The following is a 113,886-nucleotide window of genomic DNA, read 5'->3' as shown; positions in this document are numbered from 1 at the left end:
ACCAACCTAATTTCACTGGGGAATGAGTTCCACAGATGGGGGGCCACCACTGAGAAAGCCCTGTCTCTTGTCCCTGCCAAACGTGTTTGCGAAGAAGACGGGACCAAGAGCAGGGCCTCCCCAGATCATCTTAAATTCTGAGACGGATCATAGAGAGAGATACGTTCGGACAAGTAGGCTGGGCTGGAACCATATAGGGCTCTATAGGCCAAAACCAGCACTTTGAATTGTGCTCGGAACTGGACTGGCAGCCAGTGGAGCTGACATTAACAAGGGGTTGGTATGTTCCCTGTATGCCGCTCCGGTGAGCAATCTAGCTGCCGCCCATTAGACAAGTTGGGGTTTCTGAACAGTCTTCAAACGCAGCCCCATGTAGAGTGCGTTGCAGTAATCTATTTAGGATGTAACCAGAGCATGGGCAACCATGGCCAGATCAGGTACGGGCACAGGTGGCCCACTAATTTTGACTGTGCAAAAGCTCCCCTGGCCACCGCCAAGACCTGGGGTTTCAGGCTCAGCGATGAATCCAGGATCACTCCCAACTGCTGCATCCAGTTAACGACAGATTTTTAGGAAACAATTTATTCCTCAACTATAAATATATTTTATGAGACTTCTGTGGAAGAAATGACATGACCTAGTGTTCCAGAGATGATCCTTTCCTATTTTTTCAGTGTCTCCCAAGAGTTAGAATCCTAATTACGAGATATTATGTTGTTGAAGATTTACATGGCCAGAGTCACTGGGTTGCTATTTTCTGGGCTGTGTGGCCATGTTCAAGAAGCATTTTATCCTGATGTTTCGCCCACATCTATGGCAGGCATCCTCCCCTCACAACCTCTAAGGCTGCCTGCCATAGATGTGGGTGAAACGTCAGGAGAAAATGCTTCTGGATCATGGCCATACAGCCCAGAAAACTCACAGCAACCCGGATGAAATATTTCTTTGGAACTTTGAAAGTAGTTCATATTCTGAGCCTGGATACACATTTGCAATTACATCCGGCCTCCAAAATACCTCCGAAGATTAGATCTCAAAAAGGTTTTTCCTGGTTACAATTCTCAGTGCACCTTAACCTGTGACCGTAATGACTATGATGATTGTGGGAGTTGTAGTCACAAAAGTAAACTTTTCAAATTTCATCAGTAAATCTGGAGGCTGCTGGGTCTATTCTGCATTGGCATTGCTCCATGCATTTCCCAATCATCTTCCAAAAAGCAAACTTCATCCTTAGTGTGGAAACCACTTCCTTTTCTCAGTGGGATTTTCTCTGATGTCACCAGCTACCCAAGCTGATGCAAATTGCTAAAGAACCAGAGAGGTTTGGGAGGTTGGGATATCCCACACTAGGACCGCCCACACATCAAGACCATCTGAGTCAGAAGGAAGATGAACTGCAATGACCTTTGAAGGATTGACATGGGCAGCTACCAATAAGAACTTTCTTGGAGTGAAGGAAAGAGAGGAATGAACAAAAAAAAATGCAAGGAGGTGTATCTCTGGTAAGTACAGGAGGACCTCATAAAACTCAGTCAGGTGTTTATTCTATGGAGTGCCTGTTGATCAGACCAACGGCTATGTAGTTCAACATTGTGTGCACACAGTGATCAATGGGGTCTATTGAAAGTCCTTAATTAATTAATTAATTAATTAAGAACTTTTTTATCCTGTTCTTCTCTACCTCCACGGAACTACTCAGAACAGCTAACAGCAAAAATTCAATGCTTAATAAATAACAACATAAAAAACAACATCTATATATATATAAATGCTCTGTGCATAATAAGTTCCTTAAAAACAAAATGAACGAAATCACACCAAATTTGGGAACAAAACGTCTCACAACACAAGGAGTGACCATCACTCAAAAATTATGATTTTGTCATTTGGGAGTTGTAGTGGCTGGGATTTATAGTTCTCCTACAATCAAAGAGCATTCTGAACTCCATCAATGAGGGAATGGAACCAAACTTGGCACCAGAACTCCCATGACCAGACAACACTAGAAGGGTTTGGTGGGCATTGACCTTGAGTTTGGGAGTTGTACTTCATCTACATCCAGAGAGCACTGTGGACTCAAACAATGATGGATCTGGACCAAACTTGGCACAAGCACTCAATACACCCAAATATGAACACAGATGGAGTTTGGGGAAAATAGACCTTGACATTCGGGAGTTGTAGTCACTGGAACTCACAGTTCACCTACAATCAAAGAGCATTCTGAACCCCATGAGCGACAGAATCGGGCCAAACTTCCCACACAGATCCCCCATGACCAACAGAAAATACTTAAGGCCATCCAATCCAACTCCCTTCATCAGGGCAAGAAAATGTAATCAAAGTCCTCCTGACAAAGAGCAATCCAGCCATAGATAGATAGATATAGATATAGATATAGATAGATATGATTCACACAGATATAGTATCATAGATTTGAAAGGGACCCCTAAAGAAGGACAATTATATGTCACATGTTCCAGAGTAGGCAAACCAGACCATCTCCACATCAACACTGACGTAGAAACAACAAGGAATACTGTTTACCTACAAGCATAAAGGAATTACATATATTAGAAATCATTACTTTATTTTCCAGATCACCAGACTGGGCCATAGTAACGTGTGGCAGGGGACGGCTAGTACACAATAAATAAGTTCTAAAATACATATAAAAGACAATTCATCAAGTTAAAAACATCATCCAATTCAATCCAAATGTTGTTGTCCATTAGCTCTTAGTGTATATCGGATCATCCATCAATCTGCAAATGCCTAATTCCAGAGCCAGGATTTTAGCTGCTTCCTGAAGGACAGGAGGGAGGGAGCAGACCTAATCTCGCCGGGGAGAGAGTTCCACAGCTGGGGAACCACCACAGAGAAGGCCCCGTCTCTCATCCCCATCAAACGCGACTGCGAAGGTGGTGTGGCCAAGAGCAGGACCTCTCCGGAAGATCTTAAATTCCTTGATGGTTTATAGGAGGAGATGCATTCGGACAGGTAAACCGGGCCAGAACCATTTTGGGTTTGTAGGTTAACACCAGCACTTTGAAATGTGCTCGGAAGCTGAACGGCAGCCAGTGGAGCTGGTGTAGCAAGGGAGTTGTGTGCTCCCTGTACCCTGCTCCCATAAACAACCTGGCTGCTGATCGTTGGACTAGTTGAAGCTTCCGGGCAGTCTTCAGAGGCAACCCCACGTAGAGTGCATTGCAGTAGTCTATTCAGGATGTAACTAGAGCGTGGACCACCGTGGCCAAGTCAGACTTCCCAAGGTACGGGCGCAGCTGGCGCATAAATTTTAACTTAAGGTGAACATGAGCAAGATAACACTCCTTACCTGTGCCCCAGCAACGAGTATTCAGGGGAATACCACCTCTGATAGTAAAGAGAATAGTCACCAAGACTGCTAATACCATGACTTTGCCTAAGCTGAATGTTGCTACATCTTATGGCAGGAAGTTCCATCTGAGGTGAACTTCCTTTTGGGAGTGCTGAATTTCCCATTTCTAGCTTTCAGTTTAAAATTCCATTTATATTTCCTGGAATGTAACAGTCACTGTAAAATGAGTGGCCGGGTCAGGACAACGAGAGAGCCAAAAATCTGACTTTGGGATGTCCCGGATCTTGTCACAGGAAGAGCCCTGGTGATATTACAAGGGATAACCCCTGATTCTATCATTAAGAATGACGCATTGGGTATCAACCACAACAGGATATGCCACTCAGACTCAAAACACCAAGTCTAATGAAAGAGAAAAATACACGCAACACACTTTTCAAGGCTGTGCTTTCACTCAGAGATTCCTTTCCCTCACCCTACGAGCTAGATAAGACAGACTACTCTTATGTGACAGAATATTTTAGAGGTCTTGTGAAAACTGTACAATATTCACAATCTTCTGGCCCTAATGACCACTGGCCAAATTTACTAGGGGATTCTCGGAATTGCAGGAACACAAACAAACATTCCATAGGTTCTTGTGGGTTTTTTCGGGCTATAGGGCCATGTTCTAGAGGCATTTCTCCTGACGTTTCACCTGCATCTATGGCAAGCATCCTCAGAGGTAGTGAGGTCTGTTGGAATTAGGACAATGGGTTTATATATCTGTGGAATGGCTGGGGTGGGGCAAAGAGCTCTTCTCTGCTAGAGCTAGGTGTGAATGTTTCAACTGACCACCTTCATTAGCATTTGAAGGCCTGGCTGAGCCTGGGAAAATCTTTTGTTGAGATGTGCTTGGTTGTTTCCTCTCTGCTGTTTTGCTGTTATTTTAGAGTTTTTTAATACTGGTAGCCAGATTTTGTTCATTTTCATGGTCTCTTCCTTTCTGTTGAAATTGTCCACATGCTTGTGGATTTCAATGGCTTCTCCAAAATTACAACAGCAAAACAGTAGAGAGGAAACAACCAGGCACATCTTAACACCTCTCAACAAAAGATTTTCCCAGGCTCAGCCAGGCCTTCAAATGCTAATGAAGGTGGTCAGTTGAAACATTCACACCTAGCTCCAGCAGAGAAGAGCTCTTTGCCCCACCCCAGCCATTCCACAGATATATAAACCCATTTTCCTAATTCCAACAGACCTCACTACCTCTGAGGATGCTTGCCATAGATGCAGGCGAAACGTCAGGAGAAATGCCTCTAGAACATGGCCCTATAGCCCGAAAAAAACCACAAGAACCTAGTGATTCCAGCCATGAAAGCCTTCGACAATACATTAAACATTCCATAAATTTTCTGAACTCTAAAAGGATTACCAGGAAAAAAAGTCCAAGTAAAAGCAAAAGGAAAAAAATCTCAAGGAGAGTTTCTATGCAAAACATTGTAATACACTAGACATACTTCCCTAGGTAATCTAGCCACAATTGTCTTCAAACAATGCTGCTTTATACAGTATATTTATTTAATCAGCACCAGCAAATACCAATTCTGACCACAATCAGTAAAGCCTGTAAAACCACTAACAAGGCTTGAGGGGAATCTCATTTGGACTAGCTCATAAAAAGGATGAAACCTACAAAACAAAACATTGCAGGGAAGCGTGTTCTTTTTCAAGGCATCAGCCATTCATTCCTTCTTCCAACTTATTTTTTTCTCTCTTTTTTTAAAAAAACCCATCTTTATTGAATATTAAAATTACAGTTAAAATATCTATAGAAAAAAGTAACATAGAAAAAAGAAAAAGAGAAGGGAAGAGAAGGAAGGAAGAAAGGAAGAAAAAGAATGTAAAGAGAGAGAAAAACAAGAAAGGGAAGAAAAGAAAAAAGAAGAGAGAGAGAGAAGTTTGAAAATATAAGGATATAAAAACTTTTTGACTTCCTGATGTCTTCCAGTGGTCTAGTTTCTTTTCTTATTTCCTCTTCCTTCCCTCCTGTTCTCTTCCTCTTCTCTCAGACTCTTTCTCTTTCCTTTTATTTATTCCTTCCCTTACTAGATCAAAATCCTTTCCGTAACCTTTTCCCAATTTGTTTCTTGCATATTTATTCCTTTACTCCTTGCAATGAGAAAAGTAAGCCTATCCATATTCTTTATCTCCAGTATTTTTATTAATCTTTCATTTTCATCTGGTGTTTCAGTCAGTTTCCATCTTTTGGCATAGCATATCCTTGCTGCTGTTGTCATTAAAAACAGGAGTTTATCCGTATTTTTCTCAATTTCTAAATCATGTATTCCTAGCAAGAATATTTCTGCCTTCCATGGTATATTTATCTTCAAGATCTTTTGTAATTCTTTTTGTACTTCCTTCCAGTATACTTCGGGTTTGCTGCAGGTCCACCACATGTGGAAATATGACCCCTCCTTTTCTTTACACTTCCAGCAACTTGTGCTCGTGTTATTGTAGCTTTTCCCTAATTTCTTCGGGGTCATATACCATCGGTACGCTGTCTTCACCCAATTTTCCTTTAGATCTATCGCATAATTGTATTTTATTTTTTTCTTCCAGATTTCCTCCCATTCTTCTTGTTTAATATTTCTTCTAATGTTTTCGTTCCATCTTTTTCTATAGTTCTCTCCTTTTTTTTTACTCTAATTCCCATTCTAGCAGTTTTTTGTATATTTTTGTTAAGTTCTTGTCTGATTCCATTATAGTATCCCAAAAGTTATTTCCTTGTGTAAATCCTATTTCCCTGTCTTTTTTGTATCTTTCTTTAATTGTCCAATATTCCACCCATGAAATTTTTTGATGTATCGTGTTCAATTCCTGTTGTGACTTTAGAGTCATTTCTCCTCTTTCTTTATTTAATAGATCTTTATATTTTGGCCATTCATGCCATCCTGTACAGCATATTTGACTGCTTCTAGTGGTGAAACCCACAAAGGTGTTTTACTGTACAGTTTCTTCTTGTATTTCTCCCAGTTTTTTTTTAAATTGACAATCTTATTAAATGATTGCCAAAGTTTTTTTCAGGTTTTTCCCCCTTTGTACCAGATGTACTTGTGCCAGCCTTCTCTCAATTCTATCCCTTCTACCAACTTACTTTTTCTCATCCAACTCCTCAACAGTATCTTGTACATCTTGGAAATTGTTGATTCTGTGTTTCATAAGTCTCTCTCCACCAGTAGTTTTTCATACTTCTATAAACCCTAGGTTTCACCAAAGTTTGCTAACATCCCTATCTTATGCATTGGAAAACTTCTATTTGGGGCTAAACAAGCATGAGTTTGCAGTGATCAGATAGGGGTCATAAGAACTACACCTCTTCTTACATTTCTGATGCACAAAATTATATTATTTAACTGGAAAGTTGGATGCATAAAATCATCAATAATCATCAATAAATAGTGTGCAAGATGGTTTTGGAAAAAAATGCTGCTGATTAAAAGTCATGTTCTACTGAGAATCCTCACATTTAGTCAGGTATTCTGCAATGATTCATTTTAATCAAAGGAGCCCCCAGTGGCGCAATGGGTCAAACCCTTGTGCCAGCTGAACTGCTGACCGAAAGGTTGGTGGTTTGAATCTGTGGAGCGGGGTGAGTTCCCGTCTGTCAGCTCCAGCTTCCCATGTGGGAACATGAGAGAAGCCTCCCACAGGATGGTAAAACATCTGGACATCCCCTGGGCAACGTCCTTGCAGACGACCAATTCTCTCACACTAAATAACACTGAATATACATTAAATAACACTGAATATACAAAGTTCTTAGCAACTGGAATATGTATATATGTGTAAAAGACAGGCATTAATCTAAGCAAGATTAATTAATTACCCTCTTCTCCTTCAATCTCGAGTCTCCCCTAGGGGGTTGAGAAGGGTGGGCTAAAAATACTCAAAATAAATACATAAAATAAAATAAGACAGTAATTTCAAGCACATGTTACTTAATTTTCCATAGCCGTAAGCCTTTGCAAGCACAGTAATTAATAATACAGAATTACAAGAGGAAAAACCTGATACATCAACTGTGATACATCAAATATTAAATACAATTTTGCATTAACATATTAAAATGTGTTTTGCTGTTAATTGTCATCAAGTTGGAGACCTCCAAGAACTCAATTTATTAACAGCCTTGCTGAAGTCTTGCAAACTCAGGGTTGATTGAATTAAGAAGCCCCTTGAAGTACCGTCTTTCTCTTTTAAGGGGTGAGAACTAAACGGTTACGGCCCAGGTTACCTGTCTGATTGTATCTTTCCTTATGAACCATCTAGGACTCTAAGATCTTCTGGGGAGGCCCTGCTCTCGGTCCTGCCTCCTTCACAGATGTGTTCAGTGGAAACAAGAGACAGGGTCTTCTCAGTGGTGGCCCATTGGCTGTGGAATGTGCTTCCCATGGATATAAGATCGGCCCCCTCCCTTCTGACATTTTGTAAAAAAATATGAATCCAAACTCCCAAAATCTTAATAAGGTTCAAGATCCTCACTGCCCTGCAGTAGTTTCTCACAGAGTCTCTGTGACCTTCTTAATTTGCTTGCTTCTTCCTTAAGATGAATTCTGAGATTTCTGCTGACTGGAGGTGTGTTTTCCGGTGAACTTTTTCGCCCACCCAACTCCTTATCTGGAATTGCTATGAGATGAGTAGGTGAAAAGCCTTTGCCAGTTGGTGCACGTGGCTGATTGCTCCCACCCAGCCTTTTCAAGGGTGCTTACTTTAAAATCTCTCAAGGTGGTGGTAGACAAAAGTAAGCAATCTCCCTAAGAAGCACACAAAAACAAGTCCTCTTCCAAAGCATTGGATAAAACCCTAGTTAAGTTGGCAGGCACCATGTTAGTGCTACCTCTCGCAATAGCTCATAACTCAGATCTAACTCGTAACTTGAAGCAGAAATCAAGCCGAGTAACAGCTCATATCTCAAAATACTGCTGTTGGGTCACTCATAAGTAAATGTTTCACTGTAGTACTATTTAACGTTTTTCTGAATGCTATTTTCCTGATGTAAAAGACAGTCTCTACTGTAAGTACGTGTTGAACACCAAGGCTGCGGTTAGCACCTTTGAACCTGCAAACACTGCAATGTTCTTTAATATGCAAAGCGGTTTATTGAAGATTATTATAGCAATAGTCAAACAGGTAAAAAGCATTCAAATAGGAAATAAGGAAATGTCCACAAAATAATCCATAGAACAAGTCAGGAAACAGAATAGTCCCAAAATCCAATAAACAAGTCCAGAGGAAGAAAGTTTTTCATTTCCAAAAGATTGCAAAGACCAAAGTCCCTTGAAGAAACAGGAGCAAACTTGAACCAAACAAACCAAATGCAGGAGCTTGAAAAGAGGACAAAACAACTCACAAGTATCTCAGCATGAACATGAATACAAGGCAAGATTATACATGAATCTCAGCATGAACAAGAAGACATGGAGCAGGCATGAAAACCAAACGTTGGACTCACTGAAGAGCATAGATTCACAGGCATAGCAAAAAAAAAGAAAGGCATAGCAAAAGCATTCCGTTTCCCTTGGGAAACCTCTCCCTGACCCCTCTTCTCCTTCAATCTTGCTGAGTGCCTCCTCCCTAAATCCAGGTGGTGATCCTGATAAATTTGGCCTTTGCGATCAAAGATTGCCTCCTCCGGTTTGCTCATTAGTACATTCCTTTTGCTATCTCTATCTAGCCTTGACTGTTCAGCCTCGGCCTCTTTCTCAGCCTGCCTCGAGGCATCTTTGCCTTGTGAACCAACGATCCCAGAATCCTCAGTTTCACTCTGGCTAAGTGTATCCTCTTGGCCATCTTCTGCATTCATAAACCCCTGGGAATCATCAGAACCTTGATCATTTAAGTCAGACATGGGAACCTCTAAAGGGTCATGACCACTCTCCTTTGCATCCTGTGGCAAAGAAACAATCACAGGCTGAACCCCTACAGTATGTGAATAGGCAGAAAACAGATGGACTACTAGCTTGCCACAATAAACCCAAACCTTCCAGTCTGCAGTATCCCGCTGCCAGTCCCACTAGCAATTTTCAAAAATTAAAATAATATGCTGCACAGACAAGGAGCAGCAAAAAAAAGTCACCTTGGTGATTTCCTGACAGTAATCATACTTTTAGCTGGAAACAGTACTTGTAGGTAGACCTGGCAACCAGAGGAAAAAAGCCTCTTTACTAGAAATGACAGTGTATTTTGGACAAGAGGGAGGAGAAGACAGAAATAAATGTCACTGGTAGAGAGCCCCATTCGTTGCTTTGAGCTTAATCTTAACCATCTCATTCCCATGCTTACTTGAACATTATAAAGGTCCCTTTCATACTCCACATGTACATCATTATACATCCACCTTGAGTGTGTGCTATGGGATCTGTAGTTTGGTGAAGCATTATTGAATACTGCTCTCTGAACTACAAATCCCAGATTCCATAGCATGTTGTCAAGACAGTTAAAAGTGGAATCATGGTGTTATAACTACTGTATATAGTGTGATAGGGTCCTCCCTCTCTACACATAACAGTAGTGCACATTAAGGACTGTGTCAAGCAAAAATACTCAGAGATGGGGATTGGCAGTGGCCACTTACTTCTTACTGACTTACTGTCTCTCGTCTTAGCATTGTCGGAAGGAGGACGTGGCCTTCCTGCATTACTCAGAGAAAGGTAGAGCAAATGAACTGGAAATCCCATTCATTCTCTTTCTCTGCTTAATGGGGTTGGGATGTTGTGAGAGACTAAGCCAGCAAAATGGGAAGGGCTGTAGTTAATATTGTGGTTGAGGTCACACATTCTGTCTTAACCATGTGCACATCAGTTTGGAAAAGCCCTTGGCATGAAACCTTGGAGAGCCACCATACCTGGATAGAAATACTATTGCTGAGTTGACATAAGGCAGTTCCCAGAATCTGTATAGGACAGATACTTTGACCTGCTTGCCTTGGGTTTACTCACAACTTAAATGACTTACAGATATTAAATTAATATCAAACAACCCTAAGCTACAAGTTTGGGTAACGCTACAAGGTAAAGGTAAAGGCTTCCCCTGACATTAAGTCTAGTCATATCCGACTCTGGGGGGTGATGCTCATCTCCATTTCTAAGCCAAAGAGCTGGTGTTGTCTGTAGACACCTCCAAGGTCATGTGGCCAGCATGACTATATGGTATCTATTGATCTACTCACAATTGCATGTTTTCGACCTCCAAGGTTGGCAGAAGCTGGACCTCAAAGCGGGAACTCACCTCACTCCCCCGATCCGAACTACCAACCTTTCAGTCAGCAAGTTCAGCAGCTCAGTGGTTTAACCTGTTGCGCCACAAGGGGCCCTTTGCTACAATGGGACCCCTTAAAATTGGAATACTTTAGGGCAGCAGTTCCCAAACTATGTTCCATGGAGTCTTAGGGTTCCAACAAAGCATTATTATTATTATTATTATTATTATTTACATTTCTACCCAGAGCAGCTTACACTGGCAACAGTTTGATACTGCAACAATATGACAACTATAACAGCAATATAAACAATAAATAAAACAATATAATTTAAAACAGTTAAAACATTATTATCATAATCATATAGCCATTTATATCATTATCACAACCATGTAGTCCAGTTCGACATCCAAGGTGCTGTCACGCCTGCTGGCCAAAAGCCTGGTTCCAAAACCATGATTTTAATTTCTTCCTAAAGGAAAGGAGGGATGAAGCCGACCTGATCTCACTGGGGAACGAATTCCACAGGCAGGGGGTCATCACCGAGAAGGCCCTGTCCCTCGTCCCTACCAAATGCGTTTGCAAAGCTGGTAAGACCGAGAGCAGGGCCTCCCCTGACGATCTTAAACTACAAGGCGGAACGTAGAGAGAGATACGTTTGGATAAGTAAGCTGGGCCGGAGCCATATCCAAAAATATTTCAAATCTTTAAAAAATATATTTAAAAATCTTTGCCAGAATACGAAGATCTTATTTCAATTCAATATACCTCTGCTGTAAAAGTGAAATTTGGATCTCTTAGTTTTCAAACCTACAATATACAAAACAACCAGATAACAGGAGTAGATGAAACAAAGAAGCACTTTGTGGGTTCACAGTGCTTAGGCACAGAGTTATGGTTCTGCAGGAAAATCAGGGTTCTGTGGGGGAAAACATTTTCTGAATGGTTCCATGACCAAAAAAAAGTTTGGGAATTGCTGCTGTGGGACATCTTGATTTCAGCTCTGTGATCCATCCTATCCTTGCCATTGGAGGGGCAGTGAAATGGCAAAGGCAGTTCTTTGTGCCAAGGGCAACTTCTCTTTTATGCAGTGACATTTCTTCTGGGTGACATGGCAACAGGGATTGGGCCAAGCAGCAAACTCAGTTCCCTCCAGCTGAGAAGGAAATAAAATGGGAAGTCTTTCAGAGCAAGGAGAGCAAGAAACTACCACCTAATCTTGCAAGCCATCTCTCACTCACCTCTGCCCTGAGGAGACTAAAGTGACAACTTCCTCCTTTCTCTTGTATTCTCTCTGTCTTGGGTCACAGTACAGAGAATTTGGGTAGATCTTGGAAGATTAAGTTAGGAGACAATTCTGAGAAAACCCTATTCAGCAAGGGCCAAAGGCCCAGAACAGGCATGTAGCCGGCCCGGGGGGGGGGGGGGCTTGAGGATTACCTGGGAAGGAATCCCACTGGAGCACTGCAGCACATCCAAATACCTGGGAGTCACCCTGGACCGTGCTCTGACCTACAAGAAGCACTGCCTGAATATCAACCAAAAGTGGGCGCTAGAAACAATATCATACGAAAGCTGACTGGCACAACCTGGGGATCACAACCAGACACAGTGAAGACATCTGCTTTTGTGCTATGCTACTCTGCTGCTGAGTACGCATGCCCAGTGTGGAACACTTCTCACCACACTAAAACAGTAGATGTGACTCTTAATGAGACATGCCGCATTATCACGGAGTGTCTGCGCCCTACACCACTGGAGAAATTACACTGCTTAGCTGGTATTGCACCACCTGATATCCGCCGGGAAGTAGCAGCCAATAGTGAAAGGACCAAGGCAGTGACATCTCCAGCTCATCCCTTCTTTGGGTATAGCCAGGACGTCAATGACTTAAATCAAGAAATATTCTAAGATCTACAGAGACATTCGCTGGAACACCTCAGCAAGTGAAAGTCCAAAAGTCACAGGCTCAAACCCAGAACCTTAACCACTGGCTGATACCAAATTAGAGACTCCCCCCTGGACACACAGAAGACTGGGCAACTTGGAAGGTGCTGAACAGACTGCGCTCTGGCAATCTTAAGAAATGGGGCTACAAAGTGGAATCCATGACATGCGAGTGTGGACAAGAGCAAACCACAGACCACCTGCTGCAATGCACCCTGAGCCCTGCCATATGCACAATGGAGGACCTCCTTGCGGCAACACCAGAGGCCACCTTACTTGGATCTGTGTGCATCATTCGGAAATACATCATTTGCTGTGACATACTGTATTTTTGTGTCAGTAAAATAATAGTAGTAATAATAATAATAACAATAATAATAATAATACCCACCAAACTCTTCCAGTGTGTTCTGTTGGTCATGGAAGTCATGGAAGTCCTGTATGCCATGTTTGGTTCAATTCCACCATTGGTGGAGTTCAGAATGCTCTTTGATTGCAGGTGAACTATAAATCCCAGCAACTACAACTCCCAAATGTCAAGGTCTATTTCCCTTAAACTCCATCAAGGTCAATGCCCACCAAACCCTTCCAGTGTGTTCTGTTGGTCATGGAAGTCCTGTATGCCATGTTTGGTTCAACTATAAATTCCAGTAACTACAAATCCCAAATGTCAAGGTCTATTTCCCCCGAACTCCATCTGTGTTCATATTTGGGCATATCGAGAATTCGTGCCAAGTTTGGTCCAGATCCATCATTGTTTGAGTCCACAGTGCTCTCTGGATGTAGGTGAACTACAACTCCCAAACTCAAGGTCAATGTCCACCAAACCCTTCCAGTTTTTTCTGTTGGTCATGGGAGCCCTGTGTGCTAAGTTTGGCCCAATTCCATCATTGGTGGAGTTCAGAATGCTCTTTGATTGCAGGTAAACTATAAATCCCAGCAACTACAACTCTCAAATGACAAAATCATTTTTTTTGAGTGGAGGACATACATTGGGTTGTTAGGTGTCTTGTGTCCAAATTTGGTGTCAATTCCCCCAGTGGTTTTTGAGTTTATATAGATTATATAGTATTGTATTATTATTATTATTATTATTATTATTATTATTAGGCTCCACAAGGGGATGGGATGGCTACCTAGGTGCACATGAAAGCCCTTCTCCCACTGCCTAGCCCACTCATCCCTATGTGTTCCTCTCAGCCAATCAGGAGCAGCCTAAGGATTCCAAACAGTCAGACACACACGCCCCCGCCCTCCGGGGCGAAGACAACAGCAGCGCTGCCGACGTCACACACTGCCCGGAACTCAGCTGGCTTTCCAGAAGAGCAGCGGGAGGAGGAAGCCGAGCCCGGAACAGCCCGGTGAAGAGTGAAAGCGGAGGCGCGCGCTGATTGGCCGCCGGAGAGCGCCCCCTGCCGAAGAACCCTCAGAGCGCGGCGGCGATTGGCCGGCTTCGATCAGTGTCGCCGCCGAGGGGGCGGGACTCCCCGGGAGCCAGCAGCTGGGGCAGGGCTTGGAGAGTGAGCCAGGCGGCGCTGGGGAAGGAGAGCCAGCGGAAGGGAAGTTCGGTCCCGGCGGAGGGGATTGGAAAGGTAGGCTGGAGAGGAGGCAAAGCATGTGCAGAGTGCAAACCTCTGAGATTGCTGCTCCTCTGCAACGAGGGGCATGGCTTCCAGGAAAGCTTGGAGGGACTTTCCCGTCAGTTTGAGGGCTGGGAACGGGAACACAGGAAGGAAACACGTTGCGGGAGGGAGGAGGTGGGTTTGCTGAGGGAGGGTGGGATTTGGAGTTTCCTAAGTACTACCAAACTTAACTATGGCATGCCTGATCTGCACTGTAGAAGGAATGCAGTTTGACATCACTTGATATTATTATTATTATTATGCTATAGAACAGGCATGTGCAAACTTGGGCCCTCCAGGTGTTTTGGACTCCAACTCCCAGAATTCCTAACAGCCGGGAGTTGGAGTCCAAAACACCTGGAGAGCCCAAGTTTGCCCATGCCTGGTAAAACAATACAGTATGCAGTTGTTGTTGTTGTTATTATTATTATTACTATTATTATCTGATACACAACAAGATTAGTACACAGCAAACAAGATCCCATTATTATTATTACTATTATTAGAATGCTATAGAACAGGCATGGGCAAACTTGGGCTCTCCGGGTGTTTTGGACTCCCAACTCCCAGAATTCCTAACAGCCTACCGGAGTCCAAAACACCTGGAGGGCCCAAGTTTGCCCATGCCTGGTAAAACAATACAATATACAGTTATCATTATTATTATTATCTGATACACAATAATATTAGTACACAGAAAACAAGATCACTATGTTGGCTTGTCTATTTGATCACATATCAGACATTATTGTTGTTGTTATTATGCTTATTATGCCTTCTATAGAATCACGAGAGCTGTTGTTGTCGTCATTATTATTATTATTATTATTATTATTGGTTGCTGGGAGTTTTCCAAACTGTCTGGCCATGTTCCAGAAGCATTCTCTCCTGATGTTTCACCTGCATCTATGGCAAGCATTCTCAGAGGTTGTGAGGCTTGTTCGAAACTAAGAAAGTGGGTTTTATATCCTCAGGATGCCTGCCATAGATGCAGGCGAAACGTCAGGAGAGAGTGCTTCTGGAATGTGGCCAGACAGTCTGGAAAACTCCCAACAACCCAGTGATTCCAGGCCATGAAATACTACTACTACTAATAATAATAAAACTTTATTTATACCCCGCCACCATATCCCCAAGGAGACTCGGGGTGGCTTACATGAGGCCAAGCCCAAGGGTACAGCAAATATACAACATAAATACATACAGTAAAATATAATGAGAATAAAATACAAAACAATATAACACATTATATTATATATTATAGTTATTATATATTATGGTTATTTATTTAAAGCCTGAAAAGAGACCCAAAGCGCTAACACAGGCATGAGCAAACTTCGGCCCTCCAGATGTTTTGGACTTCAACTCCCACAATTCCTAACAGCCTACCGGCTGTTAGGAATTGTGGGAATTGAAGTCCAAAACATCTGGAGGGCCAAAGTTTGCCCATGCCTGGTAAAACAACACAATATACAGTTATTATTATTATTATTATTTTGTACTCAACACGATTAGTACACAGCAATGCTGGGTTTTGCATTGGATCACACATCAGATATTATTATTATTATTATTATTATTTATACCTTGCTGATTCTCTCCCCAAGGTGACTCAAAGCGGCTAAAAACACAGGTAAAGGTAAAGGTTTTCCCCTGATATTAAGTCCAGTTGTGTCCAACTCTGGAGGGTGGTGCCCATCTCCATTTCTAAGCCGAAGAGTCAGCGTTGTCCATAGACACCTTCAAGGTCATGTGGCCTGCATGACTGCATGGAGCACCGTCATCTTCCTGCCGAAGTGGTACCTACTGATCTGCTCACATTTGCATGTTTTCAAACTGCTAGGTTGACAGAAGCTGGGGCTAACATTGGTAGCTCATGCTGCTCCCCAGATTTGAACTTGTGACCTTTTGGTCAGCAAGTTCAGCAGCTCAGTGGTTTAACCCACTAAACACTAAAATACGATTAAACATCACAACTACTTAGATCAACAGTTAAAACCTATTAACATGCCTAAAAATGCTATACAGTTTAACCAGCTGTCTCCGCCAAAGAGTGATGGCATCCTACAACTCCCATGATTCCATAGTATTGAGTCATGGCGGGGAAAGTGATGTTAAACTGCATTCGTTCTACAATGTTGACATACAGTTGGCCATTGAACCCACATCTGAACCTGAAATGTTTTTTTTGTTTCATATGTACTTCATATATACTTTAAGGGGCTGCAGTGGCACAGCGGGTTAAACCGCTAAGCTGCAGAACTTGCTGATCAGAAGGTTGGCGGTTTGAATCCGCATCCAGGGTGAGCTTTCGTTGTTAGCTGTAGCTCCTGCCAACCTAGCAGTTTGAAAACATGGAATGCCAGGGCATAGTCAATGAGGGCAGTGACATTATAGTTTCCGTTTCTTTTTTCTTCTGCACTTCTGGGGGCCACGGTGGTGCAACACATTAAACCGTTGAGCTGCTGAACTTCCTGACTGGAAGGTCGGCAGTTCAAATCTGCAGACAGGATGAGCTCCTGTTGTTAGCCCCAGTTTCTGCCAACCTAGCAATTTGAAAACATGCAAATGTGAGTAGATCAATAGGTACCACCTCAATATGAAGGGAATGGTGCTCCATGCAGTCAAGCTGGCCACATAACCAATGAGGCGTCTGTGGACAATGCTGGCTCTTCGGCTTAGTAATGGAGATGAGCACCATCCCCCCAGAGTCAGGCACGACTAGACTTAATGTCAAGGGGAAATCTTAACCTTTATACTTTACACACCCACTCTGAAAGTAAATGTATACAGTATTTTCAATATTTTTCCCATGAAATAAAGTTTATGTGCATTGAACCGTCAGAATGCAAAGGTATCACTCTCTCGGCCATCCATGTGGACAATTTTGGGTTTGGGAGTATTTTGGAATTTGGATGCTTAGCTTCCTGTTAGGGAAACATTGAAAGCAAGCTGCCTTCTGAGGTTTGCCAGAGGATCCGGGAAGTTGCAAGCATAGATTTGCCAGCAGGGAGTCAATTGGTTTCTTTTGAGCCTCGCCAGACTAAAATCTGGTTAATCCGCTTGTGTGGAAGGGCAGGATTGTCCTGTGGTTTTTTTCAGAGGCTTATCTTGTGTATCGGTATCTCATGAGTTGTGGGTTTGAAGTGCTAGAAACTTGACAGGCCCTCTAAGGTTCATCTACAATACATTGTGGACTTTATGTAGTGTGACACCATTTTATCTGCCATGGCTCATTTCTGTGGGATTTTGGGAGTTGTAGTTTGGTGGGGCACCAGCTCTCTTTGGCAGAGAAAGCTACAGACCTTGTAAAATTACAACTCCCATGATTTCATAACATTGAGACATGACAGTTAAAGTGGTATCAAACTGCATTAATTCTACAGTGCAGATGCCTTTGGTTTTATGATTCTCTTATCATACAATATAGGGCCGTACCTTGGCACTTGTGGTTTCCCGTCATATGGCCTTGTCAGAACTTGAGAAAGTTCTTTTTTGGACTACAACTCTCAAATGCCGCTTTTATCCTGTCAAATGAATGCAATATGACACCACTTTTGTCTTTCCTCAATGGTATGGAATCATGGGAGTTGTAGTTTGCTGAGGCACCAATACTTTGTGAAATAACAACTCCCAGGATTCATTATTATTGAGCCAAGGGAGTTGAAGTGTTGTCAAACTGGATTAATTTTACACCGTAGATGTGCCCTAATTCATCAGCCAGTGAGATGTAGTCCAAACAGAAACGTTTCCAAGCTCTGATTACTGAAAGCAAAACCAAGGAGAAACTTTTCTTTTGGTTTCTCTCTAGACCAGAGCTTTTCAAACAGTGTCCTGCCACTTAGTGTGTTGGCAGCAGTGTGTTGCATAAATGCAAACAAAGTGACAAAAATCTAGGAAATATGTTACTACCTTACAAATAATATTTTTAAAAATATAAATGAAAAGTTTTCCTGAGATTTGTTGTGCCCCCACACATTTCATTATTACAGTGTATGTAGGTGTCCATATTTCTTATAAGAGGTTGGTTTAACCCCCAGTTTACTAGTAAAACTGAATTACTGTGTTGCAAAATGATACAGCTTTTAAAAGTGTGTTACCAACATGAAAATGTTTTGGAAATCTTCTCTAGACTTTGGTACAGTTTGTAGCAGGCAGTGCCATCATCACAGTACCCCATTGCATGTTTTATATTGGGTATGGATGCGGCCCCTTGGATTCTTTTCTCAGGCCCTCATCTCTCTCACGATCCTTCCTTCCTTCCTTCTCTTTTTCCTTCCTTCTCTTTTTCCTTCCTTCTTCCCTCCCTCTTTCTCCTTCCCTTCCACCCTTTCATCCCTCGCTCTCTCTCTCTCCTTCCATCCATCCCTTTCACCCTTTTGTTCTTCCCTCCCTTTTGTCTTTCCTTCTTTGTTTCTTTCCTTCCTCCTTACTCCCTCCCTTCCCTCCTTCTTTCTCCTTACATCTTTCCCTTCCACCCTTTCGTCCTTCCTTCCCTCTTTCCTCCCACTTCCTCTTTCTCCTTCCTTCCTTCCTTCCTTCCTTCTTTCCCTTTTGTCTTTCTTTCCTTCTCCCTTTCCTTTATGCTTTCCTCTCTACCCTCCTTCTCTTCATCCCTTTCTTCCTTCCTTCTCTTTTCCCTCCCCTTCCTTCCTTCCTTCCTTCCTTCCTTCCTTCCTTCCTTCTCTTCCACTCTTCCTTCTTTCCCTTTTGTCTTTCCTCCCTCCTTCCCTCTTGCCCTCTTTCTCCTTCCATCCTTCCTTTCATCCTTTCTTCCCTTTTTCCTCCCTCCTTCCCTCGCCCCCTTTCTCCTTGCATCCTTCCTTTCATCCTTTCTTCCCCTTTTCCTTCCTCCTTTCCTTGCATCCTTCTTGCACTGTTCCTTCCCTCCTTCCTTCCCTTCTGTCTTTCCTTCTTTCCCTTTTTCCTCCCTCCTTCCCTCTCTCCCTCTTTCTCCTTCCATCTTTTCCTTCCTCCCTTTCATTCTTCCTTCTCTCTTTCCTTCCTCCCCTCCCTCCCTTCCTTCTCTTTTTCCTTTCCTTCCTTCCCTGCCTCCCTCCCTTCCCTCCCTCCCTCCCTTCTCCCTTTTGTCTTTCCTTCCCCCCTCCTTCCTTCTCTCTTTCCTTCCTCCTTCCCTTCCATCCTTCCCTTACACTGTTCCTTCCTTCCTTCCCTTTTGTCTTTCCTCCCTCCCTCCTTCCCTCTCTCCCTCTTTCTCCTTCCATCCTTCTCTTCCTCCCTTTCATCTTTCCTTCCTTCTCTCTTTCCTTCCTTTTTCCCTTCCTTCCTTCCATCAGAGGGTAGCCAGTTCTCAGAGCAGGAAGTGCCAGCATGCCTAAGTTAGAAATTTTTCCCATGCCTGTTTGATATGGAGATATTGTGTTTTTATTTGTGTCTGGAAAGCAGTCATGTCAAGGAAGGGCTGTGCATATTCCGTTCTTGCTCCCTCTTGATGTCACAAAAAGTTGACTCTTTTTTCCATCGTTTGTGACACTGCTGGCTTAATTTGGGGCTGGTGCCCAGCCATCAGTGAAATGACAGGAAGCTGCTGTTTGCACAACCCTGGAGGGGGTGAGGCGCGGGGGAGGCATTTGTGTTGTGAAAGCACTGCTTGTAAAACTGGACAGTCCAAAGGCAACAGTCTGGCAAAGCCTTGAGACTCATCCAAATATTTACCTTTCTGCTTTTAACGATAGCAGTTTGGTGCCATGCTTTTCTTGGGGTAGGTAAGCTTCTACTGACTCTCCCAGCTTTAGTCTGCATTGGAGGAGGAGAAAATGATGGTGGTAGGAAGTGTGCATCTATGCCTGGCGGAACTTGCAAAACCCCAAATTGTCTTAGGAACTTTCTAAGAATAGTTACATTGAGTACATCGCCTTTCACTGGATCTCAGCTATTGCAGGTGACGTTGTGACTTACAGATTTGATAGAAGGAGCTAGCATTTTGGACAGCAGGTTGCATAAATTATTTATCCTGTTACTTAATTTGTGGGTCTGCTGAGCTGCTGAAGTAGCTGACAGAAAGGTTGGCAGTTCGAATCTGGGGAACAGGGTGAGCTCCAGCTGTTCGCCCCAGCTTCTGCCAACCTAGCAGTTTGAATACATGCAAATGTGAGCAGATCAATAGGTACCACTTCTGCGGGAAGATAAAAGCACTCCATGCAGTCATGCTGGCCACATGACCTTGGAGGTGTCTACGGACAATGCTGGCTCTTCTTAGAAATGGAGATGAGCACCACCCCCCAGAGTTGGACACAACTAGACAGAATGTCAAGGGAATATAGAAATCCTGTGATTTATAGCTGGCACACTGAGTGCTGCTTCAGCTTGCTTATACATTTTTTTATAGGGCTGCCTTCTCCAACTCATTTCATTTGGCTGGAGGTGATGGCAAAGGCTTTTTCTTGGACATTCAGGGGTGATCAAGTTCTGGTTTTCTAGCTGTTGCTAGATTACAGCTCCTATCATCCCACACTCTTGGTGTGATGGAAGCTGCAGTTATAAACAGCTAAAGAGTTATGTCTAAACAGAGGTGCATTTCTAATCCCATCCTGCTACCCAGCTATAAAAGGAAATGGCAATGGCCAACCGACAGCCCAGACTGAGATCATGCAGGGAAACAAAATTGTTCCACTTTCAGTTGCCAGATGATTTGGGAAATATTGTAAAATAATAATATTTCCCAAATATGAGTTGGTGACTGTACACTAAAGTGATCCAGGATATAAACTCAGTAAGCTCTTAGCTATGAACATCAACCTCAATCCTCTCCACCCCCATTTCTGTTTGCAGTAAGTCATATTTATGATTCCCGGTTGGCTGTAGCTGCTGTTCTCCCAGCTGGTCTCAGAAGGGTCTCAAACCACAGTGTTGTGTGTTGCATCTGGTTCGGGATATATAGAGGCAAGCTGTGAAAAGGGTGACATCTTACTTAGGAGGTTAGCCATATAGATCAGGACAGCTATTCTGTAAGGGTAATCCATCATGATCCAAAGGAAGGACGGCTGCTGGGAAGCAATTTAAACCCATTAAAAGGTCGAGCATGCAAAACAACCTGCCCCGCAAAAATGTGGGCAGACTAATTGTTTCACTCCCGAGGACACAAGAGACATCAAATCTGGCTTTTATTAGGAACAGATTTGAAATATCACATTGTCTATCAGTTTCTAAGATCTGGGCCTGCCTGCAAGGAAAAATATGAAAACTTGGGAAATTTGCAGGGGAAATTTGTAAATTTCCATTTCAGGGACATGGAGAAAAAGTTTATTTTTCATTTTTTCCTCCAGAACATCACACGTCCATTGTATTATTGGTTATTGTTTTTTGTTGAGCATTTTTGTGATTGAATTTCAATGCTGTTGATTTATATTCTTATGTTTTATTTAATTGTGTTTTGATCTGGATTTTTATATTTTACTATGCTCTTTTTTAAATTGTATTTTGGCCTTAATGGATTGTTTTGTCTTTCTGTCTTGTGGTCATTTTGTCCCATATGTAAGCTGCCCAAAGTTTCTTCGGGGAGATGGTGGTGGGGTATAATAAAGTTATTATTATTATTATTATTATTTGAAACACAACAAGATGAGTCCACAGCAGGCACTCTGCTGGCTGTTGTATTGGATCACACATCGGACACTTCCCAAGTGTCTAGGACTGTGTGATGTATTGGTGAATAATGCTTGCAGATCCCAGTAAGGTGGCCTTCTGCAGCTGGCAGCTGGTAATTTTGTCAGTGCCGATTATGTTTAAGTGCAGACCAAGGTCTTTAGGCACTGCACCCAGTGTGCCAATCTCCACTGGGACCACCTTTACTGGCCTGTGCCAGAGTCTTTGCAGTTCTATCTTTAAATCCTCATATCATGTCAGCTTTTCCAATTGTTTCTCTTCAATCCTGCTGTCACCTGGGATTGCAACATTGACAAGCCATACTTTGTTTTTTAACACGATTGTGAGGTCAGGAGTATTGTGCTCCAGAACTCTGTCTGTCTGAATTCGGAAGTCCCAGAGGAGTTTGACGTGTTCATTTTCTGTAACTTTTTCCGGCTTGTGATCCCACCAGTTCTTTGTTGCAGGCAAATGGTATTTGTGGCACAAGTTCCAATGAATCATCTGAGCAATGGTGTTGTGCCTCTGCTTGTAGTTTGTCTGCGCGATCTTGCAGCAGCTGAGGATGTGATCTATTGTTTCATCTGTTTCCTTGCAGAGTCTACTTTTGGGATCTGTTGTTGTTGTTGTTGTTGTTGTTGTTATTATTATGCTTAGCTTCTGATGAGAAGCCTTTTGTCAAAAATGTGACTTTAGTGTACAGTAGTATTTATTAAAGTCAAAACGAAAGGGTTTATTTGTCTGCCCAACTGCTAGTTACATTACAGTTCTGTGGAATAATGAAATTTCAGATACAATGTACAGCACATAATTTTATGTATGCTATTCTTATTTCACGTCTCCTATACAGCCTCCACTTTCAAAAAAGTGAAAGAAAAAAATGAATCAGTGATACATAATTTCAGAATTTCTGAATGACTCTAAGGCAGTGGTTCCCAACCTATTTTGAGCAGGTGCTCTTTTGACCAGGGATCACTCTCCAATATTAGTACCAAAAGGGTTATGAATCAGTTTTTGGTCAACTTTAGATTTGGTTTGGTTATTTGGTGTGCTTATTCAGAAAACTGCATTGGATAGACGGCATCAGCTCTAGTTTCTGATAGAGAACATATGCCATGGTCACCAACAGGGAAGGCGTTGCAGGTGGCGCAAAAGGAGGAGAAATAAAATAAATAAAGAGAAAGGGTTCGGAACCAGATTTTCGTCCTCGCGGCCCACTGGTGGTCCACAGCCTGTAGGTTAAGAACCACTGCTCTAAGCTAATCAGAAGAGACATTTTTTGGGCATATTTATTATTGAATAAGGCCTTTTCTGTGGTGGTGCTTCGGCTCTAGAATTCAGTGTTTAGGAAGGCTTGAGTTGTCTCATGGATGATTCTCCATCACTACATGACGACAGTTCTTCATTCCTCAGAAGCAGGAATATTGGGCACAAGGAATCATTGGTTTCCACTACGTTGGATCAACCTGATCTTCAAATAGAAGTTTAGCTTTGGACACAGCTCAAAGTTTTTTGCAGTTTTTTAAAACAATTTTTATCAATTTTATGTGTTATGATGTGTTTTATTTGTTCTTAACTGATAGGTATTTAATATATGGCATCTAATTGTTGCCGGTCTGTGCACCGTCCTGAGTCGCCTTTGGGCTGAAATGGGCAGGATAAAAAAATGACATAAATAAATAATAAATAAAGCTTGTAAATGGCCTAAATGAATGTATCTGCTGTTCTCAATGTTGCTTTACTATATTTTATTTTTGTTGGCCACCTTGATCTTCTGAATGGAGTGACAGAGTTATATGTGGAAGTGTAGAATATAGATATATTAAAAGACCCTTTTTTTTACCCACCAGTTGTTTAAGATTGAAATTATTTGCCCAATTTTAAGCTCTGTAGCTCTTTTCATCAGTGTTCCTTTAACCTACCTGTCATAGTTTGGTGGGACTTGCATTCTTGTATGCAAAACTATGTGTTTAAGTTTCAATGCCTTCATTAGCTAGTTATTCATGTAGATCCATTCAATTGGGACCAAATCAAATATGGCACAGACAGAATTTGAAATAACATGTCATTGCCTGTAACATGTTGCCCTTTAGGGTAGTTAGAGGACCATGACCTTTTTTAAATAAACATAAGAACGAGTAACTTTCCCTGAAATCAGCATTATTTATGTCACGGAAGCAGTTTGCATTGGGATGAATTTCTTCAAATTTGCAGTCCTTTTCTTACTACTTTAGGTTTTTTTCCAACATGGTGAGCAGTTTTTATTAAAATATTTTATTTATTTATTTGTTTGTTTATTTATTTATTTGGGGCATTTATATGCCACCCTTCTCACCCCGAAGGGGACTCAGAGCGGCTTACAATATATATTTTCATGCAATATATTATATTATTAGCATAGTACAATATCAGTATTATATATTACTATATTGCACTATACCATTATATTGTAATATTATTAGTAATATTACATGTAATGTAAATATATAATTATAGTATTGCATTATTACTAGTATTATATTGTATTACATTATAATATTATAAATATTATATGTATATACAATATACTATACTATAGTATTAGTAAAGACAATAATCAAATAATCCACATTATCTGCTTTGAACTGAATTATATGAGTCCACACTGACATATAATCCAGTTCAGAGCTTACAGCGCCTTCTCCACTGCCATATAAAATCCAGATTCTCCATCGTGGTCTTTGTGAAATTGCACATATGGTATTAATAGCAAAGTGCTTTTTAAAATTGTAATGGGTTTGGGGCAGGCTACTCTTATCTTTTTTGGTGACATTATTTCACAAAGATGTATGTAGGCAGTGCATTTCTATGTCATGGGATTTTTCCATTCTGTTCTTCTGCCTCTCTCCTAAACAGCATCTCACAGTACCCTTTCTCACCTATATCCTGGCTATTATGAGACCCAATAGAGATATTTTGAGTCACATAGCAGTACCTGATTCTCAGGAAATTTACACAGCTGTATGGGCATGTGTACTATATTTGGTGGTTTCGTTTCTTTTGTTTTAGTGGTTTAATTTGTCTTTTTAAAATTCAGTTAAATATAAGCTGTAACCAATGAATACTAGGACAAGAAATTTGTGTCAATATGAAGGAAATGAGTAGTGTGGGGAGAAACAGGTTGGAAACAAAACTAAAACTTAAATAAGCGTTTGAGAATGTTGACTTAATATTGGCTGGTATGTGATTAAAGAAAGGTTATTCAGTTACACTGTAATCAGATATAGGCATATCTTAGAAATAAGTTCCATTCAATTTACCATGGTTTACTTTGATAAAGGGCATACAGGCTTACTCTAGTTTACAAATCTTTCAATAAATAAACCCCTTTTTAACAAAATCCAGGGCTACATTTTCCTCCTTGTTCTTTGTCTGGCTGGAGGTTGTTTTAGCACTGCTGGCATAAGGAAGATGGTGATGAATGACTGTGGAAACACAGATTTAGTACTGGGTAGAAACAATGGAAAGACTGGAATTCTACTTTAGACCAGGACTTCTTAAACTTTTCCATATGCAACTTCTTTTGGCTCAAGAATATTTTATGTGGCTCCAAGTATATAGGTATATGAAATATAGGTGTAAAAATAAAACATGAATTGATAACAAATCTGAATTTGCAAGGCTTGCTGAACAGGGTGATTTTTCTTTTTATGAAGTACAGCTGAAGCATCTTCTGCAGAGTCCACTGTAAACACTGCATAACAGATTCATGTAAAGGTCTAAACCAGCCACTTGTTTGCATTCAGATTTTTTTTTTGTGACTTTAACTTTGAGATTAATGGGACCCTGTTTGGGATCAGGACCCACAGTTTAAGAAGCAGCGCTGTATCTGATCCTTGAGTAGAGCCACATGTGTTTGCTTACAGAAGGCAAGGTAAATAGCAGCTGCATCCAGAATCTCTTATTGAGTATGTGTGAACATCATAATATAGGGAAAAGAAGAAAAGAGATAAGCTTTCCTTATTAGCGCTCTCCAGCATGATAAAGGGGCCCCTGGTGGTGCAATTGGTTAAACCCTTGTGCCAGCAAGACTGCTGACCAGTAGGTCAGCGGTTTGAATCTGGGGAGAGTGGGTTGAGCGCCCTCTGTCAGCTCCAGCTCCCCATGCGAGGATATGAGAGAAGCCTCCCACAAGGATGGTAAAATATTTTTAAAAATCCAGGCGTCCCCTGGGCAATGTCCTTGCAGACAACCAATTCTGTCACACCAGAAGTGACTTGCAGTTTCTCAAGTCTCTCCTGACATGAAAAAAATCATCAAAAAATAGATAAATTTGGCCACCAAAATGAAAATCACAAATCACTGGGGGCTAGAATATATGTATGTATATGTCACTTTATTCTTGGATGCATTTTGGCAAAAGCTTTCAAGTGGCCTCTAGAAATATCAAAATGGTTTTGGTAACTTATAGAAAGCTTGCCTGATTCTGCCATTTCATATATTGCTTAAATTGTTAGTTTTGAAGAAAATGTTAAAATATTCTTCTGGTGCAGGAAACTATTCTTTCTATGTTTTTTCTGGCTCTGCTCCCAAAGTTTCTACTAAAGTAATACTTAAAAACACATCTCCGCTATTTACTGTGTTCTACTTGTACTTGGTGGTAGACTAAATGTTATGACTAGATTCTAATCCAAGTCATATATGTTTTATTCACAGTGAAGCAAAGCTACTATTATCAGTGCAGGAAATAAAATGCCAGATAGAGCAATCTTCTGACTCAGTATAATGTAGGGTTACTGTACATCGTCTTTTTTAGAGCTAAAATTTCTGTCCGAGAATAATTTTAAAATGTCAAGACATCTTACAAGGTCTCCCTCCTCCACCTACCCCGCTGAAACTGAGAAACAAATAACCTTTCAAAGTACACTGAGAATCTATGGGACAAAACAAAGCACCAAAGCACCATATAGAGCTAATGCCCTGACCCCTTAATACAGTTCCCCATGCTGTGGTGACCCCCAAATATAACATTATTTTCGCTGCTACTTCATAACTGTAATTTTGCTACTGTTATGAATCATAATGTAAATACCTGATATGCAGAATGTATTTTCATTCACCAGACCAAATTGGCACAAATACCCGATATGCCCAAATTTGAATACTGGTGGGGTTGGGGGGAGATTGATTTTGTCATTTGGGAGTTGTAGTTGCTGGGATTTATAGTTAGCCTACAATCGAAGAGCATTCTGAGCTCCACTACCGATGGAATTGAACCAAACATGGCACACACAACTCCCATGACCAACAATACTGGAACAACAATACTGACCTTGGGTTTTGGAATTGTATTTCAATTACATCCAGGGAGAACTGTGGACTCAAACCATCATGGATCTGGACCAAACTTGGCACAAATACTCAATATACCCAAATGTGAACACTGGTGGAGATGGGGGAAAATAGACCTTGATATTTGGGAGTTGTAGTTGCTGGGATTTATAGTTCACCTACAAGCAAAGAGCATTCTGAATTCTACCAATGAATTGGGCCAACTTCTCACACAGAACCCTCATGACCAACAGAAAATACTGTGTTTTCTGATGGTCTTGGCGACCTCTCTGACATCCCCTCATGACCCTCCCCCAGAGGTCCTGACCCCCAGGTTGAGAAATGCTGCTATAGAGGATATCCAATCACTGGCGAAGGCCTAGATTATAACTTGTGAATTTAACATTATCACACTGTAGCATTGGAACCCACCAGATCTTCCATCTATAGTCCTCTTCACCATCCATCACTCTCCTTTTTGGTCCCTTTGATAGTTGTTGTGGGACGGGATGGGCCTCTAATCCCAGGTGTGTTGCGATAGTGTTGATATGACTAGCGCAACTGTTGGTGTTATTAAATATTGCTAAATAATCAATTTAAATTGTTATTTAAATTAGAAATATTTATAGTAGCAAGTATCATCACTTGTATAACAAGAGTGTTTAAAGTGAAAATCGTCATAATTGGAAGTAGTAAATGATCTTGGGTTATAGCTGGGGGGGGGTAGATCTTGGGTTATAGCTGGGGGGGGGGGGCAAAATTATCTGTGGAACTGTTTAATCAAAAGCACAGTGGAACATCCACATTTTTCAGTCTTTACTCCCTATAAATCGCTCTGGTTAACAACCTGGCTACCGACTGTTGCACTAACTGAAGTTTCCAGACGGTCTTCAAAGGCAGGCCCATGTAGAGTATGTTACAGTAGTCCAATCTGGAGGAACTAAGGCATGGACCACCATGGTCAAGTCAGACTTCTTGAGGTATGGTTGCAGCTGATACACAAACTTTGTGTAAACCCCCCCCCCTCCCCCACACACACACCCCAGCCCGGCCAGCGCCAACACCTGAGCACCCCTGGAAGCTACCATAGAATTGCATTGGAGGATTAAGGAAGTTCCTAGAGAGGATAAATAAAGAGTTCTTCTAATGCAACTCTGTGATATGCTGGGACCAGACATAAGCTAATTTAATGATGCTTTGTTTTGTCTATGGTTTCAGTAACAAATCCCTTGTGGATACTGGAGACTACTATAATCCTAGTATAATGGAGGTTCCTAAGCTCACCCTTTTTGTTTATGCATGATTTACTGGTATTGGGTCTTATGTTTGTGTGACACAAAGAATTGTGATACAAACAGGGACACAAAGTCTCCTCTAAAGATGAGTAATTCGGTTATAGTTGCAATGCACGTGATTGAATGACTGATCATATGAAACTCCTGCAACCAGCAAAAGCTGAGCAAAGAGGCAATTTCACTTTTAGAGAGGTTTAGATGGCAATATTCTCTGTTAAGTGGGAATGTAGGACTTTTGGGAGCCTCTTCATGTTTATTTCTTAGAGCCACTACTAGTGTGTGCCCCTCACACAATGGGAACAATTTATGCAGTGCTTACACAATGATATCTTGAGTTGTATATACTGAGCAACAAATACAGATTCTTAGAGGGCATCGAGTTCTGAATAAATATTGACAAGAAAGCCATGCCAAATATTGACAAGAAAGCCATCTGGCTCTGAATAAATAAATATATGATAGGGTTGCCATGAGTTGGAATAGATTCGACGGCACATAAGAAAAACAAAACCCTCATTTTCCTAAACTAATCAAAATTTGAGCTCTTGCCAACTGCAGGTCAGAAGGAATCCTACCTTTTGCAACTGCAAAATTCTTTTCCAGAGATGCCCACCTAGTGCCAACACCTATCAGGTCTTTTTAACCAGATGTCTCTTCAGATGATCAACATGTTTCTGCATTCCCAGAATAAGGACAGAAATAAATGTGACCTCTCAGATATTAGAGGCAAAGATTAAGTACTTTGGCCACATCATAAGAAGACAGGAAAGCTGAGAGAAGACAATGATGCTTGGGAAAATGGAAGGAAAAAGGAATTGGGGCCAACCAAGGGCAATATGGATGGATGGTCTCCTTGAAGTGACTAGCTTGACTCTGAAGGAGCTGGGGGTGGTGACGGCCAACAGGGAGCTCTGGCATGGGCTGGTCCATTAGGTCACGAAGAGTCGGAAGCGACTGAATGAATAAACAACAAAAGGATGTTTACAGCCATAACCCATCTCAAAGCCAAGGAACCCCACAAACAAGTGTCTGGTAATGTCTAATAGAATGGCCTTTTTCTTAAAATCCCTATGATTCATCAACTCAATCTAGACAATAATTATCTGGAAAGAAAAAGATTAAAATGGAAGATTTTCAATAGCTTCCAAGAGTTATTCAATCTGATTTGGGCTGAAAAGGCGACACTCCAGAGTTGCGCAGGCAGAAATTCATCCCGGTCTCTGTTGCACGTGGCCATCCCACATATCTAGGTGGCTCTAGCCACCAAACAGTTGCCTGATGACAAGTTTCCATGTTGTGTCTGCCCTAGAAAAGAATGAACCTGCCTAATACCCTAAAGGCACCAGATCTTATCTGATCTTGGAAGCTAAGCCTAGTCAGTGCTTGGATGGAAGACTGCCAACACCAGGTGTTTTAGGCTAAATTTCAGAGGAAGCAATGGCAAACTACCAGAGTATTCTGTACCTAAGAAAATCATATGAAATTCATGGATTCAGCAGACAACATAAAGATATGGTACATACACAGAAGGAGAAAGCAATGATAAACCTTGTAATTATTTTTCTTTTGGCCATCTTTTTATTCCCTGCTATTATTCACTTGAGACCACAGTTCTCTTTTTGTGTCTATTGCCTAATTGGGCAACAAAGAGAGGCAATTATGGGGCGAAACTTTTTCCAACTCCATCTTCTTTAGTTGGACTAATTCTTGGTGAAATATTTCTGACCCTAGTTTATGTTCAGTTGAACGTCACAGTAAGGGCCTGTAAAGGATTCATTTGATGGGAAACACTTGATATTATGCATAACCTTTCTTTTTTAGGCGAAGGCTTAAATGACAATAATAGCTCCATTTCCTTTGTAAGTGTTGTTTCCTTAATTAGTCAGATAGAACTATCAGTATATACTTGAGTATAAGCCGACATGAATATAAGCCGAGACACCTAATTTTATCACAAACAAACTGGGAAACCATATTGAGTATAAGCTGAGGGTGGGAAATGCAGCAGCTACTGGTAAATTTCAAAATAAGAATAAATAATTTATTTATTGATTGATTGATTTAGAGCTTTTATAACCTGGTCTTCTCGACCTCCGAAGAGGGACTCAAGCCGGCTAACAGCAGAAGATTCATACACAAACAGTAAACATAATAGCATCATAATACATTAATACAAATTCCATTAAAATACAGATCATACAATATCATACAATTACAAAAGCCAGGTCATCAGAGTAAAATCATGAATTCATCACCCTCCGCCAGTGTGGACAGCCGTTATTGACTTGATCATCATTGTGCAAATGCTATATTCCAAAGCCAAGATTTTACCAGCTTTCTGAAAGTCAGGAGGGAAGGGGCAGATTTAATCTCCAACGGGAAAGAGTTCCAGAGCCGAGGGGCCACCACCGAGAAGGCCCTGTCCCTCGTCCCCACAAGACGCGATTGCGAAGGTGGTGGGACCGAGAACAGGGCCCCTCCAGAAGATACCAATAAAATTACATTAATTGAGGCATCAGTAGGTTAAATGTTTTTGAATATTTACATAAAACTGTAATTTAAGATAAGACTGTCCAGCCCTGATTAAACTTTTATTCTAACCTTCTTCAGTGTAAATATGCTTATGTATCCTTCGAATAATAATCAAGAGATTAAAATACGGTAATAAATGTAATAAATAAATAATGGAAATGTAATAATAACAGTACTGGTAATAATAGAGTAAAATAATAAATGTAACAATAACAATAATAAATAGAGTATAACAATAAAGGTAATAATAATAATAAATGCAATAATAATAAATAGAGTATAATAATAAAGGTAATAATAATGTAAAAATAATAAATGCAATAATAATATAGTAAAATAATGAATGTAATAATAACAATAATATAGTAAAATAATGAATGTAATAATAATAATAGAGTAAAATAATGTAAATGTAATAAAAATAATAGAGTAAAATAATGTAAATGTAATAAAAATAATAAAGTAAATAACCAGTGTAATAATAATAATAATAATAAGTAAAATAATAAATAGCTTTGACTCGAGTATAAGCCAAAGGGGGTTTCTTCAACCTAAAAAGGGGCTGAAAACTCAGCTTTTTACTTGGGAGATGCTGCTCTACTTTGAACAGTCCTTTTGATAGTCATGTCTTTATTACTTTGTCCCCTCCGGTCTCTTTGTTTTTTGAAAAAGAGATAATTATAAGTTTAAAAAACCCCTCTGATGTAAAACAAAAAGCTATGATTGTAAATTGCAATTGCATAGGAAGGAAATTTGGACCCCAGATCAACCCAACTCTCATGCCTTCATAAAACATGGACATATGAATGGCCCTTCTTGTATCTTTATCTCTGTTTCAAGGAAACACAAGATCTATGCTCTATATTTTATTCCCCAAGTCTGACTGCACTGATCTTGGAGGTTAAGCAAAGTCAGCTCTGGTTGAAGTGCTTGGATGGGAGACCATAAATTAAAAAAAAAAAAAAACAGGTGTGGATGCAGCTGCATTTCAGAGGATCTGTCAAAACCACCTCCGAAAACCTCATGAAATTAATGTGGTCACCGTAAATCTGCAGGCAGCTTGAAGGCACACACATACACAAATTAAAACTGATTGATTTAAAGCCATAATTAAGGTTGTGGAGTGGTGCAGAAAATTTGAAACACTTATCAACCTCTTCTTCTTCAAGCAAATTCTAAACATGTGTAGCTCCTGTCTTCCACATGTCAAGTAAATAGAAGAGGTTAGCCACAATTTGGTGGGCAAGTATAACCCAATGGCAAACAACTGCTGTTGTTTTTGAAGTGGAAGAACTTGTAATTCTTTGTGTTTCAAAGTGGGATAGCATAATATATGAGAAAGAAATTCATGAGCCTTGCTGAACATGTCACCAAACTCCTTTTTGAGAGATTTGTGCAAGAAAATAAATATTTTTTGTTAGAAAAAGTGAAACAGAGTAGGAAAGAACTTTGACCTCTAAGGGTACAATCCTGTCTGAAAGCACCGGGACTGTGGTGCAGCTGGCTGGGAGTCAGCTGTATTAAGATCACTACTGACCAAAAGGTCATGAGTTTGAAGCCAGCCCGGGTCGGAGTGAGCTTTTGACCAATTTGTGTAGCTTGCTGTTGACCTTTGCAGCCCGAAAGACAGTTGCATCTCTCAAGTAGGAAATTTAGGTACCGCCTATGTGGGGAGGCTAATTTAACTAATTTAGACGCCATAAAAATCTCCAGCAAGCATGCAAAGAATGAGGAAGTACGTCATCAGAGTCACAAATGGACGGTGAAGCAACAGCTCCCCTGGTGGCCAGAATGCTCTCATCAAAAAGCTGGAATGTTAAGTAGCCTCTGTGTGCCTGTCTAGATATGTTGTGTGTCTATGGCATTGAATGTTTGCCATATATATGAGCAGGGTGGAATATAAACACTTTAAATAAATAAATAAATTAAAGCTGCACATGTTACAAGGCAATCCTATATACAGTATCTCTTGTTGGAAATGTAAGCCTGTGAAACAGAACAAGACTTCCTTGAAATACAGAGCTGTTGGTCTGAACTAGTAAAGCTGATCTAACTGCTCACGGGACCTTATGTAAATCCTAGGGATGGAGATAATTTTTTTTTTTTGCTCCCAACCTGTGGGCCACGAGAATGAAAATCCAGTCTACAAACCTCCTTCCTCTTTATTTTTTTATTTTTAAATTGATTTATTTTATTTCCGCTCCTTTCTGCAGAGTTGATCAGCCCTTCCCCTTTTGGTACTAATGTTAGAGAGTGGTCCCTAGTCCAAGTGGTCCCTGTTTAAGTGGGCCCTGGTTTTTAAAAAAGGTTGGAAACCACTACTGTAGAGAAAGGGAATCCTGGTGGGGAGATTTCTGTGCAGTTTTCAACTTGCATTTGAAGTGTTCCAGGGAATGAACTGTATATTTTGGCACAGAATAATTTCTGCAGAGAACAGCTCTCCAGAAGAATCTCCCATATTTCCCAGTATTCACATCCACAAATACTGGGAAAATATTACGCAGAAATCTTTGTTCTCTCCAGCTGCAAGGAGTTGTCCTTTTGTGAATGCAAGGTCAATATAAGCAGGATCTGACCCCTGTACCCACAGGGGATACACTTCTGAACGTACCCGGAAACGGGAAATTCTGGGTAACAGTGAATTGTATTGAAATGAAAGACTTCTTCCAGAAGCTACTATAGCACCGTTTCTCTACCTTGGGGTTGGGACCCTTGGGGGGGTCATGAGGGGGTGTCAGAGGGGTCGCCAAAGACCATTGGAAAACACAATATTTTTTGTTGGTCATAGGGTTCTGCGTGGAAACTTTGGCCCAATTCTGTCGTTGGTAGAATTCGGAATGCTCTTTGATCGGAGGTGAACTATAAATCCCAGCAACTACAACTCTCAAATGTCAAGGTCTATTTCCCCCAAACTCCACCAGTGTTCACATTTGGGCATATTGAGTATTCATGCCAAGTTTGGTCCAGATCCATCATTGTTTGAGTCCACAATGCTGTCTGGATGTAGGTGAACTACAACTCCAAAATTCAAAGTGAGTGCCCACTGAACCCTTCCAGTATTTTCTCTTGGTCATGGGAGTTCTTTGTGCCAAGTTTGGTGCCATTCTATCATTGGTGGAGTTCAGAATGCTTTTAGATTGTAGGTGAACTATAAATCCCAGCAACTACAACTCCCAAATGTCAAGGTCTATTTCCCTCAAACTCCACCAGTGTTCACATGTGGGCATATTGAGTATCCATGCCAAGTTTGGTCCAGATCCATCATTGTTTGAGTCCACAGTGCTGTCTGGATGTAGGTGAACTACAACTCCAAAATTCAAGGTCAATGCCCACTGAACCCTTCCAGTATTTTCTCTTGGTCATGGGAGTTCTGTGTGCCAAGTTTGGTGCCATTCCATCATTGGTGGAGTTCAGAATGCTCTTCGATTGTAGGTTAACTATAAATCCCAGCAACTACAACTCCCAAATGACAAAATCAACCCTCCCAACCCCAGTGTTCAAATTTGGGTATATCAGGTATTTGTGCCAAATTTGGTCCAGTGAATGAAAATACATTCTGCATATCAGATATTTACATTATGATTCAAAACAGTAGCAAAATGACAGTTATGAAGTAACAATGAAAATAATGTTATGGTTGGGGGTCACCACAACATGAGAAACTGTATTAAGGGGTCGCTGCATTAGGAAGGTTGAGAACCACTGTACAGGGTTAGTCAAAATGCATAGGCCAATAAGCCATTCAATTGAATGGCTTATTGGCCTATGCATTTTGACTAACCCTGTATTATAGAGCCGCCTTGGAGGTTCTAGAGTATCCCTAGACATGTGGGTAGGTGAAATGGCAGAGCAATCTATGATTCGTAGTTTTTGCTCACATCAAAACCTATGCTTCATTTTACCAATTCATCATGAATGGTGCATTATGTAGAGCAGTGATTCCCAACCTTTGGTCTTCCAGGTGTTTTGGACTTCAACTGCCAGAAATCCCAGACATTTTACTACTGGTTAGGCATTGTGGGAGCTGAAGTTCAAAACACCTGGAAGATCAAAGGTTAGGAACGTAGAGAGTGGGGTTGCGAGTGGAATTGTGCTGTGTTGTTTACATTAAATGGGCATTAAGATTCCAGAAGGGTTCTTGTTGTGTCCTTTCGGAGTAAGGACATAACAGGGGGCAGGGGGTTGGACTGGATGGCCCATGAGGTCTCTTCCAACTCTATGATTCTATAAACAGGGATGGCATTTATAGACATAATTTCCTTGCTTTTGGGAATACAGCTAAAATTATGACTGAGGTTTCTCTGGAGAATTAGTTTTAGTCTGAGTGCTTCCTCCAAGGAGTTCAGAGCAGTATGTTGACATTCTTCAGCGGACTGCTTGGTGAAGTCTTGTTGCGTGAGAGATCCCTTAACCCTTTGAATGCCCTTCCTGGAGAGGAAACACCTACTGGTGCAAAAAGGCAGGATTTCATTTTTCATTTCTTTACTGTGACTCCTAATATTACTCATGTTGCTCTGCAAAATATACCAGTACTGTTTTAGCTTCCCCATTCCATCTCTTGCATGTTCCTCAAGATTTTGAAGCTTATTAGCTTTCTGTGCTGAAGAAAGACTGCTTGGTCCTATGCACAGGAAATGTTCCCAGTAGTGAGACGTGTTGAATGTATCTGAAAAGTAGTGGACTACAACTCTGGAGACCAGGGCTTGAATCCCTCATTCATGGAAACCCACACTGGGCAAGTCACGTTCTCCAAGCCTCAGAAAAAGTCACCCATCCTCCAAACAATCTTGCCAGGACAACCCTGTGATAACTTCACCTTGGGGTCACCATACATTGGAAACAACTTGAAGACACACAACTACATAAATGTATTGTATTTCAGTTCCCCAGCATAGCATGGTGTATAGTCCAGTTATCCTAATTTGGCAGGGAAAATCTTAATTACCACATATACAAGAGTATAAACTGAGTTTTCCAGCCCCCTTTTTAGGCTGAAAAAACCCCGGTCGGCTTATAATCGAGTAAAGGCTATTTATTATTTTGCTCTGTTGTTGTTGTTGTTGTTGTTGTTGTTGTTACATTTATTATTTTACTCTATTTATTATTATTATTATTATATTTACATTATTTTACTCTATTATTATTACATTTATTATTTTACTCTATTTATTTTACTGACACAAAAACACAGTATTTCACAGTAAACGAGATCTATATGCTGGATTTTGTATTTATTTATTTATTTCATACTCTATTATTGTTATTATTATTATTATTACATTTATTATTTTACTCTACTTTTATTATTACATTTATTATTTTACTCCCTTTATGATTATTGGAAGGATATGTAAACATATTCACATTGAAAAAAGTTAGAATTATTTAATCAGAGTTGGACTGTTTTATCCCAAATTACAGTTTATGTAAATATTCAAAAACATTTAACCTACTGATGTCTCAATTAATGTAATTTTATTGGTATCTATCTTTATTTTGAAATGTACCAGTAGGTAATGCATTTCCCACCCTCGGCTTATACTTGAGTCAACACGTTTTCCTAGTTTTTTGTGGTGAAATTAAGTGCCTTGTTTACATTTGGGTTGGCTTATACTCAAGTATATACGGTAATCTATCATCACAGTTTTTGCCTTCTTTTAAAATATCCCAGTTTCTTTCTGCTCTGCCACTTTCCCCTTTGTCTTCAGCTTATGTCACTTGATGAGCTCAAAGTGCAAAAAATAGTTTTTACTTAGTTAATTCCGCATAACTTTTACCTTTCCCAATAGACAAAGACGAAAGCAAACTGCTGTAGCCTCTTTTAACTCATTCCTAACTTTTGCCATCTTGGTCACATTCTGATGTTGCTTTGTTATGTGCCCCAGTCTTCATTTGTGAAATGTTGGATGGTACGCTACTATAGTACATAATTGTGTATGTGAGGCACTGAGTTGTGGTCTCTTCCAGCTCTTTGATTCTATGATTTTATTATTTTATTGCATATATATATATATATTGTATAGTGCTTCCAATAGCTTCTTGTTGGTCCTCTTCCCTTTTTATTTTACATTTTAAGTCTATTGCTTCCTCTTTTCTACCACCATTTGCAAAACAGTTGAAAATAATCAAGATGTTCCTCATTGTTTATGTTTCATGGCAAAGCAGGGATGTGCAGACTTGAAGTAATATACACACGCACGTATATATCCTGAGGTAGATTCAAAATTATGATTCTGGCAGGCATTTGTATGCGACAAATTATGGAACACCTGTTCCACCCAGAAATTTGTGATCTGCATCAGAAGCAAGAGCACAAGCTTTTAAAACTCTATTCACTCTTTTCCCCTGAGTTGTATTTATCAGCTGCCTCATGGGGGACTCATTTGGGAGGATCATTTGGGAGTCCAAATCCTCTAAAAGTAGATTTTGATAAACTTCAAGCCCTTGATAGAATAAGTGTGTCCATAACTGTGAAGTCTTGGTTTTTGCCTTCTCCTCCCTGCTTATAGCCTTTCCCAATAATGTAGACCTTCTTTTGTATTAGTTTCTGTATTAGAGTCGATGAAAGTTTCTGGGTGGAACTTAAAACACCCCTCAGAGGTCTGCCTCAGTTGGTTTGTTCCATATCCCCACAGAGCTCTTCCCTGGATTCCTCCTCCTTTTCTGAAGTAAAGCCTTAGGGGTCTGGATATTGTCTGGAATTTTATGTCTAGCAGTCCAAACAGGCATTCTTAGCATTTTCTTACATTGCTTCATTTAACAATATTTTATACCACCAATCCAAAGGACAACAGAAGCTTTTGGCCGGCCTAAGCTTCACAGGAAAGAAGATTAAGGCAGTTTATAATCATTGCTTCGCACCAGAGGCTAAAAAGGCTTTCAAAGACCCCAGAAAGATGACTTCAACCAGCAAGTTCTCCTTTTGTAATGTATTGTTTTAAGTTACCTTATGATAGTCCTGGGTGGAGTTAACCCTTTATTTGTCTTGTTTCAGTAAACTCATTTGGTTATCTTTTCATCTTGCTTCAAAGTGCCTCTGTCTCCTAAGGATCTTAATCTTAACAGAAGGTATCAGATAGTCCCCAAATAAAGCCAGACAATATAGTTTTCCCCAAAGACTCGGTCGTGCCATCACAATAACAGATCAGTCAATTGTGTAGACATGCTATCAACTCTTCTTCAATTCTCACTCTCCTTTCAGAATCAAGGGTATTTATGTTCCATTCAACTTCGTCCATGTTTTATTCTGAGGAAGGTCTTGGCTGGTTACTTCGACGAGATGGCCCATCTTTCCTTCTGTTATATGGCCCTTTATTCATCAGACTGGAGGAACAGTTTCTGATTATGAAAGTTTTGTTGTATATAGTTCACATTTCCTTCACGCTCTTGTGTATTTGGGGGAGGACTTCCTGGTTAAGAATTTCCCATGTGGTCACTTTCAGAACTTGCAATCATCTTAAGTTTTTCTTTTAAAATATTACAGGTTCTACTTCCCTCGCGTCTTTATGTCCACAAACCTCAGGTCATGCTTTTGCTTTCAGGACAAACCAGTTCCCTGCCTCTCAGATGGAAGCCGTAGTATGTTTCTACTCCTTACAGTCTGTTCCCTGTTGGGAAATTTGAGACATTTATAGATTTTCAACACAAACTTCTTTTTTATTCTTTCATTTTGTAGTTCTGTGTTTAAAAATAGAAGCAAGTATCAAAACCTGGTGTTGTTGTTTTTTTTTTTTTTATCAGAGGGGGTATCTAGTTTCTGAACGTAACCACAGATGTCTTCACTCTTGGAAAAGGGCAGCTATTGTCCATGCTGGCTGGAATAAGTAACTTGTCCATGCTCTGGGAATGAATAGTTTGGAATATAGGTTTAGCACTCAATAATGCAGCCTACATTTAATAAAAACTATTATAATTGCATGAGTTTGGCATTTCTTCAACGCATTACATTGGCAAACTTTGGGTGACTGCACCTATGTGTTATTGTTAACTGTCATCAAGTTGACTTCGACTTATGGCGAATCTATGAAAGAGAGACCTACAACTCATCCTATCCACACCTCTGCTTAGGACTTACAAGCTCAAACCCAATTCTTCCTTGATTGAGTCTATGGATCTGTAATGTATTTCGCCTCTTTTCTGGATATTTAGGTGAATATGCGTGATTCTGCATGTACATACCATGGCTTTGGACGCAAGGCATTGAAAAAATATTTCTTCTCTCTTCTCTTAAGTAAACAAAATCTAGTAGAGATCTCAGAATACCAAAAACAAATGTTAAATGGAGCCGGTCTTTGCACAGCAGGCTAAATTGCTGAGCTGCAGAAAAATCCTGCTGATCGAAAAGTAAGCAGTTTGGTACTGGGTCAGGGTGAGCACCCGCTCTTAGCCACAGCTCACCTGCTCACCTAGCAGGTTGAAAGCAGAAATGCAAGTAGATAAATAGGGACTGTATTTAGCAGGGAGGTAATAAAGGTGCCCTTAAGGACATCAATCAGTCAGAAGGAAAGCTCCTCAGCATGGAAGATGGAGCGACAGCTCCCCCTATGGCCAGAGTCGAGCACAGCCTCCAGGATGGTGGAAATAAGATGGGAACAACTGCCTTTACCTCTGTTTGTGTTGTCTGTCCTTGTTAAGTGTATAATCGTTATTGAATGTTTGTCGTATGTGTGTGTTCCATAAACCGCTCTGAGTCCCCTTCGGGGTGGGAAAGGCAGAGTATAAATACTGTACATAAATAATTTTTTTCGTGTCAGGAGTGACTTGTGAAACTATAAGTTACTTCTAGTGTGTGAGAATTGGCAGTCTGCAAGGACTTTGCTCAGGAGACGCCTGAGTGTTTTGATGTTTTCCCATCCTTGTGGGAGGCTTCTCTCCTCTCCCTGCATGGGGAGCTGACAGAAGGAGCTCATCCGTGCTCTCCTCAGATTCGAACTTGCGACCTGTCAGTCTTCAGTCCTGCCGGCACAAGGGTTTAAACCACTGTGCCACCGGTATGCAAAATTTTTGAAGCAATTAAAAAGATTGGCAAAGCACCTGGATCAATAACTAGTGAGATGCAACTTAAAAGCTGTAACAGGGTTAGTTATTTTCTTCACAAATATATTTTCGTCAGAGAACATTATCTGTGTGTCCTTGCCAAATGATGTACAGGACCCACCTTGAAGAGGCTTATCTGGTTCCTGCAATGTGTCTTTGGGGTGGCAGGTGAAGAGCACTTAATTTTTTCCCTGGATGGCTTAGTTGTGCAATATAATCCTATGTGCTTGGTTTGGAAATGCGGTCTGTAGTGTTCAGTTCAGCTTCCTCCAAGGCAAAAGTTCATCCTTAATTATTTTAAAAATCAGTTGAGGAATTGTTTTCTGTTGCATATTTTAATCCTTTGCTGTTTTAACTGTTTAAAGACTTTACATCTATTTTAATAGTTTATATTATTTTTATATCTGAACTGTCCAGAGATTCTTGGGTTGGTAAACAGTCCAGCAATTTAATCAAACACTGACATAAGCTGATAGTGATCAAATATTTGCAAGCTAACAACAGTTCAATAAAGCTTGCATCAAACATTAAAAGTTGGCTAGCGCTAAACATTTCATGATCATCTCAAAGTATTTAGAAAGGGAGTGTGGTAGGACCTGTCTACACTGACAAAATGTCATGCTTACCTCATAGCCACTTTGATCTGGATACACGATGTACCACATCTTTATCTGTGAATGCAGTGGTTTAATGCAGTGGTTCTCAACCTGTGAGTCTCCAGATGTTTTGTTTTTCAACTCCCAGAAATCCTAACAGCTGGAAAACTGGCTGGGATTTCTGGGAGTTGTAGGCCAAAACACCGAGCAACCTACAGGTTGAGAACCACTGCTTTAAGGCTTTAATACCAGGGTTGAATGAAAAGTAATGCCTCCACCTTTGTAACTCCTCAACAGATGGCAGTACTGGTATGCGGCAGGTACTGGCTTGTTCAGTAGACTCTCCTCTACAGTTCCATTTTGGTGGGAAACCTTAGCATTGAATGATTGTGTTGTTAAAGTATGGAGTATGGAATCCTGCACAGATTGTCAGTCATTGAATTCTTGACAGCAGAAGGTGTCACCCCAAAAGAAATTAATCAGAGAATGCAAGCTGTTGATGTGAGCACTGTGCATCGATGAGCGAGTAAGTTTAAAGATGTTGAGGTGGGAACATCTAACTTGCGTGACAAACAAAATGTTGGATGTCATGTGACAGTAACCACCTAGTTTCACAAGCAAAAGGTTGTCAGATTGATTCAGGACGATCATTATATCACTCAGAGAGAAATTTCAAGCATAATTGGCATTTCACAAGATTGTGTGGGTCACATTATTGCTTTGCTTGGCTATCTGAAGATCTGTGCACAATGGGTACCCAGGATGCTGATGCCTGAAATGAAAGCACACAGACTTGAAACTTCAGAGACTGGATATCATCATCATATGACATCCTCCATACAGTCCAGATTTAGCACCGTCTGACTTCCATCTGTTTCCGATAATGAAAGAAGATCTTCGGGGACATAATTATGCTTCTGATAGAGACATTGAGAGAACTGTGAGATGCTGATTGCGGAAACATGAGTGTCGACTTGTTCATCGTTGGCAGAAGCGTATCCAATTGTCTGGTGATTATGTGGAAAAGTGAATAGTGTTAAAGAGCACATTCTAAGGATTATTTTTGCCTTTGATTTATTAAAATATTCCCATCCAAACCCAAGTAATGAAGGTGGAAGCATTACTTTTCATTCAACCCTCGTATGATATACTAAAACTTACTTCCTACTATGCAGGTTCTGGGAAAACCTAGTGTTTTCCTGTGTTTTGCTACCTGTGTATAATCTGGACTGGGATGGATTGGGAGGAACAGGGCGGCACAGCTTGCTGGGTGGCTAACAACACCTACACTGCTACTTACTAGAGTGGGCTTTTTTACATTAAAGATCAGTTTATTTTTACATTGTGAAATGATGGGTTGGTAATGTTGCTTGGGGAAGGAGATTTTTCACTCTTCTTTTCTACTTGGGTCCACTACGGCTAGCCAATTGGCTTTCCAGCAGAACCCTGCTTGGGAAATCTTTTGTTCCAAACGACATGCCCAGGATTGATCGAGCGACTTCTTCACTGTTGATCACAATCTGAGCATCTCATTCTGACATCCAGGCAAGCGATTTCCCCATTGTGATTCTGCTGAGAGGCTGTGTGGTTGGGAAGGCAGCAGACAGTAAATCACTTTTGAGAAAAACAAATAAAAACCGTGCTTATTCAAATTTGAAGTGTAGACAGCCATACAGTTTCAATGTGGTATGTTACAGGTATCAGACTAAATAATCTGAATTATTACAGATGAATTATTTTGGTGGTGTAGACATAAACCCAAAGTCAAGTTTTCTCATTTTCTTTGTCTCACCACTAACGACGTCCATTATTCATACTTGGCTGCCTGTTCTCATAAGTGGATGGTGTGGCAGTCTCTAGGAGACACCAGATCAGATATTTCTACAGCTTTAAATGTGGTTTACAAGCCAACATGGTTTTGCACTCCAAGGCTGGGAACTACCTCTGTACTTAACACACACACCAGTCCAAATAAAATAGCAAAGCAGGTTATTGAAGAATATAATTGAAAAGCAATTCATCAAAATTATATAAAAAAACAAAGTTCAAATATCATGAATAAGCTTCAGAAATCCAAGTACATCAAAAACCAGGAATACAAAAGCAGAATAAATCCAAACATGAAATTCAGGAACAGTTCTCAAACTAGGAATCGTGAAACTTAAACAAAAGGAAACTTGGAACATGAAACCAGAAATCTCTTGACTTGACCATGGATCTTTACGCAATTACGTGAGAGATCTTTACGCAATGGTGTGAGAGAATTTGACATCTGCAAAGACGTTGTCTAGGGGGATGCCTGGATGTTTTACCATCCTGTAAGAGGCTTCTCTCATGTCCCCGCATAGAAAGCTGGAGCTGACAGATGGGAGCTCACCCTGCTCTTTGGATTTGAACTGCCGACCTTTCAATCAGCAGTCCTGCCTGCACAAGGGTTAACCCATTGCAGGCTGGGTTTCCATGGCCATTGACCTCTGTTGGGTTTATCAAACATGAAGAAGTTTGATGATGGGAAATGAGGCTCAAGCATATTTGTTGGCTTGCCAATAACACAATGCAATATCCCATGTGCAAATAATCTGGAGTATGGAAATACTCTCATCTTGTTTCCTTCTCTGCTTCTCTGAAGGTATGGACACGTTTATATTGCGCCAGATATATCCCTATGAAAGTATAATGTGCTCATTTCCAGAATCTGCAAAACTTTTGAAACTGCACAATAATGTGAGATAGCTATATAACACAGTAGTAGTTTTCATGATGTGTATCTGTCAAATTTATTTCTTGATAACATGCCTGTTTGGACAACCTGCTTTTCTAAGATTTTTTGGAATTTTCAGGAAATTCCTTGCCCTTCTCCCTGATTTAGAAAGACTTCTGGGATTGTATTGTCGAAGGCTTTCATGGCTGGAATCACTGGGTTGTTGTAGTTTTTTTTGGGCTATATGGCCATGTTCTAGAGGCATTCTCTCCTGACGTTTTGCCTGCATCTGTGGCAAGCATCCTCAGAGGTAATGAGGTCTGGAATTATTTTGGTGATTTCCCAACCTTCCCACAGTGCAGAGCCCACTTTCTGAGCTTGGGTTTGGAAGGTTAGGGTTAGATACTTGTCCTTGCAGTGATTCTAGATGTCGGAGACACTCCAAGAACATCCAAAGTTCAGCTTCCCATCATCATCACAAAACCTTTGAGCAACAGGTTATTGGCTGGTATGAAATTAGCAAACTATGAAATGTAGACGTTATGTGGAAAAATTTAGACCTCATTTTGTATGATATCTTTACAACCTGTGGTCTAAAGTGATTCAAGTTACTCGTACAGGTCAAGTATCCTTTATTCAAAAACCCTGGAACCAGATGTGTTTCAGGTCTCGTTTTTTTCAGACTTTGGAAATCCATATTTACATATGCATACATGAGAGATGGGACCCAAGTCTAAATACAAAATTCATGGATATTTCATGTACACTTCAGATAATTTCAGAAAATATTTTCTAATAATTTTTTGGACAAAACAAAATTATTTTAGCCTGAACCATTAGAAAACAAAGCTGTCACTATCTTAGCTACCTATACAGACAATTTTGGATTTTGGAATTTCAAATGGGGGATGCTCAGTACGTGTAGTGTTGACTGATATTTAAAAGAAGACAACAAGTTTATGTAGAGTAGGGAAATCACAGGCTGAATGATGGAGATATCATCTACTGGGGAGCAGGAGTGGGAGAGTTATGTAGGGCATTCTGTGCATATCTAGTTGGCCATTGTACCAACAATGTAGAACTGGGCAGACTTTGGTTAGTAGTTCTTATGTGCTCATTGTTTTAATAGCTGCTACAAAAAACCCGAAAACCACTGTGTCTTATCCTTTCCATTCAACCAATATATAATTTGTTTGTGGGGGCTGAATGTGTGAACTGTGGTATCTATTCAAAACAGATGCAAACAATTCTCGTGCAGCTGATATCCGATGGGAACATTTCTAGAAATGATGCAAGAAGTCTACTCTCACCCAGACCTACAAATATAAAATTCAGGTTTTGACACGATTCAAAAGCCATAACCAGAGTTGGTATGATCTTAAATGAAACAGCCAGGTCAGGCAAGCCTTGCATGAAATAAACAAAAGCATTTGGAATCTTCTAGAGAGCACTTAAAAGCTCATTCCAAACTGCATCTAGGGATAATTTTTCCTTTTACCTCTTCCACATTTCTTACAATTTCCATTTTGATGATCAGACTTCCACATCAATATTTTTAACATTCTGGGGCTAGCAGGAAATAATACAGGTTTATGTAGTTCTCTCCCCTATTCTTTCTGTTTCCATATGCATGGACAAGCATTGAGGGATTTTGGAGGCAGCTGCTGTTTACTTTGCCTGTTGTAGGCAGGCGCACATAGCTACTAGAATAAAATCCTGTTCTTTTCCAGTTCAAGCTTTATGCATTGCTTACGGCAGAGACATTGCTACATACTGATGCTGAGAGCTTGTGTTTCTCCATCCTTTTGTCCCCGTCCTCCTAATTCTGATGCTGCTAAAAAAAATGTGTCCAGCTTGGAAAATGCTGAGAGAAAAAGTGGTGTGTGTCTGTGTGTAAGAAGGAACTTCTTTGTCAGAGGCTTTGTTAACTGAGATATGCTTGTATTCACATCTTTATAAATACAAACATTATTCTAGTAATGCCCTTTCAACCGTTGTGTATGTGAGGCTAATATTAGTAACCATATATTGTACATTTGTCTAGGTGGCTGAGATATACTTGTTTGCCTGAGGTTGTGCAGTGAGTTTCTGGTGCAAAGGAAATTTGAGCCAGGAACTTCCTGGGCTGTGTTTTTAAACACCACACTGTTGCAGCCCACAAGTTTTTATGTACCATGGTTTCATTATTGGTAGTTTCTCTGAAAAACAAAATCTGAGGCATCAGCTTGTTTGCAGTGATCGATAGCACTCCTGAAAGTAATGCTACATTTTCTATGAGTGACTCTGAGCTTTTCATATTTGTTGTTGTCAGTAATCCCCATATTTTTTTCTGTACACAAAAAGAACCAATTCACAGGATTACATTGATCAGATTTTTAACATACAGTTGGCCCTCCACATTGGTAGCTTTGCCTTTTGTGGATCTGATTATTCATGAATTTGATTAATATGTTCTCTCTAGAAATCTCTAGCACAGTGGTTCTCAACCTTTGATCCTCCAATTATTTTAGACTTCAACTCCCAGAAATCCCAGCCATCTTAACAGCTGTTTAGAATTGTGGGAGCTGAAGTCCAAAACATCTGGAGGACCAAAGGTTGAGAACCACTGCTCTAGCACCTCTAGCACAACTGTTTGGTCCACATCCACCAGAAATCATGTCGGAAGACCTAAAGATTACTAGAGAGAAAACTAAGCATTTGCAGATCCTCCAGTTGAGTTCTATGGTCAGTGTCAGATGGAAGATGACATTAGTCATTCTGGATGAACTAGAGATTACTAGAGAGGTGTTCTCTGGGGGGCGGGAGTGATTTCTTAATACAGTAGAGTCTCGCTTATCCAACCTTCACTCATCCAACGTTCTGTATTATCCAATGCAGTCTGCCTCCCATCAGATCCGAATTTTGGTGCTAAATTCGTAAATACAGTAAATACTATATAACATTACTGGGTATTGAACTGCTTTTTCTGTCGATTTGTTGTAAAACATGATGTTTTGGTGCTTAATTTGTAAAATTATAATATAATTTGTCATTTAATAGGCTTTTCCTTAATTTCTCCTTATTATCCAATATTTTCGCTTATCCAACATTCTGCCTGCCCGTTTATGTTGGAGAAGCGAGACTCTACTGTACATGGTTTTTCCACTTTTGGGGGAGTCTTGGAAATCCATTGAATGTGAAAGTCTATACCTGTTTTTATTTTTACAATGCAGGTTCCTATAGATTGGAAAAAAATTGAGATACTGGAGAACAGTTGAGAGTAAGATCACAGTACTGGGCTGGATCAATTACACTATATACTAGGTCAGGGTAATTTAGTCAAATGTCAACTCCAAAGACCTTGATTGATTTATCAAGAGCAGGAGCCCCCAGTGGTGCAGTGGGTTAAACCCCTGTGTCGGCAGGACTGAAGACTGACAGGTTCAAATCCGGGGAGAGGCGGATGAACTCCCTCTATCAATTCCAGCTTCTCATGTGGGGACACGAGAGAAGCCTCCCACAAGGATGATAAAAACATCAAAATCATCCAGGTGTCCCCTGGGCAACGTCCTTGCAGGCGACCAATTCTCTCACACCAGAAGCGACTTGCAGTTTCTCAAGTTACTCCTGACATGACAAAAAAAAAATTATCCAGGGGTCAATGAAAATACTGTACCCTTAACTCCTTAAAAAGGGAACCATCCCTTCCCTGAGTATAGTGGCAAAAGGCAAGGTTTAGGTAAAGGTAAAGATTTTCCCCTGACATGAAGTCCAGTTGTGTCCAACTCTGGAATGTGGTGCTCATCTCCATTTCTAAGCCAAAGAGCCGGCATTGTCCGTAGACATCTCCAAGGTCATGTGGCTGGCATGACAGCATGGAACGCCGTTACCTTCCTGCCGGAGCGGTACCTATTGATCTACTCACATTTGCATGTTTTCGAACTGCTAGGTTGGCAGAAGCTGGGGCTGACAGTGAAAGCTCACGCTGCTCCCCGAATTTGAACCTGCGACCTTTCGGTCAACGAGCTCAGCAACTCAGTGGTTTAACCCATTGCACCACTGGGGATCTTAGCCTAATTCTTCCAGGTACAAATTCCAAGATTCCATAGGATGCAGCTATGATAAATTAAGGTGGAATCATAGTGAAGTGTAAAGGCCCTTAAGATATAAAAAGTTCTAAGACGCTGAAGCACAGCCATTCCCAAAATCTTCCCCACCAGGTTTCCTGTTTGTTTTTCCCAGTGACACCATTTCTATGGCTACTTATCTTGCGCGGTTTTCCATCAGGCTCTTTTCCTCCCCTTACAATTTTAAACAAGTTTTTTCCTGCCAAACTTAATGTCCCTGAGCATGCTCATCTATGAAGCTGTCAGATCAAAAATTGATCGAGAGGGATTTGCCGTTTTGTCAACATCGCTTTAGTAAGTCGGTGTTAGAGCTTGGCCGCTTATGTTTGTTTATTATTATTATTATTATTATTATTCTGTGTCATGATTATAGAATTTAAAACCACACACTTCTGCTTTGTGTAACTTTTGAGAAAGTGGTCATTTGGTGTTGCCCCAAGGTTCCTCTTCCTCTTCCTCTTTTTTGGAAACAGAAAGGTATTTCCTCATGCTGTCATGCCTTGTTTCCCTCATTAAACAGAAATAGGAGATGAGCGCAGTAATTCTGATTTGCATTTGAAGAAAGAAATTATTGAATTATTATCTCTCAGTCAATGCCTAATGATCTGGGGGTGCAGAAGTGGAGTTTGTTGCAGTACAGTTCCCATCACCCCCCTGGCTAGTTGCCGGCAATGATGGGTTGTGTGGTTCAGCCACAGGTGAAAAGGGAGTGACTGCCCTTTTAAAAACCTTTATCCCAAATGTGATTTTTTTAAAAAACTTCTGTCCCAACAAAGGATTCCCCCAGGCAGGAAGCAGCCAGGCTTTGAAGCTGCAAGGCCATTCAATGCTAATCAAGCTGGCCAATTGCAAGATTCACACTTGCCTCAAACAGATAAGAGTTCTTTCTCCCACCCTGGACATTCCAGATATATAAGTCCCACTTGCCTAGTTTCCAACAGACCTCACAACCTCTGGGGATGCCTGCCATAGATGTGGGTGAAATGTCAGGAGAGAATGCTTCTGGAACATGGCCATAGAGCCTGAAAAACTCACAGCAAACAAAAACATTGTTGGTTACATCTTCTTACCATCTATGTCTATCCTAATTCTAGAAGTTGATGAACACCATCAAGGTCTTGGAAGAAAGAAATAAGATGTAGAGATGAAAGGGTCTAGGAAAAATGAGGCTTGCCTTGTCCTCTATAAGTTTTCCTGCTGTCTTTTGGTATAGTAGACAGTGCTTTCCTACTGCTTTTGAATTTCGGCACAAGTGCATCAACACAGAATTTGACACCACTTTAATTTTTATGATGCAGTGCTATGGACTCATGAAAGCTGAAGTTTTATATTTGATTTATTTTATGTTATTTTGCGCTGTTTATTTTATTTTGTTACTTTATGTATTTTGTTGTGATGTATTTTTTCTATTTTGTGTCGAACTTTGCTGTATTATTTTTGGGCTTGACCTCATGTTAGCCGCCCCGAATCGGGGAGATGGTGGCAGAGTATAAATAAAGTTGTTGTTGTTGGTGTAGGTGCACCACAGGTCATTGGCTCTTGTTTTGTGTGGCAGAAATATGCTGTGCTTTCCTTTAATTTATTGTAAGCTAGCTGCCTTGAGTGTTGTGATGGAAGAAAGGCAACATATTGAGTGACTGAATCGATGAAAGAAAGAACTTGACAGTTGTGACGTACGTGCCCTATGAGAGTACATTGTTGTAGCACTACTATTTCACTTTTAATTGCCATGGGAATTCCGGGATTTGTAATTCAGTGTCTGAGAATTCGAAGCACCCTTCCTAAACTGCACATCCCACAATTCCATATGATGTTGTCATTGCAGTAAAAGTGGAATAATAGTGCTATAAAGTGTCAGGTAATAGGACTAGTCTAGTTAGTTCCTGTATATGGAGTCAGAGAGTAGGGTGGGGCTTATTCTTTGCCTTCAGGCTAGCTCTGTAGGCTGATATGTCCTTGATAAGCTCAAACATATACCATAATTTCCTATTTCTCAGAAGTGTGTAAGTGTTTTTCCCTGCTATGAGCATCATTTTTGCACATCAGATCCCTATCTCGTCTTACTGGATGCTAGCTGAATAGACTTCATTTAAAATTACAATGATGTGTGAATACTGCAAAGATATTGTCGAAGGCTTTCATGGCAGGTATCACTGGGTTGTTGTAGGTTTTCGGGCTATATCGCCATGTTCTAGAAGCATTCTTTCCTGACGTTTCGCCTGCATCTATGGCAGGCATCCTTAGAGGTTGTGAGGTCTGTTGAAAACTAGGAAAATTGGGTTCATATATCTGTGAAAAGTCCAGGGTGAGAGAAAGAACTCTTGTCTGCAGGAGGGAAGTGTGAATGTTGCAATTGGCCACCTTGATTAGCATTTGATGCCCTGACAGTTTTTAGGTGTGACTTGTTACTGCCTGGGGGAATCCTTTGTTGAGAGGTGATTAGCTTGTTTTTTTGTTATTGTATTGTAATGCATTTCTGGGCTTGGCCTCATGTAAGTCGCCTCGAGTCCTCTTTGGGACTTTGGGATTATTATTATTATTATTATTATTATTATTATTATTAGCTGTCCCTGATTGTTTCTTGTCTGGAGTTCCCCTTGTTTGAGTGTTGTTCTTTATTTACTGTTATAACGTTAGAGTTTTTCAACAGAAAGGAAGAAACCATGAAAATGAACAAAATTACCAGTATTTAAAAAATTCTAAAATTCCCCCAGTAAAAAACCACACCTAAAAACTGTCAGGCTATCAAATGCTAATCAAGGTGGCCAACTGAAACATTCACACCTAGCTCCAACAGACAAGAGTTCTTTCTCTCACTCTGGACATTCCACAGATATATAAACACATTTTTCCTAGTTTCTAACAGACCACTCAAACTCTGAGGATGCCTGCCATAAATGCAGGCGAAACATCAGGAGAGAATGCTTCTAGAACATGGCCATACAGCCCAAAAAAACCTCAACAACCTATTGATAGCAATGTTCTGCAAACTATGTGAGGATATCTTAGTGGAAGAACGGAACTTAAAATGTGTCACATACTACTTATTGTATACATTTATATTAGAATCACAAAACTTGGAAGCAAATATTTGAGCCGGTCTTCATTTTGGGTTGTTAGAAAGTAATGATTTTATGTTGGAATTGGATGTATTTATTTTGTATTTAAAGCATTGCATAAATTAGGATAAAACCGATAAAAATAGAAGGAATTCTGCTCCTGTCTTCTGGGATTCATCAATAAATGGTTGATATAAAATCTTTGTATGTTTCCTGGTTTGCAGAGTCAGCTGCCAAGATGGCGCAATGGAACCAACTTCAGCAGCTGGACACACGGTATTTGGAGCAGCTCCACCAACTCTACAGTGACAGCTTTCCAATGGAATTGAGGCAGTTCCTTGCACCCTGGATTGAGAGCCAAGACTGGTGAGCCATTGAACTTCTCAGTTAATGTCATGGTTAAAGTCGACTTTTTTTTTTATAGGTTGCCTCTTTTTATCAGGGAAATATTCCATTCTCTAGATTGGGATGTCCAAACCTTTTAAGCCATGGGCCAGTTCATGGTCCACTTGCCTGTTGGGGAGCCAGACCATAGTTTGAAAAAAACATGAACACATTTCTATGCATATGTCTTATTTGTAGTGCAATAAATAAATACATAAATAAATAAAATAACAATCTTCTATATAAATAAAAATGTAATGTTCGTTTGTGGGATTAACATAACTCAAAAACCACTGGGCAAATTGGCACCAATTCAATACACCTATCAGGTCAATGAGTGACCATCACACAAAGAAACAATGAAAAATACAGCGAAAGAGACTTTAAAAGCCAAAAAATAAAAAATACATTAGAATGCATGCGCAAAACCACATATATACACATATACACAAATATATATACACATATACAAATATATACACACATATATATATACACAACACACATATACACAGACTGGGCCACAGCAACACGAAGCAGGGTACGGCTAGTTCAGTATATTAAACAAAGAACAGTTTTACCAATGTAAACGTACCAGTCTTCCAATGGGAAGTGTGGCCCTGCATTTGCCTGACAAGAGAGTCAAGTTGTGTGCCCTCAAGCCATTTCAGACAGTGGCATATGCTGCCTCAGAGCCTGCTGGTGTCTCCTTCTCTGGGGGTTTTTCAGCAGAGGCGGCATGACCATCTGTCAGGAGAGCTTTGTATGTGGCAAAAGGGCCCCCAGCTTCTGCCAACACAGCAGTACGAAAACATGCAAATGTGAGTAGAACAATAGGTACTGCTCCAGTGAGAAGGTAACGGCGCTCCATGCAGGTAATGGTGCTCCATGAAGTCATGCTGGCCACATGACCTTGGAGGTGTCTATGGACAACGCCGACTCTTCGGCTTAGAAATGGAGAAGAACACCACACCCCAGAATCGGACACGACTGGACTTAATGTCAAGGGGAAACCTTTACCTTTTACGGCTCTCCCCTTTTCTTTCCACCCAAGGGAGGAGACACAATAAAGGGTAGCCTTTTTGGAAAATGCAGGGCAGTGACATGGGACGAAGGTGGGGTGGAGACGCAAGGGGAAGCCAGGCAGGTGCTTGGCCTACAAGGCCCACCTTAGGCCATGTGGCAGTGGCAGCAGCGAGCGCCTGGGGCAAACAAGGCCATTAGGGAGCCTTCCTTTGCAAAGAAATAAAGAAAAATTGCGGGGGGGGGGGACCACTGGGACGGGATGCCCGAGGTCGGAGCCATCCGAGAAGAAAGTGTCACTTAATCAGGGTGAAGGGATGCAAGAGGCTGCCATCTCTCTTTCTCTCCTCCTGAGGAGCCTGCCTTTTTGGGGGCCCCAATCCCCAGGAAGGAAGGAATGAAGAGAAAAAGAAAGTAAAGGAAGAAAGAGAGAGAGAGAGAGCCAGTGGAAATTTAAACAAGGGCCGCAATTGGCCCCCGTGCCAGACTTCAGATGTGCCTGCCCTAGAGAGTAGTCCAAAGGCCAAACATTAATTGTGCTATATTTTTCATGCAGATAACAGTGGGCTGCTATAAACCCCAGTCAGCCAGTTAGTCAAGGATTTTATGGCTTCTTTCTAAGTGGTGCAGTTTCTCAGTTTTTCCTATCTCTATCCACTTGCCGCAATGAGTCTGAGCTGGGAAGGCTTACAAAGAAAACCTACTGTCACTCGAAGGAGAGCTTGGAAAGGTTACACTATAATTCTCATAATCCCCAGCCAGCACTTTGGCGTTGTAGTCCAAAAAGTATCTTACCTGCTCTATGAACATAGGTCTGATATATAATCACTTGCAGAAACCTTGTGAAATTAGATGGAAGGACAAAATCATGCAATCCGGATCTAGAGGTTTCACATTTGAGGAGCACATGTTATGTTAAGGTATCATGAAAGCCAAGTTAAATGGAATGTCACATTAAAGTACAGAATTCTTTACTCTCTCTTACAGCTTGAAAATTCATTTATTTTTCAGTTGAAATGCTTGTACAGTTAACTCTCAGTATTATTTGGGTTTTGGTTTCCAAAACCACCTGTGGATACTAAAAACCATGGGTACTCAAGTCCCATCTATATAAACAAAAATGTAATGTTGATTTGTGGGATTAACATAACTCAAAAACCACTGGACGAATTGACACCAAATTTGGACACAAAACACCTATCAGGACAACAAGTGACCATCACTCATAAAAACACTGGAAAACACAGCGGAAGGGACTTTAAAAGCCAAAAACAAAAAAACACAATGCATGCACAAAACCATACACACACACACACACACATATAAAAGCAAACATATACACAAATATATACACACAAAAAACATACACAGACTGGGCCACAGCAATGCGTGGCAGGAGACATCTAGTTATATATAAAGGCATTGCAAAATGATGTCCCCTACATAAGTAAAAGTAAAGGTTTCCCTTTGACATTAAGTCCAGTTGTGTCCGACTCTGGGAGTTGGTGCTCATCTCTATTTCTAAGCCGAAGAGCTGATGTTGTCCGTAGACACCTCCAAGGTCATGTGGTCAGCATGACTGCATGGAGTACCGTTACCTTCCCGCCAGAGTATTCATCTACTCACATTTGCTTGTTTTTAGTCTGCTAGGTTGGCAGAAGCTGGTACTAAAACGGGAGCTCACCCTGCTCCTCAAATTCAAACCACCAACCTTTCGGACAGCATGTTCAACAGCTTAGCGGTTTAATCTGCTGTGCCATCAAGAGCCCCAACATACAATGTTAAGATCAAGATCTGCTTTTTGGATATGTTTTTTGAAGGAAGGATTTCTTTTCAAGCCATGGATGGTTGCATTTGTGGATATAAAGGGCCAACTGTATGTTTATCTTTCCATATACCTTGGAAAAGTTTTTGGCTGCCAAAATAGGCCAGACAGAATCAGACTTGGGCCCCTTCCACACAGCTGAATAAAATCCCACATTTTCTGCTTTGAACAAGAATATGTGGCAATGTGGACTCAGATAACCCAGTTCAAAGCAGATATTGTGGGATTTTCTTTCTTCATATTCTGGGTTTTATGGCTGTGTGGAAGGGCCATTGGTCTGTAAGCCACTGGTTGAAAATCTGAGACCAAATTTCTCAATCAGATGCCTGTCAGACATGTAGAATTACAACCCAGTTGCTCTTACATGTTCTCTAAAAATGGCACCAGTTACAAACCCATATAATAGGCAGGACTCAAGTCCTGCTCTGGTGGTTTAAAACATTAGACTCCTTTCTTTATCATGTCTGGGTTGTCAAACTGGCATCCTATAACTTGGAAAGAAAGAAACACAATGCATTTGATAGTTAAATGTTGACAATTCTGATTATCTTTAATCAACGGTGGATGCTCTTGAGTTCCCCGAATTGTGCTTATACAACTCAGTTGGAAATGGACAGAAACCTTTGTTTGTTTTGCGAAAACACACAGGAGCTTCCTGACATTAATTACACTTCCTGCTTCTAATGGAGAAGAGCATTCAGCAGACTCAATGGAAATTCTTAGCCTTAAAGATCACACTCTGAAGATTTTCCAAAGGGCTGGCCAAAGAGTCCTGTAGCATCATAACAACTTAAAAATGTCTCATAACATTTGTGTTGTATATCCAATACAATGGGTTACAGTCTGTGAAAGCACATAACTTAACACATTACTTAGCCTTTGAGATATTGTTGGTTTTACTCTAAACCAGTGTTTCTCAACCTGGGGGTCGGGACCCTGGGGGGTCACAAGGGGGTGTCAGAGTGGTCAGCAAAGACAATCAGAAAACACAGTTCTGTGTGGGAAGTTTGACCCAATACTATCGTTGGTGGGGGTCAGAATGCTCTTTGATTGGAGGTGAACTATAAATCCCAGCAACTACAACTTCCAAATGTCAATGTCTGTTTTCCACAAACTCCAGCAGTGTTCATGTTTGGGCATATTGAGTATTCATGCCAAGTTTGGTCCAGATCCATAATTGTATGAGTCCACAGTGCTCTCCAGATGTATGTGAACTATGACTCCAAAACCCAAGGTCAATGCCCACCAAACTCTTCCAGTATTTTCTGTTGGTCATGGGAGTTCTGTGTGCCAATATTCCATCATTGGTGGAGTTCAGAATGCTCTTTGATTGTAGGTTAACTATAAATCCCAGCCACTACAACTCCCAAATGACAAATTCACATACACACCCCAACCCGACCATTATTCTAATTTGGGTGTATGGGGTGTTTGTGCCAAATTTGGTCCAGTGAATGAAAATACATTCTGCCTATCAGATATTTACATTACGATTCATAACAGTAGCAAAATTACAGTTATGAAGTAGCAACGAAAATAATTTTATGATTGGGGGATCATCACAACATGAGGAACTGTGGTAAGGGGTCGGGGCATTAGGAAGATTGAGAACCACTGCTCTAAACAATGAGTTAAGGGTCAGTGCTCTGCTGCAAAGTCTTCTGGAGAATACACAATACCAACAATTCCCAAAGATATAAAATCAGGAGGTAATCATGGTTGAAGATTGAAGGGATTGAGGGCTGTAAGAACAACTAGTGGTGCGGATGGGGAGAACACATATGCCCAGGGCTATGTACTTTGCCCGCCTCTGTTATTTCAGACCTCTTTTTTGTTTTCTTCCTTTTTCTCTTTCCACCCCCAAAATTACCGCAGGGCATATGCCGCCAGCAAGGAGTCCCATGCCACACTGGTGTTTCACAACCTCTTGGGAGAAATTGACCAGCAGTACAGCCGCTTTCTTCAAGAATCCAATGTTCTCTATCAGCACAACCTGCGCCGGATCAAGCAATTTCTGCAGGTGGGAACAACAAGCCTTAATTGTGTATTGTTTGAATGTTTATACTGTTTAAATCCTGCCTTTCACCCAGAGTGGAACCCACGGCGGTTCCCAGAGAGAGTAAATTAAAAGACATAAAATGTAAAGCAATAACAGTCACCACAAAAAAGTAGCAAACTGGATTATTGTGAGTTTTACTGGTCTGTATGGCCATGTTCCAGAAGCATTCCAACCTGGACACAGCATATTACTTGAGAACACAGAAATGCTGGACTACTCTAACAACCACCATGTCAGACTACACAGAGAAGCCATTGAAATCCACAAGCATGTGTACAGTGTCAACAGACTGGAAGAAACTATGAAAATGAACAAAATTTTGCTACTAGTATTAAAAACTCTAAAATTAGGACAGTAAATAAAGAACAACTATAAGAAAACAGAGTAATTCCAGACAGGAAACAATCAGGGCCAGCTAACTGCCTAACAAAGGATTCCCCCAGGCAGGAAGCAGCCAGAGTTTGCAGCTGCACGGTTATTCAGTGCTAATCAAGGTGGCCAATTGTAACATTCACACGCTGCCAACAGACAAGAGTTCTTTCTCCCTCCTTGGACATTCCATAGATAGATAAAACCTCATGTGCCTAGTTCCCAACAGACCTCACAGCCTCTCAGGATGCCTGCCATAGATGTGGGCGAAACGTCACGAGAGAATGCTTCTATATCCCACCTGATATAGGGAAAATCATTCTGTCAAATATCGAGTTACCAAGCCATTTTGGGCTTCAAATGTTATCAAATGCCTTGACTTTAGATCAGAGCCATATTGGCAGCCAGTGCATTGCTTTCCTTGGACGTACTTCCCACATCTCTATGTATTCGTCAACATTTCCATTGTGCCCTTGGCACTTCAAATTAAAAAAGAGCTGCCAATATTGTAAGTTCCCAAAATTGCAAACTAAACTAAGAGAGCACATATAAATGAATCTGACTGTCATCATAGTCAGATTGCAAAATTAGAGTATGGGATGTGGAATATCATTGTGCATTTAGACAAACTTCCTTAGAATTAAGTTTATTGTGTGGAATATTTTATTAATCTGGGGGGGGGGGGGGTAGCACCAAAGTACTCTCAAAGAGAATGATAGAAAACTAGAGACAAAAATGAAAAACATGCACGGTCTTAAAGCATTTCACACAAAATAAACAAAACGAAACAAAAGTTGCATCAAAGCACTAATTTTTAAGATTGGTTTAGCAGTTTTCTGCATTTTGAGTTCACAGCCATATTTCTTGTGAGATGGAACCTGGGTAAGGCCCAAAAGCACATAGCTGCAATGTTATATAACAGTATGTCTACAAAAAAGATGTAAAGAATAACAATATAAATAGAGTGATATGAATGAGGAGCCCCCAGTGGCGCAGTGGGTTAAACCGCTGAGATGCTAAACGAAAGGTCACAGATTCAAATCTGTGGAGCGGCATGAGCTCCCGCTGTCAGCCCCAGCTTCTGCTAACCTTGCAGTTCGAAAACATGCTAATGTGAGTAGATCAATAGGTACTGCTCTGGCAAGAAGGTAAAGGCACTCCATGCAGTCATGCTGGCCACATGACCTTGGAGGTGTCTATGGACAAAACTAGCTCTTCAGCTTAGAAATGGAGATGAGCACCAACCCCCAGAGTTGGACACGACTGGACTTAATGTCAAGGGAAAACCTTTACCTTTTTACCTATGAATGAGAGAGCAGTGTATAGATTTAATAAAAGCAAAACTGGCAATATAATAGACTTGGATTTAACTAATTCTGCAGTTGTGTGCTTTTAAGCATGTCACATTCTTGTTTTCCCTATTGCCCTTTTAGCAGGATCTCAATTACGCATGAACAGCCATGAAAACATTCCTCTCGAAGCATGACTTTTTTACCCCTTCCCTTTTTTCCCTCACCAAATATATGCATGCGAATGGACAACCAGAGCTGGAATGAGTTATTTTCTGGTACAACGAAAACCCAGGCAGCATGACCCAGGCTTTGGGCTCTGTAGTCCAAAAATATAACTTTTCCAAATCTGCACAAAAGCTGTTGCATCATCTAAGCTGATACAGGTTTTGGGTGTCCTTCTACAGAGTTTAAGGACCTGCTAAGTCCTTTAGCTGACAAGATGACCCATACCAGACTTATTTTAACTTTTACGAGGACATCTTGCAGGACATAAATTCTCGGCTGTTCTTGTTGGGCGCCTGGCGTGTTTTCTTCACCTGCTGCTCTGAATCCGAAACCAGCATGACACTGTCTTTACATTGCACAGACACACACCAAATCTGGTGTAAATGCTCCATCTCTGTTTACCTTTGTTCAGTCATGGCCATCCCTTTCACCTTGACTTCCAGACTGGGGAGAGGACTAGATATCAAGGAGAATACTGATAATTTCGACAAAGGGTTGGCATCCAAATAGCAAGCCTAGTCATGGAAGACTGAGCCTACTTTGTGACAACTCATTTGGTTTCTTTTTCTCTTCACAGAGCCGGTACCTGGAAAAACCAATGGAGATTGCCCGCATTGTGGCCCGTTGCCTCTGGGAAGAGAACCGTCTGCTGCAAACAGCAGCAACAGCGGCTCAGGTGAGAAGAGGCTGCCTTTGCTTGCCTGTCCTACTGTGCCACACCAGTGATTCATGTAAGGCTGCTGCAAAATAAAATACAGATGGTGGACCACCTAGGTGGTTCTGTGCATGCACAAACACATCGGGATCAACACAACTTCCTGGATCCCCCTTGTTCTGTTTAAGGAGTAGCATATTCATGAGCCAAGAGAAAATTAGCCCTCACTTTGAAGCTTTCCAAAAATCTACAGCTCTGTTCTCAGGAAATGGTGCCTCCTGGCTACATTGTGTTCAACAAGTCATTGCGTGCCGCTGCACTCTAAGCATTCCCCTTTAACCTGGGAATTCATGTTTCCTTTCTCATGCTTGGCTTTAAACTAAACCTCTGAGATACCATCTTTAAAAGATGACAACAACTCTTAGAGTAGACTAGGCCAACTTGGGATTCTAGGAATTGTAATCCAAAGAAGCAACTTTCCAAAACTATGATTGAAACTGCACACTGGAAGTGGAATGAAAGGAGTCTGAGTCCAAAACAGTTTTATCTATATTTCTTCCCATGGTTCAGGATAGCAGTGGCCATGCTGATTGGGAATGGTTGAGTCTTAGAGTTCAAAAGCCTCCAGTAGGCTATTGCATCCAATTCTCATCAACAGCCCACCTAAAAGGATCCCAAGCTAAATATCCACAACAAATAGCTGTACAACCTTTTTATAAAAATGTTTCCAGGCAATAGGTCATTTCCCCAAAATAATGATAAAATATTAGATTAATAAAGTATTTTATCTCTTATAAGGTCATAGAGGCAGATGGATAATAATAATAATAATAATAATAATAATAATTTAAAGTTTTGGAACACAAAGTTTTAGAACACAATACCCCAGATATCCCAATTGTGAAAAAGAAAAAAGTTTAGATTATTGATGTTGCCATGCCAGATGACAGTCGCATTGAAGAAAAACAACAGGAAAAACTCAGCTGCTATTAAAACCTCAAAATCGAATTGCAAAGGCGCTGGCATAAACCAGCACAGGTGGTCCCAGTGGTCATCGGCACACTGGGTGCCATGCCAAAAGATCTCAGCTGGCATTTGGAAACAATAAACATTGACAAAATCACGATCTGTCAACTGCAGAAGGCCACCTTACTTGGATCTGCGTACATCATTCAAAAATACATCACACAGTCCTAGATGCTTGGGAAGTGTTCAACTTGTGATTTTGTGATATGAAATCCAGCATATAGATCTCATTTGCTGTGACATACTGTGCTTTTGTGTCAGTAAAATAATAATAATAATAATACATTGGAACTTGTGCCACAAATACTATCTGCCTGTGACAGAGAACTGGTGGGATCACAAGCCTGAAAAGGTTACAGAAAATGAACACGTCAAACTACTCTGGGACTTCCAAATTCAGACAGACAGAGTTTTGGAGCACAATACTCCTGACCTCACAATCGTGTTAAAAAACCATGTATGGATTGCCGATGTTGCAATCCCAGGCAACAGCAGGATTGAAGAGAAACAACTGGAAAAGCCGACATTATACGAGGATTTAACGATCGAACTGCAAATACTCTGGCACAAGCCAGTAAAAATGGTTCCAGTGGTGATCGACACACTGGGTGCAGTACCTTGGCCTGCACTTAAACACAATTGGTGCTAACAAAATTACCATCTGTCAGCTGCAAAAGGCCACCCTACTGGGATCTGTAAGCATTGTTCGCTAATATATCACACAGTCCTAGACACTTGGGAAGTGTCCGACGTGTGATCCAATACAAGGGCAGTATAATGACCTTGTTTGCTGTTTATTGATCTTGTTATGTTTCAAATAATAATAATAATAATATTAATAATAATAATAATCTTTATTTATACCGCGCCACCATCTCTCATAGGGACTCGGGTGGCTTCCAAAACAGCATACAAAGATGCCAAACATAAAATACGTAATACATAGAATAATATACAGCAACATGAAAACAATAAAACATGGATCTGCTGTGATTGGCAACTCTTGTATTGGAGCAAGAAATTGTTACTGTATTGTTGAAGGTTTTCATGGCCAGTATCACTGGGTTGTTGTGGGTTTTTTTCGGGCTATATGGCCATGTTCTAGAAGCATTCTCCTGACGTTTCGCCTGCATCTATGGCAATCATCCTCAGAGGTAGTGAGGTGCTTGCCATAGATGTAGGAAAAACGTCGGGAGAGAATGCCTCTAGAACATGGCCATATAGCCTGAAAAAACCAACAACAACCCACTGTTACTGTACTTCTTAAATATATTTTATGATATCAGGAGCATCTCAACATATTTTGGTCCTTTTTACTATAATACAGTTTTGATACATTTCCATACTTTTGCACTGCCACTGCTTATATACATAGTAACCTGGGAGTCAGTCCCATTGAGCATCGTAGTAGACAGGTATGGGAATACACTGTCATACAGTGTCCCCTTTCCTGCCTCACACTCCAATCTAAAATAAAAAAATATATTGAGGAACCACGCATTAATTCAAGGTTGGGAAAGTGTTGGCAATGCAGATGTTTTGGATTTCAGTTCCCAGGATCTCCCACCAGCATGCCCAATGATAAGTAACTGTGCAAGCTCAAGCAAATCTATCTATCTATCTATCTATCTATCTATCTGTATCTGCTGTGAACCTGTATCTGAGCCTGCCTTCGCAAAATGAGGGTCAGGTAGCATCTAGAAAAGTGTAAGATTTTTTTTACTATGTGACCCCTAAAATAAACACTTTTCTATTCATTATTAAAATGCTACATGTCAGTTATTACTTAGGTTACTTATCCTCATAGCCCAAGGATAATAGTCCTCCAAGTAGGGCCTCTTGGCGGTGAGTTCGTAGGTGGCTGTGGAGACCTATTCTTGATCCGCATGTTCTCCTGCAGTGAGAACATCAGTTTCCAGGTGGAAGGTGGTCCCACTCAGGGTTGGCTTGACACACCTTCCTCTTGGCACATTTTTTTCCCTTTTGCCCTCCATTTGTACCTTTTTAAATTCTGCAGCACTGCTGGTCACAGCTGACTTCCAGTTAGAACCCTAAAGGGCCATGGCTTCCCAATTCATGGGGGCTTGTGATGATTACCTTCTACCTAGTTGTTGTGAAATAGAAACAACATACATCTAAGTAGTCCCCTGTTTACACTACCACCTGCTCCTAGGCCCCACTATTCCAGACAAAAGGAATCTATTTCTTGACACAGCAATCCATTCTGCTATTAGAAAGAGACCAAATACTGAGTCTACCTATGAGCTGCATGACCACTCACAACTGCCTAAAATGGGGCTTCTTCCTGAAGTGAGCAATGTCTATCACTTTTGAAGTGGAATTGCTCCCCCTTGAGTTCAGCATCAGGAGAACATAACTTTGGCTGCCATTGCAGGATTTTGACAGTCTTCTGTTAAGCGGAAAGATCTGCAATGTTGCTTTAAAACAGTGCCTTCTCCCTGACCCCAAGAACTCCTTGAACCAAGCCAGGAACTATAAGTGTGATGCATGAGTTCCATAGGCGTGAAAACCCAACCAAACTCAACCCCTCCACCCTTTTCCTTCCCGTATTTGTACTCAACCAAAGTATGAAACAGCCCAAGCCTAGAGGATCAGTGGAATAATTACATCATAGTGAGTTGTGATGTATTCCTGTTTCAATGCTATTCAATGTGCACTTTCAATTAGTAAATGCAGATTTATTTATGCCTTCTTTTGCCCCTTTTAAATACATAAATGCTGTGACATATAGTGGAAACTCTTATGTCAGTGGTTCTCAACCTTTCTAATGCCGCCACCCCAAAATACAGTGACCCCCCAACCATAAAATTATTTTCATTGCTATTTCATAACTGTAATTTTGCTACTGTTATAAATGTAAATATCTGATATGCAGGATGTATTTTCACTCACTGGACCAAATTTGGCACAAATGCCCGATATGCCCAAATTTGAATACTGGTGGGATTGGGGGGGGGGGGGGGGGAGGTGGTTTTGTCATTTGGGATTTGTAGTTGCTGGGATTTATAGTTCACCTATAATCAGAGAACACTCTGAACTCCACCAACAATGAAATTGAACCAAACTTTGCACACAGAGTTCCCGTGGCCAACAGAAAATACTGGTGGGCATTGACCCTGAGTTTTGGAGTTGTAGTTCACCTACATCCGGAGAGCACTGTGGATTCAAACAATGATGAATCTGGACCAAACTTGGCATGAATATGCCCAAAAGTGAACACTGGTAGAGTTTGGGGCAAATAGTCCTTGACTGGTGGAATTGGGGGAGGGATTGATTTCGTCATTTGGGAGTTGTAGTTGCTGGGATTTATAGTTCACTCTACAATCAAAGAATATTCTGAACCCCACCAACGATAGAATTGAGCCAATCTTCCTACACAGAACTCCCATGACCAACAGAAAATACTGTGTTTTCTGTTGGTCTTTAGCGACTCCTGTGACCCCCCCCCCCCATGACCTCCCCAGATGTCCTCACCCCCAGGTTGAGAAACATAGTCTTATGTTATAATAAAACCAATTTCTTTGTCTTCTCACTACAGCAAGGTGGACAGGCAAACCACCCCACAGCTGCAGTTGTGACAGAGAAGCAGCAGATGCTGGAGCAACACCTTCAAGATGTGAGGAAGAGGGTGCAGGTAAGAGGGAGAGGCCATGCCTTTGCTTCCTTGATCCCAGATTTCATATTGCCCCAGTGGTATGACTCCCATGCAATCTTCCTGGCTTTCTTGTAGGACCTCGAGCAAAAGATGAAGGTGGTAGAAAATCTCCAGGATGACTTTGACTTCAACTACAAGACTTTGAAGAGTCAAGGAGGTAAGTGGGACCTTGTTCCACATGACTCTAGATGTGGAAAGAATTAACTTCCATTTGAAGAGAACTATTGCAATTGGTGTTAACAATATCAAGCCTCACTGTATAGCAGTGTTTGGTGTTCTGTATGCAATTTAGAAAAAGTATTTTGAAAAAACCTGAAGGCAAAAATATTACTGCAAACTAGCTGAAAGAAATGAGGGTATTTTGAGGGGGTGTTTTTTTAATGGAGGCTAATCTGTTGAGTAAATATGAGCTGATAGAGTAAGAAGCAATAGGAAGAGCCTAGAAACAAAACAACTTTCTCCAGTTCAATACCCTCTAGATATATCGGGTGAGAACCCTCTATCTTCTCCAGTTAATATGGGTGTGCTGGCTGACAGTAGTGAGATTTTTATTCAGTGCAAATGGGAAAGGTCCCAGATCGCAGAAGGATGCTTTGAAATGGGAATGAGAGAGATCGAGGCTTCAAGATGCTCCAGAGAAGTGACATGGAGGTGAATTTTTCACTTCCCTCCAAGTGAGAAGTGAGAAACGAAAGCACAACCTGGGGATCACAACCAGACACAGCGAAGACATCTGCCCTTGCGCTTTGCTACTCTGCTGCTGAATAAGCATGCCCATGGTGGAATATATGGCACCATGTTAAAACAGTGGATGTGGCTTTTAATGAGACATGCTGCATTATCACAGGATGTCTATGCCCCACAATTATACTGATTAGCTGGTATTTCACCACCTGACAACCATTGGGAAGTAGCAGCCAATAATGAAAGGACCAAGGCAGTGACATCTCCCCCTCATTGTCTGTTCGGATGTCAGCCAGAAACCCAATGGCTTAGATCAAGAAACAGCTTCCTAAGATTGATAGAGACACTCACAGGAACACCTCAGCAAGCGAGAATCCAAAAGTGGCAGGTTAAAACCCGGAACCACAAGCCATGGCTGATACTGAATGAGAGACTCCCTCCTGGGCACACAGAAGACTGGGCAACTTGGAAGGCTCTGAACAGACTGTGCTCTGCCACCACAAGATGCAAAGCTAACCTTAAGAAATGGGACTAGAAAGTGGAGTCCACAACATGCGAGCATGGAGAAGGGTAAACCACAGACCACCTACTACAATGCAGTTTGAGCCCTGCCACATGCACAATGGAAGACCTTCTCGCAGAGAAACCAGAGGCACTCCAAGTGGCTACCTTCTGGTCAAAGGACATTTAGCATAATGCCAACTTTTCAAGCTTCCTTTGTGTTTTTAAATACATGTTAACTGTACCGTCAAATAATAATACCATTAAAGGAATAATAATGTCATTAAATGAATACATTTGAAGGTAGTTACCCCATCTTAAATAAAAAATAAACATTGAAAATAAATTAAAAGCAAAATGGAAAACAACTCATACTTACGTACTCCCCACAAAACTCTGCGCTGTTCAGAAAGTGCTAAAAGTGAACTCTTTTTATTTTTTTGCATTACACAATACGGCAGAACCTTTCCATATATCTGCTTTATGTTTTCTCTTTAGACATGCAGGATCTGAATGGAAATAACCAATCGGTGACCCGACAGAAGATGCAGCAGCTGGAGCAAATGCTGACAGCGCTCGATCAAATGCGGAGGGTAAGAAGTCACACGCCCTGCCCTCATTGCCCGTTATTGTTCTTGTTTTGCGTGCCTTCAAGTTGTTTTTGACCTATGGAAAGTCTAAGGTGAACATGGCACATAGTTTTCTTGACAAAATGTGTCCAGAAGAGGTTTTTCTTCCGATGCTGAGAGAGTGTGATCAACTTAAGATCTGTCAGGGGGTTTGATAGATGAGTGAGGATTCAAACTCTGGTCTCCAGAGTCATCGTCCAATGCTTAAACTACCATACCATGCTAGCTTTCTTAGTTATCCCCTTTCTGTGGGTTTGACTTGAATTGCTCAGAGAGGGAAAAACCATGTTCTTGCAGAAACTTGGTCTCCATTCACTGGAAGGCCAGGATATGATCTGCTTTGCATCATAAGACTCCAAAAAAAGCAGCAAGTTTTGACAAAGTGCACACACTCCATGTTGTGCGCTGGAGTTTATGGCAAGTAGATAAACACCTTACAGGCACTGTCTCTCTTCTTATAGTACTGAGTCAGACTTTCAGGAATACAAACTCCATACTTTATTCCAGGATGATTCACTATTAAACATGGAATCTGGGCTTACAAACGATAGGATCAGATCCAGACTTAATCCTACTTTATGTAAACCCATTGAAATGAATAGGGATCAGTCTTGCCTGGATTTGCATCTCACTGTTTTCAGTGCATGAGCTCCAAGCAGAGGTTGGAAAATACTTATCTAGTACTCTTTGTGGCCAGGAGATACCTCCACTTTGCAAAAGGGAGAGTTCGCAGCTGGCTGGGAGTCAGCTGCATTAAGATCACTACTGACCAAAAGATCATGAGTTCATAGCCAGCCTGGGTCAGAGTGAGCTTCCGACCAATTTGTATAGCTTGCTGTCGACCTTTGCAGCCCGAAAGACAGTTGCACCTGTCAAGTAGGAAATTTAGGTACCGTTTATGTGGGGAGGCTAATTTACGACGCCATAAAAATCTCCAGCAAGCATGCAAATAATGAGGAAGTACTCCATCAGTGTCACAAATGGACGGTGAAGCGACAGCTCCCCTGGTGGCCAGAATATCCTCGTGAAAAAGCTGGAATGTTAAATAGCCTCAGTGGGTCTGTCTATAAATGTTGTGTGTCTATGGCATTGAATGTTTGCCATGTATATGTATATTGTAATCTTGCCCTAAGTCCCCTGCGTGGTGAGAAGGGTGGAATATAAATACTGTAAATAAATAAATAAATAAACAAAGTATGAGTATATCTAATGAGGCAACAGTTGATGCAAAAGTGAGGGATCTCAGGTGTGTGACCGCTTCACACATCATTTCACGGCTCTCCCTGAGCGACGCTGTATATGTGAATTTAGAAATGCGAATTGCAAAGCTCTGGAAGTCTCAATTTTTGTGTATTTTTTTCCAACTAGGGGATTGTGAGTGAGCTGGCTGGACTTTTGTCTGCTATGGAGTACGTGCAGAAGACACTGGTGGATGAGGAACTGGCAGACTGGAAAAGGAGGCAGCAGATTGCGTGTATTGGTGGCCCACCCAATATCTGCCTCGATCGCCTGGAGAATTGGTGAGAATTGTATGCCTCAGATACTCCTGCTTTGTTTTCCTTAGAGCAGGCATGGGCAAACCTGTGCCCTCCAGGTGTTTTGGACATCAACTCCCACAATTCCTAACAGCCTCAGGCCCCCTTCCTTTTCCCCCTCAGCCACTTAAGCAACTTACAAGGCACTCCAAGTGCAATATATCTATATAAATAAAAATGTAATGTTTGTTTGTGGGATTAACATAACTCAAAAACCACTGGACAAATTGACACCAAATTTGGACACAATACACCTATCAGGCCAACAAGTGACCATCACTCATAAAAACACTGAAAAACACAGCAGAAGAGACTTAAAAAGCCAAAAAACAAAAATTGCATAACAACTCATGCGCAAAACCACATATATATATACGCTAACACACATATACACATACTGGGCAACAGCAATGTGTGGCAGGGAACGACTAGTATAACATAAAATGATATGTGAGAATAAAACAATATCACATAAAAATTATAAAAACAACCACTATCAACACATAAAATAAACTAAAACAACACAATTTTAAAATGAAGACCATCTATAGTTAAAACTAGCTGCCATCAATTCACAACTAAAGTGCCAGAGTGTCAACTTCATATGGACCCATTTCAGTCTACTCGAGGCCAACAGCCTGCTTAAAAATCCATGTTTTTAGGCTGGACCGCACTTGAGACACTGGTGGGATTGAGGGAAGGGCCTTGCCTGCTGATCTCAGATACAGGGGTCTTACTGTATTGAGAACAGGTCTAGTTCACATGAGGGGGAGTTCTGTATGTGTGCATTTACTTCTCTCCTTCTGCCTCCTCCCAGGATAACATCACTGGCTGAATCACAGCTTCAGACACGTCAACAGATCAAGAAGCTGGAGGAGCTCCAGCAGAAGGTCTCATACAAGGGTGACCCCATCGTACAGCACCGGCCCTTGCTGGAAGAACGCATTGTGGAATTGTTCCGTAACCTCATGAAGAGGTATGTCCTGTCATTCTTGGCTGTGTAGCAAAATCTTCACAGAGAAGGGAAGTGGATTTTGGGTGGAATTTATAGAGTAGGTGGAATGGGCTGTTTCCTGCGCATTTCAGTTTTTATGAGCTCATCTTTAAATCTCTTTATTTCTGCTTCTTCAGTATGCAGGCTTTGTGTTTACATGTTTTACCTTAAACTACAAATTATGTTGTGTATTTTATCCCAACCAACACATTCTGACCCAATTTTAACTTAATGCGTGTGTGTTTTTACACATTTTCATCTAACATATTTTTAAATGCAAAACAAAACAAAGTTTGGAGATTCTGAAAGCCAAAGGATGGCTATGTGTCAGTGCTTATGATATTATGAGAAGTTTAAGATAGATTATGGGAAGTTTTAGACAGAAAGCCCCTTGGTGGTGCAGTGGGTTAAACTGTTGAGCTGCTGAACTTGCTGACTGAAAGGTTGGAGGTTTGAATCCAGGGAGAGGGATGAACCCCTGCTGTTAGGCCTATCTTCTGCCAACCTAGCAGTTTGAAAACATGCAAAATGTGATTAGATCAATAGATACCGCCTAGGCAGGAAGGTAATGTTGCGCCATGCCGGCCACATGACCTTGGAGGTGTCTATGAACAATGCTGGCTCTTCAGCTTAGAAATGGAGATGAGCACCACCCCCCAGAGTCAGACACTACTGGACTTAATGTCAAGGGGAATTCTTTACCTTTATTAAAACAGATTGGGTTGCAGATAGGAAAAAAAAAGTCCTTGAGTGTCCCAATGAACATCTTGAATCTTTTTGCCAGGCTTGAAAGTTTGGACTGACGTCTCTTTTGCTTCGATTTCCACCACTGTCTTCTCTCTCTCATCCCTTGCAGTGCTTTTGTAGTGGAGCGGCAACCTTGTATGCCCATGCATCCGGATCGCCCATTGGTTATCAAAACAGGGGTACAGTTCACAACAAAAGTGCGGTAAGTTCTTGACTGTATTCTTGCATACACACCTTTAGAGTAAAGAAGAGAGTTGGAGGGTGATGTGATACATGCTCATTATAAAGAAGACTGCAGAAGTTATTTAAATTCTACATAAAAATAATCTGAAAATTTTACCTTAATTCTGCAGCCTGTAGAAAATTATATGGATTGTCTCTTGCCCTCAATTCCAAATCGCATTCCATTTTGAGAAGAGGCAAAAGGTGATGCAGGTTTCAAGGGCATTGCACATTCATTTTGATCTCTATTGAGGCATTCATGAGGACTAGCAACCTCTTTTTTTTAAAGAAACATTAGATTTTTGAGATATTCAAAATACTGAATTGACACTGAATATTAGTTTATGTTGTTGCAGATTATAATAATAATAATAATAACAACAACAATAATAATAATCTTTATTTATACCCCGCCACCATCTCTCCAAAGGGGAGTCAGGGCAGCTTACATGAGACCTAGCCCAATAGTGCATTACAACAGAATAAAACCAAAACACAGAAAAAACATCGCAATAAAATAAATAAATCAGAAGAATACAATAAAACAGTGCAAAAATACAGTGATAAATAAATCACCATGACAATGAGCGGGCCACATGTACAAGATAAGTTGATGGGATAATTAAGTGTGATAAAGTAACTCATAAAAGAAAACACGCGAGTCTTTCGCTTTAAGTAGAAAAGAAAGTTGTATTCACTGCATACAAAATCAAAACAGAAGAATTGCTCTCACCAAAAAGATAACATAAAACAATATCTTTGGTGAGTCCTCTTCATTCAGTGCCGATATACAGACTTGGAACAAAGACAATATACAGTATCTCTTACTCAGTTGTCCGTAGAGTGCCCGGCAGCAAACAAAAGTTTTTCACCTCAGAACGAGCCCTCAAGCAAAACATAGAACACAATGCTCAAAGTAAAAACACACAGTGGCTTACTATATACATGAGATAACAATACACTCAATTATCCCATCAATTAACTGTGTCATCTGCAACAGAAACAACCCTGATCCTTTCCAAAACTTAGGAAAAGTATGTTGCAAACCCTTAGTAGCAACAGATAAAACTCAAGATGAGATAGAAATTACAGATTGTAGAATATATAAAAGTTTTGCATATAATAAAATCCTATTGCCTGAAAACTGGCAATGTGCAATGGAACCTAGTTCATTTGGCAAGTTCCATTTTCTGCCTCTTCCTTGTTGTTACCTTCTCAATGCTTTTACTAATGGACTACCACTGTTGTTTTCCTTCAGTTATTAAAAGGCATGTGTGCAGCAGAGAGCATAGTGGACATGGTGCTCTCAAATGTTAACTGGTATTTTGCCTTCTGCAGATTGCTGGTTAAGTTTCCGGAGCTCAACTATCAACTGAAAATCAAAGTCTGCATTGACAAGTAGGTCTAAACACTTTAAAAAGAAGCACTAGAAGGGGTGAAATTTCAGCCGTTTTCCTTCTGCTTTGAACCTTTTGTGATGTTTGTATTGTACAACATAAACAGTCCTTTTTGTGCACTTCCTCCTGCTCTGACCAAGATATTTCTTTTTCTCTTATCTCTCTCTCCTGCAGAGATTCTGGCGAAGTGGCTGCCCTTCGAGGGTAAGTTAAAGGAATTGTTCTCTGTAGCAACCTCATAAAGGTCTCTTTAACACTACAGGCAGTTTCCGAATCACAAACGTATGACTTACAAGTGACTCATAGTTCAGAACAGGGGTGAGATAGCAGGAAGTGAGAGATATCTAACCCTTGGAAGGAAAATTCACCCTTGAAAGAGTTATCATGGGGAAAAGGGGTCTCAACTGAAGCTTTATCACCAGTTCTTGTTTCTACAACAAGTCAAAATTTTCAAAATCCAATTATCACAATGAAGTGAAATCTTCTGAACAGGGGCATAAATAGCAAAATGAACACTAGGGGTGTTAACCTTTCCCCATGCTATCAAAAGCTATCTAGCTCTCTCTATACACACAGACACAAGGGTGAGTCAAAAAGTTTTGCCTCCTGTGTCATAAAAATGTTATGAATGAACATATAACGCCATAAGTTGCTACAGATCATAGCCTGAACTTTTATCTGCGCAAAACTACAGTTCAACATAGTCACCATCAATTTGTACACATTTGCGCCATTGTTTAACCAAGAATCAAAACCATTTTGGAAAAATTCAGGATTTTGCTTCACAACCAATTTTTTAAAGCTATTTTAATGTCATTCAAGTCATTGAATCTGAAACTACGTAGACTGTTTTTCAGAGGTCCAAACAGGCCAAAGTTAGAAGGGGCCAAATCATAAATACTATTCAAGTGACTCTGGATTTCCTTAAGTGCACTTTTTTTTGCCAGAAATTCAGTGACAACTCCTTTTTTTTTTTAAGCTTCAAATTCATGGTTCTAATCAGATCAATCAGAAAAATAAAAGACTATATCAATACAGTAAGGTGGAGCCCGGGTGGCACAGTGGGTTAAACCCTTGTGCCAGCAGGACTAAAGACTGACAGGTCAGATGCTCGAATTTGGGGAGAGCAGGAATGAGCTCCCTCTGTCAGTTCCAGCTGAGCAGCCTCCACAAGAATGGTAAAACTAAAAACATCCGGGCATCCTTTGGGCAAAGTCCTTGCAGACAACCAATTTTCTCATACCAGAAGCGACTTGCAATTTCTCAAGTTGCTGCTGGCATGGAAAAAAAAAGTGGAGTAAGGTTACCTCTATCATATAATGCCAGATAGTCCAGTAGCTGTGAAAGAAATAAAAGTTAGAGTGATGGAGGCATTATTTTTTTACCCATCCTTGTGTGAGAGAATTGGCCATCTGCAAGGACGTTGCTCATCCTTGTGGGAGGCTTCTCTCATGTCCCCGCATGAGGAGCTGGAGCTGATAGAGGGAGCTCATCTGCCTCTCCCCAGATTCGAACCTGCGACCTGTCGGTCTTCAGTCCTGCCGGCACTTGGGTTTAACCCACTATGCCACCGGGGGCTCCGTATTCTCAAATTCAAGTTGAGAATACAGAACCTGTTTTGTTTGTAACTTGAGGACTGCCTGTACTCAATTAAAACATTTTGAAACTACTGTATTCATATATGGTTTTACTGTATGTATGGGCAAGTGTGTATGTTTTGTATGTTTTGATATGGTCAAAGAATTGTTGTTGTTGTTGAAACTACTGTCAACTGCCATAACTCTTTCCTATGGAATCCTAGAATCTGTAGTTTTATGGCAGTATTTAGAATTGTCTGCCATAGACTTCAAATACATCACTAAATTACAGATCCCAGAATGCCATCGTAATTTAGAGGAGTGAAAGAGATCTAAGATTCAGCTCATCGTTCCCCAATATGTCTTTCTTTACTGAGATTTGGCATTTGTTGACAGTGATGATTATTTAAACACATAAGCATTCTAAAAGCATTCATTCTTCCTCTCTCTCCTTTTTGCCTGTCAAGATCCCGAAAGTTTAACATCCTGGGCACAAATACAAAGGTGATGAACATGGAAGAATCAAACAATGGTAGCCTCTCTGCAGAATTCAAGCACTTGGTGAGCAGTGCTGCTTTATCTCTCTTCTCCTTCCTCAGCTAAGCTACTCTTTGAACATGCAGACTTGATTCTGACATAATACTAAATCATAATTCAGGGTGGGAGCCCCCAGTGGCACAATGGTTAAACCCTTGTGCAGGCAGGACTGCTGACTGAAAGGTCAGCGGTGTGAATCTCAAGCAGGGACATGAGAGAAGCCTCGCACAAGGATGGTAAAACATCAAACATCCAGATGTCCCCTGGGCAATGTCCTTGCAGACAGGCAATTCACTTAAACCAGAAGCGACTTGCAGTTTATCAAGTTGCTCTTGACATGAAAAAAACTATTGGGATAGAAATTCTGACCCCCATCAGCACCAGTGTTTTGACCTGCATCTCCCAGCATTCCTCAGGTGATGGAAATTGTAGTTCAGCAACATTGGGAGGACCATATGATTACCATCCTCCTGTAAAACTTTAAAACATTCCCCACCAGTACTGTAAATACAAACAACTTCTCTCATTTTAGTTTAATCATCATTGTGCTGCATTCAAACCCTGAAATGTGATTTATTTTAGGTTTATTAAATAAAAACAAAGTTCATAAACACGTGGGGCCACGGTGGTGCAGCGGGTTATACCACCAAGTGGCAGAACTTGCTGACCAGAAGGTCCGTGGCTAGCTTCTGCCAACCTAGCAGTTTGAAAACATGGAAATGTTTTGAAATTTGTTGAATGAAACTTCTTGGTGGGTATTTTTAATATCATTATGTAAATAAAAGTGGGCCTGAAAAAAAAAGAAAACATGCAAATGTGAATAGATCAATAGGTTCTGCTTCTGCGGGAATGTAACTGTGCTACATGCAGTCATGCTGGCCACATGACCTTGGAGGTGTCTATGGACAATGCCAGCTCTTCGACTTAGAAATGGGGAAGAGCACCATCCCAAAGAGTCGGACTTGACTATACTTAGTCAAAGGGAAACCTTTACCTTTAAGTTCATAAATAATTATTTGTGACTAAGTTGTAACTAAGAATGCTCATTCTTGGTACAAGTGGCACTGGCATTAGTCCAGCTACTCATCTATTATTTGGAGAATGCTAAACCATTTGTTATTTTAGATGTTTTAGTATTTAGTAACTTTCCCCAATTCCTCTTTTTCCTCTTGCAGACGTTGCGGGAACAAAGATGCGGTAATGGGGGAAGAGCAAACTGTGATGTAAGTGACCTATTACCCTTTAGTGTTAAATATTTTCTAGTAGGATTAATGACTTGTGTAACTCCAGTGTAAAATGCTAGTATAGTCCCCTCTTGGTATCTCCCTTCTTTCTCTCTCTTTCTCGCATTCCCTCACCCATATCAGCTTTTCTGTGGAAATTTCCAGAGGTGCTCAACCTTTTATTTGGTGTCTAAGTGCAGTTAAACCGCTGAGCTCCTGAACTTGCTGACCGAAATTTGAAATCCCGTGATTTGAATCACGGGAGTGGGGTAAGCTCCCGCTGTTAGGGCCAGCTTCTACCAATCTAGCAGTTCGAAAACATGCAAATGTGAGTAGAACAATAGGTATCCACTTCTGCGGGAAGGTAACAGAACTCCATACAGTCATGCTGGCCACATAACGTTGGAGGTGTCTGTGGACAACGCCAGCTCTTCAGCTTAGAAATGGAGATGAACACCACCCCCCAGAGTTGGACACAACTAGCTTTATCTTTTACTTAAAATGTTTGCTATCAAGGATCTCCTTTTAAACAGAAACCCAATAATACTGGCTGTTGTCAGGGCTAATTACAGGAGAGACCTGGATTCAAACTGCTGTATAGCCCTGGGGCTCTGACTGTTTATCACTTCTGAGGTGACTTTACCTGATCACAGTGGTTGCAGAGATGAAACTAGAAGTGCAAGTGTTTCAACATGCTAAAGTCACTAATCTGGAGTAACGTTTGCCTTCTTCTGTGTCATGTCCTCAGGCCTCTCTCATTGTCACAGAAGAGCTCCATCTCATCACCTTTGAGACAGAAGTTTACCACCAAGGGCTGAAGATTGACCTCGAGGTGAGACCCAAAAATGACTCTATGTCCCCTCCCTGGTCCACCCCATTTATGGCAGGGTTTGTTTGACACTGTTATTGGAGTTTTCTATGTCTTGAGACCCTTTTCTTAAAAATGACCTTAGAAACATAGAGTCAAATAGTTATATAGAGTATCACTCAAGGGCCAACTTTTACAAAAAATGGAATTGGGATTGTCATGACTCAAAATCAAGTGTGTAATGTGGCAGATCTTCATGCATATTCTCTGTACACAGATCTGCTTCCTCCATTGAAATAAATGGCACAGCTGTTTATGTGTATGTGTTTGAATGGATGACTGACCAAGGTGTGAATTCTGGAGCATGAATCCCAAATCTTGAAACTCAGATTGGCAGCTTTCATCAAATGTACACAAAGTATTATGCTATTGTTGTTGAAACTTCAAATATGATGTCATATGACAGGTTTATAAACACAATATAGAGGAACAACTTCTCTGTTCCTCTATATTGTGTTTATAAGTAATAAACCTGTCATATGACGTGATATTCGAAGTTTCAACAACAATAACATAATACTTTGTGTATCTTAGTAATAGATATCCATGTTCTATATATAACTTTCATCAAGTGCACATAAAAAATATCTTAGAAAACCACAGCAGAATGGAAACAATAAAAACAAGTTCTGGAGGGTCAATTCTTTTCACCACCAACTGAAGCAAAAGCTTGGAAACAATTATGTTCTTTTCAATGCATTTCTTTTGGGGCTAAAAAAAGTAGTCATGTGCCTTTTGAACATGAATGAGCCAAGTGTGGCCCTCCAGATGTTGGGTTCCAAGAAGTTTCAGCTAGCATAGCCATTGGTGAGGAATGCTAAGAGCTGCAGCCCAACAGCATCTCAAAGGGCACACTTTGCCAACTCCTGCTTTTGAAACTGACCCAGCAATAGATGTTGATACCTTTTTGTGGAGTAGTAACAACAACAACAAAACGTTATTTATATATCTCTCTAACTCCCTGAGGGGACTCAGAGTGGTTTCCAAGTAACATCATCAATACATACAGAGTAAACAACATAAACATAAAATTAACAAAGCAATATAAGCATTAAAAAATCACAATAGCACATATATATATTTAAAATAATCATGCCTGTTTCAAGGCAATTTAAAAAGGCCGGGCCGAGGCTAGTGCAATTTCTAGAGGGCCCAGGAAATTAAGTGCAATGCTATATTGTAATAACTAACCGCATTTCTGTGTACAAACACATGCAATATCTTCGATCATCTGGAGAGGCCCTGCTCTCGCTCCTGCCCCTTTCGCAGGCGCAATTGGTGGAGACGAGGGAGAGGGCCTTCTCTGTGGTGGCCCCCCACTCTGGAACTCACTTCCTGAGGATATCAGGCAAGCCCCCACATTGGCAGTCTTTAGGAGGAGCCTGAAAACGTGGCTGTTCAGTGTGCCTTCCCTGAATAAGGAAATAATCCCCAGCAAAATGTCCCCAGAAGCACTTTAACTACTCATTGGGTTGCTCTCCCTTCATTTCTTTTAAAACCCTCCTATCAAATACATCCTCTGTTCATGCCCGGCGTTTATTTTTTAAATTTTAAATTATTACATTTGGCCCGACCATAGGTTTTTTAAATCCTTGTGTGTTACTGTTTACATGTGAGTTATATTAATTGTATTGTTTCTCTTATTGTTTTTTGTTCTATTGATGTGTTGTTGGGCTTGGCCTCATGTAAGCCGCTCCGAGTCCCTATGGGGAGATGGTGGCGGGATATAAATAAAGATGATGATGATGATGATGATTATTATTATTATTATTACTTTGAGGAATCTTTTTTGAAGGGATTTCTCCCTCCCATCTATAGGCCATTTGGTAGGAGCCCCTGATGGCACAATAGGTTAAACTCTTGTTGGTGGTTCAAACCCAGGGAGCGGAGTGAGCTTCCGTTGGTCAGCTCCAGCTTTCCATGCAGGGACATGAGAGAAGCCTACCAAAGGATGGTAAAACATCTGGACGTCCCTTGGGCAACGGCCAATTCTCTCACACCAGAAACAACTTGCCATTTCTCGAGTTACTCCTGACAAACACACACACACAAAATAGGCCACTTGGTTACTTTTTCAACACATAGTTTTCCTTCTAAATACAAGAGGGAAAACAGTAATTAATTGATAGCTTTCCAAACTTCGATTAAAAGGAATCCATCCCAATCCACACACTGTTTATTGCCTTCCCTCTTTAATCGTATTTTGCTTTATGTTGATGCAGCCTTGCCTGCTCATTTGAAGGAATTTTATTAGCTCCTTACCTAATGCAGTTAGCATCATAATGCATGAGGACTATAATCTTGATAGTTTCATCAGCTGGTTCAAATATATGTGAGGGTGTATATATTATGCCACAGAAACTATGAAGGCTAAAAAGAAAAATGAAGGGGGTTGTTTGTTCTCACAACAACTGCTTTTCCCTTTCACAGACCCACTCACTTCCTGTAGTGGTGATCTCCAACATTTGCCAGATGCCAAACGCTTGGGCATCCATCTTGTGGTACAACATGCTGACAAACAACCCCAAGGTATGTGGAGCTTCCCAAAACATGATGTAGAAAAGAGAATCAGAGCTTTGGTTTCTTCTAATTCTAACTGATAAATGTTTCCTCTCTGGGCAGAATGTGAACTTCTTCACCAAACCGCCAATTGGCACGTGGGACCAGGTTGCAGAGGTGCTTAGCTGGCAGTTCTCCTCAACCACCAAACGAGGACTCAGCATAGAACAGCTGACGACACTCGCCGAAAAACTCCTTGGTAACTCACTCTCCAATCATAGAACTATAGAGTTGGAAGAGACCTCGTGGGCCATCCAATCCAACCCCCTGCCAAGAAGCAGGAAAATCCCATTCAAAACACTCCAACAGATGGCCATCCAGCCTGTTTAAAAGCCTCCAAAGAAGGGGCAGAGAGTTCCACTGCTAAACAGCTCTCACAATTAGGAAGTTCTTCTTAATGTTCAGGTGGAATCTCCTTTCCTGTAGTTTGAAGCCATTGTTCCACATCCTTGTCTCCAGGGCAGCAGAAAACAAGCTTGTTCCCTCTCTCCCCATAACTTCCCTTCACATATTTATACATGACCCTCATCATGTCTCCTCTCAGCCTTCTCTTCTGCAGGCTAAACATGCCCAGCTCTTTAAGCCACTCCTCATAGGACATGTTCTCCAGACCCTTAATCATTTTAGTCGCCCTCCTCTAGACACATTCCAGCTTGTCAATATCTCCCTTCAATTGTGGTGCCCAGAACTGGACACAGTGTTCCAGGTGTGGTCTCACAACGGCAGAATAGAGGGGTAGCATGACTTCCCTGGATATAAACACTATACTCCTCTATTTATGGAGGCCAAAATCCCATTTGCTTTTTTAGCTGCCGCATGACATTGTCGGCTCATGTTTATAACTTGTTGTCCACGAGGGCTCCCAAGATCTTTTTCACACGTACTGCTGTCAAGCCAGGCGTCCCCCATTCTGTATCTTCGTATTTCATTTTTTCTGCCTAAGTGGGGTATCTTATATTTGTCCCTGTTGAACTTCATTTTGTTAGTTTTGGCCCATCTCTCTAATCCGCTTCTTGGATGCCAGTCTACAAGGAAGTGCCCCCTCAGACCTTGGTCCATCTCATATGGGAATATCAACCAGAAAGTTACAATTCAGAAATAAAACTCTTAATATCCCGCAGCTTAGTCTTGCCACTGGCTATGGAGGGCAAGGGAGTTCTGGGAGTTTTAGTCCCAAAAGAAAACTAAAACAACTCCATGCTTTGTTTGATCTCAATCCCAGAAATCCTTCTGTTGAGCACTGATGTATGAGTCTGAAACATGTACAAAGTACTGAATATTGAATTGGAAGCTTTTCATAGAGGGCCGGAGGTTTAGCACAGCTGGTAAATCATCAGAAATTATAAGATCTATCAACCAAAGGATTGCAAGTTTAAAGCCCCAGGTTGGCGTGAGCTGCCAACTGTCAGCCTAGCTCATTGTTTACCTAAGCAATTCAAAAACAGCTTTAGCTGTGATTAGAGAAATTAGGTACCGCCAAAAGCGGGGGAAGTGTTTTACGACGTCATAAAGAAAAAAGATCAGAAAATTCTGGGGGACCAAAAGGAAGGAGCAAGTCTTAACGGCTCTTCGTCGTAGAGGATAGAGCAACAGCACCCCCTGGACTCGAGCCCAACCTTCCATGGCACCAAAAACAGCTGGACACTGAGTCAAAACAAACCACCTCCTTCTTTTCTGTCTGTCTGTGTATTGTCTATACAAAGTGGCATTGAATGTTTGCCGTGTATGTGTACTGTGATCCGCTCTGAGTCCCCTTCGGGATGAGAAGGGTGGAATATAAATAAAGTATTATTATTATTATTATTATTATTATCATTATTATTATTATTGTTATTATTATTATTATAGAGTTTCATATGTAAATCTAAAAATTTGAAGTGTATTTCACTATATTCATTCATTAACCTTTTTTAAAAACCTTTTTAAAAACTCTCTCTCAACTTCTCCCATTCACAGGATTATCCTGAAGGCAAAACAGAGTATTGGGGAAACTAGATATGTTTATCTAGTTTCCCCAATACTCTGTTTTGCCTTCAGGATAATCCTGTGAATGGGAGAAGTTGAGAGAGAGTTACAGGCTGGAGGTACTGTAACTTGAGGAAGTTTATAGTTGAGCAAAGTATTAGAACCTGGCTCTCCTCCTTGGTCCTATTAATGGGGTAGTACTCTTGCACATCACAGTTGAGGGAGGATGCTACAACCACTGAACACACTGTACAGTACAACTTTAACTGAACCTTATTTCTTCTTCCTTCCAGGGCCAGGCATAAATTACTCTGGATGTCAGATAACTTGGGCAAAGTTCTGTAAGGTAGGATCTCTCATACGATGAAGTGTGGTGTTGAGGCAAGCGTGGTTGGTATTTGATGTATTGTTTATATGCTTCTCCTTTGACCTCTTCTCTCTACAGGAGAACATGGCAGGCAAAGGCTTCTCTTTCTGGGTCTGGCTAGACAACATCATTGACCTGGTGAAGAAGTACATCCTGGCACTCTGGAACGAGGGGTGAGCATCTGCTGGGGATACCATTGCAGTTGCCTTCTGCAGACGTCCATTCTGTCTACTTCTTGGTGCTACAAGGATACATTAATCATCTGTTTCCATTGATTACACTATGTAACAAAAAACCTGTTCCAGGTTTGAAAGTATTATTTCCCATTTGATTGTGCAGTGCTTACTTTGAAAGTAGTTGTTATACTCCAGAAACTTCGTTTTTGTGACTGCCACAAACTATGTTGAATTGGTTGAGAGGCTAGGAGATGTTTGTTGAATATCTCCTAGATCAGTGGTTCTCAGCCTGTTGGTCTCAATGCCAGAAATACAACTTAATGATGTAACATTAGAAAATGTTGACCATTTTCGATAACTTGGCAGCCACCTCTCCACAAAAGTCAACATTGACACTGAAATTCAACACCACCTGAGCTCTGCGAGTGCAGCTTTTTTCCGAATGAAGCAGAGAGTGTTTGAGGTCTGGGACATCCGTAAGGATACCAAGGTGATTGTTTATAAAGTTATTGTCCTACCAATCCTGCTATACGCTTGCGAGATGTGGACTGTCTACAGACGTCACATGCAACTTCTGAAATGATTCCATCAGTGCTGCCTCCGGAAAATCCTGCAAATCTCTTGGGAAGACAGGCGGACAAACGTCAGCTTGTTGGAAGAAGCAAAGACCACCAACACTGAAGCGATGGTCCTCCGCCATCAACTCCGCTGGACTGGCCATGTTGTCCAGATAGCCGACCACCGTCTCTCAAAGCAGTTGCTCTATTCTGAACTCAAGAACGGAAAATGGAATGTTGGTGGACAGGGAAAAAGATTTAAAGATGAGCTCCAAGCCAACCTTGCAACTTGCAACTTTTCACATGCAACTTCTGAAATGATTCCATCAGTGCTGCCTCCGGAAAATCCTGCAAATCTCTTGGGAAGATAGGCGGACAAATGTCAGCGTGTTGGAAGAAGCAAAGACCACCAGCATTGAAGTGATGGTCCTCCGCCATCAACTCCACTAGACCGGCCATGTTGTCCGGATGCCCGACCACCGTCTCCCAAAGCAGTTGCTCTACTCCGAACTCAAGAACGGAAAATGGAATGTTGGTGGGAAGGAAAAGAGATTTAAAGATGGGCTCAAAGCCAACCTTAAAAACTCTGGCATAGACACTGAGAACTGGGAAGCCCTGGCCCTTGAGCACTCCAGCTGAAGGTCAGCTGTGACCAGCAGTGCTGTAGAATTTGAAGAGGCATGAATACAGTGTGAAAGAGAGAAATGTGCCAAGAGGAAGGCGCATCAAGCCAAACCCGACCAGGACTGCCTTCCACCTGGAAACCAATGCCCTCACTGTGGGAGAACATGCAGATCAAGAATAGGGCTCCACAGTCACCTACGGACCCACCGACAGAACACCGACCTTGGAGGACCATCATCCTCAGACTACGAGGGATCACTTAAGTAAGTAAGTAAGTAAGTGGCCTTCAACTCCCAGAAATCCAATCAGCTAGTAAATTGGCTGGGATTTCTGAGAGTTGTAGGCTAAACACCTGGGGACCCACAGGTTGAGAACCACTGATCTAGATAATCAACAAATATCTAGAAGATATAAAAGTTTTTGCAGTTTAATAAACATTTTCCATGTTTTTATGATAGAACCAATTAAGACAGAATGCCCCTTGGTGTTGCAGTGGGTTAAGCCGCTGAGCTGCTGAACTTGCTTAGTGAAAGGTTGTAGGTTTGAATTCGGGAAGCGGCATGAGCTCCCACTGTTAGCCCCAGCTTCTGCCAACCTAGCAGTTCGAAAACATGCAAATGTGAGTAGATCAATAGGTACCGTTCTGGCGGAAAGGTAATGGTGTTCCATGCAGTCATCCTGGCCATATGACCTTGATGGTGTCTAGGGACAACACCAGCTTTTTGGCTTAGAAATGGAGATGAGCACCAACTGCCCAGAGTTGGACACAACTGGACTTAATGTCGCGGGAAACCTTTACTTTACCTAACTCAGGAATAAAAATTGTGTTATATAGTGTTATATGGATTCAGCCAGCCACAGCTTGAATATATTTTTTAAAAAATCTAAAAAGCTAACCTTGGTTTAGCCATTTTATATAAGGGGCACAGTTTTACTATGCCATTGTTTATAATGGCACTTGAGAATCCATTAATTTTGGTACTTATGAAGGCTGTGGAACCAAACTATTACATATATTACATGTAATATTACTAATAATATAACGATATAGTGCTATGGTGCAATATAGCAATGTTTAATGCTGATATTATACTATGCTAATGACATAATATATTGTATGTAATATATACCTTGTAAGCCACTCTGAGTCCCCTTTGGAGTGAGAAGGGCGGCATATAAATGTCGTAAATAAATAAATAAACTCAAGTAAATCCCGGAACCCTGCTGTATAGTCAATTGCAATGAGCAACAGATATGGGAAACAATACATGTGACAGAAATTTGAAGTAACTGGTTATGTTTAGTTTGGATAAAAACTCTCCATGAGAGTAAGAAAGTGTTCTTCACATACTTGAAGGACAGAGTCAAGGTCTTCTGCAGAGAGCAAGGCTCCGTTCTAAAATTAACTGCTAGATTAGATTGGGAGAAGCATTTTGACAGAGCGATTTGACAATACAAAATATTGCTTAAGCTGAGGGTGAATTCTCCTTTTCTTGACACCCTTCATAGTTAAGCCATTGGAGATGTTCTTTCTATTGGTTATTCTGCAAGCTTGGACTAGCTGAGCGGTTCTCAACCGGTGAGTCCCCAGATGTTTTGGCCTTCAACTCCCAGAAATCCTAACAGCTGGTAAACTGGATGGGATTTCTGGGAGTTGTAGGTCAAAACACCTGGAGACCCATCGGTTGAGAACCACCAGACTAGACATCCAACATCCCCATCAATTTTTTTGCATGGTATTAACCTCCACTTTGAAGCCTCCATGTGAAGAAACAAAACCATATTACTTCCTCCTCTTCAGGTACATCATGGGATTCATCAGCAAAGAGCGGGAACGGGCCATCCTGAGCACAAAACCCCCAGGAACCTTCCTGTTGCGTTTCAGTGAGAGCAGCAAGGAAGGTGGGATCACCTTCACATGGGTGGAGAAGGACATCAGCGGTAAGGAAGAGGGCCCTGAAATTAGATAGGGCTAAGTTGTTGTGAGTTTTCTGGGCTGTATGGCTATGTTCCAGAAGCATTCTCCCCTGACGTTTTGCCCACATCTGTAGCAGGCATCCTCAGAGGTTGTGAGGTCTGTTGGAAACTAGGCAAGAGGAGTTTATATATCTGTGGAATGTCCAGGGTGGGAGAAAGAACTGGAAATTAGGCAAGTGGTCATTTGCAACATTCACACTTGCCTCAAGCATACAAGAGTTCTTTCCCCCACCCTGGATATTCCACAGATATATAAACCTCACTTGCCTAGTTTCCAACAGACCTCACAACCTCTGAGGATGCCTGCCATAGATGTGGGCAAAACGTCAGGAGAGAGTGCTTCTGGAACATGGCCATACATCCCAGAAAGCTCACAGCAACCCAATGATTCTGGCCACGAAAGCCTTCGACAAAACTTAGACAACACTGCTCAGCTATTTACATTAATTCTGTGTATTGTTGAAGGCTTTCATGGCCGGAATCACTGGGTTGTTGTAGGTTTTTTCGGGCTATATGGCCATGTTCTAGAGGCATTCTCTCCTGACGTTACACCTGCATCTACGGCAAGCATCTTCACTACCTCTGAGGATGCTTGCCATAGATGCAGGTGAAACGTCAGGAGAAAATGCCTCTAGAACATGGCCATATAGCCCGGAAAAACCTACAACAACCCTACATTAATTCTATTATAATTTTTATCTGTTTCAGAAATTTAATCGATTGAATGTATTGACTGAACTTTTGAATAGCTTTTCGAAACCTATATTTCTGAAACAACTAGAATAGCCTTCAGGCTTCCTTTTAAAAATTCTGCTCATGTTTTGTAGGCGTCATCGAAAAAGAGGCATTTCTCTGTGCGAAAGAATGAAGAATATTTCTTTTAAATTAGTACTTTTCATTTGCATTTTTATCAGCAGTTCGTAATACTATTTTTTCAATTGTTGCTTGATTTATTGGGAGCAGTTTTTTTATTTCTTTTCCTTTAAAAAAAAAATCTGATGAATCAATTGCCTACTTCCCTGCTTTTGAATCAATGTGCACCTTTAGAGCCACACTTACTATGCAAGTAAGGTCTGAAGCAAAGATCTATTATTGCAGACCTGCTGAGATCATCGAAACGGAGGTGGCAGACATTGAACTTGGGAGTTTCTGCATTTATAGCATATCCTCTACTTTGGAATTCGGCCAGATTGACATTTTGGTAATTGCAGAAGCTACACCAGTGTCTGGCAGCCGTATTACAAATAGCCTTTCCACAAAGTTAATGTTCAGGGCCATCGTAGCAGCTCAACCCATTATTAAGAGAGAGCACCATCAATGTCAGAAAGATTTCTTTCTTTTCAGACTTTTACCGGGAAAATGCATTTGGTAACCTTTTTGCATTGTTGGGTTTTTTTTTCTTGGGGAAAATTGTATGCGATGTTCCTTTTTACGCTGTTGTGTTTTTTTTTCTAACACTCATGTAAAACGTTTGACATAGGAAAGAACCAAATCCAATCAGTGGAGCCATACTTGACTTACTTAGGTGATCCCTCGTAGCCCAAGGACGATGGTCCTCCAAATGTAGTGTCCTGGGGGTGGATCCGTAGGTGGCTGTGGAGCCCTATTCTTGATCTGCATCTTCTCCCGCAGTGAGGGCATCGGTTTCCAGATGGGAGGCAGTCCCGGTTAGGGTTGGCTTGATGTGCCTTCCTTTTGGCACGTTTCTCCCTTTCGTCCTCCATTCATGCCTCTTCGAATTCTGCAGCACTGCTGGACACAGCTGACCTCTAGTTAGAGCTCTTGAGGGTCAAGGCTTCTCAGTTCTCAGCGTCTATGCCACTGTTTTTAAGGTTGGCCTTAAGCCCATCTTTAAATCTCTTTTCCTGTCCACCAACATTACATTTCCTGTTCTTGAGTTGGGAGTATAGTAACTGCTTTGGGAGATGCTGGTCGGGCATTCAGACAGGGTGGCCAGTCCAGCGGAATAATAATAATAATAATAATAATAATAATAATAATAATAATAATAATAATAATTTATACCCCGCTACAATCTCCCCAAGGGACTCAATGCAGCTTACATGAGGCCAGGCCCACAGTACATCAGTAAACAAAGGCAATAACAGAAGAAGAAGAAGAAGAAGAAGAAGAAGAAGAAGAAGAAGAGGAGAAGGAGGAAGAAGAAGGAGGAAGAAGAAGAAGAAGAACAACAACAACAACAACAACGTTATTTTTCTACCCCGCCTCCATCTCCCCGAAGGGACTCAGGGTGGCTTACATGGGGCCAAGCCCAAGGCAGAATACAATTAAAAACAAAGCAATAACAATTAAGACAGCATAAAATGGCATAACAATAATAACAGTAACAGCAGACTAATTTTGGAGGAGGGAAAGAAGACCACTATGCGAGCTGGTTAAAAGATAAGGGGGCGGGAGCGAGAGAAGGGCATCCCCGGACAATCTTAAGGACCACGTGGGCTCGTAGGGGAGGAGGCGGTCGCGCAGATAGGCAGGTCCTGAACTGTTTACAGCTTGAATTGGGACCGGAAACTTATTGGCAGCCAGTGGAACTGTTTAAATAGGAGGGTTGACTGCTCCCTGTAACTTGCTCCAAATAACAATCTGGCCTCTGAACTTTTCACCAGCTGTAGTTTCCGAACAGTCTTGAAGGACATCCCTACTTAGAGTGCATTACAGTTGTCTAATCTTGAGATAACTAAAGCATGGACCACCATGGTCAAGTCAGACTTCTCGATGCATGGTCTCAGCTGGCAGAGTTGATGGCATAGGAGCATCGCTTCAGTGCTGGTGGTTTTTACTTCTTCCAGCATGCTGACATTAGTTCTCCTGTCTTACCAAGAGATTTGCAGGATTTTTCAAAAGCAACCCTGATGGAATCGTTCCAGGAGTTGAGTGTGATGTCTGTAGACAGTTCATGTTTCACAGGCGTATAGAAGGATTGGGAGGACAGTAGCTTTATAAACAAGGAAAATTCTGCAAATCTCTTGTGAAGACAAGCGGACAAATGTCAGCGTCCTGGAAGAAGCAAAGACCACCAGCACTGAAGCAATGGTCCTCCGCCATCAACTCCGCTGGACTGGCCATGATGTCCAGATGTTTGATCAGCATCTCCCAAAGCAGTTGCTCTATTCTGAACTCAAGAACGGAAAACGGATTGTTGGTGGACGGGAAAAGAGATTTAAAGATGGGCTCAAAGCCAACCTTAAAAATTCTGGCATAGACACTGAGAACTGGGAAGCCCTGGCCCTTGAGCGCTCCAGCTGGAGTTCAGCTGTGACCAGCAGTGCTGTAGAATTTGAGGCACGAATAGAGGGCGAAAGAGAGAAACGTGCCAAGAGGAAGGTGCGTCAAGCCAACCCCGACCGGGACCGCCTTCCACCTGGAAACCAATCCCTTCACTGCGGGAGAAGATGCAGATCAAGAATAGGGCTCCACAGTCACCTACGGACCCACCGACAGAACACCGACCTTGGAGGACCATCATCCTCGGATTACGAAGGATTGCCTAAGTAAGAAGTAAGAAACAAGCACCTTGTTCTCCCTATGGATGTCCCAGGAAAAAATTACTGGGAAAATGCATTTGGTAACCTTTTGCATTGTTGTTTTTTTTTTTTTTTTCCTTGGGGGAAATTGTATGTGATGTTCCTTTTTATGCTGTCAGTTTTTTCTAACCCTCATGTAAAACCTTTGACATAGGAAAGACCCAAATCCAATCAGTGGAACCATACACCAAGCAGCAGCTCAACAGCATGTCCTTTGCCGAGATTATCATGGGTTACAAGATCATGGATGCCACCAACATCCTCGTGTCCCCACTTGTTTACTTGTACCCGGATATCCCCAAAGAGGAGGCCTTTGGAAAATACTGTCGCCCTGAGAGCCAGGAACATCCCGAAGCCACCGACCCAGGTAGTTGTTGGCTTTCTGTGCTCTTCTCCTCTGTCCTTTGGTGGTGATGGGATTTCCAAGGGAGTTCACCTGTCTGTGGTGCATGTGCCTTACACAGGCTGTATTTTAGCTTTTTTAAAGTGACAGTTCAATCTTCCAGGGCTGGGAAACCTTAGGTTAAAGTTTGTTGTCTTGCAGTCCCAAGATCGCCCTTTGAACAGCATCCATTTCACAATAATATTGTCATTTGGTTATTTTCCAAATGCCCCTCTCACAAGAATTAAAAGACTATTTTAACAAGCATTTACCAAGGCAATATCTCAATACCCATCTGGACCCTAATATAGTTCTGGGGTGTGTTTTGGTTTTGTCCCCTTTCTGCTTTTCATCATATTCAAACTAATAAAATATTTTTTCCCAACACCCCAGCAGGTACTGCTCCATATCTGAAGACCAAGTTCATCTGTGTGACCCCGTGAGTATTCCCTCATTTTAAGGGGATGGGAAATAGGTAGAGGTCTATACTGCAATTAGATAGAATTTGTTTATACCTAGGATGGTTTCAAAGCCAATGTGGTCTAGTGGTGTGAATGTTAGACTCACACTTCAGGAGAGAAGGTTCAAATCTCTGCTCTGCCATGGAAACAGGAGCCACCAGTGGTGCAATAGGTTAAGCCCTTGCGCCAGCAGGACTGCTGACCAAAAGGTCGGCGATTCGAATCCAGGAAGTGGAGTGAGCTCCCATCTGTCAGCTCCAGCTTCTCATGCTGGGACATGAGAGAAGCTTTCAGCAGGATGGTAAAGCATCCAGGTATCTCATAGGCAACATCCTTGCAGACAACCAATTCTCTCACACCAGAAGCCAATGTGGTCTAGTGGTGCGAATGTTATTCAAATTGGGCCCAGTAAAGGTGCCAGATCTTGTCTGAGCTTGCAGGCTTAGCATGATTAGCTAAGGAGAGAAGGTTCAAATCTTTCAGGAGAAAAGGTTCAAATCTTTGCTCAGCCATGGAAACAGGAGCCCCTGGTGTCACAATGGATTATACCCTTGTTCTGGCAGGACTGCTGACCAAAAGATTGGCAGTTCGAATCTGGGGAGTGGGATGAGCTCCCATCTGTCAGCTCCAGCTTCTCATGCTGGGACATGAGAGAAGCTTTCCACAGGATAGTAAAACATCTGGGCGTCCCCTAGGCAATATCCTTGCAGACGATCAATGTTTTCACACCAGAAGCGACTTGCAGTTTCTCAAGTCACTCCTGACATGAAAAAAAGCCAAGGAAACACATTGGCTGATCTTGGGCAAGGCATGCTCTCTCAGCCTTGGAGGCAAAGGCAAACCTCCTCTGAACAAATCTTGTCAAAAATTCCCCATAATAATTTGCTTCAGGTTCTCCATAAGTCCCAAAGTACTTAAAGGTAGACAATAAGAATATATTCTTGACCATCTGTTTCACTAGCTAGAGGCCTCTGTTCGGAAACTTCATGGCTGCTATCACTAAATGTAGCACAAAGGGACGTTGTAAACTGGCTACCTTGTCCCGGTTCCACTCCATCTCCTGCTGCACAGTGAAAGAACAAAATTGCATAAAGATTTTTTACTTATGTGATAACATAAACATAGTAATACCAATACAATGGATAGTAAGATAGAACTCGCATTGTCTCAATTTATTTCCCTTCTCCAAACAGTATTTCAAGTGTGTGTATTGAGCTCTCGCTATGTCCTACTGCACAGAGCAACGTTAGTGGTTCTGGAGCTGGGGACTGAATTATTTTCAAATCAATAAAATGAACATCCTTGCTGTTCCCTCTTTTTTCTCTTTCCCTCCTCCATTTTGTCTTTCCAGAACAACCTGCAGCAGTACTATTGAACTGCCCATGTCTCCCCGCACACTCGAATCCCTGATCCCTTTTTGTAGTAATGGGGAGGGAGCTGAAGGAAATGCCAGTGGACAATTTGGTAAGTGTGGGGACAGATTGATGCACTTGTGTGTGGGTATTTGTGTGCGTGGGTGGCAGGGGGAAGCTCTGTTCCTACTCTATCTGTATTTGATGTTTGTTTGATGGCACTATGTAACAATTTGAAAAGAATTCTGTTCCTGGTTTGAAAGTGTTATTTCCTATTTACTTGTGCAGTGCTTACTTTGAAAGTAGTTGTTATACTCCAGAAACTTTGTTTTTGTGACTGCTAAAAACTATGTTGGATTGATTGAAGTTTGATGAGATAGTCTTTGAAAAACTATAACAAAGTGTGCTGTAGGATATTCCTGAAAAACAAAGTTTTTGCAGTTTAATAAACTTTTTCCATGTTTGTATGATAGAAACAATTAAGAAATTAAATTTATAACCCAGGAACAAAAATTGTGTTACATAGGACCTCATCACACTAGAGAATGAATCCACTTTAAATCCAGTTGCTACCTCCTGCGGAATTCTGGGGTTTGTTGTTTAGTGGGGCTGTTAAAGGCTCCTCCCTAAACTACAAATCCCAGAACTCTACAGGAGGCAGAAACCAGATTTAAAGTGGGTTCATTTTCTAGTGTAATGAAGTAATGAATGATAAATAAACACTTGTGTAAATCATACTCATTCAACAGGTCTATTCTAGTTTAGTCTCACAATAGTCACACAAAGAAAACATGCAGTTCCGCGCACAATGCAAGTTGTGAATCTGACTTCTTTCAGGAGAGGCTCAGCTACATCTAGCCTGGAGAAAACTCTCTCCTGCAACTAAATCACATTTCTGTTTTTTTGTCCCCTTTCCTGCAGAGTCATTGCAAGTCTTCGACATGGAGATGGCTGCTGAGTGTGCCAACTCGCCCATGTGACTGGCCCAAGCAGGGCATCTGACCAGCTCTGGCTTCCTGGCATGAAACGTCTCCTTCTCTTGCACCATTGTGGAGCCTCCTTCACCTCGGCTCTGCTCCAGTGGGAGATGCTTGATCCTGGTTTCTCTTGTAGCCACTCGAGTGCCTCCTTTGCTGGTGGCTCGTCGCCTGAGCCTCTTGGCTTGAGGAAGGGCCCTCCCACTTAATGTTAGTAGGGATTTACCCCCTTCTCCGCAAAAGTATTTTTCCTTTTGTATAAAAGTTAGATTACGGGGTGTCTTATTTTGCTAGATCAAGTGCCTCTTCATACCCACGCCCTTGGCAGTACTTCTTGGTCTCCTGTCTTTGTTTGCTTGCATGCTGCAAAAGGCTTATTCCTCCAGCTGATAGTCACAACCAGATGTTTTCTCAGTATTCAAGCAAAAGATTGTGCTAAAGAGACAGGCAGAATGCTCTCTGCTGAGCATAGGGTGGGGATGGGCAATAAATAGGATTGCTTCTTTAAAAATAAGTGCAATTTTGTTTCGTACATTGTTGATTTATAATTTTTCTCAAACGAATACAAACCTAAGACAACAGCCCTACAAAGTGACGTGACTATGAGTCCCCAGAGTCTACATTGGCTTGGTCACTTTGGACTTTGAAGCTGGTGCGTCACTAGTATTTGGAAGTGTATATTTTTCAAACCTTTTAGCAACTTGAGCCATATTGATGGGTACCAGTGGCCAAAAGAAGGATGCTCAGGTTCATAACCATGTAATACAAAAGTGAATGAGTAATATCCCCAGGATTGACAAGTATATTCATGGCAGAACTATGTTTGGAGTCCAAGCCATTCAGCAGAAAGTCCAAATTTCCCTGTAATCTTTCTCTCTGTTGTCCCTCTGTCTCTCTTTCTCTTTTTGTCTCTTATGCAAAGTTTCAAGTCTAGGGGACTCTCATACCCTTAAGGCTTTGAGTCCAGATAGTGCAACAAGAATGAAATACTAGAGCTTGATGGCTGGCAGATGAGTTGTCGGCAATTAATTTTTGTTATTATTTATTTGCACTTTTATGTTGCCCTACCAAGAAACGTAGGACAGCATGCCTGTTTTTTCCTTCCTTCTTCCCTCCCAAATCCAGGCATGAATTCTGATTTATTCTCACAACAGCCTTGTGAAACAGCTTCAGCAACAGTGAGTGGCCCATGGTTGTCACATGAGCTTTGTGGTCAAGTGGAGACTTGAACCTTGTCTCCCAAGTTCCATCATTGCTGTAAATTAGGAGCAAAAGGAGAACATATTGAAAAGATGGTGTCTCTTCCTATATTCCAATGCTTCGTTGCTTGAGCTAGCCCAGCCTTTTGCCCAGAAGCCTGTAAATGTGTTGAATGACAACTCCCATAATCCCCTAGACAGCTGGCTGGGGTTAGAGGAGGTATAGTCCAAAATGCCTAGATATACCCAATTGGTGAGCTCTGGGTTAACCAGTTCCTTCCTTTTATATCTCCAGCTATACTTGGAGATGTTCTCTGTGCAGTCTTTGTGTTCAGATCCACAGCGCTCTCTGTTATGCCCGTTTCCATAATTTGTGGTTTAGTAGTTGAACTCTAGATGTAAACAGTGCTGTGAATTAGGGACTTTCGTATTAAAGGTAAAGGTAAAGGCTTCCCCTGACATTAAGTCAAGTTGTGTCCGACTCTGGAGGGTGGTGCTCATCTCCATTTCTAAGCTGAAGAGCCAGCATTGTCCATAAACGCCTCCTAGGTCATGTGGCCAGCATGGCTGCATGGAGCGCTGTTACCTTCCCGCAGAAGCGGTTCCTATTGATCTACTCACATTTGCATCCCTAGGAGGCCTGATGGACAGTGCACAATAACTAAAGTTTATTTGTTAGCCCCAGCTTCAGACTGCTAGGTTGGCAGAAGCTGGGGCTAACAGTGGGAGCTCACCCTACTCTCCGGATTCAAACTGCCAACCTTTCCGTCAGCAAGTTCAGCAGCTCAGCAGTTTAACGCCACCTGGGGGCCTGTTAACACTCTGGTGTTAGGAACAGAGAATCTGGATTCTGTTTGTGGTCTTGTTTTAGTTGTTGGACTTCGGATTGTTATCCCGTATGTCCATGGAAGAGAGGGATAAAGTCAGTTTTTCCTCAGTATTACTTAGAGGCATGGGCCACGCTTGCTCAGGGCTTCTGGGAGTTGTAGTGCAGCACACCTGGACAGCACCAGGTGTGGGTAGGCTACTATAGGGTCACTAGCTAGTATACAGTTGCACTGGTTGCTTCTAACCAAATAGCTTATTTATGCCAAATTCCATTTTGCATCGTTTGTCTCTTTGCTCCTTCCGACATCATTTTCCTGTTTCTGTATAGCTAACTGCTCTCTAGGAATATAACAATTTAATTTGTTTTGTATATTTTATTGCTGTATCTACAGGCTCCCACTTTCTCTTAAATAAAGTCTAATATCATATTTCTCTGGCGGATTGTAATGAGTGATTTTTTCTGTGTTGGTTGTCAGTGGAATGATTCCACACAGAAGACGGACTTGTGAAAAAAGCTGGAAGAAATAGGCATGGAGCAGTGAATATAGTATATGGCCCCACCTGCATGACCATTTCATGTAGCTTCAAAAAGGTATTGAAGAAAGTGGTTTCGTTGTGCGGATGGTTACCTGGGAAACCAGTTTGAGGCCTGGACGATGATTACATGAGTCACAAAACATTGATACACATTAGAGTGTTGTTTTGCATGGTTGCCTGGCTCCTGCAGTTTCAAGTTAGCTTTGAACTGCATTACATGTTCAGTGCCTATATGTTTGACACAAAAGTAATCTTTTGTTTACACCTTATAGTCTGACTATTTTAAATAATGCCATACATGAAACAAAGCCTGTGTACGTGGAGCCACCAGAAACTATCCCAACTATCCATGTGGATTATTTTGGAATCTGAAATATTTAAGATTTCAGAATTTCAGATAAAGGATGCTCTATCTCAGTGTTTCTCAACCTTCCTAATGCCACGACCCCTTAATACAGTTCCTCATGTCGTGGTGACCCCCAAACATAAGATTATTTTCATTGCTACTTCACAACTAATTTTGCTACTGTTATGAAGCATAATGTAAATATCTGATAGGCAGGATGTATTTTCATTCACTGGACCAAATACCTGATATGCCCAAATTGGAATACTGGTAGGGTTGGGGGGAAATAGACCTTGTCATTTGGGAGTTGTAGTTGCTGGGATTTATAGTTCACTTACACTCAAAGAGCATTCTGAACCCCTCCAACAATGGAATTGCACAAAACTTGGCATACAGAACTCCCATGACAAACAGGATGTATTGGGAGGGTTTGGTGGGCATTGACCTTGAGTTTTGGAGTTCTAGTTCACCTAAATCCCGAGAGCACTGTGGACTCAAAAGAATGATGGGTCGGGACCAAACTTGGCATTAAAATCAATATGCCCAAATGTGAACTCTGGTGGAGTTTGGGGAAAATAGACTTGACATTTGGGAGTTGTAGTTTCTGGGATTTATAGTTCACCTACAATCAAAGAGCCTTCTGAACCCCACCAATGATAGAATTGGGCCAAACTTGCCACACACAACCCCCATGACCAACAGAAAATGCTTTTTTTTTCTGATGGTTCTTGGCGAGCCCTCTGACCCCCCCCCCCCTTGCGACCCCTCCAGGGGTCCCGACCCCCAGGTTGAGAAACACTGCTCTATCTATCCATCTCAAAAGGGTGAAGGGAGAGACCTGTGGCTGCCCAAATACTGAGCGCAGCTCCCAGCAACCCCACTCAACAGAGCCAATAGAGTGGTCGTAAGTAAAGCTAAAGGTTTTCACTGATAGTAAGTCTATTCGTGTCCTGCTCTGGGGGTGGTGCTCATGTCCATTTGTAAGCCTGAAGAGCTGGCGTTGTCCGTAGACACCTCCAAGGTCATGTGGCCAGTATGACTGCATGGAACATCATTACCTTTCCACCAAAGGTATGTGGTCTACTCACATTTGCATGCTTTCCAACTGCTAGGTTGGTAGAAGTTGGGGCTAACAGTAGGAGCTCACCCCACTCCCTGGATTCGAACCACTGACCTTTTGGTTAGCAAGTTCAGCAGCTCAACGGTTTAACCTGCTGCTTCCCCAGGGGGACACCAAATAGTCGTAGCTGACCAAAAACATCTGGATGGAATTAAATCCTTTTATCTTGGCCCACCTACGTATTGAATTCCTGGGCCCAGTTCTGAGTGTTTCCTGTTAAGAGGGACCCTAACAAATGATTGTCTAAAGAAGGGTGGCCATGATAGTGAAGGATATCTTATTAGTGACATGGTTTAGTTATCCACTCAGCAACGGAAAGCCACTGGGTGAACTTGGGTGGGTCACACGTTTAACCCCAGAAATTCCACGATAGAGTTGCGATAAGTCAGAAATTACTTCAAGGCATGCAGCAACAACGTGGAGCTTGGGCACATGTATGTTCCTTTTGAATGAGGCGCAGACAGTTATTCTTTTGTTTTTGTGCTCCATCCCCAAACCTCCACCTGCAAGGCAGATGTCAAGCCCCCAAAGGGGCTGCCAGTTCTGCTGTTTCCTGGTGGGAAGGGAAAGGAAGAGGAAGGGAAGCCAGATAATGAAGCTACAGTTGTTCTGGGCTCCTGGAAGGAAGGAAGGAAGGAAGGAAGGAAGGAAGGAAGGAAGGAAGGAAGGAAGGAAGGAAGGAAGGAAGATGAAATTAGATACAGGGTTAGAAAGCATCATCAAGTTTGCAGATGACACCAAATTGGGAAGGATAGCCAATACTCCAGAAGACAGGAGCCAAATTCAAAATGATCTTAACAGATTTGAGAGATGGGCCAAATTAACAAAATGAAGTTCAACAGGGACAAATGCAAGATACTCCACTTAAGCAGAAAAAAATGAAATGCAAAGATACAGAATGGGGGACAATGCCTGGCTCGAGAGCAGTACGTGTGAAAAAGATCTTGGAGTCTTTGTGGACAACAAGTTAAATGAATCAACAATGTCATGCGTCAGCAAAAATAGCCGTTGGGATTTTGGCCTGCATAAATAGAGGAGTATAGTGTCTAGATCCAGAGAAGTCATTCTACCCCTCTATTCTGCCTTGGTCAAACCACACCTGGAATACTGTATCCAATTCTGGGCTCCACAATTGAAGGGAGAAATTGACAAGCTGGAATGTGACCAGAGGAGGGCAACTAAAACGATCAAGGGTCTGGAGAACAAGCCCCATGACTGGACACTGCTGAGGGTTTGGATGAAAGAAAATCAAATCAAATTATTAATTTGCATTAATGAGTATGAAATAAAAGAATCACCACCACTGGAAAGGGGAGAAGGGAGAAAAAATGAAGAAATACAAGGACAGCATCATATAACAACAACCCATTATAGAGAACAATGGAAGTACTTTGTATTTAGCCTGGAAGCAGACCAGCAACCAGTGGAGTTGTCGCAACATGGGAGTCATCCTCTCACGACATGGCACTCCAGTTAGCAATCTAGCTATGAGTCCAGGATTATCCCCAGTCTGCAAACCTGTGTCTTCAAGGGGAGTGCGACCCCATCCAACACAGGTTGAAATTCCACACCCTGATCCACCTCTGTCTTGTCTGGATTCAGTTTCAGTTTGTTGACCCTCATCCAGTCCATTACTGATGACAGGCACTGGTTCAGGCCAAGACTGGCCTTCACGTACACTTGTAACATATCTGTTGGGGGGGGGGGGCAATGTTGAATTTTGGCACCTGGTTTAATTGAGTCTTTATTCCTCTTCTGTTGCAGTCCACAGTGGTACAAAAAAAAACCCAGTTCTAAAGGATTTCTCTATCCTTCGAAGTAGAATTTTCAGGTGTATGGGAAAATCCAGTGAAAGGACACCTTTAAGCCTCCTGTTCTATGAGCCTGTGAACTTCCTGGGGCCTGGACCAATATGGAATTGTGCAAAAGGTTGTATTAAACAGCTCCACTGGCTGCCGATAAGTTTCCGGTCCCAATTCAAGTTACAGGTTATCACCTATAAAGCTCTAAATGGTTCAGGACCTGCCTATCTGCGCGCCTTACGAGCCCACACGGTCCTTAAGATCGTCTGGGGATGCGCTTCTCTCGCTCCTGCCCCCATCTCAGGCGCGGTTGGTGGGGATGAGAGAGAGGGGGCATTCTCGGTGGTGGACCCCCATCTCTGGAACTCCCTCCCCAGGGAGATTAGGCAGGGACCCTCCCTACCCACATTCCGTAAGGAATTAAAGATGTGGATGTTTCGTTGTGCCTTCGACTGATGACCCGTATGACAAACGATTGTACCGTGATTTACTTTCGCCATATCCTGATCCTGTTTAATTGCTCTATTTCCATAATATCTTCTGTGCCTTTTATGTTCCTATCCACCTTACTGAACTATTTACCCTTTAATCAATTCATATGTTGGCCTCCTTCCCCCCTCCAAAATTGGGTTGCTGTTGCTTGATACCTGTTTATTACTGTTATGCTGTTTATGCTATTTTAATTTGTAATTTGCTGTTGTTTTTGCTTTTAATCTGTATGCTGCCTGGACTTGGCCCCATGTAAGCTGCCCCGAGTCCCCTTGGGGAGATGGAGGCGGGGTAGAAAAATAAAGTTCTTCTCCTACCTTTCTAACTATGAATGATTATAAGGAAGGGCCAGGAATATTCTCACTCATTAATACATTCAGCACACACACACACAAAGTAAATTCATAACACACCAACATAAAAACATGAGTGTTTATGTCCCAGAATGTGCCACGTCTCTCCTTTCCGTTCCAGAAGAACATGTGCAATAATGGACAAACTGTCCTCATCAGTTATTACTACTTTTCTAACTGAATTCCTAATAAGTTGGAAAGGAACACAATGTAACTGCCAGGCTTTGGAAGAGAGAAAAAGATTGGTGATATGCTGTCACCATGTGGTCATTTCCAAACACTACAGCTGTAATTCTAGGCTCAAGTCTCACTGCTTTGAATGCGATAGCAACAGTATGCCTACTTCTGGTGTAAAGAGGACAAAGACCAAGGCCCTTTTCTGTTCCTGGTCTTTGGCAATATTCTGATATTTTAAATCTGTTTTTCCTCTCCCAAATGGTTGTGCCTAACCTAATAACATCTATATAAATAAAAATGCAATGTTCGTTTGTGGGATTATTTATTTATTTATTTACTGTCCTTGTATACCGCCGTTTCTCAGCCTAACTGGCGACTCAACGCGGTTTACAACAGAATATACAGTACACAGTATACAATTAAAACCGTAAAAAACATAATACACAATATTTCACATAAATCACAATCCAATACATCTCCTAACTAAAATCGTGGTCCCATTGCATCATCCATATTACCAATCCGTAGTCGACACATTCATTGCACCGAATTAACCAAATGCCTGCTTGAACATCCAAGGATTAACATAACTCAAAAACCACTGGACAAATTGCCACCAAATTTGGCCACAAGACACCTACTAATCCAAGGAGTGACCATCACTAAAAATGATTTTTTCATTTGGGAGTTGTAGTTGCTGGGATTTATAGTTCACCTACAATCAAAGAGCATTCTGAACCCCACCAACAATGGAATTGAACCAGACTTGGCACATAGAACTCTCATGACCAACAGAAAATACTGGAAGGGTTTGGTGGGCATTGACCTTGAGTTTTGGAGTTGTATGGATCTGGACCAAACTTGGCATGAATACTCAATATGCCCGAATATGAACACAGATGGAGTTTGAGGAAAATAGACCTTGACATTTGGGAGTTGTAGTAACTGGGATTTATAGTTCACCTACAATCAAAACGCATGCTGAACCCCACCAAAGACAGAATTGGGGAAACCTTCTCACACAGAACCCCCATACTTAGGCCATTCAGTCCAACTCCCTTCACAAGGGCAAACTCAGCTTATTTTGAATGTTGAATTACTCCCGGCCCCGTCTCAGGTGTGGTTGGTTCCTTTAATAGATATTAGTTTTGTAGTTTTGTTTTTATCAAATGTCTTCTTCTTTACTTCCAAGTGACACCCGCATTAATACTCATCATCTTGAGCCACCTTCTTCAGATCTCTCACTGAAATGGAGGAGACATTCAGCCGAGTTTTTTTTAATATATATATATATACACCAACATCCACAACATTTAGATATTGAAAGAAAGAGAAATTGACAGATCTCTCCAACCTGGCTCTTCGAGCAAGCTTTCGCAAATGCAGTGTAACAGGTAAATATGGAACTACAGAAGAACTTGACAATGCAACTGGAAAAACAATTTCGTAAGGAGACGCAGATGATTTATGTTTTTATTGGTTTTGTATGGTTTTTATATTATATGTTAAATGTTTTTAACTGTATTTTCTGTCTGCTGGGACACCGAATTGTTGCCAACTGTAAACCGCCTTGAGTCGCGTCCGGGCTGAGAAAGGCGGGATACAAATACTGTAAATAAATAAATAAGTTCATTTTTGATGAAGCTTTACTGAAAGCCACTACATTCAAAGATTAAGATAGAGTACAGGTTTAGTCTCCCTTATAAAAAATGCTTGTGAGCAGAGTGTTTTGGGTTTTAGATATAAAAAAAAAATTAAAAAACTGTGGAACACCTGTATTTGCACATAATGAAGAGGGGCCAACCAAGGGCAAGATGGATGGTATCCTTGAAGTGACTGGATTGACCTTGAAGGAGCTGGGGGTGGTGACGGCCGACAGGGAGTTCTGGCGAGGACTGGTCCATGAAGTCACAAAGAGTCGGAAACAACTGAATGAATGAACAACAACAACACATAATGAGATATTTTGGACCCACATATAACCATAACATTAATTAATGTACATGTACGTTTTATATACATAGCTTGAATATAATTTTATACAATATATTTAATAATTGCATGCATTAAGCAAAGTTTGTGTACCTTGGACTATCTCGGCCACCCATGTGGATAATTTTGTATTTTGCAATATTTCAGAATTCTGGATCAGGAGGCTCAACACATAGTGCTGCCAGATTTGTTCATCTTTCAAAATTCTCTGTCCTCCCTCTCTCCTGATATAGAAGGATTATGATTAGAACCTCACTGATCTTAACCCAAAGCTCTTGGAAACACACTCTAGGAGCTCAAAACAATCATCCCATCTGTTTTATCTTGACCTTTTCATCTTTTTAATAACAGTTATCCCCAATGGGGGTGGGATTCTCATCAGGAGAGTGAGAGAGGGTCTCATGTAAGATTGCAACAATCACTCTTTTCCAGCTATTTCATTGAGCCAGCTCTGTCCCTCACAACTATTCTCATTGACAAGCCCTTGTTCTCCAGCTTTAGACACCCACCTTGCCTGAATTTAATCTATTTTGAGCTTATGTTGTTGGAGCCATTTCAATGCAATAGCAGAGATTGCTTAAGCAGAAAATCACAGTCATTAACATTAATCTTGCTGCAGCCCCCTCCTTGTTTTCCCAAATCCAGTTCACTGCTTCTACACTTGTTTATAACCTATTTTTACAGCTGTTTGTCAATATCTCTCCTCCATTTTATCCCCTACGTTTCTTCCATGAAGTCTATGTAAGTAGCTGCCACATTCCTCAGCGAAATAGTTTGTGTGACAGATCCAGATTTCAGTTGTAGTCCAGCTGAATGATAACATTCCTTTGTATTTATTTAATTTTATGAGAGCCAAGCATTTAACAGATAAAAAACAGGACACTTGTGACCAGGCCCATAGCGAGGGGGGGGGGGGGGGGCTAGGGGTTCAACCCTCCCCGAAATGTTTCAGATTTTTTTTTAAAAAAAAAACTGGTTTACTCATGAATTTTAACTGGTTAACCCAATCCCCATGCTAAGTCTATGAGATTCAAAAAATTAAGAGTCCCTCCAGAACTGCAAGCACTATCTCAAGCAAATATTGGCCATTTATTCACACTGTCATTACTTGCAGCAATAGCCGATGTAGTTGTTCTGGTACATCTGTACCAGGAGCTCCAACTTTATTTGCTTTGTATTAAATGTTTGCTTGCAGTCCTAGGTTTCAGGAACTCTGCAGATAGGTGGCTTCTCTGGTTGCAGTCATAGGGCAAGTCACCTGTCCATCATTGTTAAGTTTTGGTCACGCCCCTTGCTCAGGGCAATTGGGAAGGGAGCCATTTTTAGTTAGTCTCAGCAAAGTAAGCTTATGTATAGGATGTGTGTAAGCTTCCCCTGTACAAAAGCTTCAACCCTTAAGACCTTCCGGGGGAGAAAGGTCTTAAGAGTCTCCAAAGAATTTTCAGGAAAACAGCCGTAAAGACCAAAGAACTCCAGCTGGAGAACATCTACTGCCTTGCTGGTAGGTCCACTCGACGTTTGAGACGCAGTTCGACCCGGTAGCAGAGCCCACATCAGTAAGGGTTAGATTACAATCAGCCTGGGAGAAGTTAAAAAGGGGATTTTCCTTTAAAGAAGAAGTTATTGAAGACAGTTGCCTGTTCTTCGTAGGCAAGATTAGGAATTCACCAGTTGCCTAAAAGCTTGGAATCATTTGCTTAGCTTTACTGAAGACAAGAGAAGTTTCTGTTTGATTGTTCATTAATAAAAGACTTTGTTGTACTTCTCAAGCCATCTAAAGACTGTTTGTGGTGGAAACCTCTGAGAACTTCTCTTTAGGCCCCCTGGCTTCCCACTAGGCAAAGGTTGCACATCCTATTCTAAAGACAATTATTTACAGGCCCAGCGCATGACAGAACAGTAGTGAAGCAACCAAGTTGGGGGGGGGGGATGTTGAATGCTCTCATTAAGGAGGCCAGACTTGGTGGAGGTGGTTGACAAGGGCGGAGCTGCAGGCTATTGAAGGCTGCTCTGCCCCCTGCTGTGCTCTTTGCTTCAGCGTGAGCTAGGAGGCAGGTTTCAAACCCCCCCCCCCCCGAAATTTCAACCCCTCCCGAAATTTTTTTCTGCTACGGCCCTGCTTGTGACTATGCAAAATCAGTGTGTGGTTACAATGGCATCACCGCATGGATGCACAGACACATGCTTTTTTATAGTTACTCCCAAAACTCTCCACCCAAAATAGGCAAAATAGCCACTGGCCATCTATCTATCTATCTATCTATCTATCTATCTATCTATCTATCTATCTATCTATCTATATGCTCTGTTCATTGTGAGTGACATCATAACTCAAAAACCGCTGGAGGAATTGCTACCAAAATTTGGCCACAAGACACCTATTAACCCAAGGAGTGACCATCACTCAAAAAAAATGGGAGTTGTAGTTGCTAGGATGTATATTTCACTTACAAAGAGAATTCTGAACTCCACCAATAATGGAATTGAACCCAACCTGGCCACAGAATTCCCATGACAAGGAGTAAACGCTAGAAAGGCTTGGTGGGCATTGACCTTGCATTTTGGAGTTGTAGTTCACCTATATCCAGAGAGCACTGTGGTCTCAAACAATGATGGATCTGGACCAAATTTGGCACGAATACTCCATATGTCCAAATGTGAACACAGAAGGAGTTTGGGGGAAACAGACCTTGACATTTGGGAGTTGTAGTTACTGGGATTTATAGTTCAGCTACAATGAAAGAGTATTCTGGTCCTGACCCCCAGGCTGAAAAACGCTGATCTAGATGCATAAGAAAAAGAAATCTTATCTTGCATGTTAACAGTAGGGGAGAAGCAGTAATTTACTTACTTACTTAGGAGATCCCTTGTAGCCCAAAGACGATAGTCCTCCAAGTGTAGTGTCTTGGTGGTGGGTCCGTAGGTGACTGTGGAGCCTTATTCTTGATCCGCACGTTCTCCTGCAGTGAGGACATCAGTTTCCATGAGGAAGGTGGTCCCAGTCAGTGTTGGCTTGACGCGTCTTCCTCTTGGCATGTTTCTCCCTTTCACCTTCCATACGTGCCTGTTCAAATTCTGCAGCACTGCTTGTCACAGCTGACCTCTAGTTAGAGCACTCAAGGGCCAGGACTTCCCAGTTCTTAGTGTCTATGCCACAGTTTTTAAACTTTAAATCTCTTTTCCTGTCTACCAACAATATATTTCCTGTTCTTGAATTGGGAGCATAGTAACTGCTTTGGGGGACGGTGATCGGGCATTTGGACAACGTGGTCAGTCCAGCGAAGGTGATGGCGTAGGAGCATCACTTCAGTGCTGGTGGTCTTTGCTTCTTCCAGCACGCTAACATTCGTCTGCCTGTCTTCCCAAGAGATTTGCAGGATTTTTCAGAGGCAACGCTGATGGAATCGTTCTAGGAATTGCATGTGACATCTGTAGACAGTCTACGTTTCGCAGGCGTATAGTAGGGTGGAGAGGACAATAACTTTACAAATAGGCACCTTGACACTGAAAAAGTCAACCTTGACACTGAAATACAACACCGCCTGAGCTCAGCGTGTGCAGTATTTTTCTGAATGAAGCAGAGAGTGTTTGAGGACTGGGATATCTGTAGAGAGACCACTCTACGGATGTCCTGGTCCTCAAACACTCTGCTTCATTCGGAGAAATACTGCACTCGCTGAGCTCAGGCGGTGTTGTATTTCAGTGTCAAGGTTGACTTTTGTGGAGAGGTGGCTGCCAAGGTAGCAGAAATTGTCAACGTTTTCTAATGTTCTTATCTTGCATATTAACAGTGGGGGAGAAGCAGTAGCAACCTATGGCATTGACTATGTATGGTGAAACTAGAGATGTCTCTTCTATCTCAATTGTAGTGTAAAAGATGGGTTACTCTTCCATTATTTGGGTGGAAGACTGAATTTCAGCATGTGTGGCTTGTTCACTGGTTGTGTGAGAAGCTATGCCTGTTGAAATTTCCTCTTCTACACAATCCTTAAAGGTACAAGAGCTCTCTCCACTTTCGACCTGCCGGCCCCGATAATAAGTAACCATGACAGCAAGGTTGTCAAAAACAAAAACAACTAGGCTTGGTTGGGTGACTACTTCAGTGGTTTGTACAAAAGCAATGAATTTTCCTAGCATTTTATAAAGAAGGGCACAATCAAAATCTTGGTGTTATCAAGGTACCACACAAAGACTGTTGTGCAAGTTTAATTTTCAAGGAATGATGTCATTTTGCCAGTGTTATTAGCAAACATTGTGGCATGCTACTGTTGATCTGGTTGCATAGGGAACTGTGTCTTGGAAGCAATGGGAAATTAGGCACACATCTCATATTTGCATTTGTACAGAACTGCTTCAAAAGAAATATTTCTTTTGCATTTACTGAAAATGCAGATGTATTTTTAAAAATTCAAGCAATAAAAAGAAAGTGAGGAAGAGGGATCAAAAGAGAATTTGGTTAAAAGCTTCTGTATTCCATCTACTCTTACCTTGCATGCTAATGTCTTAAGTAAACATAATAACTACTTGGAAAAAACCTGCTAGAAAAATCCTCTTCTGATTCCTTAGATAGCACCAGGAGGTCTGAGGAGGTCTAAGGAAAATAGAAGTGTTGTGGATGCAGAAGTATCACTTGGGTTGGTATCACCCAGTGCGGCAACTCATGGCGTCATCATGGATCTGGTAGCGCAATGGGTTAAACCCTTGTGCCAGCAGGACTGAAGACTGACAGGTCAGAGGTTCGAATCCAGGTTAGAGCAGATTGAGCTCCCACTGAAAGCTCCACCTCCCCATGTGAGGACATGAGAGAAGCCCCCTACAAGCATCAAAATATCAGAGCATCCCATGGGCAACGTCGTTGCAGACGGCCAATTCTCTCACACCAGAAGCGACTTGCAGTTTCTCAAGTCGCTCCTGACATGAAAAAAAATTAATGGATCCTTAGTATTTTCGTATTGATGCTTTGAACAAATTAACTCTTTGCTTTTTCAAGTGCAATACATGAAGTTATCGTGCTGGAAAACAACAACAAATATCATATTTCCACCTCACAGAATTTTTCAAGTCTTTTGATCAAGTCTCTATAAGATACTGCAAGAAGATGCAACCAGTCCATACTTCAGGAAATAAAGTCCGACTGCTCATTGGAGGCAAGGATAGTGGAGGCAAAGATGAAGTGTTTTGGCCACATCATGAGAAGAAAGGAAAGCTTAGAGAAGACAAATATTCTGGGGAAAATGTAAGGAAAAAGGAAGAGGGGCCGACCAAAGGCAAGATGGATGGATGGCATCCTTGAAGTGACTAGATTGACCTTGAAGGAGCTGGGGGTTGCGACGGCCAACAGGGAGCTCTGGCGTGGGCTGGTCCTTGAGGTTATAAAGAGTTGGAAATGACTGAACGAATGAACAACAACAAATCTATAAGTAGGAGGAGTCCAGTATTCAAACTGGCAACCTATTAAGATTTCACTTTTGTTGATTGGTGAAGGGGTTATCACACTAGTCTGGAGAAGTAAAGAACAATGAGGGCTTTTGTGCCTTTAATTAAATGTTTCTCTTCACCAGTTCTTCCTATTTTATTGTTTTCTGTTGATCTAGGCTAGGCAATTAGGTGGATATTAGGTGGAGGGCAAACACAGGCTTTAGCACAGCTGGTTAATCAACAGCAGCAATACACCTTACTAATGGAAAGGTTGGCAATTCAAAGCCCAGGTTGGGGTGAGCGCCTGACCGTCAGCCCAGCTTACTGTCCACCTAAGCAGTTTGAAAACAACTGTGAGCTGTGAGTTGAGAAATTAGGCACTGCTTAAATGAGGAGGCATTTTACGGCATCATAAAAGAAATACCAGAAAAATGCCACCGATCAAAGGAAGGAGGAAGTCTGTGATCAAGGCTCTTCCTCATAGAAGATGGAACAACAGCACCCCCTGTGGCCAGAATAGAGCACAGCCTCAAGGATGCCAAAGTTGGGGGGAAATGCCAATATAATAAACCGCTTTGAGTTTATTATATTGAGAAAAGCGGTATATAAATACTGTAAATAAATAAATAAATAAAAATAAATAATAATACCTCTATCTATTTTCTGTCCTGTCCATTTAACGGCATTGAATGCTTGCTGTGTATGTGTTCTGTGATTCGCCCTGTGTCCCCTTTAGTGTGAGAAGGGCGGAATATTAATGCTGTAAATAAAGAAATATAACCTCATTCTTGCCTCTTTTTGTTAAGAGGCAGAATTATGGTTTGAATCCTGGACTATTACCCTGAAAGCTAGGATTTGAATCACTGCTCAGCCATGGAAACCACCCTGGCAAGTTATACTCTCTCGGCTTAAAGGAAAGCAAAGGCAAACCTACTATGAACAAATCTTGCCAAGGGAACTTAGTTTGCCTTGGTTTGCCTTCGGGTAACTATAAGTTGGAAATAATTTCAAACATTGAGTTGTAGGTTTTTTCGGGCTATATGGCCATGTTCTAGAAGCATTCTCTCCTGATATTTCACCTGCATCTATGACAGGCATATTCAGAGGTTGGTTTTTTGTTGTTGTTTTTTTGTCGTGTCAGGACAGAACTTGAGAAACTGCAAACCGCTCCTGGTGTGAGAGAATTGGCCGTCTGCAAGGACGTTGCCCAGGGGATGCTTGGATGATTTGATGTTTTTATCAGCCTTGTGGAAGGCTTCTCTCATGTCCTCGTATGAGGAGCTGGAGCTGAGAGAGGGAGCTCATCCGCCTCTCCCCGGATTCGAACCTGTGACCTGTCGGTCTTCAGTCCTGCCGGCACAGGGGTTTAACCCACTGCGCCACTGGGGGCTCCTGTATTCAGAGGTTAATGCCTTCGACAATACATTGAACTCAAAACACTGTTGCCATGCAGTGAGGTTTAATGACTCATCTACTCTCCTTTTTTGTGCTTGCTTGCTTTTAAAACAGGTGTTAGTTTCTCATAAAATAAAAAATGCGAAGAAATAAGCAAGTAACCCTCTGCATCTTACAAAAAATCTATGGTGCAGTAGTTTTAAAAAGCCATTTAGAAGACAATTAAAGCAATGCATCGTGAATCTCCCTAATGGAAAGCAACAAAGTAGGGGAAAGTGGGAAACGTTATAGCAGGATGTTAAGTGTTACGTGGATTCAATGTAGAGCCTCATGTTTAAATTCAGCTCATTACAGTTTTACGTTTAGCTACCCTACAGACATCGAGTACCATGCAGAAGCAATCATTGGCTTACATCAGCACATAAGGCATATGCTTTGAAGGCTGACTAGAGGAGGTATTTATGAAAACTAATATCACTACTTTTGAACTGTGGTGTTGGAGGAAACTTCTGAGAGTGCCTTGGACCGTGAGAAGATCCAACCAGTCCATACTTCAGGAAATAAAGCCTGACTGCTCATTGGAAGGAAGAATATTAGAAGCAAAGATGAAGAACTTTGTCCACATCATGAGAAGACAGGAAAGCTTAGAGAAGACAATGATGCTGGGGAAAATGGAAGGAAAAAGGAAGAGGAGCCAACCAAGGACAAGGTGGATGGATGGTATCCTTGAAGTGACTGGCTTGACCATGAAGGAGCTGGGGGTAGTGACGGTCGATAGGGAGCTCTGGCATGGGCTGGTCCATGAGGTCATGAAGAGTCGGAAGTGACTGAATGAATGAAAAACAACAACAACAACAACAACAACAACAAGAAATATCACTACTGTCATTTCTTTATGTTTCTTAATGTTCTGTCAAATGCTTCTTGTGTTATTAATGCAGAGAAATATGATTTCTTCAAGCGAAGAAGGCAGCAGTTCAAAAGCTGAATTTCTGAGACAGCTCCCTATGGCCCTTGGTACAGATGTGAGTGGGGCAGAGATATTTGTGGCGTAATGTAAAATAACCCACGTGTAGTTCACGTTGATCAGCCCACACACTGCCTTGCCAGAGAAAGAAAATATGCCATGCAGATGATCAATGAAGAGCAAGTAGTTTACTCTTCTTAATTCAGAACAACAAACAGGGAGCGGTCAACCCTCCTGTTTAAGAAGCTCCACTGGCTGCCATTCATTTTCTGGTCCCAATTCAAGGTGCAGGTTCTTACCTACAAAGCCCTGAACAGTTTGGGACCTGCCTACCTGCGTGACCGCATTTCTGTATAGGAACCCACACGATCTCTTCGATCATCTGGAGAGACCCTACTCACGCTCCCACCTGCATCACAAGCACAATTTGTGGGAACGAGAGAGAGGGCCTTCTCCATGGTGGAACTCACCCCCTAAGGACATCAGGCATGCCCCATCTTTGGCAGTCTTCAGGAGGAGCTTGAAAACATGGTTGTTCCATTGTGCCTTCCCAGAATAATGAACCCTTAGCACTATGTCCCCCAAAAGCACTTTATATCGATTTAGGACTGCTTGTATCTCTCCATCAACGCCCCATCTCCTGTATCTTGTCCATGCCTAGCATTATTTTTTAAACTTCAATTACATTTGGCCCAGCCATAATTTTTAAACGTGCACTGTACCTTGTTTAACGTTTATGCTATTTGTGTATGTGATTTATTTTTAATTGCTTTGTATTGTACCTGTTATTGCTTGTATTGCTTGTATTGTTCGTATTGCGGGCTCGGCCTCATGTAAGCTGCACCGAATCCCTTGGGGAGATGGTAGCGGGGTATAAATAAAGTATTATTATTATTATTATTATTATTATTATTATTATTATGTGATCAACTCACACAATGTCCTTTTATGAGAGATTTAAAATTATCTTTCTTTGTCCATGTGGATAAACTCCTTCAGCAGCTTGTGAAACAAGAGTACACTCCAAATTGTCTTGTCTGCTTCCCTCTTCTTCTCCCTCTGCACCTGCATAGGTCAAGTCTGAACAAAAATGTAACAGTATCAAAAAGTCCCAGGCTCAGCCATTTCCCTGAGCATTGCCCAACCAATCAACTTCATGCATCTTATTTTACAGTTTACACACACTGATTCCTTGCATGCTCCAACAATATTCCCCTTTAGCACATTTCTTGGGAGACTGTTGATAAGGGGATGGACGTGGTTGGCTAGAGAAGGAATTTTGTCTGTTTCCCAGTGCAGAAACTGGAAACTGGCATGTGTGTAAATTCCGATTAGCTTGGACAAGGGCAATGTGTTTTTGGTTGAGGAACAAATGTTCTGCATCTTGTTATGTTGAATGCTTGCATTCACTGCGGAGTTTTAAATGAGTCACGGTGACCAATCCCTCCCCCATTTTTTTTCATGGTAGGGAGTGGGTATTGCTTGCTGTTAGATGGTTAGAAAATGAGAACAGGCTAGTGGTGGGAGGAAAAGCGATGGCAAAGGTTACCCTGGCAACTGCTCAAGTCAAGTGAAGGTGGAACAAACACAGTGGGTGCTTTTCCCCCAGTGAGTCCTGTCTGGCCCACTTGTAACTGCCAGCTCCTTCCCAGATCCGTTGCCAGTTAGCTCTTCATTTACTACCTGTTGAGCTGCTATTAATTGCCTGAACCCAATGATATGCAGGATCACGTTGCAAATCTGGTGACGAGAGCACGGGAAATTACTGTTACTTGTTGCTCTGTTTTCATGTAATTCTTTCAGTTCTGCATCACATAGATTTCCTCGTTGTATTTCCAGTCCTGCCCATACCTCTCTCGTTTCAATCAATCAAAAAAAAGAAAGGTAAGAAATTGTCACAATTCTATAGATTAAAAAATCACCACTTATTGCGCCACTAAGCACGCCCCCTTGTTTTTGAGGAGGGTACATGTAATAGGGTTTTGGGATGACAGATTGAAAAATGGAGATGGCTCCAATGCCTTTAAAGCAGTGTTTCTCAACCTTCCCAATGCCACAACCCCTTAATAGAGTTCCTTATGTTGTGGTGACCCCCAACCATAAAATTATTTTATTGCGACTTCATAACTGTAATTTTGCTACTGTTATGAATCAAAATGTAAATACCTGATATGCAGGATGTACTTTCATTCACTGGACCACATTTAGCACAAATACCTGATAATAAGCCCAGGGGTTGGAGGGGGGGGGGGGGGATTAATTTGTTGTTTGGGAGTTGTAGTTGCTAGAATTTATAGTTCACCTACAATCAAAGAGTATTCTGAACTCAACCAATAACGGAATTGAACCAAACTTGGCATACAAAATTCCTATGACAAACGGAAAACACTGGAAGGGTGTGATGAGCACTGACCTTGAGTTTTGGAGTTGTAGTTCACCAACATCCAGAGAGCACTGTGGGTCATTCAAATAATGATAGATCTGGTCCTAACTTGGCATGAATAATATGCCCAAATGTGAACACTGGTGGAGTTTGGGGAAAATAGGCCTTGACATTTGGGAGTTGTGGTTGCTAGGATTTATAGTTCACCTACAATCAAAGAGCACTCTAAACCCAGCCCACAATGGGTCTGCACCAAACTTGACACACTACCTACATGGCCAACATTGAATACTGGTGGGGTTGGAGGGGGGCTGTTTTTGAATTCTAGGAATTGTAGTTCACCTACACCACAACAGAAGAGAAGGACAGGAAGAGGGATCTTCAGCCTTCTCTGCCAAAGGGGTTCCTAAGACCATCAGATGTATATATATATGTTTTCTGATGGTCTTTGGTGACCACTCTGAAACCCCCCCTCACGACCCCCTCCAGGGCCCCTGACCCCCAGGTTGAGAAACACTGCTTTAAAGCATGGTGCAGTTGTCTAAATCCCACTCATACATAAAAATCCACTAAGTGACCTTAGGCAGGTCCCACTTTGTCAGCCTCAGAGTAAGGCAAAGGTAAACCCTCTCTGAAGAAATCTTGCGTAGAAAACCCCACAACAGGTTTGTCTAAGGGTCACCATAAGTTGGAAATGACTGGAAGTCGTACTACATCAACAAGAGATAATTCGGCAGGTGATGCAACTCTAAATTGATGTCCAACTTGCTATAGGGTTTGTTTGTGTGTTTTTTTTGTCATCAGAAGACTTTGCATCTTGCTTTGAGACAATGGGAAAGGAATGAAAAAGATGCACATATTCCTCCTCTGTGTTTCCTTGAAATGTTTGGATTTTATTTTGTGAGTATAATGACTGAAAACTATATAATGACAGGTTTTGTAAGTTACTGTAGGAGCCATTGTTGTCGTTGATCATGATGACAACAATGAGTGGGAAACACTGTCTATAAATAAATGAATCCATGAAACAAAACAGAAAAGGAACGAGAGCTCAGCAGCACAGTCAGTCATCGGCTCACAAAGGGGAATAGCTCACGTCTCACCATTCCTCAAATATAGGACCGGGCTGTGGCACAGTTAGCTGAGAGCTAGCTGGATTAAATCACTATTGACCGAGAGGTCATGAGTTTGAAGCCAGCCCGGTTGGAGAGAGCTTCCAGCCATTCCTTTAGCTTGCTGTCAAACTGTGCAGCCCAAAAGACAGTTGCATCTGTCAAATAGGAAATTTAGGTACCACTTATGCAGGGAGGGTAATGTAACTAATTTACAATGCCATAAAACCTTCCAGCAGCGTGCAGAAGAATGAGGAAGTACTCCATCAAAGGACTCAGTGTCACGATGGACAGTGAAGCAGCAGCTCCCCCTGTGGCCGGAACCGAGCATACTCTCATGAAGCCGGAAAAGCTGGGATGTTAAATTGCCTCTGTGTCTGTCTATAGATGTTGTATGTCTAATGGCATTGAATATTTGCCATGTATATGTGCATTGTAATTTGCCCTGTGTCCCCTGCGGGGTGAGAAGGGCGGAATATAAATACTGCAAATAAATACATAATTGTGTTTTTGAAAGGTCTTCTTAGCTTTGACTTACCTGCCTCTTATCTTTGGACTAGCAATTGCAGGGTGTTGAGTGTGTGATGGAAATATCAGATCACAAATCCAATTTGTGGGCCCAATTCCTAACACATGCACTGTTCTCCTTCCCCAAATCCCCATTGCCTATTTTTGAATCACAATTGAATTTACAGGAATTTTAGGCACACCTGTAAATATTTGAGAAGTTTATAAAGTTTTAGGACCTTTATGGTACTCCCCCTTTCATACACTGGGATCTTCATCAACCCGTGGCGCTGAATTTGCCACAATGACAGGAAAATGGCTTCATTTGTGTACATAAACACTGTCCATAGAACACGTACTTAGTTTTTAAGGACAATTTTGCTTTCTGGAAGCATCAAGGAACATGATTCTCCATGGAAACAAAATGTGCTGCCCCATGCCTCTTGATTACCATTGAATAAGGGATGGTTTTGCCATCAGTGTCAAAATAATGGCAAATTCTGCAGCAATTGTCTGGGATGGGGTGCGATGGAGAGACACAGTGGGTTCCAAAGCATCCAATATAGCCATTCCACAACCCATAGAGACACAAATATTTTAACATAGGGATTGTACGAGTGGACAGACAAAATGCTGCTGCACAGAATGCTGCCACAAAAGATTATGTCCAGCTCTGTCCTTTTCCAGCCTGCACTTTTCCATCATAACTTCCCAAAGTCATCTAGCATTCCATGACCATTGACCATCTTCATTGGGCTACTATTTGTGGTTTTCTTCCTCTAAGCATCACTAGGTCATCCAGTATGATTTTATAGTATGGGTTGGTGTAGGTTTTTTGGGCTGTATGGACATGTTCTAGAAGCATTCTCTCCCGACATTTTGCCTGCATCTATGGCAGGTATCCTCAGAGGTTGTGAGGTGACCTCACAACCTCTGAGGATGCCTGACATAGATGCAGGTGAAACATCAGGAGAGAATGCTTCTAGAACATGGCCATACAGCCTGAAAAGCCTACAACAACCCAGTGATTTCGGTCATGAAAGCCTTTGACAATAGATTTTATACTATCCAAAGCTTTTGTATACTATACAAAGTATTACACCACCTGACATCCGCCGGGAAGTTGAAACCAATAGTGAAAGGACCAATGCAGTGACATCTCTGGCCCATCCTCTGTTTGGATATCAGCCAGTACGCCAACAACTTAAATCAAGAAATACAGAGTTGCCTTGCTACTTTGCAGTTCGCTTTTTGTGGACTTGCTGTTTCGCGGGTTTTTGCCCCCCAGTTTATTAATGGTTGTTGTTGCCCAGACCGCCGTTCTAATTCCACCTCCTGGCAACGATGGAGTGTGGAAGAGGGTTTCACTTCATCCCTACTTCGTGGATTTTCACTTCTCGCGGGTGGTCCTGGAATATAACACCCGTGATAAGTGAGGGAACACTGTAGTTTTCTAAGATCTACAGAAACAATCACTGGAACACCTCAGCAAGCAAGAGTCCAAAAGTGGCAAGCTAAAACCCAGAACCTTAATCAATGCCTGATACCAAATGAGAGACTCCCCCCTGTGCACACAGAAAACTGGGCGACTTGGAAGGCGCTGAACAGACTGCACTCTGCCACCACGAGATGCAGAGCGAACCTTATGAAATGGGGCTACAAAGCGGAGTCCACGACATGCGAGTGGGGAGAAGAGCAAACCACAGTCCACCTATTACAATGCAGCCTGTGTCCTGCCACATGCACAATGGAGGACCTCCTTATAGCAACAGCAGAGGCCAAATTTGCAAACTTTGTGTTTTTTAAAAAATACAATACAACTTTGGTTCACTTCTGATACAATAAAATAAATTTAAAAAAGCTTTTGTGTGCAATTCAAACCATGTTCTGTGGGGTGTGTAATAAGCAGGCCCACTGTACATAACAACAGCAACAATCTATATAAATTAGCATATACAATATCAGGAAAAGATTTTCATCCCCTTCGTATTAGACAAGCTTGAAGGCCCTGTTGCTTTGATCTTGGATGCTCTTCACCTTGACTCCCTTGTGAATCATGGGTTTGCTTTAGATGTGAGTCCAGCAGATGTGCGTGACTCAGTGGGGCTGTTAACTCCTACCTGGCCTACTGCAACTAATGGTTTTAAAGTCACTGCTGTCTGACCTGCCATGACCCACTGAACAGGGCCATGTTGCTAAACAGGTGAGTGCAAGGAGAAATTGGTTCCTTGTCTAGTGTCCTAAACAGATTGCCTTTTCCAAAGTCTGGTTTATGTCTACATTTTTGTGGAGTGAAATAGCGAAGTGGAAAAATAAGAAAGTAAACAACAGGCAAGAATTGAAACTACCATCAGTGCCTCTTTTGCAATCTGTCTATAATGCAGAAAAACGAGTCCCAGAGAAGGTGGGGAGTGGTGGTAATAGTAGTAGAAGAGAGATGTCTGAAGAAGTTGTGTAACTGCTTTTGCTCGCTACAGCCAAATGAGAAGGAATATTGCTAGATGAGATCTGTACCCCATAACTTTGCTTCAGATTAAACTGATACAGAGCTGTGAACAAGAGGCATACAGTTAACCTTCTAAATTTTACGGAGGTGAAGGATGCATAACTCCTATAAAACTGGAAAAACTTAATTTTTAAAATAAAATATACTATTTTATTTTAATACTTTTCTATAAATATCTAGCTCCTTCAGCACAACTCTATGATTAACTGATGGCCAACCGAGTTGCACTTGAAGGCCTAGATCAGCGTTTCCCAACCTGGGGGTCGGGACCCCTGGGGGGGGGGTCATGAGGGGTTGTCAGAGGGGTTGCCAAAGACCATTAGAAAACACAGGATTTACTGTTGGTCATGTGGGTTCTGTGTTGGAAATTTGGCCCAGTTCTATTGTTGGTGGGGTTCAGAATGCTCTTTGATTGTAAAATGAACTATAAATCCTAGCAACTGCCACTCCCAAATGTCAAGGTCTGTTTCCCCCAAACTCCACCAGTGATCACATTTGAGCACATTGAGTATTCATGCCAAGTTTGGTCCAGATCCAGGATGCTTTGAGTCCACAGTTCTCCCTGGATGTATGTGAACTGCAACTCCAAAACGCAAGGTCAGTGCTCACCAAACCCTTCCAGTATTGTTGGTCATGGGAGTTCTGTGTGCCAATTTGGTTCAATTCCACCATTTGTGGAGTTCAGAATTCTCTTTGATTGTAGGTGAACTATAAATCCCAGCAACTACAACTCCTAAATGACAAAATAACCCCCCCCCTCCCATCTGTATTCAAATGTGGGTGTATCAGCTATTTGTGCCGAATTTGGTCCAATGAATGAAAATACATCTTGCATATCAGATAAAAATTATCAACCAGAATTCTCCAGTACCTCCCCAAACTACAACCCCAGAACGTTGCCACAGTACTTAAAGTTTAATTGTAGAGCTATAATTGCGTAATTCAACAGGACCTGGGGAAGTGGGGGGGGGGGGGGGAGAGAGAAGACAGTGAGCTTCTTCAAACAACTTTGTCTGACGAAATAAACCAATGCTAAATGACAGAGTTTTTTGCTGTTAATATGGCTGGGGGATTCAAAAAGTCACAGATTTCTTTATGTAAACTGTTGGTCTTCTTTTGTTTTTGCTTCTTTAAAGTTGCTGATGCTATTGGTTTTTCATTTTTGAAAGCAAAATCTTTGCGTAGTTGGTGGCATATAATTGGCGAAAACACTGACAAGATGTGAATGTAAACACTGCTTGGACTTCTGAAGCTCTTTTTATTTTTCTTATGCAAAGCCCAGAAGCATCCAGCCCAGAGTCCAAACTGGGAAGCGGCTGGAGGACTGAAGCTGGAATGCACTTGATGAAAACAGGAACAACAACAACACTTTGCTTGATGTCTCGTTCAATAGATTCTGCCCAGCAGGCTCTCTGTATACTAGCAGGGGCACATTGGAAGCAAAAACATTTCACCAGTGGATGGATCTTCTGGCTGAATATGGCACAGCTGGTGCACAATTGAGTCTGTGCATTCACATAGCGTATTTGGCAGTAAGAAGAAGTGCAAATATGCAAAGACTCTCCCTTCTATGTCTCATCTCTTGGCTAAACAGATGCATATTCTTTAGAGAGTAATTGAGGTGCCATTTGGAAGGGAAAAGGGTTACCATGAAAACAGTCCATTCGTGTACATCTGACATGGAACAAAGATGGCCAATTTTCTTGGAAATCAATTAGAGATCATCAGTATCCCACAGCCATGGAACATACTTAACTTTCTGCATTTAAAATGCATTTTGAAAACATTTGCTTTGTCATGGCTGTTTTGAAAACTCAAACTTGTACATTTCGAGGAGATAGATTTTATCAAAAAGGCATTACAGTGTTCTCACTTATCGTGGGTATTACATTCCAGGACCACCTGCGAAAAGTGAAAATCCGTGAAGTGGGGACGCTACATTTATTTTAATATTTATATATTATTTTCGTTTTTAT

The 113,886-nt window shown here is 41.5% G+C and overlaps 1 protein-coding gene across 5 annotated transcripts; it reads left to right on the top strand.

Annotated features, from left to right (window-relative positions):
• Nucleotides 1–14,006: 14,006 nt before the first annotated feature.
• On the top strand, nt 14,007–91,242 carry STAT3 (signal transducer and activator of transcription 3). 5 transcript variants are annotated; one of them, XM_067470023.1, is made up of 24 exons: nt 14,007–14,119; nt 50,614–50,755; nt 55,497–55,641; nt 58,144–58,242; nt 62,807–62,902; nt 62,999–63,080; nt 64,607–64,701; nt 66,106–66,257; nt 67,090–67,248; nt 68,123–68,215; nt 69,574–69,633; nt 69,807–69,836; nt 71,677–71,770; nt 72,922–72,969; nt 73,718–73,801; nt 76,268–76,366; nt 76,460–76,595; nt 78,655–78,707; nt 78,807–78,901; nt 81,887–82,026; nt 85,762–85,974; nt 86,386–86,428; nt 87,802–87,914; nt 88,724–91,242. In XM_067470023.1, exons 2-24 carry the CDS (start codon nt 50,628–50,630, stop codon nt 88,780–88,782), a joined length of 2,316 nt encoding a protein of 771 aa, XP_067326124.1. In that variant the 5' UTR covers nt 14,007–14,119; nt 50,614–50,627; the 3' UTR covers nt 88,783–91,242. The 5 variants fall into 5 exon arrangements, with proteins under 5 accessions (XP_067326124.1, XP_060636949.1, XP_067326123.1 ...); XM_060780966.2 differs by having other exon boundaries at nt 86,383–86,428; XM_067470022.1 differs by having other exon boundaries at nt 85,762–85,977.
• The last annotated feature ends 22,644 nt before the right edge of the window (nt 91,243–113,886 follow it).

This window comes from Anolis sagrei, chromosome 6 (genome assembly GCF_037176765.1).
Source record: "Anolis sagrei isolate rAnoSag1 chromosome 6, rAnoSag1.mat, whole genome shotgun sequence".
In the NCBI taxonomy this organism is placed as follows: Eukaryota; Metazoa; Chordata; class Lepidosauria; order Squamata; family Dactyloidae; genus Anolis; species Anolis sagrei.
Note: the sequence above shows the minus strand (reverse complement) of the source record. Positions and strands in the feature narration are given on the sequence as shown.

Excerpts from the sequence above, each read along its gene's own strand:
- STAT3 (XM_060780964.2), top strand. The coding sequence starts at position 50,628 with ATGGCGCAATGGAACCAACTTCAGCAGCTGGACACACGGTATTTGGAG. Across the intron at positions 62,903-62,998 it reads ATGTGAGGAAGAGGGTGCAG|GACCTCGAGCAAAAGATGAA; the intron begins GTAAGAGGGAGA and ends GCTTTCTTGTAG. Across the intron at positions 87,915-88,723 it reads AAATGCCAGTGGACAATTTG|AGTCATTGCAAGTCTTCGAC; the intron begins GTAAGTGTGGGG and ends CCTTTCCTGCAG.